The 144,179-nt window shown below is 43.9% G+C and overlaps 3 protein-coding genes across 3 annotated transcripts; 1 reads left to right on the top strand and 2 right to left on the bottom strand.

The window, feature by feature from the left end:
- Nucleotides 1–26,409: 26,409 nt before the first annotated feature.
- On the bottom strand, nt 26,410–89,694 carry bckdha (branched chain keto acid dehydrogenase E1 subunit alpha). Its single transcript, XM_073029301.1, is given in 10 exon segments — nt 26,410–30,649; nt 30,651–30,797; nt 32,554–32,725; nt 40,719–40,860; nt 43,456–43,662; nt 44,507–44,668; nt 51,173–51,281; nt 51,888–51,974; nt 60,511–60,687; nt 89,538–89,694. Coding segments are annotated over 10 exon segments (1,335 nt in total). The 5' UTR covers nt 89,646–89,694; the 3' UTR covers nt 26,410–30,625.
- A 620-nt stretch (nt 89,695–90,314) lies between these two features.
- exosc5 (exosome component 5) lies at nt 90,315–105,928 on the top strand. Its single transcript, XM_073029300.1, has 6 exons — nt 90,315–90,514; nt 92,541–92,654; nt 97,048–97,169; nt 99,494–99,634; nt 102,518–102,607; nt 105,562–105,928. The coding sequence occupies exons 1-6, from the start codon at nt 90,418–90,420 to the stop codon at nt 105,658–105,660; spliced, it is 663 nt and encodes a 220-aa protein (XP_072885401.1). The 5' UTR covers nt 90,315–90,417; the 3' UTR covers nt 105,661–105,928.
- Nucleotides 105,929–105,989: 61 nt separating this feature from the next.
- LOC140716505 (synapse differentiation-inducing gene protein 1-like) lies at nt 105,990–133,857 on the bottom strand. Its single transcript, XM_073029299.1, has 4 exons — nt 133,682–133,857; nt 126,506–126,956; nt 111,402–111,551; nt 105,990–109,201 (listed from the first exon to the last, which is right to left on the bottom strand). Exons 2-4 carry the CDS (start codon nt 126,932–126,934, stop codon nt 109,043–109,045), a joined length of 738 nt encoding a protein of 245 aa, XP_072885400.1. The 5' UTR covers nt 126,935–126,956; nt 133,682–133,857; the 3' UTR covers nt 105,990–109,042.
- Nucleotides 133,858–144,179: the final 10,322 nt, after the last annotated feature.

The following is a 144,179-nucleotide window of genomic DNA, read 5'->3' as shown; positions in this document are numbered from 1 at the left end:
TAAGGTAGACCACTGCACTTTCGAGTCACCATTCTCCCTATTTCCTGTCACCAAACCAACTTTGGATCCAATGTGCCAACTTGATCTCGTTTGTTCTAACCTTATGGATTGGTCTCCCAAGTGGGACTTTGTCAAATGACTTGATGAAGTCCACGTAAACTATGCTGCCCAAATCAATGCATTTTGTTATTTCTTTGAAATGAAAACCTAATTACAGCAACACAGTCATAGAAAAGTACAGCACAGAAACAGGCCTTTTGGTCTACTTAATACATGTTGAAACACTTCAACTGCCTACTGCCATTGACCTACCGGGACCATAGACCTCCATACCCCTACTCTCCATGCGCCTATCCAAACTTCTCTTAAGCCCTGAAATCGAGTTTGTATGCATTACTTGCGCCGGCAGTTTGTTCTACACTTTCTCGACCCGCTGAATGAAGAAGTTTCCCCTCGTGTTCCTCTTAAACTTTTCACCTTCAACCCTTAACCTGAAGACTCTGGTTGTAGTCTCACCCAGCCTCACGGTAAAAGCTATCTTGCAGTTGCTCCATCTATGCTCCTCATAATTTTGTACACCTCCATAAAATGTCCTCTCAATCTTCTATGCTCCGAGCAAGAAAATCCTAACCTATTCAATCTTTCCTTATAACTTTGGTCCTCCAGACCCGACAACATCCTTGTAAATTTTTTCTGTACTCTATATACCTTATATACATCTTTCCTGTAGGTAGGTAACTAAACTGCACACAATACTTGAAATTAGGCCTCACCAATGTCTTCTACAACTTCAACATTACAGCTCATCTCTTGTACTCAATGCATTGATTTATGAAGGCCAATCTGTCAAAAGTTTTCTTTATGACACTATTTATCCTGGGACAGCACTTTCAATTAATTATGGACTTATATTCCCAGGTCCCTTGTTCTCCCACAGTCTCAGTCCCCTACCGTTCACTATATAAGACCTACCCTAGTTGGTGCTACCGAAGTGCAAAACCTCACATTTGTCTGCATTATGTTTCATTGCCATTTTTCCAGCTGGTCCAGATCCCACTGCAAACCATGATAGTCTTCCCTGCTCTCCGTTACACTACAATCTTGGCGTCAACCACAAACTCGCTGATCCAGTTAATCACAAGCAGACTTCAATTATACCAGTGCCCAAAAAGAAAGTGGTGACCTTCCTCAATGCCTATCGTCCAGTAACACTTACTTCCACAGAAATGGAGTGCTTTGAGAGGCTTGTGGTGAAGCATTTCAACACCTGCCTAGGAAGCAATCCCCTCCAATCAGGAAGATAGTAAAGGACCCTCAGCACTCACACCACCAGGTTCAGAAGTAATTACTACCCTTCAACCATCAGCTTCTTGAACCAAAAGGGATAAGTGCACTCAACTTCACTTGCCCCATGATTGCATTGTTCCCATAACCAATAGACTCACTTTCAAGGACTCTTCATCTCATGTTCTCGGTATTTATTGCTTATGTGTTATTTATTTATTTTTGTATTTGCAAAGTTTGCTATCTTTTGCATATTTGTTAAAAGCCCAAGTTAATGTGGTCTTTCATTGATACTGTTATGGTTATTATTCTATGGATTTATTGAGTTGGCTCACAAGAAAATGAATCTTGGGTTGTATAGGGTGACATACAGTATATGTACTTTGATAATATATTTACCGGTATTTGAACTTTGAACTGTCCCCCCTGCTCGATGGGTGTTGCGAGAAGGGAGCATGGCCTGGATGATTGGGGGGCCCTTGATTATTGATGCTGACTTCCAGTGGCAGGATACTTTGTAAATGTGTTCAATGATGGAGATGGATTTACTTGTGATGCATTGTGGGGTGTCCACAACCTTCTGTAGACTTCTCCATTCCTGGGCATTGATATTTCCATACCAGGCCTTGATACAGCCACTGAGGATACTCTCCACTGTGCATCCATAGAAGTTTGTCAAAGTTGACTTGCCAAATCTACATAAACTTCCTATAATTACTTAGTTTATCCCGGCTGCTCTTCTTGAATAAAGTAAATATATTTGCTTCCCTCCAGTCATCTTGCACATTATCTGTGGCCAGTAAGGCAGTAAATATTTACAAATCTCTGATTGTTCCCCATCAATCTCTTCCCTTACTCCTCATAACAGCCAGGGATACGTTCACCTTGTAGATATCTATTATCTCCTTTTTAAATGTTAACAAGTCAGGAGCGAGTAGAGTGGAGATTTCCTGGACTAGATCCAAGGATGACCAGTTTTCAAAGTTAAAAGTAAATGTTATTATTAAAGTATTTATACAGTATAACACCATATACAACCCTGAGAGACATTTTCTTGTGGGCACACTCAACAAATCTATCGAACAGTAACTTTAACAGGATCAATGAACTACAGTGCTGAAGACAACTGTGCAAATGCAAATACAAGCAAACAGCAATAAATAACGAGAGCATGAGATGAAGAGTCCTTGCAAGTGAGCTCATTGGTTGTGGGGACATTTCAATGATAGGGTGAGCGAAGGTGAGTGTAGTTATCCCCTTTTGTTCAAGAGCCTGATGGTTGAGGGTAGTAACTGTTCTTGATGTGAGTCCTAAGGATTTTGTACCTTCTGCCTGGTGGCAGCAGTGAGAAGAGGGTATGTCGTGTGTGGTGGGTATCCCTGATGTTTGATGCTGCTTTTCTACAACAGGGTTTCGTGTAGATGTGCTCAATGGTTGGGAGGGCTTTACCCCTGATGGACTGGGCTAAATCCACTACTTTTTGTAGGATTTGCTGTTCAAAGGCATCTATGCCTCCATATCAGGCTGTGATGCAGCCAGTCAATATACTCATCAATAATAATCTATAGAAGTTTGTCGAAGTTTTAGATGTCATGCCAAATCTCCACAAATTCCTATGAAAGTAGGGGCGCAGATGTGATTTTTTTTTCACAACTAAACTTACATGCTGTGTCCAGAACAGGTCCTCTGAAATAGTAAGACCTAAAAATGTAAAGTTGCAAACCCTCTCTACCTTTGAGCCTCCAATGAGGACTGACTCATGGCCCTGTGGTGTGCTTGGTTTTGCTGACATTGAGTAGGAGATTGTTGTTACGGCAACTCTCATCCAGATTTTCAATTTACCTCCTCTATGTTGATTAATCACCACCTTTGATTCAGCCTACGACAGCAAACTCGATTAAGGCATTAGAGCTCTGCTTAGCTACACAGTCATAAGCGAAAAGCAAGTAGAGCAGGGGGTTAAGTACACAGACTTGTGGAGTGCCAGTGGTGTTGCCAATCCGAACTGGTTGAGGTCTACAAGTGAGGAAATCCAGGATCCGAGGAACTACTTTCCATGATGGGGGATTAAGTAATCTGCTGATTTCTTGTTGATTGATAGAAGAATAAAAGATATTGCCACACCTTACAGGCAAGATGATTTAAGTATCAAGACCAGGGTTGCAGTAAAAGAATAAACAGTATCAATTTGGGATCTGAAGAGAGGATAAATGTCTTCTCTTGCAGATGGTAAATCCTTGGAAATCTCTGCTGTGGATGATTACAGAGGTCACGTGAAGACCCAGGAGAGGGTGTTATCTAACCAGTTCCCAAATGAACACAAAAATATCCCTCTTCTAACCCTTAACGACTGAAATATTCAGCAACACATGAGGTTTAAAGACTTTTATACTCTCTCAACTTCATTATGTTTACTTTTTGTAAGTTATGTATACTTTACACAAAGTTAAGTTTATACTAATGTAAGTTTATCATATACATTGTTGTCACATAAAGAACTATTTTTCATGCCTTTTTTACCCTGTGTATATACTGTATGCCCATAGCAATAAATTTGAGCTTCAATCAAAGTTAAATTAAGTCATTGTCTTCAGATATCACAGAGACCCATCATCTTCTGTGCTTCGGTGATTCAAGTCGTTGACTCTGTCCTCAGTGGTCACTTTATTAGATTCTCCTGTACTCCTGCTCCTTAATGCAAATATCTGATCAGCCAATCATGTGGCAGCAACTCTAAGCTTAAAAGCATGCAGACATGGTCAAGAGTTCAGTTGTTGTTCACACGAAATATCAGGATGAGGGAGGAATGTGATCTAAGCGACATTGACTGTGGAATGATTGTTGGTGCCAGATGGTGTGGTTCGAGTTATCTCAGAATTTGCTGATCTCCTGAGATTTTCAAAAACAACAGTCTCCAGAGTTTAGAGAACTCTGTTGAGCAGTTCTATCGGCAAAAACACCTTGTTAATGAGAGGTCAAAGGAGAATAGGCAGACTGGTTCAAGATGACAGGTGGACAAAGTAACTCAAATAACCATGTGTTGTAATGGTGTACAGAAGAACATTTCTGAATGCACAATACATCGAGCATTGACGTTGACGGGCTACAGCAGCGAAGACAGATATAGAAGATACCTAAAAAAGTGGCCACTGAGTGTATATTCCTTAATGTTGTGAAAGAACCTATCTCCAGCATGCCATTGGGCAGTGTTTCAAATTTCAATACCCTTTGGATGAAAACAAATATTTCCATCCTCTAATCTTACACTTCACATATTAATTATATTCTCTTTAGTGTTAAGAGATCTCCTTTATGGATAAAAGCTCTCATCTTTAAAATTAATGCCCCTTTAACAGGTTCCAACTCAGTCCAAGGAAATCGAGCACAGCCTATTCAGAGTATACTCATGACAAAAACATTCCCTCCTAGGCAGCATTCCGGTGAATCCTATCTGCACTCTCTCCAGTGCCATCATGTTCTTCCTGGTAAGTGGTGACCAGAAATGCCCTGTGGTCCAACCAAAATGTTATAAAATATGACTTCAATGTCCTTTTGTTCTCTGCCCAGCTAATAAAAAGTAGCAAATTACTTCTTTACCACCTTTTCTACTTACCTCTTTCAGGAACAAATGTACATGCACCAATTGTGTTCCTCAATGTTCCCTGTGACCCTACCATTAAAGTTATATCGAACATCAGTCCTGACGGACTCGTCCCGAAACGTTGACTGCTCATTTCAACGGATGCTGCCCGACCTGCTGAGTTCATCCAGCTTTTGTACGTGTTGATTTGACCACAGCATCTGCAGTGTACTTTGTGTTTACATCCAACCTCTAGTAGACCTCTCAAAATGCATTGCCTTGTACTTATAAGAATTAAATTCCATCTGCAATTACCATACCTGATTTGGCAGCTGATCAATACCTTCAATAATCTAACACCATAATTATGAATTTGCCAGAAGTTTTCACTTGGCTGGATATCAAATACAACTTCAAAAAACACACACAAAATGCTGGTGCAACACAGCGGGCCAGGCAGCATCTATAAGGAGAAGCACTGTCGACGTCTCGGCCTGAAACGTCGACAGTTCCAGCAATGACTACCACTCTCTTCAAGTTTTCTCTGCAAACTTCATCTTTAGCTCCCACTTTCAAATTTACACAAGAGAGATTTGACTTGCATGTGGTAATCTGTCATAATTATTTTTAAACAAATATCTTGGATGGTGTTGGAACTTTGAAATCTCCCCAGAGATCGTTCAGCATATAAAAGAAATGTTCAGAGACTCTACCACTTCGGAGTTGATGCTGCACAAGGTCGCACGTCTCTTCAGGCCGAACATGCATCTACCGGTTCAAACCGCTGCCAAGATCTGGTACACGATCATTGCTTTTATGGGAGTTCCTGGTAGGTTCCTACTACCTTCACAGTTTAATCAGTCTCTGGTTGTGGGCGGATCTTTTCGTCTGATAAGACTATTTTGGTTAAAGTGAAGGCTTACTGTTGAGCACTGTATAGATCAGCAATTAGGAAATCGGATTGTTGCACTTGACGTCCTGAATTAGTGCGGTACTTAATCCCTCAGCTAAAATTAAACTTGTACTGGAAATGCGGTTAACTTTTGGATTTTAAATCAAGCTACTATCGAAACATATTTGGACAATGTATCATCTCCTGTCCATACGGTTTCACTTATTACATACCATCCTCTCTTGCTCCACACCTGGTTCCATTTGCCCATCATCTCCTCGTCTGCCCGTTGTCCTCTCCCCATCTTGTTCACATCCCCCACCAGCCTCCACCCTAATCCTATTTACTAGCAAAATTTCCGTCCGCGCACACCCCTGTTGTAACAGCTCAATCCGAAACATTAACTTATACCTTTTGCATTCACAGAAGCTGATCTGAGTTCATCCAGAGCTTTGTTTTTATTATAGGTTTCAGAATCTATTTTTTCTTGATCAACACAGCATTGACAGCACATGGCACTAACTATAGCAAGCTGATCCGGGTGTCATGGAGGGTGTAGGCCTCCGTCAATCTCGATAGACCATGGATTTGCACCTTGGAAAGTTTCCAGGGCACAAGCCTGGGCAAGGTTCTATTTTATGGAAGACCGGCAGTTGCCAAGCTGCAAGTCTCCCCTCTCCACGCCACCAATGTTGTCCAAGAGAAGGGTATTAGGATGTCAATTGAGTATTTGTAACTGAACTTTGTACTATTCCCGTGTCCTAACCAGAGGGGACCTTCCTAATGCGGCTGTATATTACTGACAGTATGTTGGATTAGAGAGCTTTCATTTCTGTGGGCTGCCAGCTGGAATGCAATGCTTAACACCATCGAGCATGTGACAATGTCAATTTCTGCTAGGTATGTGCCAAGATCTAGGTTTGAGATTCATGACCTCAGTGTGTTAACAGTAACATTTATCACTGATATTTACTGCCTGTTAAAAACACTGGGATTCCTGAACGTAGTCACTAAATGGAAGTTGATCCTATCACGTGAAAAGTGATGCAGTTTGGAAGGTTAGACAGGTGTTGGATGTACATGGTAAATGGTACTGCTCCAGGAAGTGTTCATGAACATTGGGACGTTGTAATACAAGTCCATCTCTCCCTTCAACTGCGAGCAATAGTAGCACGGCTGCGGAAGTGGTCATATGGTCTGTTATGCTTCGCCAATTTTCATGTAGAATGTAAGACAGGATATTCATTTTAATAACTATATCAAACACTGGTTAAACCACACCTGTAGAGTTCTGTACTGTTCCGGTCCCCACACTACGGAAACGTATGCGAATGCACTGAAGAGGATGCAAAGAATATTCACCAGCATGATGCTTGGATAGGACTAGTTCAGTAAAAAAAGAGAGATTGATAGACTGTACGAGTTCTCTTTGGAGCGGAAGAGGCTGCGGGGTGACCGGACAGAGTAATACAAAATTATGAAGGTTGTACATCTGGCAAATAAAGAGACTGTTTTCCTCGTGAAAAAAATGTCCAATATAACAGGTAAGAAGTTTCAGATGAGAATGAAGGGGTTTAGGTGATTTTTTCCACACTGAGCAGTTGGTAGGACAGACACTCTCAAAATATTTTAGAGGCGTTGTGTAAGCATAAGAGACTGGGCAACAAGAACAAGAATGCAGTATAATCTATTTAGTTGGTTACCTAGTTGGTCGATGTTTTTATGCATTTGCGCAATTGTCTTCTGTTGTGTATTTGCTGGCACTTTGTAGAGAGATTTTCATTCATTCTATTTTATTTGTTTGTTCTGTAGTGAATGCCTACAGGAAAATGAACCTCAGGGTAATGCATGCTGACAGATTTATAAGAATTTTAACAATAGAGTTACATAGGTTTAAACTTTAATAGAAGTTGACTAGAGGAATGGTATCCCCTATTACAACTGGTTACTCTACAGCACGGCGCCATAAACAGAGGAATTGTTTGACTTCCAGTAAAATGGTCCTCCTTACTCTTTCTCTTTGCTCTTTAGCTACTGAGTTCTTCCTACATTAACCTCGGCCACGTGTCTCTTTTTCTTTCCCATCCCAGACCCATTCTACTAGCCCGTCACCCACTCAGTCCTCCGACTGATTCACCTCCCCCTCTACTACTAGTTGTCCCCGTCTCCCTTCTCCCTTCACTCACTCGATTCCATTCTCCTTCTCCTGGATTGCTGGATGCTTTGCGTTTTTGTGAGTTTCTATTTTCTGATCAGATTGATGTTTCTGGTAGTAGAATATAAACTTTACTGAGCAAGGTGTATGATGAGTAAATTCTAATCTCTCTCTCTCTCTCTCTCTCTCTCTCTCTCTCTCACTCACACACACACACACACACACACACACACACACACACACACACACACACACACACACACACACACACACACACTTTCTAGTGAACTTCGTGGCGATCGTGATCCTATCCCGGGGCAAGTGCGGCCTCTCCAGATGCACCACTCTGTACTTGGTGGCCATGGCAGCGGCGGATCTATTGACCATTATCACTCAGGTCATACTACGACGAATCAATATTTACTATTTCCCCTGGAATGTCCTGCGCATGACTCCTGTCTGCAAAGTCCTCTACGTCCTCAGGCACGCAGCCAGGGGCTGCTCCGTCTGGTTCACCGTCACTTTCACCTTTGATCGATACGTGGCTATTTGTTGCCAGAGGCTAAAAGATAAATATTGCACCGGGAAAACTGCTACGGTGGTTCTGACAGTAACTGGCGCTCTGGTCTGTTTCAAAAACATTCCCAAATATTTTATTCTAGAACCCTGGGCAGTCATCGATGGCATTTCTTGGTTGTGTTTTGTCAAGTCAGTTTACTTCACTGAACCGGGGTGGGTGGGATTTGACTGGTTTGATGCAATTTCAACTCCGTTGCTTCCATTTGGTTTAATCTTGTTTTTTAATATTCTGACGGTCAATCATATATTGGTAGCCAGTCGCGTACGCAGATCACTAAGAGGTCAAAACAAAGGTAAGAAGACCAGTGACCCTGAGATGGAGAGCCGTAGGAAGTCCATAATTCTGCTCTTCACACTCTCCGCCAGCTTCATCTTCCTGTGGCTGTTCTACGTTATAGACTCCTTCTTCTATTCTATCGCTGGGATATCTACCAGCGATTACAACGATGCTCAGTACATCTTTCGTCACGTCGGTGAAATGTTTCTGCATTTAAATTGCTGCACAAACACGTTTATCTATGCCGTGACTCAGTCCAAGTTCAGAGAGCAGATTAAGGGCATGGTCAAATATCCTGTAACTTCAATTATTCAATTAATTAATAAATAAAAGAATTGAGTTCTCCCATTAGTGTGTACGAACAGCGGCACGGTAGCGTGGTTGTCAGCACAACGCTTTGCAGTACAGGCGACCCGCTGCCTGTAAGGAATTTGTCCATTCTCCCCGTGATCTCATGTTTAATCCGGGCGTTCTGGTTCTCTACCACAGTCCAAAGTCGTACAGGTTGGCAGGTTAATTGGTCAGTATAAATTGCCCCGTGATTAGGCTGGGATAAATTCGGGGGAATTGTTGGGTGGAGCGGCTCGACAGGCCGAAAGGACCTCATTGGCGCTGTATATTAATAACTAACTAACTAACTAACTGACTGAACAGATGTATTGGGTCGTAGAGACGTGTAAACGAAAAAGAAATCACACGGAATCCGATGTTCACCTTCAGAACAAACTTCCTCTTTATTGCAAGTGGACGTCAGCAGTGGAGTCACTCGTCCCGTGCGCACGCGGAGGTTTTCGCAAAAAAAATGACGTGAGTCCTTTTCCGTAAAAGAAAAGCCGTAACGTCACATTTATTGTTCTCCAAACACTAAACACAAAAATCACGGGAACAGAACTTCGCCTGATACGTCATCACGTCCGATCAACCTCTTATGAGGGCCCCCAACTAAATGTCGGTGGTTTGAGAATCATACGTGTTTCTACCAAACATATTACCCGGCACAGCCCCACCCCAACCCAGATTTCACTAAAACGTGTGTTGTGCGCCTGTCGGGAGCTCGGACGAGCCGAATTTCGGGTCCGATATTCCCTGCGTGGAGAAACAGCAGGTGCTTCTGACTCTTTCAGAGGTGTGGTAACCCGCTCACAGTCATGTCGTGTCGGCAGGGGAATGGTAGCGGAATCCTCCACAGTTCAGTGGATCGCTTTAAGGCGATCTACCGAAACACATGCAGATTTGCCCCTCTTATCTGGGATAAAATCTTTTCCCTCCGTTCCAAAACGCGGAACGGGCCATCATAAATAGGCCTTAAGGGATGTTAGTGTGCATCAAAGCCGACGAAAACAAACGAGCCGAAATGTAACTCAAGACTGTTGCACTCCATGACGGGAGGTAGGAATAGACGCAAAGGAATTGATTTTACTGAGGAGGGTGGAATACTATTGATGCACCATCAATAACTCTCGGAGACGGGAAGAAAACGATAGGCTTTTATTAGCTTCAAAAGTGACCACAACATCTTGGAGACTGAGGGAGGAGCAGTGCCTCCAATCGCCTTTATACAGGGGTCTGTGGGAGGAGCCACAGGAGCAGTCAGCAGAGGGGCGTGACCAGACAGGTATACACACAGTTTATCACAACTATTGAGAGGCCAACCAGGTGGTCATGATGGTGCCCGTATGCCAATTCTGCCGCAGACCACTTCAGATCCTCCTTTGGAGCTCCTCTGAGCCTCAGCAGATCTTACGGGAGATGAAAATGACAGAACTCATTGGTCAGGGAAGCACTGAACAGCCTTTAAGGAGCGCTGTGAAACTGCTCACATAGACCATTGGACTGTGGGTGATAGACCGTGGTGTGATGCCATCTAAGGCGGAGTTTCTGGGCCATCGCAAACCAAAGGTCTGATATGAACTGGTTACCGTGGTCAGACAGATGGGGTGCCAACCTCTGGTCAACTGGTGGTACAGTCCACTATGGGAAAGAGGAGCATGCAACCGTAGAGAGGAATGTGGGGCAATAAGGTCCGCATTGACATTGTCCAGCCATCCCCCAGGGACCTCAAAAAGTGCAATGGCGCCTGTACATGACGGTTAATTTTTGACCGCGGGCTCTCCACACGGGCTGTCCTGTACTCCCGCACGTCCTTTCGAAGGACTTGCCCCACATATTTTAGTGTACCCAGTTTCTCTGGGGCCTTCCCGATGCGAAAGGCCATGTTTGGAGCTAAAAAAGCAGTCCGCCTCCAGTCTGCGGGCGCGGGCGCGGGCGACCGGTTGAAACCGCAAAAGGGAGAAACCCCAGCCTCCCCGAGCTTAATGTCAACCAGAAAACTCAGTGAGCATGGAATCTGGGATGGCTGGCCGTGAGATGCAATCAGCCACAGCATCATTTTTCCCCTCGATACGTTGGATATCAGTTGTGAACTCTGATGTGCAGGCCGGGTGGTGTTGCTGTCGTGCAGGCCGAGGGTCTGATAATTCGGCCGTCTCATACAGGAGGGGTTTGTGGTCCACTAACGCTGTGAGATAGCGACCCTCTTCGAGAAGAAAGTGAAAATGGTGGACTGCCAGATAGAGACCGAGAAGCTGCAGTACTTTTCGGGGGGCTGAGCTGCCGGCTGAAGAGGGCAAGCGGTGGCCACACGCCCCCCACCAACTGATAGTGCACAGCACCCGCGGTGTAGTTTGAAGCGAGAGTATTAACGGTTATGAGTGCGTTGGGGTGCAGGTGCGCCAGTCGGGTCGCGTTGGAAAGAGCTCGTTTGATCTCCCAGACCAAATGTGCCGGTCAGGTCCGCTGAGCGGTCGAGCACTTGATAAAGGGTATTCTCTTCAAGTTAAGTTCAATTTATTATCATTTAAATTTATGCAAGTATCTAACGTATACAACCATATAACTTATACAAAAACGAGACAACGTTTCTGCAAACCAGGTTATAAAGAACAGTAGTGCACATAACACACAACACACACGATAACTTATGAAGGTAAGGATACCACCTACAGATGAATCGCACATAAATAACAAACTAAAGTGTTTTGATATTCACAGATTAACACTTCGAATACGTTGCGCCTTCCTGAAGTTCACAACTATTTCATTAATCTTCTCCACATTCAGGATTAGGTTCTTCTCCTCTCACCAATCCACCAGCCGCTCCACTTCCTCTCTACACTCCGTCTCGTCTTCGTTCTTGATAAGGCCAACCACCGTTGCGTCATCCGCAAACTTGATGACACGGCTGGAGCTGGATCCTGTGAGACTGTCATGCGTCAGCAGTGTGAACAGCAGCGGCCTGAGCACACAGACTTGGGGAGCGCCAGTTCTCACCGTAATGGGAGAGACGTTCTTGCCCACACTGACTGACTGACTTCACTGTTGTACCTTATCCAATTACAGGGAGAGATATTGAGACCCAGCGAGGACATTTTCCCCAACACTTTCTGGTGTATGATGGTGTTGAGTGTCACAAAGTTCCATAAACAGAATTCTAGCCTATGAGACCCCTTTTCCCAGGCGGGACTGGACAGAGTGGAGGGCAGAGGCTATTGCATCATCAGTGGAATGATTTGTCCGACAGGCGAACTGGAACGCTTCCAGGGTAGCTGGAAGAAAGACTTTAATCTGCTCCATGACCAGCCGCTAAATACTGTATTTATCGCGTTCAGGCGGGTGTTCTAGTAGACTCGCTTCTCTCGCAGGCGTGGAGTAGCTGAGCGTCGCTACCACCAGAAAGATTTGGTGTTGTCGGCGGAGATTCCTGGCAGCGCGAATTGGGCCTCAGCTTGTACAAACCAAGCAACGCCATTTTACTCCCAAAACTGCAGTTAACTGCAGTAAACTCAGGCCTGGTTAAAAGCTTTAAAATTCCATAACGTGCAGGACGGAAGCTTCCCGTTGTACACTTAATGTCAAAGTAACACGGGTTGTACCTCTGACCGATTTGAGCACGTTACAGACTTTCCCTGCCTGGTACCAACCCTGTAAACTCCCCAGTCATCCATCTGCAACATAAGTATCCTTCTTTCTCTCTGTACTACAGACCAATGTCCCCACTACAACAGGTCGGCCAGAAACCCTGTTACCGATGGTGCGAAGGGATGGGCCCATGGTTAGGCAGTCCTGCTGAAGGGTCTTGGCCCGATTATACTTTTTGCTCCCTGGCCTTCTGGGCTCCTCCAACATTTTATGCGCGCTGCTTAGATTTCCAGCATCTGCAGATTCAATACTTATTTAGGGATGTTTACATGACGGTTAGCATGGATCTGAAAGGGCGTGCTTTATGATTCCGGGACTCTAACACGGAATTTACAAGTTTCAGAAAATGACATTCGAACCTTTTTTCTAATGTTCCAGCAATGGCTGCCATTCTTTTCGAGTGCTCTCTGCAAACTTCATATTTAGCTTCCACTTTCTAATTTACACGAGAGAGATTTAACTTGCATGTTGTAATCTGTCATAATTATTTTTTAAACAAACATCTTGGAAAGTGTTGCAACCTTGAAATTTCCCCAGAGATCATGCAGCATACATAAGAAATGTTCAGAGGCTCTACCACTTCGAAGCTCCATCAAAGAGAGTTCCTACAACACAAAGTCACACGTCTCTTCAGGCCTAACATGCATCAACCGGTTCAAACCGCTGCCAAGATCTGGTACACGATCATTGCTTTTATGGGAGTTCCTGGTAGGTTCCTTCTACCTTCACAATTTAATCAGTCTCTGGTTGTGGGTGGATCTTTTGGGCTTGATAAGACTATTTTGGTTAAAGTGAAGATTTACTGTTGAGCGCTGTATAGATCAGCAATTAGGAAATCAGTTTGTTGCACTTGTTGTCCTGAATTAGTGTGGTACTTTATCCCTCAGCTAAAATTAAACTTGTACTCAAAATGCGGTTAACTTTTGGATTTTAAATCAGGGTAATATTGAAACATATTTGGACAATGTATCATCTCCTATCCATACGGTTCCAGCTATTATATACCATCCTGTCTTGCTCCCCACCTGGTTCCATCTGCCCCTCATCTTCACGTCTCTCCATTATCTTGTTCACATCCCCCACCAGCCTCCACCCTAATCCTAATTACTGCTAATCTTTCCATCCGCCTGCACTCCTGTTGCAATACGTCAATCCGAAATTTTAACTTATTCCTTTTGCATTTACAGATGCTGATCTGAGTTCATCCAGATCTTTGTTTTTATTGTAGGTTTCAGCGTCTATTGTCTCTTGGACAATACAGCATTGAGAACACATGGCACTAACTATAGCAAGCTGATTCGGGTGTCATGGAGTATTTGTAACTGAACTTTGTGCTATTCCCGTGTACTAAGCAGAGGGGACCTTCCTAATGCGGACCTTCCTATATTACTGACAGTATGTTGAACTAGAGAGCTTTGATTTATGTGCGCTGCCAGATGGAATGAAATGCTTAACTCCACTGAGCATGTAACGGTGTAAAATTGGGCTAGCTGTGTGCCAAGATCTAGGTTTGAGACTCATGACCTCAGTGTGTTAACAGGACCATCTATCACTGAAAAATATTTACTGCGTGTCAACAAAACTGGGATTCCTGATCGTAGTCACTAAATGGAAGTTGATCTTATCACGTGCAAAGTGATACAGTTTGGAAGGTTAGACAAGTGTTGGGTGTAACTGCCCCAGGAAGTGTTCATGAACAGTGAGACGTTGTGTTATAAACATACAAACATAGAAACATAGAAAACATACAGCACAGTACAGTACCTTCGGCTCACATAGATGTGCCGAACATGTCCCTACCTTAGAACTACCTAGGCTTTACCAATAACCGTCTATTTTTCTAAGCTCCGTGTAGCCATCCAGGAGTCTCTTAAAAGACTATCGTTTCCGCCTCCACCACCGCCGCCGGCAAACCATTCTATGCACTCACTGCTCTCTGTGTAAAAAACTTACCCCTGACATCTCCTCTGTACCTACTTCCAAGCACCTTAAAACTATGCCCTCTTGTGCTAGCCGTTTCAGCCCTCTGATTATCCACACGATCAATGCCTGTCATTATCTTGTACAATTCTATCGTCACCTCTCATCCTCCGTCGCTCCAAGGAGAAAAGGCCGAGCTCACTCAACCTAGTCTCATAAGGCATGCTCCCCAATACAGGCAACATCCTCGTAACTCTCCTCTGCATCCTTTCTATGGTTTCCAAGTCCATTGCTCCCTTCAACTGGGAGCAATAGAAGCATGGTTGCGGAAGAGGGCATATGGTCTGTTTAGCTTCGCCAATTTTCACATAGAATATAAGACAGAATTCTCATTGTAATAACTTTATATAAAACACTGGTCAAACCACACCTGTAGTATTCTATACTGTTCCGGTCACCGCGCTATAGAAACATATGTGAATGCACGGAAGAGGATGCAAAGGAGATTCGCCAGCATGGTGCTTGGATTGGACTAGTTCAGTAATAAGGAGAGGCTGATACACTCTACGAATTTTCCTGGGAGCGGGAGAGGCTGAGGGATGACCGGATAGAGTAGTAACAAATTGTGAAGGCTGTAGATGTGGCAAATAGAGAGACTGTTTTCCCCATGAAATTAATGTCTAATGAAGGGGAATGAAGGGGTTTAGGAGATTCTTTTTTCCACACTGAGGAGGTGGTAGGGCAGACCAAAATATTTTAGAAGTGTTATGCAAGCATGAGACTAGTCAACAAAAACAGGTATTCAGTACAACCTATTTATTTAGTTACTGAGTTGGTCGGTGTTTTTTGTATTTGGTTTAAACTTAGACTAGAGGAATGGTATCCCTTATTACAACTGGTTACTCTACAGCACGACGCCATGAACAGAGAATTGTTTGACTTCCAGTAAAATGGTCCCTCTTACTCTTTGCTCCTTAGGTACTAAGTTCTTCCTACATCAACCTCGGCCCGGTGACTCTTTTTCTTTCCCGTCCTAGACCCACACTATTAGCCCGTCACCCACACAGTCCTCCGACTGGTTCACCTCCCCCTAGTTGTCCCGTCTCCCTTCCCCCTTCACTCACTCGATTCCATTCTCCTTCTCCTGGATTGCTGGATGCTTTACGTTTTTGAGAGTTTCTATTTTCTGATCAGATTAATGTTTCTGGTAGTAGAATGTAAACTTTACTGAACAAGGTGTATGATCAGTAAATTCTAATCTCTCTCTCTCTCTCTCTCACACACACACACACACACACACACACACACACACACACACACACACACACACACACACACACACACACACACACACACACACACACACACACACACACACACACACACACACACACACACACACACACACACACACACACTTTCTAGTGAACTTCGTGGCGATCGTGATCCTATCCCGGGGCAAGTGCGGCCTCTCCAGATGCACCACTCTGTACTTGGTGGCCATGGCAGCGGCGGATCTATTGACCATTATCACTCAGGTCATACTACGACGGATCAATATTTACTATTTCCCCTGGAATTTCCTGCGCATGACTCCTGTCTGCAAAGTCCTCTACGTCCTCAGGCACGCAGCCAGGGGCTGCTCCGTCTGGTTCACCGTCACTTTCACCTTTGATCGATACGTGGCTATTTGTTGCCAGAAGCTAAAAGATAAATATTGCACCGGGAAAACTGCAACGGTGGTTCTGACAGTAACTGGCGCTCTGGTCTGTTTCAAAAACATTCCCAAGTACTTTATACTGAAACACTGGGTAATCATCGATGGCATTTCTTGGTTATGCATTTTTAAGTCAGGTTATTTCACTGAACCGGGGTGGGTGGGATTTGACTGGTTTGATGCAATTTCAACCCCGTTGCTTCCATTTGGTTTAATCTTGTTGTTTAATATTCTGACGGTCAAACATATATTGGTAGCCAGTCGCGTACGCAGATCACTAAGAGGTCAAAACAAAGGTGAGAAGACCAGTGACCCTGAGATGGAGAGCCGTAGGAAGTCCATAATTTTACTCTTCACACTCTCCGCCAGCTTCATCTTCCTGTGGCTGCTCTACGTTATAGACTCCTTCTTCTATTCTATCGCTGGGATATCTACCAGCGATTACAACGATGCTCAGTACATCTTTCGTCACGTCGGTGTTATGTTTCTGCATTTAAATTGCTGCACAAACACGTTTATCTATGCCGTGACTCAGTCCAAGTTCAGAGAGCAGATTAAGGACATGGTCAAATATCCTGTAACTTCAATTATTCGATTAATTAATAAATAAAGCGATTTGAGTTCTAGCATTATTTGAGTTCTACACATGTAGTGGGTCGGGACAGGGAGTGGACTCGGTGAGTGTTTGCAAAACTGAGCCGAGGTTTGCGCGTATAATCAGAAAAAAAAAATCACATGGACTCGGCTGTTAACTCCAGAAGCAAATTTCTCTTTTATTATCAGCGGATGACAGCGGGTAAGTCAGTCGTCCCGGGGCGAATGCCCCTTACCCAACGTGTTCACTGTTCTTACGCTATTTCGTATGTGGTTTATCTCCCACTAACTCTGCCCAACATGCACCGTATTTATGGAGAGTTTGATCGACCTTTTGCAGTGTGTCACAGTGCCTGCGCGTTGCGTCAACTGTGTGCAGTTTCGCTTTTACGTCATATGTACAAAGGGAAGCCTCCGTCCTGCAGGTAATGGAATTGTGAGGGGGATAACCAGGCCAGAGTGTACCACAGTTTGTAGCTCGGGCCGGTTTGAGCCTGTGAGAGACTTTCCCTAACTGGTACCAACCCTGTACAGTCCCCAATCCTCTGTGTGCAACATAACTATCCCCCTATCTCTCTGTGCCTCCAGGGCCACTTTCCCCACTACTGAAGGTCAGTTTGTATCTTGCTGATACCCCTGTTACCAACGGTGGGGCGGGATGTGCCCATGATGCAGAAGGCAGAAACCACGAATCTCCGCAGCATCGTACATTATTGCGCGTTCAATTTACCCCACAAAACCATAGAACCACAGAACATTACAGCACAGAAATAGGCCCTTCGTCCCTTCTTGGCTGTGTTGAACCATTTTTCTGCCTAGTCCCACTGACCTGCACCTGGCCCATATCCCTCCATACACCTCTCATCCATGTACCCGTCCAAGTTTTTCTTAAATGTTAAAAGTGAGCCCGCATTTACCACTTCATCAGGCAGCTCATTCCACACTCCCACCACTCTCTGTGTGAAGAAGCCCCCGAATGTTCCCTTTAAACTTTCCCCCTTCACCCTTAACCCATGACCTCTGTTTTTTTCTCCCCTAGCCTCAGTGAAAAAAGCCTGCTTGCATTCACTCTATCTATACCCATCATAATTTTATATACCTCTATCAAATCTCCCCTCATCCTTCTACGCTCCAGGGAATAAAGTCCTAACCTATTCAACCTTTTTCTGTAACTCAGTTCTCAAGTCCAGGCAACATCCTTGTAAACCTTCTCTGCACTCTTTCAACCTTATTAGTATCCTTCATGTAATCCTTCCTGTACCACCATGTAATCATTTAAATTCTATGCCTCTGACAATGAAGGCCTTCCTCACCAACTGATATATCTGCGCTGACACCTTTTTTAATTACTGGACTGAGATCCCAGGTACCAATGCTCTCTCTATTTTTAACAGCTGCACAAACCACCCCTTGCTCTGAGAGGGAATTGTTTTACACGGCCTGGACATTTATCAGCTCTTTAAATGTTATTTTATAATATAAATACTTAAAATAAAAATTTAAAATTCAATTCCTTTTTATTCTATTTATTAATTGAAGAGTTTAATAAAATACAGTACAACAAAGAAAAGCTTTTGAGATTCGTAAACTTCTTATTTCTGTCTTTATTATGAATCCATTGCCCATAAACACTGTCCAGACTAATTTCACATCCAGGTGAAAGATACCTCTTAATCCTCATTAGAGAGTTGACAGTTCTTTAAATTCTTCATTTCTTTTCAAATCTTTTTTTATTATTATTATTATCCAAAATAACAAGAGTACATCAAAGTAGGTAACACAATGTCTCAAAGGGAAAAATAAAACAATGTTTTAAAGATTGAAAAATATGGTGACACAAAGAAAACAAGAAAAAACCCTACTAAAGCAAAGAAAGGTGAGAAAAAAAAAGAAACCATTAGGTGTTCAACCCCGGAGCCATGCGTCGTACAAAAAGCTTCTAAAGATAAACATCAAACCGCTAGCAAAAATAAAATTATACCAAAATTTACAATTAGATCGTGGAGAAAATCTATCAATTAACTCAAATGGTAATAATGAGCAAATGAACCCCATCTTTTCACAAAATCAAACATAGGTTCGACTTCTAATTTTCTCCAAACTAAGACATAACATCACTTGAGAGAACCATTGTGATAGAGTGGGAGCCGACGTATCCTTCCACCTCAACAGAATGGCCCTCCTAGCTATCAATGTAACAAACGCAATAACATGTTGGTCAGACAAAGAACTACCGCGGGTATTTTGAGGAATTATTCCAAAGAGCACAGTTAACTTGTTAGGTTGTAAATTAATTTTAAGTGCTTTAGAAATTGTAGAAAAAAAACTGACTTCCAAAACTGTTCCAGTATAGAACAAGACCAAAACATCTGTGTCGGTGTAGCTGTCTCAGTTTTACATCTATCACAATAACTATCAACATTAGGAAAGATTTTAGACAATCTCTCCTTCGTCAAATAGTAACGATGTACAATTTTAAATTGAATCAGTGAATGACTAGCACAAATTGAAGAAGATTTAACCAACTTCAAGATCTGCATCCAGTCCTCTGTCGTAAAAGTCAAATTAAGTTCCTTTTCCCAATCTTGTTTAATCTTAAAGAAAGGGTGCTTATCCCATTGTAATAATAAATTATAAATTCTTCCAATGGAACCCTTCATCAAAGGGTTCATACTCATAATAGTATCCAACAGGTCGGCATCTAATATGTAAGGAAAATTACTTAAATTCTTCATTTCTAAGCACGTAGTACAAAATATCAGTGAACATCTTATTTGCACCAGTCTTAAATATCCCAGAACTTCCATTATGAGTTTCTTGTTACAATTTGTGTCAGTGTTGTGATGTGAGGAGCTGACAATGCAAATATGTTGAAGCTCTAACATGTTTCAAAATAAAGGTTGTAGTACATTTATTTAGAAAATGTATGGATTATATTCATTAACATTAATTACATGGTATTTCACAATTATCAACAATTTTCATGTTACTTGCAAGCTTATTAATCACAAACGTTAATGAAAATGACAGACAGTAAGGGTCCTAGCATCGATCACTATGCTGGGATATGACTTGATGCAGTCCGTGTAAACTGTGCAGTCCACATCAATGTATTTTGTTACTTCTTTGAAATGAAAACCTAATTAGAGCAACAGAGTCATAGAAAAGTACAGCACAGAAACAGGCCTTTTGTTCTACCTAGTACATGTCGAAACATTTCAAATGCCTACTCTCATCGACCTGCACTGGGACCAGTCCTCCATACCCCTACTCTCCATGCGCCTATCCAAACTTCTCTTAAGCCCTGAAATCGAGTTTGTATGCATCACTTGGACTGGCAGCTTGCTTCACACTCTCTCGACCCGCTGAATGAAGAAGTTTCCCCTTGTGTTCCCCTTAAACTTATCACCTTCAACCCTTAACCTGAAGCCTCTGGTTGTAGTCCCACCCAACCTCACTGTAAAAGCTATCTTGTAGTTGCCCCATCTATACTCCTCATAATTTTGTATACCTCCATAAAATCTCCTCTCAATCTTCTATGTTCCAAGCAAGAAAGTCCTTACCTATTCAATGTTTCTTTATAACTTTGGTCCTCCGGACCCAGCAACAGCCTTGTAAATTTTCTCTGTACTCTATCTACCTTATGCACATCTTTCCTGTAGGTAGGTAATCAAAACTGCATACAATACTCCACATTAGGCCTCAACAATGTCTTCTACAACTTCAACATAACAGCCCATACTGAATGCATTGATTTATGAAGGCCAATCTGTCAAAAGTTTTCTTTATGAGACTATTTATCCTGTGGCAGCACTTTCAATTAATTATGGACATATTCCCAGGTCCCTTGTTCTCCCACAGTCTCAGTCCCCTACCGTTCACTATATAAGACCTACCCTAGTTGGTGCTACCGAAGTGCAAAACCTCACATGTGTCTGCATTATGTTTCATCTCCCATTTTTTCCCGCTGGTCCAGATCCTGCTGCAAGCCATGATAGTGTTCCTTGCTCTCCATTACACTACAATCTTGGCATCAACCACAAACTCACTGATCCAGTTAATCACAAGCAGACTTCAATTATAACAGTGCCCAAGAAGACCTTCCTCAATGACTATCGCCCAATAACACTTACTTCCACAGAGATGGAGTGCTTTGAGAGGCTTGTGGTGAAGCATTTCAACTCCTGCCTACGAAGCAATCCCCTCCAATCAGGAAGATGGTTAAGGAACTCACACCAACAGGTTCAGAAGTAATTACTACCCTTCAACCATCAGCCTCTTGAACCACAAGGGATAACTGCACTCAACTTCACTTGCCCCATGATTGAATTATTCCCACAACCAATGGACTTACTTTTAAGGACTCTTCATCTCATGTTCTTGGTATTTATTGCTTTTTATTTATTTATTTATTTATTTATTTATTTATTTTTGTATTTGCAAAGTTTGTTATCTTTTGTACAATTGTTGAACGCCCAAGTTGCTGTGGTCTTTCATTGATACTGTTATGGTTATTATTCTATGGATTTATTGAGTAAGCTCACAAGAAAATTAATCTTGGGTTGTATATGGTGAAATACAGTATATGTACTTTGATAATATATTTATTTGAACTTTTAACTGCTCCCCCTGCTCGATGGGTGTTGTGAGAAGGGAGCATAGCCTGGATGATTTGGGGGGTGGGGGGGGGGGGTCATTGATTATTGATGCTGATTTCCAGTGACAGGATACCTTGTAAATGGGGAGGGATTTACTTGTGATGCATTGTGCTGAGTCCACAACCTTCTGCAGACTTCTCCATTCGCAGGCATTGATATTTCCATACCAGGGCTTGATACAGCCAGGTAGGATACTCTCCACTGTGAATCTATAGAAGTTTATCAAAAATGACATGCCAAATCTACACAAACTTCCTATAATTACTCCGTTTATCCCGGCTGCTCTTCTTCAATAAAGTAAATATATTTGCTTCCCTCCAGTCATCTTGCACATTATCTGTGGCTAGTAAGCCAGTAAATATTTACAAATCTCTGATTGTTTCCCATCAATCCCTTCCCTTACTCCTCATAGCAGTCAAGGATACATTCACCTCGTGGATATCTAATATCTCCTTTTTAAATGTTAACAAGTCAGGAGCGAATAGAGTGCAGATGCCCTAGACTAGATCCAAGGATGACCAGTTTTCAAAGTAAATGCTATTATTAAAGTATATATACAGTATAACACCATATACAACTCAGATTCATTTTCTTGTGGGCACACTCAACAAATCTATCGAATAGTAACTTTAACAGGATCAATGAACTAGAGTGCTGAAGACAGCAGTGCAAATGCAAATATAAACAAACAGGAAGAGTCCTTGCAACTCAGCTCATTGGTTGTGGGAGCATGTCAATGATAAGGTGTGCGAAGCTGAGTGTAGTTATCTCCTTTTGTTCAAGAGCCTGATGGTTGAGGGTAGTAACTGTTCTTGAACCAGGTGGTGCGAGTCCTAAGGATCTTGTACCTTCTGCCTGGTGGCAGCAGTGAGAAGACAGTATGTTGTGGGTGGTGGGGTATCCGTGATGTTCGATGCTGCTTTCCTACAACAGCGTTTCGTGTAGATGTGCTCAGTGGTTGGGAGGGCTTTACCCCTGGTGGACTGGGCTAAATCCACTACTCTTTGTAGGATTTTCTGTTCAAAGACTTTGATGCCTCCATACCAGGCTGTGATGCAGGCAGTCAATATACTCACCACTTATAACCTATAGAAGTTTGTCAAAGTTTTAGAGGTCATGCCGAATCTCTGCAAACTCCTATGGAAGTAGGAGCGCTGATGTGATTTTTTTTTTACAACGCGCAGGTCCTCTGAAATAGTAAGACCTAGAAATGTAAAGTTGCAAACCCTCTCTACCTTTGAGCCTCCATTAGGACAAACTCATGGACCTGTGGTGTCCCTCTCCTGAAATCCATACTCAGTTCCTTGGTTTTGCTGACATTGAGTAGGAGATTGTTGTTATGGCAACTCTCAGCCAGATTTTCAATTTACCTCCTCTATGCTGATTAATCACCACCTTTGATTCAGCCCACGACAGCAAATTTGATTAAGGCATTAGAGCTCTGCTTAGCTACACAGTCATAAGCATAAAGCAAGTAGAGCAGGGGGCTAGCGCACACCCTTGTGGAGTGCCAGTACTGATGGAGATGGTGGAGGAGATGTTGTTGCCAATCCAAACTGGTTGAGGTCTACAAGTGAGGAAATCCAGGATCCGAGAAACTACTTTCCATGATGGGGGATTAAGTAATCTGTTGATTTCTCTAGTTTAGCAGAATAAGAGATATGGCCAAACCTTACAGGCAAAATGATTGAAGTATCAAGACCAGGGTCGCAGTATATTAATAAACAGTATGAATTTGGGATCTGAAGAGAGGATAAATGTCTTCTCTTGCAGATGGTAAATCCTTGGAAATCTCTACTGTGGATGATTACAGAGGTCACGTGAAGACCCGGGAGAGAGTGTTATATAACCAGTTCCCAAGAGAACACAAAAATATCCCTCATCTAACCCTTAAAGGCTGAAATCTTCAGCAACAAATGAGGTTTTAAACACTTTTATACTCTCTCAACTTCATTATGTTTACTTTCTGTAAGTTATGTATACTTTACGCAGTTAAGTTTATACTAATGTAAATTTGTCATGTACTTTGTTGTCATATAAAGAACTATTTTTCATCCTTTTTTTTACCCTATGTATGTACTGTATGCCCATAGCAATAAATTTGAGCTTTAAAGTTAAATTAAGTCATTGTCCTTGTTCATCACAGACACCCATCACCTTCTGTGCTCTGGTGATTCAAGTAATTGACTCTGCCCTCAATGGTCACTTTATTAGTTTCTCCTGCTCATTAATACAAATATCTAATCAGCCAATCATGTGGCAGCAACTCTGTGCTTAAAAGCATGCAGACATGGTCAAGAGGTTCAGTTGTTGTTCACACGAAACATCAGAATGAGGGAGGAAAGTGATCTAAGCGACATTGACTGTGGAATGATTGTTGGTGCCAGATGGTGTGGTTTGAGTTACCTCAGAATTTTCTGATCTCCTGAGACTTTCAAGCACAACAGTCTCTAGAGTTCAGAGAACTCTGTTGAGCAGCTCTGTGGGCCAAAACACCTTGTTAATGAGAAGTCAAAGGAGAATAGCCAGACTGGTTCAAGATGACAGATGGACAAAGTAACTCAAATAACCATGTGTTGTAATGGTGTACAGAAGAACATCTCTGAATGCACAACACATCGAGCCTTGAAGTGGACGGGCTACAGCAGCGAAGACAGATATAGAAGATACCTAAAAAAAATGGCCACTGAGTGTACATTACTTAATATTGTGAAAGCACCTGTCTCAAGTATGCCATCGGGCAGTTTCAGATTTCAATACCCTTTGGATGAAAACAAATATTTCCATCCTCTAATCTTACTCTTCACACATTAATGTATTCCCTTTAGTGTTAAGAGATCTCTTTTATGGAGAAAAGCTCTCATCCTTAAAATTAATGCCCATTTAACAGGTTCCAACTCAGTCCAAGGAAATCGAGCACAGCCTATTCAGAGTATACTCATGACAATAACATTCCCTCCTAGGCAGCATTCCGGCGAATCCTATCTGCACTCTCTCCAGTGCCATCATGTTCTTCCTGTTAAGTGGTGACCGGAAATGCCCTGTAGTCCAACCAAAATGTTATAAAACATGACTTCAATGTCCTTTTGTTCTCTGCCCAGCTAATAAAAAGTAGCAAATTACTTCTTTACCACCTTTTCTACTTACCTCTTTCAGGAACAAATGTACATGCACCAATTGTGTTCCTCAATGTTCCCTGTGACCCTACCATTAAAGTTATATCGAACCTCAGTCCTGACGGACTCGTCCCGAAACGTTGACTACTCATTTCAACGGATGCTGCCCAACCTGCTGAGTTCATCCAGCTTTTGTACATGTTGATTTGACCACAGCATCTGCAGTGTACTTTGTGTTTACATCCAACCTCTAGTAGACCTCTCAAAATGTATTGCCTTGTACTTATAAGAATTAAATTCCATCTACAATTACTATGCCTGATTTGGCAGCTGATCAATATTTTCCACAATCTAAGACCGTAATTATGAATCTGCCTGAAGTTTTCCCTTGGCTGGATATCAAATACAACTTCAAACAACACACACAAAATGCTGGTGGAACACAGCAGGCCAGGCAGCATCTATAAGGAGAAGGACTGTCGCCGTCTCGGCCTGAAACGTTGACAGTGCTTCTCCTTATAGATGCTGCCTGGACTGCTGTGTTTCACCAGCATTTTGTGTGTGTTGTTTGTATTTCCAGCATCTGCAGATTTCCTCGTGTTTGCTCTTTAAATACAACTTCAAATGACTTGTTCTCTTTGTAAGATTCAGAACAGACTACTTCTGTGTGAGAAATCCATCTGTGATGTTGACTGATTTTTTCTCTCTCCATAAGTATATGCAAACCTGTTGGGCACATCCTAACTCACTGTGATTAGCAACTTTTTATGCTCCTTGACCAATCCCTATCTGTCCATTTGATTGGACAACTCACCTCCTTGGCAATACTGGCCTCACCTAATCACAGATATTCTACATCCTCATCACTCTTCCCACATAAAACTACCACATTATTATTTATTGATCACAGAACCCTTTGACCTGGAATGTTAACTGCTCCTCTCACCATCGATGCTGCCTTTCTTGCTGAATGTTTCCAGCATTGTGTGGGTTTTAACACAGATTTACAGCAATGGCAGTTTTCTGATTTTCAGTTTAAATTTCGTTCTTTCCACGTACAATTTGTCTATTCTTTCAGAGAATGGTTCCTAAGGCTGTTATAGCCGTGTGCTAATGGAGATAAGCTCCCACTACCTATTAAGTGCCCCTGATGGTTTGTGCCCCGAATAGCCTCTGACAACCCAGTCCAGCTCCTGGCTTTTAGCTACTAAGCCCAGCATAAACTGTTTCTATTGACAGGAGAAAGGGCAAAGGCATGTTACTGGAGCCTTAAAACCAGTTGTTTCAGGCAGATGGGGCTCATCATCTGTGGCTCACAGCTCCAGGAGAAGGAGAACCCTGATCTCAAACCGCTCCCATTTTGCTATAGCCATTCATGGAGAAGACCTCCGGAGTAAACCCCAAGGTAAAAATCCAGAGCTGAAATTCCCCAGGGCACTGCAATGTTGAGTTCAAAACTGACTGGGATCTCCTGTGATGCTGCTGGTGCCAAACTTTATCAGTCTCTGCCATTCCTTTATGTACGGAGGTGAGGAACTTGCTACATGCTCTCCATATCGTAGTGCTCAGGCTGGCATACCTAGAGAGCTAGAACGCAACATCTAAGGTCAACCCTGTTCAACAGAGGCCTCACAGAAAGAAAGACATGAAATGAACAAATTTGTTCTTAAATACAACTTTTATTGCTCATATCTTTACACATGCTACCAAGGCAGACTAAGGTAACATCCACCTGCACTTGTTAATGAGTCAGTTGTAACAGAGATCCATGAAAATATTGCCAATTCCATCACAGGAAGTTCTTAGAAACCCTACGGTGCTTCTTACATGCTCCCTGACAGTTAATGAGTAGGTTACATGAAGGGGGGGGGGGGGAGGGGGGGGTCTGGATACCACAGTTTAAGGAGCATCTCGACTCTTCCAACACACAGGAGGGAAGTTAGATGTCACATGTTCAAAATTCCAAGGGGGTTTCCCTAACAGGAAATTTTCTCCAGGAAGTTGACGTCCAAGGTCAAACACCTTTACCTACAGGCTCACTTAATGAGCTTTAATTGTACTTTATTCAGAACAACCGTTAGCATAGAGAGGTGATTACAGAGTACACTATATAGTAGCAATTCCAACCATATTGCAGACCCGTTTCTGCTCCATACAATAGAGAAAACATTAGTTGATTTTTTATGTCAAACATCTGACCCTTAATAGCAACTGCCAATTCTACAAAGCACAATTTCTCACCATTTTGATTATTTTTATTCCTATCCCTCAACTATCAATGATGATATACACAACTTTAATACATTTATATTTTGTAACAGACTTTAACTATGAAATTTGGATTTGCTGAGGCTACTCCCTAATGTACTTTAGACAATAATCAAACCCTCTTCCCCTGAGTTGCATTCTCCGGTATAGCTCTCCACTTCACGGCAACATATATTTAGTGTCTAAGTTACCTTTAAATTAGTACATTAACAGCAGCAAGTCGCACTGTATTGACCATGAAGTTGCCAGAGAGTTTACACAGCAACAGGAAGTTCTTGACAGAACACTTACAAAGCCAGTTTTCTGGATACACCAATACAAATTAAACCAATGCAAGAAATTAAAGATTCTGAAATCAAGTATGAACCATGAATAATTAAAGAGAATATTGAATACCACACACCACTCACACAGAAACGTACATGGATTAGATTTGGCTGAGGTGGCTTAGAGTAAACTGAGTAAGCTTCATCTCTTTGTTGGGAAGAATGCCCCATGTTCAGCAGCCAGAAGTGGCCACTGGAATGGTCTGCAACCCTTCAGGAGGATCCCAGAGTCTCAAATAAATTCCCTACACTACTGGGACCACCTCTGGACAAGAAAATGGTATAAGGAGCTTCAGCTGTACTCTACTAAACACAACTCTTTGATTAGAGAGGTCGTTGCTGAACAAACTGATTTGCAGTGACTCCATCCATAGCATTGATCCAAGTTTCATCTCCATTCAAAATGAAAATTAACACTAACTGATGCTTTAGAACCAACATGAAATATTTAATACTACCAAATGGGGGGGGGGGGGGGCATTAAAAGTAAAACATTATTTTATGTCACAGCCTTTGAGCAAGTCATTGCTGAAGGAGTGGAAGAGGTTTTGGGAACACTGTAGGAAGCAGAGTTAGCAACTATTTCAGCTATGAAGCAGAAGAGAGTAAATTGTGGGACAGCAACCAACATACGTCTCCTTGTGCAACAAGGGGAAGAAAAACTGGGTGGTGGTGGAAGATGTGCAGGGCTCATTACAGAGAAAGAACATCTACTGGACCTTCTTCACCTTTTGCATTGAAGACTTTAAAGCACTGGGGCACTTCAGTTTATTCAAATCACAATGTCCACTTGCAAATAAGCTTAAGGCACTGTGTCCCCTTTCCTTTCTCGTTACACACAAGCAAGAAGGTAGAAAGTGTCCAAAGAGACATCTTTGTGGATCACATTATATGTTTTGAATTCAAACGTGTGCTTTGAGGAGAAACCTGTAACCTAGAGTTGTAGTGGAAGGGGGAACCTGCTAACATCACATTGCCCTGCTGTGTTACTGCTGAATGACCTTGCGGTCTTGTTGACTGAGCTAGTTCCTGGCATAGTTCCTCCATTTGTTTTAATACTTGGTAATCTACTACCTGAAGTGCTGTGAAATACAAAGCCTTTAAATGACTTCACAATATGGACATTGCTACAGGGTGTTTATGCTCACAACCAGCTGACTACGAGCAGTGTCGCAGCCAATACCACTGGATTACACCGGAACTGCTGTTTATGCTGGAAAGGGGTGAGATACTGGAGAAGGAACATGACCTGCAAGCCAGTGGTTTTGGTGACTTCAGTTTGTCATCAGAGAGCTGTGTCGTTTCCTGAAGACCACATTGTCCCAGTCATGATTATGCGCCTGTGTCTTAAGTTAGGAAAGGCAGTCATTCCCACACAACAAGAGAACTTAGAAATTATCTTAACTGTCTGCTCTATAGCACGGCAGTATCTGTAAGCATTATGAATTATTGTGCAATATCAGGAAGGCAATGTCAGATCTGATTACATCCAGGGAAATAAATAATTGCAGTGCCACCCCATTGTGAAGAAAAAGCTGAGGGGAAACAGAATGCCCTGTAAACAGCTGAAGATGGATCCTCAGTTATCTCAGCAGGTTTCTCAGCTCTTCTCCACCACAGCCATAAACCTTTGTATTACTGACATCACTGTACCTGAAATCAGGTCCCCATCTGAGTCCTGGGTACACTGAGAGGAAAGTCTGGCTCTGAATTTCACCGTAAATATTCAGACTACAATGAAGTCCAAAGATGGCAGCTATACCATTTTGGCCAAGACCTTGATTGAGGTACATAAAATTCTGAGAGGTGTTGACAATGCAGACTGCAGGAAATCTTTCTCCATATCAGGCAGATGGAACTAGTGGAGATGGGTTTAGGGGAAGTGGGAGAGAGACTTAGAGTGGATCTGAGGGAGCAACAAACAATCAGCTGGAGGAACTCAGTGGGTTGAGCAGCAACTGTGGAAAGGAACCGTCGATATTTCAGATTGAAGCCCTGCATCAGGACAGAACGTGAGAGGGACCTTCAGCAGAAATTACATGAGAAGCACTACCTGGGAGAGTAGTAGAAGCTAGGTCACTGGGAGCATTTAAGCCAAATGCTGGGAGCTGGGGTTAACACAGAAGGGTAGCCACAGGGCCAGCAGTGAAAAGGGCTAAATGGCCTTTATGGTCATATAAGCAAAGATGCGCAGTAGCAGCTCTGGGATGTACAGATGTCAATATTAGTCTTAAACTGGGCAAACACCAGCATCAATGACCAGCACTTCCCATGGACTGAAACAGAGTGTGCTAATATTTTTCATGTCCACATTTTTTTCACTTTTCTCCCTTCTTTGTCCCAACATTGGACTCCACACACCCTCACCCTGCACTCGAAGCTTCGATTCCTATGGGCCATACTCTGCGGGAATTATCTGGCTCCCATTGATGTGAGACTGGATGTAACAGACCCTCGGGATCTGAGCCTATGTTGAAGGGTAGACAGCTGGGAATTCAGGTTCCTTTCCCCTTTCTGTAATTCACCACAGAACTTTCAAGGAGAATACAGCTCTATTTAACCAATTTCTAGAGTTCCTAACGGCCCTAGAGGACACCTAAACCCGCGAGACTACTGCAGAAGGCAAAGTGTCATTTCCGTTAATACAAAGGATGACAGGGCTGACAGAAGCAACTGAAACAAGGTCTGAATAGATTTGCTTCCTAATCTTGGTAATTATTCTCAACACAACAAGCTCTATTTTGTAGTCAGAACACATTAGAAAATATATGAGATCTACAGACCAAAATAGAGGCCAATAAAACACAAACCAAATATCAGAACATCATCTCTTCTCCTAAACCTGATGGAATACTTCAGTCAAGGAAGAAAAATTGGCCCTTTTAACTGATTTTTACTTTTTTTTAACCAAGCTTTCATCTGAATGCATGAAATAATGTTTTCTGTGTTACCGTGACATTTACCTTCAGCCAACTGGCTTACAGGTGTACGGAACACTTGACATCATTAATTTTGAGTTATTTGTGCTGCGAGGGGACAGGGAAGTCAAGAATTCACCATCTGCCAGGTTAACAGCCATCAGACGCCTCCAATACCCAACAACCAACACAACTCAGATGTACAGGATGAGAAACTGAAGGGACATCAAAGGTTCACCATAATCAGCCTAAGTTTTGGAAATCAGGGGGTTAACTGGAAGCCATCTTGTTGACTTGAGATGAAACTCACTGACATGCACATGGAGGTGTGCTGGGTAGGGCTGAGAATCAAGAGTGTGGTATTTACTTTTCAAAATGGTCTAGGGGGGTAGTGCTCTCCGTACATCTTCAGATGCCTCTGCAGGGCCTCCTGCTGTTTCTTCAGCATGACTGGTATTTCTTCGTACACGTCTGTGAACAAATAGTCCACCTTGGGCTTCAATGCACGTTCAGCCTCCTCGAAGGCTTCCATCACCTGGCAAGGGGATGACAGTCAGCTGGTTAAACTGCTGACAATCCAGCTGTTTTATTGCACTGGATGTTGTTGTTGTCTCCTAAACTGCAATGATGCAACAGCCCAACCAATGGTGTCTCTTCAATTCTTTGCTTTTCTACTGAAACGTCATGCCCATCTCCCTCAGCCTCAATAGCCACTGTCCCTCCCTCACCTACCCCTTTGATTCCCTCCACCTTTTTGAAATGCACCCTCATTCCCCAACAGCCTCTTATCCTTCAAAGCCAGTGCCTAATCTCAGTGCTGAGAGGGAGGAAGAGAGAATCGAGAAGATGTTTGGATGTTACATTGCAATTGTACAAGACACTGGTGAGGCCACATTTTTGGAATGTCATGTACAGTTCTAGTCATCCTGCTATAGGAAAGATGCCATTATGCTGGAAAAAGTGTGGAGGAGATTTTCAAGGATGACACCAGCACTTGAGGGACTTAGTTATGTAGAAAGCTTGGGACGTTTTTTAACTGAAGCATAGGAGAATGAGAGGTAACCTTATAGAGGTATACAAAACTATAAAGGGCTAAAATGGACCTTTTTCTCCTGGTTGGGGAATCAAGAACTCGAGGGCTCAGGTTTAGGATGAGAGGTGGAAGGTTTGTTAGAAACCTGAGGGGCAACTATTTGACCCAGAGAGTGGGCAGTATATGAAGTGAGCTGCCAGAGATAACGGTTGAGGCCGCTATATTAACATTAAAAGGTATTTGCCTTTACATAGATAGGAGAGGGATGTAGACCAAACATGGGAAAATGGGACTCCTGGTTGATATAAGACCAGACAGCTGAAGGACCTGTTTCGGGTCCTGTATAACTGTATTATAAAGACTCTGGGAGGAAGAACCCCAACTTCTCTAACCTTTCTAAACATACTCCCTATTCCCTGGAACCATTCTACTGTATCCTACCTAATACTCTCACTCCATTCTAACAGTCTGGTAGATAGAACTGCATAAGACATATGCACTTGGAAATCTGGCACGCCTTCCTGGCTTTAGTACTCTTTTGCCTTTACTTAGAAAGTTCAGAATTCTGTATGTTAAGAGTTCCTTTAAGTCTCTTACTATTTGATATTGTCTTGGAACCCTTGGCAATCACTGTTCATGATTCATCCAACATATTTGGTATTATTCGTGGGAATGGGACGCATAAGGTATCACTATATGCAGATGACCTGTTACTATATATCTCTAACCCAGAGAAATCCATCCCTGCAGTAATACCATGACTTGCTCAGTTAAGTAGTTTTTCTGGTTATAAATTGAATCTTAATAAGAATGAGCCTTTCCCATTAAATATGCAAGTTCCTATCTATAGACAATCACCATTCAGACTGGTTACTGATTACTTATTTGGGTGTTAAAATTACTAAGAAGCACAAGGATTTATTTAAAGTTAACTTTTTACCCTTAATTGATCATGTTAAACAACTGCTTACTAAATGGTCCCCATTGTCCTTATCTTTGATTGGTACAATTAATACCATTAAGATGATTATTTTACCTAAATTTCCGTATCTATTTCAGGCGGTACCAATTTTCATTTCTAAATCCTTTTTTGATATTATTGATTCTAAAATTTTTTCATATATATGGCAGAATAAAAATCCTAGGTTAAGTAAGAGTTCCATGTGGGATATCAGGCAAGCATGAATTTAAAGGAATGCTAAATAAGTACTTGAAGGAGAAGGTGCAGCAATTTCTGTGTACCTGGCAGAATACCTACCCGTTTCCTAGACTGCTTTCTCCATGTTTTTTCCTGCTCCTCATCCCACCATCCCTTGTTCTCCATGTAGTGCCGGAGCCTGGAGATGGGATGATCCTGCTTGTCCCAGTAGTTCACTTCATCCACAGATCGATAGGCTGAGCTGTCATCGCTGGTGCTGTGATGGCCAATCCTGGGGAGATTCACAACACAGATCTGTAATCTGTTTCAGCACCGAGAAACAAGGTCACATTCCAAATTAACACTCCCCGCCCCTCTCCAGAAGGCACAGATTCCTTACCTAAATGTGATAACATAGCTGAAGTCAACATATACTATTAACCCAGTAACTGTTACACGCATTAGCAGGTTAGTTAACCACAGAGCATAGCAGGGCATGTGTCACAATCATGGGCTTTGCTGCAGGGTCTAGATGCTCCCGTAAGCGAACTGTGCAACAGGTTCAGCAATTGTACACCCAAGTATGCAAGTTCCAGCTAATTATTGTTTTATTATGGCAGCATTTAATTCCCTTCGTTTCGTTGCAGTCTTGTCGAGACTTGAGCAACAGCAACATTATGCTCCCTGCTTACCTTCATCCTTGTCTGAGAAAATCATTTCAACTGACGCTGGAAACCAACAGTATTGCTTAGTATTACATATTACATTCAGCCACAGTGTTGGCATTTTGCTTTCAGTTTGAGAGTTTTAGTTAACAGTCCAGTTGGCCAATCGCTCCTTGTTTTCCTTTCCTTAAAAATTCTGCAAAGTTCACATTGAAGTCTGTGAACTGTCAACCTGCTTCATTGTCTCTCACTCTCTGAACTTGGGCCACATCCAAACTTCGACAACCTGATTCTCCCTGTTCCAGTTCAAACTAGCGTAACTAGAACTGGCGTCACTCTTTTACCTTGTTATTTCATGCTCATCATTTATATCCGTATTTGCACAGTTTGTTGTTCATTGATCCTGTTTACATTTACTGTTCCATAGAAGTATGCCCACAGAGAAAAAGAATCTCAGGGTTGTACGTGGTGATGTGTATATACTCTGATCATTTATTTTACTTCGACTTTCACTTTGAACAGCAACAGGAGTGCTCAGTTGTACTCTTAAAACTCATGTTTGTGGAGTTTGCAGTCTTACAAAGCACCATGGCCCAAGAGTCTGAGGTTATAAGTTCAAAACCTTGAGAATATAACCAGAACAGTGCAATGGTATGTTGCACTACCACTGGTGTTGTCCTTCCATGATTTGTGTAATGAGATTCGATCTCCACTGAATTGGTATTAACTTTTAACAGGCTTCCATGGAAATTTAAAGAGCAACGCCAGGGACAATATTTAATTGCACCAATGGATCTACTGCAAGGAGCAGAGGTGGAGAGGGTTAGCAAATTTAAATTCCTGGGTGTCACTATCTCAGAGGACCCATCATATAAATATTATTGTGAAGAAAGCTTGCCAGCGCCTCTACTTCCTCAGGAGTCTGCAGAGGTTTGCCACGTCATCAAAAACCTTGGCAAACTTCTATAGCTGTGTGACGGAAGGTGTGCTGCATTATGACCAAGTATGGAATCACCAATGCCTTTGAGTGGAAAATCCTACAAAAGGTGGTGGATTCAGCCTAGTAGATGAGTACATCTACATGAAACGTCACCGTAGAAAAGATCCTCACCACTAGGCCATGCTTTCTTCTCACTGCTGCCGTCAGTAGAAGAGGAGAGGAACCTCAGGACACACACCACCAGGTTCAATAACAGTTACTACCCCTTGACTATCAGGATCTTGGACACAAGGGGATAGCTACACCACTTTAAGGACTCATTTAAGGGCTCTGTTATATTGTTATTTCATGCTCGTTATTTTTTGCTATTTATTTATATTTATATTTGCAGTGTCTATACAGTTAACAGTTCCTGATGTTTACAGTTACTGTTCTATAGATTTGCTAAGTTTGCCCACAGAAACAAAATCTCAGGGTTGTATGTACAGGCATGTACGTACTCTGATAATAAATTTTACTTTGAACTTTGAGAGTGGTTTTTCCTGTTTATTACAGTGGCTACTGTTAACTCATTAAAAAGCCCTCACTGCACTTCATTGGACCTGGAGGCATAATTGCCATTTACAAGTGAGCACAGTGAAAGCTACGTAGTCAGAACAGAGAAAAGTTTATCCAGGATTTCATCAGTCTTGAAGAAGGGTCTAGGTCCAAAACATCAACTGTTTATTCATTTCCATTGATGTTGCATGACCTGCTGAGTTCCTCCAGCATTTTGTAGTTTTGCTTTGGATTTCCAGCATCTCCAGACTTTCTCACGTTTCTGTTTTATTACTTACTGAAAGCTGTTAAGTCTTGCATTTGCACAACACCTTGCACGTCACCGAAATGTCCAAAGGTCCTCACAACCAACGGGAGTAGGAGGATTACTGGCCAGGAAATTCCCTGCATCTCTACCGAACATCACACTGACTACGGCAGTGTGACTTTTCAAAGCAACCAGATTAGCAGTATTCCTTTAGTGAATGTGTGTGATGCAGGTTACTTTCTATGTGGCAGTAACCTGCATCCCTGTCAGTTATATACTGGGTGTGGCGTCTGTATTGGCTCAGTTTCCAGGATGTCAGCAGGTGATGTCAGGCAGAGCCCTGAGAAACCAGCATTAAGATTTCTTAATTCTTTGACATTCCTAAAAGGGGGACTCAATTGAGAGACCTCAATGAATGACCAAATGATGAGAATATCAAATGACTCATTAACTAATAGTACAATGAGGCCTCAATTATTAAAGAAGCATTGTAATTCAGTACTGGTCTTACTGGACTTCAGTAAGGCCTTTGACAAGGTCCCGCATGGGAGGTTAGTTAGGAAGATTCATTCGCTAGGTATACATGGTGAGGTAGTAAATTGGATTAGACTTTGGCTCAGTGGGAGAAGTCAGAGAGTGGTAGTGGAGGATTGCTACTCTGAGTGGAGGCCTGTGACTAGTGGTGTACCACAGGGATCAGTGCTGGCTCCATTGTTATTTGTCATCTATATCAATGATCTGGATGATAATGTGGTAAATTGGATCAGCAAATTTGCTGATAATACAAAGATTGGAGGTGTAGTGGACAGTGAGGAAAGTTTTCATAGGTTGCAGAGGGATCTGGACCAGCTGAAGAAATGGGCTGAAAGATGGCAGATGGAGTTTAATACAGACAAGTGTAAGGTATTGCACTTGGAAGGAAAGAATTATAAGGTAAATGGTAGGGCACTGCAGAGAGCAGTAGAACAGAGGGATCTAGGAATACAGATACAGAATTCCCTAAAAGTGGCGTCACAGGTAGATAGGGCAGTAAAGAGAGCTTTTGGTACATTGGCCTTTAGAAATCAAAGTATTGAGTATAAGAGTTGGAATGTTATGGTGAGGTTGTATAAGGCATTGGTAAGGCCGAATTTAGAGTATTGTGCGCAGTTTTGGTCACCAAATTACAGGAAGGATATTAATAAGGTTGAAAGAGTGCAGAGAAGGTTTACAAGGATGTTGCTGGGACTTGAGAAACTGAGTTACAGAGAAAAGTTGAATAGGTTAGGACTTTATTCCCTGGAGCGTAGAAGAATGAGGGGAGACTTGGTAGAGGTATATAAAATTATGATGGGTATAGACAGAGTGAACACAAGCAGGCTTTTTCCACTGAGGCTAGGGGAGAAAAAAAACCAGAGGACATGGGTTAAGGGTGAAGGGGAAAAAGTTTAAAGGGAACATTGGGGGGGGGGGGTTCTTCACACAGAGAGTGGTGGGAGTGTGGAATGAGCTGCCAGATCAAGTGGTTAATGCGGGCTCACTTTTAACATTTGAGAAAATCTTCGACAGGTACATGGATGAGAGGTGTATGGAGGGATATGGGCCAGGTGCAGGTCAGTGGGACTAGGCAGAAAAATGGTTCAGCACAGCCAAAAAGGGCCAAAAGGCCTGTTTCTGTGCTGTAATGTTCTATGGTTCTAATCAGATCTCAGTTCAGCTTTACAGACCAGAGGAGAGCAAACAGATTAACTGCCCAGGTGAGAGCAACATGCCAACCTGATGCTTGCTCTAGAGTCACAACCAGCCCAAACCATGAGTTAAAGTCTTTCCTTTCTGTGTATTTAACGCAAGTAATGAGTTATCCGGGAACTTCAGAGGAACGTTATCAGACAACAAAATGGCAATAAGCCAACAAGGCTGATAAAATACCATGTTAAAGAAAGGTGTTTCTTAAAGATAGGTATGTTTAGGAGAGCAGAAACATAGAAACATAGAAAATAGGTGCAGGAGTAGGCCATTCAGCCCATCGAGTCTGCACCGCCATTCAGTATGATCATGGTTGATCGTCCAACTCAGAACCCTGTACCTGCTTTCTCTCCATACCCCCTGATCCATTTAGCCACAAGGGCCATATCTAACTTCCTCTTAAATATAGCCAATGAACCTGCCTCAACTGTTTCCTGTGGCACAGAATTCCACAGATTCACCACTCCCTGTGTGAAGAAGTTTCTCCTCATCTCGGTCCTAAAAGGCTTGCTCTTTATCCTTAAACTGTGACCCCTCGTTCTGGACTTCCCCAACATCGGAAACAATCTTCCTGCATCTAGCCTGTCCAATCCCTTTAGAATTTTATACTTTTCAATAAGATCCCCCCTCAATCTTCTAAATTCCAGTGAGTATAAGCCTAGTCGTTCCAGTCTTTCTTCATATGAAAGTCCTGCCATCCCAGGAATCAATCTGGTGAACCTTCTCTGTACTCCCTCTATGGCAAGAATGTCTTTCCTCAGATTAGGGGACCAAAACTGCACACAATATTCTAGGTGCGGTCTCACCAAGGCCTTGTACAAACAACTGCAGTAGAACCTCCCTGCTCCTGTACTCAAATCCTTTTGCTATGAATGCCAACATACCATTTGCCTTTTTCACCGCCTGCTGTACCTGCATGCCCACCTTCAATGACTGGTGTACAATGACACCCAGGTCTCGCTGCATCTCCCCTTTTCCTAATCGGCCACCGTTCAGATCATAATCTGTTTTCCTGTTCTTGCAACCAAAGTGGATAACCTCACATTTATCCAGATTAAATTGCATCTGCCATGAATTTGCCCACTCACCTAACCTATCCAAGTCACCCTGCATCCTCTTAGCATTCTCCTCACAGCTAACACCGCCGCCCAGCTTCGTGTCATCCGCAAACTTGGAGATGCTGCATTTAATTCCCTCATCTAAATCATTAATATATATTGTAAACAACTGGGGTCCCAGCACTGAGCCTTGCGGTACCCCACTAGTCACTGCCTGCCATTCTGAAAAGATCCCGTTTACTCCCACTCTTTGCTTCCTGTCTGCCAACCAATTCTCTATCCACCTCAATACCATACCCCCAATACCGTGTGCTTTCAGTTTGCACACTAATCTCCTGTGTGGGACCTTGTCAAAAGCCTTTTGAAAATCTAAATATACCACATCCACTGGCTCTTCCCCCAACCACTCTACTAGTTACATCTTCAAAAAATTCTATAAGATTCGTTAGACATGATTTTCCTTTCACAAATCCATGCTGACTTTGTCCGATGATTTCACCTCTTTCCAAATGTGCTGTTATCACATCTTTGATAACCGACTCTAGCATTTTCCCCACCACCGATGTCAGACTAACCGGTCTATAATTCCCCGGTTTCTCTCTCCCTCCTTTTTTAAAAAGTGGGGTTACATTAGCCACCCTCCAATCCTCAGGAACTAATCCAGAATCTAAGGAGTTTTGAAAAATTATCACTAATGCATCCACTATTTCTTGGGCTACTTCCCCATAATTGGGCAATTACTCTGATGTGTATTTAACTATTGGTGGACCAACATTGACCAGAATTTTATTGAATATACTCTTCATTTCTGAAAAAGTATATACATTCACAAATATACATCTAAGGTGCCTAAGACCTTTGCAAAGTACTGTATATGTGGAATGGAGAGCAAGTTTGTAAATACGGGAGGAGCAAATGATGTTGGGAATGGTGAGGGTGGGGTGCCACAGGAGGGTTGCAGGAAAGGTGACAGAGGAGGAGTGCTGGGGCTTTGGGTGCAGACACACCGAGCCCTGTGACACTAAGCAAGATCATTTGATTCCAAACAACTGATGTACTGATCATTACAAAATGTCTCTCTGCTGCTTCCTGCTCCCACCCCTCCCCCTTCTCCTTTACCCAAACATTATTCCCTTCTCCCTGCTGAGACGTTAAAGGGTTAAAGGGTTGAGAAATGGTTTTCGAAGTCTTGGAAATAACTGCAACTTCTGATTGTTCTGTTCTAAGTAATCTGCTTATGCTACTTTTAGACTAACAACTTTGCTGTTTTGTGGATTGAGTTCTGCTTATTTGTCACATACTTCCTACTATATGGTTTCGTAAGAATTAAAATAGCGCCCTTTGTCTCGTAAGATCGTTCCATAAATTGTTAGGCAAAGGTTCGATATATTTTATTTCCAAATATGCGGAACTATAGCTGGAAAAATGAGGAATTATCTCATTGCGCACATTGTCCAGGTTGTCTGAATTTGACTGCCCTTTAAGGTGATCAAGTGGGCTTTGCCTTGAAATACCGCTGTTGCTAGACATGTGATTATGGGGGTAGCTAAAAAATTGTTTCCTACGTAAGTGACAAAAAATAGTCTAAAAACTCTGTATCTCTGTGCTTTGAGGAGAGAGACCTCCCATATGGACCCCCTGTGTGTGCCTAAGGAGGGCTCTCTCTAGTAGCAAGCTACTAAATAAAAAGCTGTTGCTTTATCCTCCATAGTACTGTGTGTTCTTGCACCTGGTAACGGGTAATAATTAGAAGTAAGGTGTAACACTGCCCCCTTCCCATACTCAGTCCACAATAGAGACCCATATCATACAGTACAGAACATTGAACAGTGCAGCACAGGAACAGGCCATTCAGCCCACAACATTGTGCCGAACCAGCAAAAAGCAAATCAAAAACACCCAACCAGGACTTAAGAACTTTTTAAAAGCTATTATTAATGCTTTTTGAGATAGTGATTTAGATGCATATCATATTCTTTACTGAGTTAAGTATTGTATGTAATTAGTTTTGCTACAACAAGTGTATGGGACATTGGAAAAAAGTTGAATTTCCCCATGGGGATGAATAAAGTATCTATCTATCTATCTATCTAATCCGACCTACCTACACCATGACAATATCCCTCCTCCTTTCTTACATCCATGTGCCTATTCAAACATCTCTTAAAAGCCACCAAGTATTTGTCGCTACCACCATACCAGTCAGTGCACTCCAGGCATCCACACTTCTCTGAGTAAAAAACTTACCCCTCACAGCCCCTTTGAACCTACCTCCTCTCATCTTCAATGCATGACCCCTGGTATTAGACATTTCAACCCTGGGAAACAAATACTCTCCGTCCACTTTATCTATGACTCTCATAATCTTGTAAACCTTTATCAGATCTCCCCTCAGCCTCCAGCACTCGAGCGAAAACAACCCACCCTCTTGTGATAGCACAGGCCCTCTAAACCAAGCAGCATCCTGGTAAACCTCTTCTGCACCCTCTCCAAAGCCTCCACATCCTTCCTATAGTGGAGTGAGAACTGTATGCAATACTCCAGATGTGGCCTAACCAGAGCTTTATAAAGTTGTAACATTACTTCAGGATCAGGTTTATCATCACTTAAATATGACATGGATTTTTTTTAATTGCAACTGCAGTATAGTGCAATACATAAAATTACTAGTACTGTACAAAAGTCTTTGGCACCCTAACTATATATATGTACCCAAGACCATGTGCACAGAACTATATATGTGATATTATGAATCAAATTTACTTTTGAAATATAAACAACAGTAGAAACAAATTCTGCAAGTGTCAATAAACTCCCAAGTTCTTCACCACCACAAACTGGCTAAAAAAAAAACTTGCTTATTTAAAATAAATGTGAAATAAGTTATTCAAGGTCACGTCACATTTTCTTCCTGTATATGAAGCAACAAGGTAGCAGTTTACTGTGAGCCTGTCTTAGACTCTGGACTGTAATCACCCAGGAGTGTAGGGAAACTCTGTCTGTCAAAATGAACCACAGGAACTATTAATTAGGAATGGTGCAAACCGATAATCGGAGTCACTGAAAGGCCTTGTGCATGCACCTGCACTTACCTGTAAGTCATTGCTTCAATGAGGAAGGGCTGGTTTTCGGCCACTGCTCTACGCCGAGCTTCCTTAGTGGCATTATAGACGGCAAAGACATCGTTCCCATCCACTCTGATCGATATTATACCATAACCAGGACCTCTGGCAGCTATTGGAACAGATAAAGTGTCAAAGGAGGACAAATGGTCCAAAAATTACCATTTCTGTACATCATGTCCAAGAATACCAGGGCCGTTCTAGGTCACTCCAGGCCCCAAAGCTTTACTATGTCAAGTTCAGCCAAACAGCACTTCTACATCACCGCCAACCTGATAACACTGTCCGTGTCCCCCTCAGTCCCAATAGTCCCTAAGTCACTCCCAATATTGTTACTCTGTACATCACTCCAAACCCCATAGCCTTGAAAGTCACTCTCAATGTTACCTCTGTAACAGCCCTCAACTCACCAGAATTTTTGGACATCAAAACTTAAGAACGTCAGATGACAGAAAGGGAATTCACTTGGATGACTGAAAGACGGATAATTCAAGTAAAGTGAGACTAGGATTATTCATAAAAGGATAGATACATTTGTTCGAAATGCTTGATATCTTGAAGGGTTTTGATAGATTAAATAATAAATGATTTCCAGTGACGATTAGTAGCTGGAAGGGACAGATGGTAGTTCATAATCAAATTATTTGAGGAAATATTTTCCACTAAATTAAGGCCATAAAAATAGGAGCAGAATTAGGTTGTTCAGCCGATCAAGCCTGCTCTACACTCCATCATAGCTGATTTATTATCCCTCTCAACCCATTCACCTTGACAAATCAAGAATCTTTCACCCTCTGTTTTAAATATACTCAATGACGTGGCCTCCACAGCCATCCATAGCAATGAAATCCACAGATTCACCACCCTCTAGTTATTTAAAGAAATTCTTCCTCACATCTGTTCTAAATTAAGGTCCTTCTATTCTGAAGCTGTGCCTTCTGGTCACAGACTCACACACTATGGAAACATCCTCTCCACATCCACTCTATCTATATTTCAATATTCAATAGGTTTCAATGAGATCCCTCCTCATTCTTCTAAATACAGGCCCAGAGCCACCAACTCTCGTTAACCTTTTCATTCCTGGAATCATTCTCGTGAACCTGCTCTAGACCCTCTCCAATGCCAGCAGATCTTTTCTAAGGGGCACAATACTGTTCACAGTATTCCAAGTGTGATCTGACCAATGCCTTATAAAGCCTGAGCATTACATCTTTGTTCTTATATTCTAATCCTCTAAAAATGAATGCTAACATTGCATTATTCTTTCTTACCACCGACTCAACCTGCAAGTTAATCTTGAGGGAGTCCTACACAAGGACCCCCAAATCCCTTTGCACCTCTGATTGCTGTATTTTCTGCTTATTTAGAAAAGCTTTCACCTTTATTCCATCTATCAAAGTGCATGACCATACACTTCTCTACACTATATTCCATACCCACTTCTTTGCCCATTCTCCCCAATCCTTCTGCAGACTCTCTGCTTCCTCAACACTACCTGCCCCTTCAGCTAACGTCATATCGTCTGCAAACTTGGCTACAAAGCCATCAATTCCATCATCTAAATCGTTGAAATATAATGTCAAAAGAAGCAATCCCAATACTAACCCCTGCAGAACACCAGTCACCAACAGCCAACCAAACAGGCCTCCTTTATTCCCACTCTTTGTCTTCTGCCAGTCAGAGAACCTTCCGTTTAGCTGACAGTTTCCGCCAGGAGTTGGGTACAGATTCAATAATAACTTTCAAATCAGAAATGATTATGAGGAAGTGGCATGTTTTTTCTGTGACCAACTGGGCTTCCTGTGGATGCTCCCACCTCCTCTCACATCACATATGTGTCGGTTGAGGCTGCTGTAAATTACTCATAGTGCAGGTGGGTAGCAGGAGAATCGGGGGCAGCTGAAGGGCATATGTGGGGAATGGAGCATATGCAAATACTCTGAGGGCAGAACAGACTTGATGGACATAATGGCCTGCTTCTCTGGTATAAGGAAATAAGAGAAAGGAGTATTATATTTACGTTGAGATGCAGCCCTTCAAGTCAAGCTGCCCAGCAATCCCCCAATTTAAATCTAGCCTAATCATGGGGCAATTTAGATTTGCCGATTAACCAGTTGACCGGTACATCTTTGGACTGTGGGAGGAAACCGGAGCACCCAGAGGAAACCCACGCGGTCACGATGGGGATAACGTACAAACTCCTTATAAGCAGTGGCAAGAAGTGACCCCATGTTGCCTGTGCTGTAAAGCGTCGTGCTAACCACTACGCTACATCTCAGTACTGGCATGCAGAGATGCAGAGACCCTTTCTGTGCTTTCTACCGTCAGACTGGAGGTACAGATGCCTCAAGCCGCTACATTCAAGAACAGCTACCCGTCCAGTTCCTGAACCACTTCACATAACCCTGATCACTGCAGCATTACGACCATTCTGTTCACCTTGCACTAAAATGAACATGCTGTTCCTTCTTGCAGAAATTCTGCATAATGTATTATTAGTTTAGGTTTTTCGTGTGAATGCTACTTATATACGTGCCTGTGATGTTACTGCAAGCACGTTTTTAATTGCACCAGTGCAAATATATCTCTGTGCATATGAAAGTAAACTCGACTGTTTCAACGCTTTTGGTTCTATGAATTCTTCCTCACGTCGTATGATCTGACACCAACACCATCTCCCCTGTACGGTTCTCCCGGTACCTACCAATGCCATCGCCTCGGTACTGTTCGTGAGTTGGTGTCGATATGGCATAGCCGTTGTTTCTGCAGAAGAATATGATGGGACACTCCAAAGTGGCCGAGAAATTGAAGCCTGCGTGAGCGTCCCCTTCACTTGCAGCCCCTTCTCCAAAGTAGCAGACGACTGCGCGGTCTGCCTGGCTGATTTTGTAGGCGTACGCAGCCCCTACGGCTGGGAACAAAGGAGCAGAGAGAGTGTCATAAATATCGCTGCAATCTGCACCACCAGAAATACAACCAGTACAGACCGAGTATCCCACCAGTGAGGGAGAACAAAACCATGCCCACATGTGAGAGAAACTCAGTTAGGCAAGTAACGGTGAAGAGGGTTGGTATTACAGGAAGGATGTGGAAGCTTTAGAGTGGGTGCACAAGAGATTTATAAGCAAGCTACCTGGAATAGAGAGAAAGTCTTATAGGGCTTTCCTCTTTGGAGCAAAGGAAAACAAAAGGTTACTTCATAGAGATGTATGTAGTTGAAATGAGGCATAGACAGAGTGGACAGCCAGTGTCTTTACTCCAGGTGGAAATGGCTAAGATGAAAGGGCATGATTTAAAAGGGAAATACGGCGAGGATGTCAAGAGAGAGGATTATTTTTATACTAAGTAGTGGGTACATGGAACACATTGTTGGGGGCAGTGGTAAAGGTATATACATTGGGAACATTTAAGAGACTTGGATAAGCACCTGAATGAAAGAGAAATGGAGGGCTATGTAGGAGGAAGCATTAGATTGATCTTGGAGTCACTTAAAAGGCACAACATTGTGGGCCGAAGGACCTGGACTACGGTGTACTGTTCTACGTTCTGGTCGCTCCAGCACACCTCGGGCTGCCCCTTTCTAGCACCCTATAACCCTCCCTCCATGCATTTGTGGTGGTTTTGCAACTTCCATTTTGAGAGTTGGACTGGAAAATTCTGCAGCACCTGGCGTGCTTTGAGGAAGTAGCGAGAAGCAGCAGAGGAAAGGTGGTGGCAGGGAGAGAGGGCAAAGCATTTAGATTGGAAATCTTTACCCTGGGGTATTTGTGTTGCTAGGGGAGACGAAATGGTAACAAAATGCAGATCTTTACTGCTGTAATGAACAGGCATTTGACGGCCCTTGCCCACATCATTGGCACTGGCGTAACACTGCGCCATGAAGAGCTCCAGAGGGAAGCCGCGGTACATTAGAACACCTGTAAGAGACACAACATACAAAGAGAGTAATGGTAATGAATTGGCAGTGTAAATAATCAATCCCAATCCACATTTTTCTTAACTTTACATTGGAGCCCAGATACACACAGCAAGATTTCATTAATGGCAAACAAGGGATTAAACTACTGTCTTGGGTATTGTGCTCAGAGGGAGAATTATTGGCCAAGGTGCTGGAAGAACTCTCTAATCTTCCTCTGCTGATGATTATTGTGCTCCAATGAGTTAATGACAATTGTGGAGACACAAGAGACTGTAATATGGAGCAAAATAAAACCGCTGAAGGACCTCAGTGGGTCAGGCTGCACCTCCGGAGGCAGAGGGAGGGTTGAAAGCTTGCACCAGGTCTGAGAGTGCAAAGGTGAGACTGTTTCCTTATACAGAGATACAAAGGAAGCCACTTGGCTCTCTTTAAAGGCAAACCACAGTCAGACACTCCCAGGAGCATGAAAAACAAAGACAGCAGCAAGCCCTTATGGCCTGCACCCTCCCCATCTCACACACAAAGCCAGTAGTGTGTACTAGTTCCTTTCATATACTATATTTGCAGAAGAATAGAGAGTGCATGTTGGGACAGCCCCCTCCGCCAGAGGACGGTGAATCTCAGCAATTTGTTGCCACAGATGGCTGTAGAGGCCCAAGTAGTTAGGTATGATTTAAAGCAGAGGTTGGTAGAAAACAAAGCTTATGGGGAGAAAGCAGGAGCATGTTTGAGGAGGATAATAAATAGGCCAAATGACCTAATTCAGCTGATAAGTCTTGTAATGCTTCACCCCTACTTCCACCAGCCCCCATCCCCAACACCCACCTTCACATCATAACTTAGGCACAGGAGAAAGCTTTTATATCTCTGCTATCTACACAGGAGAGCAAACTAGCCAGCCCCCATGGTCTTTTGTGTTAGTTATTTAGCTCCACTGCCCTGTTCTTTCACTACAGGTCAACAATTTTCTCCTCATGACACGATGCCTGTCTCTGAATGAAAAACCATACGGAGAGAGCAAAATTAGGCCATTCCACCCGTCCCTGTCAAATCAATTTCCACTTTTCAAGCAGTACATTCCAGATCACACCACTTGCTTTGCACATCTCTTCATCGCTCTCTAATTCTTCTGGCAATTTTGTAAATCTTTCTCCAATGAATACTGTCCCTCGTGCTTGTGGAGACAGTTTTTATACACACACACACACACACATTAAATAGTTAAATTTTTAAAAAATAAATAATGTGAAGTAATGAAGTAATGTTCATGGATTCAATATCCATTCAAAATCTGACGGCAGAGGGGAAAAAGCTGTTTCTGAATCGCTTTGTGTGTGCCTTTGGGCTCCTGTACTTTCTTCCTGATGGTAGCAAATGAGAACAAGACATGTCCTGAGTGACTCTTCCGTGGAATGTGCCTTTATCTTTCTATGCTGGTGAACAATCCCAGCTTCCCTAGTTTATTTAATTCCTTTTGTCTCCAGGAAACCTAGTGTCAGCCCTACACAAGGTCTTAATTTTCTTCACAGTGGAGTCCGGACCTGGAGACGCATGAGATTGCAGATGCCAGGATCTCGAGCAGCAAACAATTTACTGGAGGAACTCAGTGTGTCGAACAATATCTATTGAAGGAAAGAATTTGTCAACGTTTTCAGCCACAGGACTAAGGCGAGATGGCCAGTTAAAGAGGAGAATGGGAGTGATGAGACAGATAATTGGAGGACTAAGGAGGGAATGACAAGGAAGTGGTACCAGATAGAGGAGGGGAGCAAGTTTGAACAGGTGAATTATAGATGGAGGCAACGAGAGAAAAAAGATTACATTGACTGGTAGATAGGGCATGGTATAGGTTGGACAGTGATGAATGGAGACAGCTGCTGGAGAGAAAAAAAGTTGGAAAACAGAGGGCTATGAGTGCTGGACTGATAAGTTAAGGAGGTGAGAATGGAAACCTTTAGGGAAGAGAGGAATGGCAGCTAGGACGAGAACCAGATGGAGTGCAAGTTTTAACCAAGAGGTGGAGCAGATAGATGGAACCAAGCTGGGGAGAGCAGGAAGGCAAGTGAGGGGGAGTTGGGTGGGGTTTGAGGGAAAGCAGAGTAAAAAGGGAGTGTCAGAAGGAGCAAGGAAGAAAAGGAGGGAAAGCAACCCGTCCGAGGGGATGGAAAATGGAAAACTCTACGTTCATGCCACAAGGCTCTAGATCACTGAGGCAGAATATCGGATGCCGTCCACTAGCATGGATCCCATTCTGGCAGAGAAAGGACAGGTCAATGTGGGAATGGGAAGAGAAACTGAAATGGCATGCAATTGGACTCAGCACTCCAGATGAAGTCTAAACGGTGCTTTATGGCGAGGTTCATCTGCTCCCTAAACATATACCTCTCAGAGGACTAAATGGGAAGCAGGGACTTGCTGGGAGAAGAAAGACATTGCAGCTTAATCTTTGGAAGATCTACTTATTTGGTAACTCAGTCCCAAATACTCTGCAACTGAGGCACTTCAAATGCTGCAATAACCCTCCATAAAGTTGTTTGTCATCATCGGTATTTGGGCAAAGTGAACAACATCTCACTCTCCGCACAAGGATGACCACTGAAACGCAGAGAACTCATCGGCTTTGTAGGGTAGTACTCAGATGTCTTCCCTACCAGGCCAACCCAGAATGTAGTTGTACAGGCATGATCACACCCACAACTCTGGGGTGGTGAAGACTGAGGGGAGACATGATAAAAATGTAGAAAAATTATGAGAGTCGTAGATAGAGTAGATAGCCATTATATTTTTCCTAGGAGGGAAACAGTGAGAAAGGGAAAGTGGTGGGTGCATGGAATACACAGCCAGCAACAGCAGTGGAGGCGGATATAATAGGGTCTTTTAAGAGAATCTTGGATCGATAAATGGAGCTGAAAAAAATAGAGAGCTATGCAGTAGGGAAATTCTCAGCAGTTTCTAGAGTAGATTACATGGTCAGCACAACATTGTGGGATGAAGGGCCTGTAACATGCTGTAGATTTCTATGTTCTATGAAAGTGAGTCATAGAGTCACAGAACACTGCAGAACAGAAACAGGCCTTTCAGTCCATCTAGTCCATGCTGAACCATTAATCTACCTAGTCCCATCATCCTGCACCTGGACCATAACCCTCCATGCCCCTCCCTTCCATGCACCCATCTAAATTTCTATTAAATATTAAAATCTTACTCGCATCCACCACTTACACTGACAGCTCGTTCCACACTCTCATCACCCTGTGAGGAAAGAAGGTCCCCCTCATGTTCTCCCTTAGACATTTCACCTTTCACCCTTACCTCATGATTTCAAGTTATACTGTCGTCCAACCTCAGTGGAAAAAGCCTGCATTTACCCTATCTATACCCCTCATAATTTGGTATACCTCCTACAAATCTCCTCTCAATCTTCTGTTCCAGTGAAAACAGTCCTAACCTGTTCAAAACATCCCAATAACTCCAGTCCGCAAGTCCCAAAAACATGCTTGTAAATTTTCTCTGTGCTCTTTAAATCCTATTTACATCTTTCCTGTAGGTAGTTGAACAAAACTGCAAACAATACTCCAAATTAGACCCCCTCAATATCTTCTCCAATTTTAACATAACACTCCCTCTCCTGTACTCAATACATTGAGTTATGAAGGCCAATCTGCCAAAAGCTTTCTTTACGACCCTATCCACCTGTGATACAACTTTGAAGGAATTACGGATGTGTATTCCCAGATCTCTCTGTTCTACTGCACTCCACAATGCCCTACTGCACATCGTGTAAGACCTTCCCTGGTTAGCTCTCCCAAAGTGTAACACCTCACACTTGTCTGCATTAAATTCCGTCTTCCATTTTTCAACCCATTTTTCCAGCTGGTCCAAATCCTGCTGCAAGCTTTGATAGTCTTCCTCGCTGTTCACTACGTCCCCAATCCACTAATCTGCTATCCTTCAATCCTCCAGCATCTCGCCCGTGGTTAAGGATGCTTTAAATATCTCTTGGTAGGGCCCCTGCAATTTCTTTACTAGCTTTCCATAAGGTCTGAGGAAACACCTTGTCAGGCCCTGGGGATTTATCCACCCTGATTTGCCTCACGACAGCAAACATCTGCTCCTCTGTAATCTGTATAGGGTCCATGACCTCACCGCTGCTTTGCCTCTCTCCTGTGTCCGTCTTCCAAGTAAATACAGGTGCAAAAAATCCACTTCAGATCTTCCCACCTCTTTCAGCTCCACACATAATTACCACTCTGATCTTCCAGAGGACCAATTTTGTCCCTTGTTACTTTTTTGCTCCTAATATATCTGTAGAAGCCCTTATGGTTCTCCTTCAACTTGTCTGCTAGAGCAACCTCATGCCTTCTTTTAGACTTCCTGACTTCCATCTTAAGTGTTCTCTTGCATTTCTTATACTCAAGTACCTCATTTGCTCTTGCCTGCCGATATCCACTAATGTACATCTTTCTGTTTGTTAACCAGGGCCTCATTATGTCTCAAAAACCAAGGTTGCCTAAACCTGTTATGCTTGCCTTTTATTCTGAGAGGGAGAAACAAACTCTGTGCTCTCAACATTTCACTTTTGAAGGCCTTCCACCAAGTGTGCCTTTGCCAGAAAACAACATATCCCAATCCACACTTGCCAGATCCTTTCTGATAACATCAAAATTAGACTTTCTTCAACTTGAATCTCAACCCAGGGAACAGACCTATTCTTTTCCATATTTACTTCGAAACTAATGGCATTATGATCACTAGATGCAAATGTTCCTCAACACCAACTTCTATCATCTGCCCTGTCTCATTCCCTAATAGGAGATGTAGTATTGCTCTCTCTCTAGCTGTGACTTCTATGTACTGATTAAGGAAACTTTCCTGAACACATTTGACAAACCGTTTCCCATCCAGCCCTTTTACAGTATGGGATTTGCAGTCAATATGAGGAAAGTTAAAATTACCTACCATCACACCCTTATGTTCCTTGCAACAGTCTGTGATCTCTCTACAACTTGGTCCTCTAAACCCTGTGTACTTTTGGGTAGTCTATAATATAATCCCATTAATGTGATCCTCAATCCTACCCAAAAAGCATCATTAGATGAGCTCTCCTGTCTAGAGTACTGCTGTGACATAAACACCTCTTCCGCTGTAAAAGAACAGACCCCCGCAACATTGGGCTGCCAGTCCCTCCTGCAACCAAGTCTCACTAATGGCTACAATGTCGTAATTCTACGCGCTGATCCATGCCCTAAGCGTTCCTACCTTTCCTGCAATACTCCATGCGTTGAAATATACATAGCTCTGCACATTAGTCCTTCCCACCATGCTCAGCCTTTCGATTCCTGACTTTGCACATAGGCTTAACAACACCGTCCTCCACAACCACTCCACTATCTGTACCCATCCCTCTGCAACTCTATTTTAACCTTCCCCCCCCCCCCCCCCCCCCACTACCCATGCAGCACTAGCAAAGCTTCTTGCCAGGAAATTAGTTCCCCTTCTAGTTCAGGAGCAACCTTCCCTTCTTTCCAGGTCCTGCCTTCTACGGAAAAGAGCCCAAAAATCCAAAAATCTGAAGCCCGACCCTTCTGCACCGACTCCCTGGTCTAGAGTGCACTACTATAGTAGTAGTGGAAGGAAATACAAGAGAGTTTTCAAGCTGGGCATATGAAAATGCTGAGAATGAATATCTGTCATCTGTCAAGTAGGATGCCGTGTACAATCCTGATTTGATGGGGATGGACGTGAGAAGCACGGAGGAACATCTGGTGAAACTTCTGACATGCCTGTTTCGCTGCCGCTGCTACTGTGCGATCGAGAAATCTCCAGAGAAGAAGGCCCCGAATCCTCGGCTTTGCCTGGTGCTTGGCAGCCGGGGCCGGGGTCGAAGCGCTCGGCAGAGATGGTGCTCGGTGTCGGAGGGCTAGTCGGAGGCTCGAAGTTTTTCGGACGGACTCAGAGTTGGCTGTGGTCGGGTGCTTCCAGGGTGCTGCATCGGGAAGCTTTGCGGCGCTGGAGGTTCATGGCAGGAAGAGTTTTTCTTCCTTCTACCGTCTGCGTAAGATGATGGGCTATCGGGGACTTTGAGACTTCTGTTTTTTACCATGCCCATGGTCTGCTGTCTATCAAATTATGGTATTGCTTTGCACTGTTGTAACTATATGTTACAATTATGTGGTTTTTGTCAGTTAGTCTTGGTCTGTCTTGTGTTTCTGTGATATCATACTGGAGGAACATCGTATAATTTCTTAATGCATGCATTACTAAATGACAATAAACAAGGACTGAGTGTCCTCATAATCTAATCTAATGTGGATCGTGCAGACAGAAGGGATTAAGTGTCATTAGCTTAATTTGTTAGGCACAACATCGTGGACCATAGGGCCCGATCCTGTTCTGTTCCATACTATGTTCTGACCCAATAAGCAGGATGCACTTGTTTACATGGTAGAGCAAATAAGACCTCGTCCGACAGCCCCGGATGCAATCCACACATTCAGCTCACCTGCTTCCCTGTACTGTCCAAACACCAAGTCATCTGGTTCCAGCGCAGCTGCACTGCCTATGTGTGTGCCCTCTTCACCGTAGTTTGTCATATAAAAGGATATACGACCCTGTAAGATAGGACAGGTCTATAAATGCTGGTCCAGGAACAACTCAACAACATAAACTACAGGCCATCCCAAAGCAGCTCAATCAAGGAAGCATTCGCTGACGTGTAATCTCTGTAGGCCAACTCAAAAGCTAGCTGACATACAGCAACGTATTTACAACCAGGTAAAAATCTGCTGTTCGGAGATGCTGGTTAAAACAAGAAATTGTGTTTATTTTGGGCATACGTAAGATATATAAATCCGAGGTTCCTGGGCAGCACACCCTGGATGGACCGGAAGGGCCAACTCTACACCTTATCTTAAAAAATAAACAAACAATAAATAATAAAATCAATATAAAACTATATTAATTTAAGTTTATTAACGTCAATCCTCAGTCTGTAATATACTGCGCTGTGAAAACATATGAAAACAATAAACATGAACTTGGAAACCGCACAGATCTCCCCTTGCTCTCCTAAAAGAGCTGTGGGATCTCACTGAATAACACTGTCATTCAGTTCAGCACCAGGAGCATTAACGTAAAACCCAGGTAAAAATTATTAGCACGCTCAAGGGACAGAAGCAGCAGAGTAAAATCTGAGCCTCTCGCTGTCTTGTGCTCACTTGTCGCTGAGATTCATACAAAATGCGATCCATAGTGTTCAGCAGTGTCATCTTCTGATAGAACTTGAGTACCATCTCCTTCGGCAACTGCGGAAAGGACAGAAAGAGCAGAGTAGATCTGTAAACAGAGGAAATGCACCACAGCCCAGCCTAGTGAAAAGACGACATAACCACCTCAGGCAGTGCAGAAATATAAACACTGCTGCTGCTCCACAAAGCCTTTGAGAAGGGGTTCAGACGCTGTCATTTAACACAACCCAGTTCTTGGTAAAAAGAACACTTTCAAGCCTTTCTGAATTCAGCATACAATAAAATCCATTTTTATCAGGGATAAAGGGAAGTGTCAGTGGTGTGGAAATGCCACACAAACAATGGCTTCCTTTCAAGCGTACAATTCCCATAATCTTCTACTTCCCCTAGATGTTATTAATGCTGTAATATGTAATTCTGAAACAGTCGCCTCTTCAGGATATCCTAAATACTTTACAGATACTGAATAACCTTCACTATTGCAATGTATGAAATCTAGCAACTACGCTGTGATCAGAATCAGGATTAATATCACCGGCATAAGTTGAGAAATGTATTAACTTTGCTGAAGCAGTACAATGCAATATGTAATATAAAAAAATGAATTGCAGTAATTATATGTATATTAAATATTTAAGTTAAAATTTGTAGTGCAAAAGGCAGAAACTAATTAAAATACAAAAATACAACTGCAGATGCTGTGGATCAAAGAATACGTACACGACACTGGAAGAACTCAGCAGGTCAGGCAGCATCTCGGCCCTAAACGTTGGCTACTCTTTTCTCACCGATGCTGCCTGACCTGCTGAGTTCTTCCAGCGTTGTGTACATAACTAATTAAAATAGTAGTGAGGTAGTGTTCATGGGTTCAATGAACATTCAGAAATCTGATGGCAGAGGGGAAGAAGCTGTTCCTGAATCACTGTGTATGTGCCTTCAGGCTCCTGTTCCTCACCCCTGATGGTAGCAATGAGAAGATAGCATGTCCTGGGTGGCAGGAGTCCCTAATGATGGACGCCACCCTTTTAAGGCACCGCTCCTTGAAGATGTCCTGGACGCTATGGAGGAAATTCAGCAATTACTCTGTGATCAGTAATGTAATATTACATCACTGTAGTGCACTAATGCCCGGACAATTAGCTTTGCTGGTCTTGTTAACCTCACACAACTACTGATGAAACAGTGGAGGGTCAGTGATATTCCTTCCCATGGGATCCGCTCCACTAGGCAACTGTCTCAATATGTCCACCTTGAATTTGGACAGTCACTTCAGGGCAGAAGTCACTTAAACTGGCTTACATTACTGCAATTCCTAATCTGTAACAAGGTGTCCCACTCCATAAGTTCTGCTTTTTAATAAGATGGGTATCACTGACAGGACACAATTTATTGTCAATCTATAGACAGTTTGTGTGGGTGGATTTGAAAACTGAGTTCTTGTTTGGCACAAGGAATTGACTTGCAGGCAGTCAATAGTTTACTCATTGGTACAGAGTCTTGTGGGAGTAGCAGTGACTTGGACAGGCTAGGTGAGTGGGCAAATGTATGGCAGATGCAGTTTAATGTGGTTAAGTGTGAGGTTATCCACTTTGGTGGAAAGATCAGGAAGGCAGATTACTATCTAAATGGAGTCAAGTTAGGAAAAGGGGAAGTACAACGAGATCTAGGTGTTCTTATAATGAAAGCAAGCATGCAGGTACAGCAGGCAGTGAAGAAAGCTAATGGCATGCTGGCCTTTATAACAAGAGGAATTGAGTATAGGAGTAAAGAGGTCCTTCTGCAGCTGTACAGGGCCCTGGTGAGACCCCACCTAGAGTATTGTGTGCAGTTCTGGTCTCCAAATTTGAGGAAGGACATTCTTGCTATTGAGGGAGTGCAGCGTAGGTTCACAAGGTTAATTCCCGGAATGGCGGGAATGTCATATGTTGAAAGATTGGAGCGACTGGGCTTGTATACACTGGAATTTAGAAGGATGAGAGGGGATCTGATTGAAACATATAAGATTATTAAGGGATTGGACATGCTGGAGGCAGGAAGCATGTTCCCGCTGATGGGCGAGTCCAGAACTAGAGGCCACAGTTTAAGAATAAGGAGTAGGCCATTTAGAACAGAGATGCGGAAAAACTTTTTCACCCAGAGAGTGGTGGATATGTGGAATGCTCTGCCCCAGAAGGCAGCGGAGGCCAAGTCTCTGGATGCTTTCAAGAGGGAGTTAGATAGAGCTCTTATAGATAGCGGGATCAAGGGATATGGGGAGAGGGCAGGAACGGGGGTACTGATTGTGTATGATCAGCCATGATCATAATGAATGGCGGTGCTGGCTAGAAGGGCCGAATGGCCTACTCCTGCACCTACTGTCTATTGTCTATTATCTACTTCCTTGAAGAGCATCAGAGAACCAGCTTGGTTCCATACCAACAGCTTCATTACATCTATATTGAACCCAGATTTCCCATACCAGCTGCCAAAGCATCCCACGTCCTCCTCCAAATAATTAATACGAACGCGCCAATTAGGAGTTAGCATTAGGCCATTTGGCTTCTTTGAGGTGGCACAGTAGAGTAGTGGTTAGCACGACGCTTTAAAGTAGCAGCAACCTGGGTTCCATTCCCGCAATGCCTGTAAGGAGTTTGTACTTGTGATCATATGGAATTCCTCCGGGCGCTCTGGTTTCCTCCCGCAGTTCAAAGACATATTGGTTGGAAGGTTAATCGGTTTATGTGAACTGTCAGGTGGCTAGTCTAGGATTAAATAGGTATTACTGGGCAGGGCAGCTCGAAGAGCTGGAAGAGGCTGTTCCACGCTATAGCATAAATAAATAATAATTAGGCATGCCACACCCTGTTAATTGAATTGTAACTTCAAATCCACATTCCTGTCTACCATGGCAACCTTTCATCTCTCTGCTTCTCAAGAATCTATCTACCCCACCGCCTTAAAAATATATAAAGACTCTGCTTCCATTGCCCTTTGAGGAAGCAAGTTCCAAATATACGAACACAACGCTGGAAGAACTCAGCAGGTCAGGCAGCATCCAGGAAAAAAGAGCAGCCAACGTTTCGGGTCTTTGCCTCACCTCCATCAGTAACCTCTGATCTCGATTTCCTTGAATATATATGCACATCTCTATGAAGATCCCTGAAAATTTTACATTTCAGTCAAGTTCCATCTCACTCTTCTAAACTACACAAGAACCTGGCCCATACAAACTTGCTCCTCTTGAGCAATGCATCCTTTCCAAGTATTAAAGTAAAGTTACCTCGCATTCTTCTAAACACCAGCATAGTCTGGCCTGTTCTACTTTTCCCATAAGACAGAGAAGAATCAGACCATTCAGCCCATCAAGTCTGTTCTGCCATTCCATCATGGCTGATCTATTATCCCTCTCTCCTTCCTTCTCCCTATAATTTTTGACCCCCTTACTAACTAATCAAGTACATATCAGCCTCCACTTTGCCTCCGCAGCCATCCGAGGCAATGAATTTTGCAGATTCACCACCCTCTGGCTAAAGAAGACAACCACTCATAAGGCAACTCATCCATTCCGGTCGTTAGCCTACTGTTAAACAACTGTGGTCTCCCAACTGTTGCTAAGCTATAACCTGACATCACTCCTATGAAACTGAAAGTGTGTGAAATTGAAGAACTGGCATAATATTTACACAATCTACCTTAATCATTACATATTGACTGATAATCCAAGCTTGATTTATGGAGAAAACAAAATGCAATTTATTAATTTTAATCAATGTTTTCAAATCCACCTGATAGGGAAATATTTTTTAATCTCACTGATGAACTTGCAGTCTGCAATACGAGTTACTGTAGCACTTGCACCACCTAGTGGCTGAATGATGCCATTGCTCTTTAATTGCAGGACAACTAATTACAATTAAACGCAAATAACCAGAAATCCTTTGGGACTGACAGCACTTACGAAACGTCTAGACTCTAGATAAACACTTAAATGGTCTACGTATAGAAGGCTGTGGGCCAAGTGTTGGAAGGTGAGATTAATCTGGATGGGTGCCCACTGGTGAACATGATTTACGAAATGGCCTGATTCCCTGGTATATGACTATGACTTCGGAAGTACCAGACTGACAGCTTTTCTGGACTACATTTGATATTGCTCTTATTAAAACACAAAACATTGTTCTTTTTAAGAAAGAAATACAATAAATTTTCCAGTAGCTGAAAGGGAGCATGGGAAACAAAGCCCTGGAGAGCTTAAAGCAACAATGGGCTGTTGAGTTAAAAAGGCATACAGTCGTAGGGTCCCAGTGTGCTTACAATAGCATTGGAATCAGAGCTGGGCTGAGTTTTAAAGGGAAAAGAGAGTGGGGTTCCAGTGAGTTTAAAGGGAAAGCAGAAACATGTCCCTGATGAGTTTAAAGGGAGTGCAGGATATCAAATCAGATGCAGAACTATTGAGATTATGGGAGTTTTGTGTAAAATTGATTATTTACACTGTGAAAATCCAGAGCCTTCACTCAAAAATCTGTTTTTTTGTGAAAATATACAAGCAGTGGCATTTAAGTCCATTCAGATTCCTTGGATTTTAGAAAAATGAGGTAGGGCCACATTGAAACATAAGATGTTAAGGCAGCAAAGCATATACACACCGTGGCCACTTTATTAGGTACATCCTGTACCTAATGAAGTGGCCACTCTGTGTATGTTCCTGGTCTTCTGCTGCTGTAGCCCATCCACTTCAAGGTTTGGTGTGTTGTGCATCTAAAGATGCTCTTCTGCACAACACTGTGGTTTTGTGTGGTTATTTGAGTTACCGTCAGCTTGAACCATTCTGGACATTTTCCTCTGACCTCTCTTATTAAGAAGCTGTTTTCACTCACAGAACTACAGTTCACTGGGTTGTGCTTTTTTTTTGTTTTTGCACCATTCTCTGTAAACTCTAGAGCAGGGTTTCCAACCTGGGGTCTATGGACCCCTTGCTTAATGGTATTGCTCCATGGCATAAAAAAAATGTTGGGAACCCCTGTGTGTGTTGACTGTTGTGCATGAAAATCCCAGGAGATCAGCAGTTTCTGAGATACTCAAACAACCATCTGGCACCAACAATCAGTCCGTGGGTCAATCACGTAAATTATATTTCTTCCCCATTCTGATGTTTGGTCTGAATCTCCTGACCACATCAGCATGCTTTTATGCATTGAGTTGCTACCACATGATTGGCCAATTTGTAATTTTCATTAACGAGCAAGTGTACAGTTATACCTAACAAATTGTACGTTGAGATGTTACCAGAAATGGGAATGTTTTATACTGGAAACAGAGTTACAAGATGCAACTGACAGGAATCAGAGGTTTCAAGGGTCGAGTTTCTGCCACAGAGCCCCAGCAGTGCAAGTTCAATACTGGTAACTGGTGGTTGGAGCTCAGTTTATTTTCTGAGCTTTAGAGTTCTTCCGGGCATCAGCAGTGACAAGTAGTCTTAATTCTAAGATTTTAGTTTATCTTAGAATACTGTCACGTACCCCATGACCGGGTTAAACTGGAGTCTGGTTTTGCTATAAGCTAATAGTGTTTATTAGTAACTAAGCAATACAGTAATATAAATGCAAATATATTGAACAGGTTGGCAATGGTGTGTGTGTGTGTGTGTGTGTGTGTGTGTGTGTGTGTGTGTGTGTGTGTGTGTGTGTGTGTGTGTGTGTGTGTGTGTGTGTGTGTGTGTGTGTGTGTGTGTGTGTGTGTGTGTGTGTGTGTGTGTGTGTGTGTGTGTGTGTGTGTGTGTGTAAGTAGGAATGACGATGAAGAGAGTTCAGTTCAGTTCAAGATGGTTAGTTGAGTAACGCTGGGGGGAGGAGAGAGGGGGAGAGGAGGGGGAGAGAGGGGGAGAGAGGGGGAGAGAGGGGGAGAGAGAGGGGGAGAGAGGGGGAGAGAGGGGGAGAGAGGGGGAGAGAGGGGGAGAGAGGGGGAGAGGAGAGGGGAGAGAGGGGGAGAGAGGGGGAGAGAGGGGGAGAGAGAGATATCGCACTGTTTCACACTGTGAGCCACGGATCAATTCCCCGAATCAATCCTCCAAAACCCCACCTTCTTGAGGGTGCAACAAAGCTCCTTCAGTGTCCCAACTGTGTGTCTCGTGGTGCGTCTGTCTGTCTAACAGCGGACCTGGTTTTTAACTCCACATGTTGAACACCAGCTGTCCATCAACCTGCTCCGCCCTCCTCTCTTTGCAGGAACTTTTACAAGCAGGCAAGTGTCCTTGTGGAAAGGTAAATATCTTGCAGAGAAACCATAACATCAATCTTTCGAGCAGTTTCTGTCTCTCTCTCTCTCATTGCGTTGGACGCCTCCCTCTCTCTCTTAATAGCAGTTCAGTTCATAGGGTCAATTCTGGACCCCAACACAAACTAGGGTTACCCATGACAAGCAATCTTAATTCTAAGATTTTAGTTTATCTTAGAATACAAATAAACATTCAAATCCTAAGCAAACTGAATAAAGAGCAGAGAGAGGATGCTGAGGTACATGATGTGAAGACAAAGGAATAAAGAAGCCAAGACTGCATCTCTGAAAAATCTATCACTTTTATAAGATAATGAAAATTCCTTAGATTGGAATGAATTAGTTAATCGGATACATAATTAAAACAATTACATCACATGGGCAATGTGCTAATACTTAGCCAATGAAAACTGAGAAACGGATGAACTGTTTGTTTAGCTGCTATACCGCTTTCTGCCAGTGAGCTGGGATGAACCACCAGATACTGTGTGAAAAATACATGTTTGTCAAAAAGTACAAATCTTATTCAAAGAAGTATTTAAAAAAGCAGTGGTTTCCAACAATGGATCTTATATATTCTGCCTGTGGCTGCGTGGGTCTCCTCTGGGTGTTACGGATTCTTCTTACGTCCCAAAGATGATTATCTTAAATGGGTGCCACAGTAGCACAGTGCTTTACACAACGCTATACAGTACCAGTGACCTGGTTCAATTCCCACCGCTGCCTGTAAGGAGATTGTACAGTTTCACCATGACCGCATGGGCTTCCTCTGGCTGCTCCAGTTTCCTCCCACCATCCAAAAACATACTGGCTTGCTAGGCTATTTGGTTATTGTAAATAGTTCCGTGAATTAATTGGGAGACTGTTGGGCAGCATGGCTCAAAGGGCCTCAATGGCCTACTCCATTCTGTATGTCAATAAAAATGAAAATGACAAAGATAAATGGCTTCCAGTGGGCAATGAATGGTAGAGTAAGGGTGGAGTTGATTTTAATGTGAAGAGAATAACATAGGCTTAGTGTAATTGGGTGCACGATGGTTAGTGCGTATTTGTTTTACTAAAGAATCTGTTTCCTTGCTGAATGACTTTATGGTTATATAAAAGGGCATCATTTAAAACTGCAGTGCATACGAAGTTCTTCTCAGGGGTTGGCGAATCAGTGGAATTTTCCATCCCAGAGGATGGCAGACACTAGATCACCAGAGGTGTTTAGAGAAGTAGATCATTTTTTCTGTCCGCCAGAGAAAGCAGGATCTCCCAGTGGCCACACGTTTTAATTCCATGTCCCATTCCCATTCTGATATGTCTATCCATGGCCTCCTCTACTGTCAAGATGAAGCCACTCAGGTTGGAGGAACAATACCTTATATACCGGCTGGGTAGCCTCCAACCTGATGGCATGAACATTGACTTCTCTAACTTTGGTTAATGCCCCTCCTCCCCTTCTTACCCCATCCCTGACATATTTAGTTGTTTGTTTTTTTTCTCTCTCTCTCTCTGCCCATCACTCTGCCTGTTCTCCATCTCCCTCTGGTGCTCCCCTCCCCCTTTCTTTCTCCCTGGGCCTCCCGTCCCATGATCCTTTCCCTTCTCCAGCTCTGTATCCCTTTTGCCAATCACCTTTCCAGCTCTTAGCTTCAACCACCCCCTCTGGTCTTCTCCTATCATTTCGCATTTCCCCCTCCCCCGCCTACTTTCAAATCTCTTAGTATCTTTCCTTTCAGTTAGTCCTGACGAAGGGTCTCGGCCCGAAACGTCAACAGTGCTTCTCCTATAGATGCTGCCTGGCCTGCTGTGTTCTACCAGCATTTTGTGTGTGTTGCTTGAATTTCCAGCATCTGCAGATTTCCTCATGTTTGCACTTTGTGTGTGTTGCTCATTTTTTAAAAGATTGGGTGCAGAAGAGAAGCTGAGACCTGGAACAGATTCAATATGATAACACCAAATGGTGGGACAGGCTTAAAGGACCAGGTGCCGTATTCCTGTTCCTACAGTCTTGATTTCCTGCATATGGAATGGAGAAATAAAATAATCTCTCCATATCAACAGTCCTCTCATTCTCCTCCCCCATCCAAGTTCCCATTTGGATTCTCTTCCCAATCATTTCCTACGTCAATTCAATCCCCACCCTAGTTTTGTGCAAACCACCCATCACCAAGTGTGGTCAATGGAACAGTCATATCCTGCACTGGAAGAGTACGAGAGACGACGTACATGTGCACGTGTATAACATGCTGCCATTGCTTTCACTCGTCTCAGATTACTCTTTCCACAGTCACAGTGAGGATCCAGTCACTGGGTCAGGTTACAATCCTGTTTGTGGAGACAGCGCACAACTAACCTTGGGGTCTTCGTCTGGGTTCACGATCTGTCCCTGCCGGTCCATGACCCGATAGATGGGAATGCCGGATATCACGTTGGGCTGAATAAACTCCAGCCTGTCCACAAAATCTGCAGAGGCTCCTGGGAACTGGGGCTTCTCATCCAGGGATGTGAACTGCTGCTGGCAAAGCGCATGCTAGAGAGAAAACAGGAAACTGTCAGGTGCTGTAATAAAGAAAATATATGCAACATACCAACTAATGAGCAGGACTTCAATCCAACAAACCTATTCCACCACTCAATAAGATCATCATACATCAATTCTGAATGTCTACCCCAAAATCCTTTCACCTCCTTGCTTGACAAGAATCCATCTATCTCCGTCTTAAAATAAACTCAGATTCTTCTTTCGTGGCTCTTTGAGAAAGAATTCCAAAGACTCACACCCTCAAAGGAATAATTTCACCTCTTCGCAGTCTTAAATATATTACCTTTATTTTTAAATAGTGACTCCTGGTTCCAGATTCCCCTACAAAAGGAAACATTCTCCTATATCCAGCTTGTCAAGACCACTCAAGATCTCGTATGTTTCAGTCAAGTCCCCTATCACTCTTCTAAACGTCAGTAGGTACAAGCCTATCCTTATAAGAAAATCCCAAACATAAAACTAGTAAGCCTTCTCTGAACTGCTTCTAGGAGTCTGCGGAGTTTCAGCACAACAACTAAAACTTGGACAACATTCTACAGGTGTGTAGTGGAGAGTATATTGATTGAGTGGCTGCATCACAGCCTGCTGTGGAAACACCAATGCTCTTGAACAGTATATTCTGCAAAAAGTAGTGGATACGGTCAAGTCTATCACGGGTAAAGCCTTCCCGACCACTGAGCACATCTAGATGAAATGCTGTCGCAGGAAAACAGCATCCATCATCGGGGACTCCGACAACACAGGACATGCTCTCTTCTCGTTGCTGCCATCAGGAAGAAGGTAAAGGAGCCGCAGGACTCACACCACTAGGGGTTCAGGAACAGTTATTACCCCTCAAGCATCAGGCCTTTGAACCAAAGGGGGTAACAACTCAACTTCATTTGCCCCATCATTAAAATGTTCCCACAACCAATAAACTCACTTTCAAGGACTCTTCATCTCATGTTCTGGACAGTTACTGCTTATTTATTATTACAGTGGCATGCAAATGTTTGGGCACCCCACGTCAAAATTTCTTTTTTTTTGTCATTTATTTTTTTTATAGAAGTTCATCATCAAACATTTCCATAAGATGTATTTCAGACATTGTACATATACATCATATATATCACAAATCTCCACAAAGTGTTTATCTGAAGTATACACTTATAGAAAAGAGTGGAAAGAAAAAAACAAGCAAAAGGAATAAACTATGTACAAGCAGGGAGTGATTTTTTTTTTACAACATATTCATTGATTTGTGAGAATAAAATCAGGCCTATGAGGCATTATGTAGTTAAACCATTTTTCCCAGTATGAATCAAATTGTTCCAGCTTATGATTAACAGATGCTGTTATCCTCTCTATTTTGTAAATGTCCATTGGAATTTCCATCCATGCATTTAAAGTTGGGCTCTCCTGTGATAACCATTTCCTAGTAAGAGTCTTTTTACCAGCCACCAACAATATATTCATTAAATATTTATCTCTTTTCAACCATTCTTGAGGTATATATCCAAAATATATGGTCTTACTCTCCAAGGGTATTTCACATTTAAAGATGTCTTGTAGGGCATTGTGTATCCCCCTCCAATAGTTTTTGATAACAAGGCAGTCCCAAAAAATATGATAATGATTTGCATTTTGATTTCCACAATTTCTCCAGAAACAGGGAGGTTACTATCATAGTGGAATTTCTGAGAGGGTGTAATAAATTATCTTATCAAGTTCTTCCATCCAAACTCCCTCCATTTCTGTGAACTGGTACACTTCCATTGATACCTCCATATTATCCTCCATTCTTCCGCAGATATAATTATCCCTCCTTCCTTCTCCCATTTTGTTTTAACGTATGAAGTTGAATGTGTTTTAAGATTTGACAACCCCTTATACATGCTTGAAATGATTCTACTACTGTTATCTGAATTATATGCTTTTCTAAATAGCCCTATCAAGCACGTACTTGCCTTGGTTATATTTTTAAGCGTCTTATTAACATATTGTCGCATCTGTAAATACCGATAAAAATCTTTTCTTTCTAATAAGTGTTACTCTTTCAGCATTTCAAAACTGAACAGTGGTCCTTCTTTCACTATGTTGCAAAGAACTGTTATTCCTTTAGCTGTCCAGTCCTTAAATCTAGTAATTTATTTGGTGTAAAATCCAAGTCATATGCACACCATTTAAAAATTGCAATATCTCCTTCTAGATTATATTCTTTTATAGTAGTTTTCCATATTTTAAGAGTCAATTTCACCCCTGGGTTATCAATAGTACTTATGTACTTTTGCAGGTTGTCATCAGCCAAAATTGCTTGTATGGGGATGGGAAATACCCGTTCCTCAATGTTTTTCCATTGAGTGTCATATGATGGGTTGCACCAACATATCACAGCTCTCAACTGTGCTGCAAAATAATCATCTCTAAGAGAGGGTAGGCCCCATACCCCCTTTTCCTTTGCAAATTGCAAAGTTTTGAGACAAACTCTAGGCCTTTTACCCTGCCAAATATACCTTGATAACATCTTGTTCCATTCATTGAATTGATTTTGATTAATCTCTATTGGTAGGGTTTGAAAGAGATATAACAGTCTGGGCAGTATATTCATTTTAATAGACTCAAGCCTTGAAATGAAACTGAAAAAAGGAATCAGGTTCCATCTTGCCATATCTTCCTTAATTTTTTTTTATATAAAGGCTTATAATTACATTCTGATAATTTTGCCAAATCTTTTGGCATAAGGATGCCCAAATATTTGAAAGACACTGTGTGCCATGCCCAGGGGTATCTACTTTCAATTTCTCTTGGTGGGCTATAGTAATATGAAAGTAATTGGGTTTTATCTACATTGATCTTGTATCCTGATAATTGACCATATTGTTCAAAGGATTGCATCAATTTAGGTAAAGAGTATGTTGGTTGCCCTAGATAGACCAAAATGTCATCCGCGTAACAAGCCAATTTATGCTCTGTCCCTTTAATAGTAATTCCCCTGATATCTTCATTTTGTCTGATGTATTGAGCTAATGGTTCCAGATATAACGCAAAGAGAAGTGGTGACCATGCACAACCCTGTATCGTGCCCCTTTCTAGAGTAAGACTATTTGATAAATATCCATTGATTTTAATCCTAGCCGTAGGATTGTCATATAGTGTCTGTATAGTTTTAATAATTGTCTTGGAAACCAAATCTATGTAAAACTCTGTAAAGAAAATTCCAATTAACCAAATCAAATGCCTTTTCAGCGTCCACGCTTATCACTATTGTTTTGATTTTATTTTTTTGTACATGATCCAAAATGTGAAGTGTCCTTCGTATATTGTCTTGTGTCTGGCGTTGTCGTATAAAACCTGTCTGATCGTTATGTATCAGAATGGGAAGAAACTCTTCTAATCGTTTGGCCATGATGGAGGTAAATAATCTATAATCTACATTAAGAACGGATAATGGTCTAAATGACCCGCATTCCATTTTATCCTCGCCTTCTTTCGGTATAGCTGAAATTATCACTTCCTTCCAACTGGGTGGCATGTGATTTTTTTAGAGCCCAGTTCAATGTGGGGAGTAAAACAGTAATTAACTCATTTTTAAATTTTTTGTACCACTCTGCCGTATACCCATCTGATCCTGGTGACTTGCTTAATTTAAGCCCACTAATTGCAGCTTTTAATTCAACTTCAGTTATGTCAGCAGTCATCATTCTATTTTGTTCTTCACTTAAAGTGGGTAACTCTAGAGAATTCAAGAAGGTGTCAATTTGGGTTATGCTTCCCCCTGGAACTTTGGAATATAGAGCTTTGTAAAACCTTCAAAAGCTTCTTGAATTTCACTCAGCTTTTTTTTTTATCATTTTTGTTCTTGGGTCCCTAATTCTATGAATTGTATTTTCTGCTATTCTTTTTTGTTTCCATGCCAGTATTTTCATTGATTTTGATCCACTTTCATAATGTCTGTTTCAGAAACATTAAATTTTTCCTGATTTCTTGTGTAGCCAAACAATTAATTTCATTCCTAATTCTTTTAATTTCCCCTAATGTATCCTGTGTCAAATTCAATTTGTGTTTTTTCTCTAGTTCCTTCAGCATATTTTGTAATTCCTCTAATGTTTTATTCCTTGTATGAAGATATCACTATAATTTTCCCTCTAAGACAGCCTTCAGAGTATCCCATAAAATGGGATGTGAAACCTCTCCATTATCATTAAATTCTAAGTAGAGACCAATTTCTTTTTTAATTTGTTCCTTAAAGTATGGATCATTGAGTAGACTTGAATTTAGTTTCCAAATAGTATTCTTTGGTTGTAGGTCAAAATCAACAGATAAATATATAGGCGTGTGGTCACTTACAATTATTGTCCCAATTCCACAGGTGTTTATTTTGTCTTTGTCTTTTCCAGATGTTATGAAATAGTCTATTCTTGTATATACAGAATGGGGAGCAGAATAATGAGTGCAATCCATTCTGTTGGGGAAAAGGTCCCTCCATATATCAATTAAACCAACATCCTCAAAAAGTGTATTAACTTTCTTATGTAAGGATTTTGTTTCATAGGTTTTTCTATTGGAAGAGTCTGTTTGGTTGTATTTGTAAATTTAAGTCTCCCCCATATATCAGAAGACCTTCTGTTTCCGCTACCATAATATCAGTAATTTTCTGAAAGAAACCAATATCACTTCCCGGGGGTGCGTATATATTCAATAGAGTAACTAAATTTCCATCTATATTCCCCCTTACCAGAATATATCTGCCCTCTTTATCTCCCATTTTGAATACTTTTTCAAAATTTAGCTTACTTGAGATAAGAATAGCAACTTCTCTCCTATGTCCTGATTTATATGAGGAGAAAAACAAATTAGTGAAGCCCATTCTCTTTAGTTTTCTATGCTCATTATCACTTAAATGAGTTTCCTGTAAATATACTACATGAGCTTGTTCTTTTTTTCATTTTGGATAAAATTCTATTACGTTTGATTGGATTTAATAGCCCATTGACATTAAAAGAAATGAATTTTACCTTGTCCTTAGCCACCTGTATTTATCTGTCAATGTATCATTGAAATTAGCAGAATAAAACCTAACCGATCTACTCCCTGAATAAATAAGAACCAAGAAACGCAAATAATAACAAAAATGGCAACGAACGTGTGATTCCAAGGCTAAGATCTCTAGTAGATGACCCTGCGCTGAGCTAGAGGAAATGTCTAGCTGTGGGGGGTATCCCCTCCTACTTGTGAGTTGAGTGCCCCCATTGCAGTATTCATAAAAGTCAGCGAACAAATCCATTACACAGAAAATATTTCCATGTACTCCTCCTATATCTATATATATATATATATATATATATACACACACACACACACACATATGTATTACATACATACACATATATATATTCTCATTTTGGTGGGGAAAAAGGAGTAAGTGAGCAAATAAAGAATAACAACTAAGTAATATAAAATCCACATTATAACAAGTATTTCTCGAGATAGGTATATCGTCGTCTACTTTTGCTTCTGTTTAGCTTCTCAACATCTTTAAAGTAAGCCAAACCTTATGGCTCTTCTGAAGGGGGTGAGGATTGTCTTTGGGAAACTCCTGGTCTCTTCCTGGTATACTTCTCTCGGCCTCCTCCCGTCTCCTGCCTTCTTGATTCTCGTACTATTTCCCAAGCGGAGCGGGATAATTCCTCTGCCAGGCTTTCCCTCGGTTTGATCACGCTGACGGGCAACCCTCTGGCCTTCATGTATGTAGTCGCCTCTTCCACTGTCTGGTACAACCGCGTCCTGTCGTCATAAAACACTTGAAGTTTAGCAGGGTACGGAGTTTGAAATCTAATCCTTTTTTGCTTTAGTACTCGCTTTACTTCAGAGTATTTTTTACGTTTCTGCAGGACCACCGGGGGAGGGGGTAATCTTGGTCGAAATATATTAATCTATCACCTAAAAACACCCTCTTCCTACCCCAGGCCCTTCGTAGAATCTCTGCCTTGGTACTGTACCAAAGGAATTTAATTATTATTGAGCATGGCTTACCTTGGGTAGACTTTGGGACTAACGCGCGATGCGTTCTCTGGATTTCCAGCTCCATAGTCGAGGGAAGCTCCAGCATGTCCCACAGCAACTTTCCGACAAACTCCATCATAGTCGGACCCTCCGCTCCTTCGGGAACGTTGTAGATTCTGATATTATTCCACCGTGCTCTTCCCTTCAGGTCAAGCAGTTTACCTTCTTGGTGATTTACTATTTTTATTGTCTTACTCAGTATCCGTTCCACGTTTTGAACGCGATCTTCCACCTTCTCAATTCGGGTCTCTGCCACCGTTATTTTTTGATTGACGTTGGCAAGCTCTGACTTAATATCATGTAGCTGCTGCTTTATATCTTTCTGAAACTCCCTTATCTCTTTCAGAATTTCGATCATATTCGCCGCTTCGCCTGAACGAGGCCCAGCGTCCGCCTCGCTAGCACGCGGTCGTGTAGGAGAGCTGCTCGCTGCACTCCTCTCGGCCGCAGGCTCTGCAGTGTCGCTTTTTTTATTTCCATTCCTTTTCCCCATTCTTGCCCCTCTTTTCAGTTCAAATATTTTTCGAAAAATACTATATCTGATGGGTTAACAGGGCTTAATACTCGTTTTTCCGGAGGAGCTAGTGACTTAAGCTGCCATTCTCGACGATGTCATCACCGGAACCCCCCACGTCAAAATTTCTGTTACTGTGAATAGTTAAGTGAGTGATCTCCAAAAGTTATAAAGATGAAACATTCTTTTCAACATTTTAAGCAAGATTAGTGTATTATTTTTGTTTTGTATAATTTTAGAGTGAAAAAAGGGAAAAGAGCACCTTACAAAAGTTTGGGCACCCCAAAGAGATTTGAGCTCTCAGATAACTTTTACCAAGGTCTCAGACCTTAATTAGCTTGTTAGGGCTATGATTTGTTCACAGACATCATTAGGAAAGGCCAGGTGATGAAAATTTCAAAGCTTTATAAATACCCTGACTCCTCAAACCTTGTCCTAACAATCAGCAGCAATGGGCTCCTCTAAGCAGCTGCCTAGCACTCTGAAAATTAAAATAAATGATGCCCACAAAGCAGGAGAAGGACATAAGAAGATAGCAAAGCATTTTCAGGTAGCCGTTTCCTCAGTTCACAATGTAATTAAGAAATGGGGGGAATTCCGGTAAGATGGTGATTGTATAGTCACTTCAAACTTTTGCTCCGTTACATTTCTGACCTTCGCACTATGTACCTCTTTTCTTATTCCAGTTTGTTAATTTATTTGTCTTTCTTATCTGCCTGCGAATACGTCTATTTCACAATGACTACAAAGGTTCCTAGATCTGGGAAAAAAGAAGCTTCCACATCTTTGTCTGCCGAGATTCTCTCTATTCTGGAACAAAATCGACAGGACATTATAATTGATATCAAGACTGAATTTAGGGCTTCTATCAGTCAGCTGGAGTCAAAACTGGATCAGATTAACGCCAGGGTGGATGACCAAGCCGAACAATTATCTCGCATCGACCTAACTTCCGAAGATTTAAAGTGCCACGTTCAGCAGCTGGAAACACTGTGCTCCAACTTAAGAGCAAAACAGCAAACTTAATTCCAAAATGGCGGATCTCAAAAATCGGAGCAGCTGTAATAATTTACGAATTCTAGGTTTGCCAGAGGCCACTGAAACGGGCTCTCCCATTGAATTTTTCTCTTCTTTCCTATGTGAGATCTTCGGGAAAGAAATTCTTCCAACTCCACCCGAGTTAGAAAGAGCCCATAGAATATTTATTCCTCGAGCTGTTTTGGGTTCTAAAGCACGCCCAATTATCCTGCATTTTCATCGCTATCAGGTGAAAAATCTTCTGATCATGGAGGCACACCAGAGACGTACCTTGACTTACCAAGGCAATACCATTCATATCGTTGAAGACTTTGCCCCCCAGGTTTAGAAGATGCATGCCGAGTCAAACCTTCCCTCCATAATCCTGCCAATCTTCGAATTACTCTTACTACGGTGGACTATAAATGGTTTAAGTCAGTCAAGGAGGCTGAGAAGTTTATTGACGGTCCCCCAGCCATTTTGACTTCTTCGGACTGGTTTGACTTTCTAAAATGACCGATAAGTACTTTCTAAAATGACCGATAAGTACTTTCTAAAATAAAAGCCTTTTTGCGGACTCAGAACTTATTTGAGTATCTTTAAATATCTTTAACTACTGTTACGTACCCCGTAACTGGGTCACTTACCAGCAAAGATAGAGAGGTCCGTTGAAGTCTGATGGTACTATTTTTAACAGTATTTATTGATAAAAATACACAAAATATTATCAAGGCAAACTTACAGATAATATACGTCGTCAATACTAAATCTAAAAGCGCGGGTCGAATAGTAATCAACAAGAAATAGCTCTATCGTTGTCTAGGGGATAATGTATTGTCCGATGGAAATATAAAAGTCACTCAGTTCATTCAAGCTGCAGCTTTTGGGTTGGAGAGAAAGACGGGTTAAAACTTGCCCATTCCTTTTATGATGTCAATCCTTCGAGTCGTTGGGAGTTGATTTCCCCGTTGTTAGCTAAAAACCGTTCTGCCGTGGTACAGGGCCCACCGATTCCGGGGCAAACGGAAAAGGACGCAAGTGGCCTTCCACTGGTTTTTGCTATTACGGGATCGTTAGCGTTTCTTCTGGTGCGTCTGAGGGGCTGTTCCCACAGACCCTCTTTTTATCCTGACTCACAGGGTCTCAGGTGTCAATCAGGTTGGGATGATGCAATCCCTCCACCAACCTCCCCCTCGGTTCATTGCCTGGGGCTTTGATGCATAGTACAGGATGCAATATACAAGTCCGTCTCAAAGAGACAATAGCCGGTATCAATGGGTCCGCCTTTCGGAGGCCAGGACACATTCCAACTCTTTGTGGATTCTGCATGTCTTTCTCTCATTTCCTGGGTCTCCTGAACTGACTTAATAGTGATCTTGCGATTCTCACAAAGGAGGGGGACTACCCCGCACCCTTCGGCCCCTCAGAGCTGTGGCACATTCGTAACACTACTGAGAACCATAAATGGTTTCAGTCGGTTTCTTTTTGAACTTGGTGTGATTTTCTTAATTGGTCAATTAAAAAGCTTTCCTGTGTACTAAGATTTAATTTGTGTAACTTTGTTTACTTTTGAATAACGTTGAGAACCATAATTGGTCTCAGTTTATTCAAGAGGCTTAAAGTTTTTACTGAAGGTCACCCTGCCAATTTATTGTATCTGACTTGTTTTATTCAAACGGCTGCTATATACCTTCTTTATATATAAAATTTCCCTTCTCTTTTTTCCCCTTTGTTCTTTTTTTTCTGTTAAATTTACCCCTTTTTTCCCACTTTTTCATAGTTTCTCGCGGGTAGATTATTTTTCCATTATTATTTTGTATTTAGTCGTATATTTTCTCCGATGATATTGTTTCTGTTTGCAATTCTGATTTGTAGTGCATAAGTTAGCTAGTTTTTGCTATATTATTTAAACGGAGCTTATGTCAATGCACGGAACTGGAAGTTGGTTTTTGGGGTGTCTTTTTTTTCTTGCAGAGCTAGGTGCTTTTTTGGGTAGCCGTCTAGTTTTGGGTTGCAAGGGTGGGGTGGGTTCTCCAGTACCAACACTATCTAATGTTTTTATTGTTTTTCCTTGTTATTCAGGACTTGTCTGCGTCCTAATCTTACTGATTTATGTTTATATTCTTGCTCCCAAACTGTTATTTCAATGTCTGACCTTATATATGCCTATTACCTTTTATGTTTTAACAATTGATAATGGTTAGTCCATTGAAATTTGTGAGCTGGAATGTAAAGGGATTGAATCATCCTGTTAAAAGAAGGAAGGTCTTCTCCCATATTAAACAACTTAAAGCTGACATTGCCTTCCTCCAAGAAACTCATATTCGTAGTTTCGACAATTCCCATCTTATGTCAAGGTGGGTGGGTCAGCATTTTCATTCATCCTTCCCGGCCAAAGCTGGGGGGGGGGGGGGGTTCTATTCTTATTAATTCAAATGTTCCTTTTGAACTCTATAGTAAGATATCTGATACAAATGGCCATTTTTTTAATAGTTCCTGGCAAATTATATAACACTAAAGTGGTACTAGCTAACTTGTATGCTCCTAATTCCGATGATGTTAACTTTTTTGAACGCTTTTTTTCTTCATTACCAGACCTGAATTTATACTCTCTTATACTGAGTGGGACTTTAATTGCTGGTTAGATCCAGCTTTGGATCGATCGTCCTCTGTTCCTAGATTACCTACTAAATCTGCTTTAGCTATTTATTCTTTTCTTTCCAACTACGGTATCTCCGATATATGGCGTTTTCTTCATCCTACTGAGAGAGACTATTCTTTTTTTTTCCCACATGTTCACCATACTTTTACTAGAATTGATTATTTTTTAATTGATAATCAACTTATTTCATTTGTTCACTCTTGTGATTATCAGAGTATATTGATTTCCGATCATGCTCGTCACCTTGTCTCTAAATCTTCCCGGTCTCCCTCAGAGGAATAAACATTGGCGTTTTAACTCGACTTTGTTATTGGCTGATGATTTTGTAAAATTTATTAAGGATCAGATAACTTTTTTCCTAAACACAAATACATCTGAAATTTCATCCCAGATTGTCTGGGATGCTATGAAAGCATATTTGAGGGGTCAAGTAATTTCATATACAACAAATCTTAATAGAAAGTCCTGTTTAGAGCGATTAGATTTGATTAATCAGATTAAAGTATTAGATCAACTATACGCCCAGACTAAAAACCCCGAATTATACAAGAAGCGTGTAGAACTCCAAATTAAATTTGACCTTCTCTCTACTCAACCAGTCGAATGTCAACTTCTTGAAAGTAAGAGTCACTTTTATATTCATGGTGACAAATCTGTCAAGATTCTAATCAATCAGTTGAGACGTTCTAAAGTTAAGCAACATATTACAAAGATTCGGAAGGAGAATGGGGATATTACATTGAATTATTCTGAAATTAATGACCTATTTAAGAATTTTTATTCTCAGCTAAATGATAATATTTCTGTTGACTTTTTAAAAATATTTTGAATATCCCTTCGCTTTCATCTGATTTTAAAGCAAAACTTAACGAGCCTATATCACTAGAAGAAGTATCTTTTGCTATTTCTACACTGTCGTCGGGTAAATCTCCCAGACCTGATGGGTTTCCTGTAGAATTTTATAAATCATTCTCCTCACTACTTTCTTCTCAGTATTATCTGATTTGTTTAATCATGGCAAATTGCCACCTTCATTTAATGAGGCATGTATTATTCTTCTACCCAAAAAAGGCAAAGACCCAACAGAGTGCTCCTCTTACAGGCCGATTTCTTTGCTAAATGTTGATGTCAAGATTTTGGCCAAAGTCCTGGCCCATAGATTGGAAAATGTTATACCCTCTATTTCTGATGATCAAACTGGTTTTATTAAAAATAGTCTTCCCTTTTTTTAATATACAGCGTTTATTCAATATCTTATACTCACCTTCAATTGGGACTCCTGAATGCGTTATTTCTCTCGATGCAGAGAAAGCGTTCAACTATGTAGAGTGGAATTACCTTTTTGCAGTTTTAGAAAAATTTAACCACGGTCAAAATTTTATCTCTTGGATTAAATTGTTATATTTTTGTCCTACCGCCTCTGTTCTGACTAACTCCCAGCAATCCCAGTTGTTTAGCCTTAAACGTGGCACCCATCAAGGATGCCCCTTAAGCCCCTTCCTTTTTGATTTGGCTGTAGAGGGTTGCATTCCAAAGCTGTCCTGAACTGAATCTGGGGGGGGGGGGTTGTAAAGCATAAAGTTTCTCTTTACGCTGACAATTTATTACTTTTTCTTTCAAATCCATCCACATCCTTACCCCCAATGTTTTCACTTCTTGATCAATTTAGACAGGTTTCTGGCTATAAACTTAACCTACATAAGAGTCAACTTTTTCCAATTAATAAAGAAGCAAAAGCATGAGCATTTCACGACCTCCCCTTTTAAAGTGGTCGATAAGCAATTGATTTATCTTGGTATTACAGTTACAAGAAATTTTAAGGATCTTTTTCGTGAAAATTTTGCCAATCTTTTGAACTCTACAAAACAGAGTTTGTCACAATGGTCACCTGTTCTATGCCTTTGGTAGGTCGTGTTAATGTTATTAAAATGTATATCCTCCCTAAATTTTTATATTTATTTCAATCTATTCCAATTTTTATTCCTAAAACCTTCTTTGATTCCTTAGACTCTTATTTTATCCTATCTATGGAAGGGTAAGCGTTCTACTTAATAAAGCTTAGCTTCAAAAATCTAAAAAAGGTGGCACGGCTTTACCTAATTTTCATCTATACTATTGGGCAGCTAATATTCGATGTCTTATCTTCTGGTCCTTTTTTCATAGCCAGTCTGACTGCCCTAAATGGGTGGCAATGGAGCTGAACTCTTCTAAAGATTTCTCTAATTCTGCACTTCCTTGTAGTTTGCCTAGACTAATTGTTAACCCTCGTGTCAGACATACTCTGCGAATATGGGTTCAGTTTAGGAAATTCAATGGTTTCCATGGTTTTACCCTTTCTAGTCCTATTTTACATAATCATCTTTTTTTTTACCTTCTATGCACAATTCAACATTTTATGATTGGTACAGAAAGGGCATTAGGCATTTTGAAGATCTTTTCATTGATAATCGTTTCGCATCTTTTCAACAACTCTCTGCTAAGTTTAATTTACCTAATGCCCATTTCTTTAGGTATCTCCAAATCAGACACTTCATGAATCCTTTATTACCCAACTCTCCTGAGATGCCCCAGAAAAACGCTGTGGACTGGTTTCTTTCTATTAATCCACTGGGTAAGGGCTTAATATCTTTTATTCATGTTAAATTAGTGCCTTTACGGCGCGCCCCCTTTGATTAAAATTAAAATGGCCTGGGAGCACGACTTAAATATTTCCTTATCTGATGTGGTCTGGGACTCAATTCTCAAGTCAGTTAACTCAACTTCTCTTTGTGCTCGCCACTGTCTTTTACAGTTTAAGATTGTACATAGGGCTCACATGTCCAAATCTAAATTGTCCCGATTTTACTCTAACATAAGTCCTGTTTGTGACAAGTGCAAAAGTGGCGAGGCTTCTCTTATTCATATGTACTGGACCTGCCCTAATCTAGAGAAATTCTGGAAAGATGTTTTCCTAACCTTATCCCATATTCTGAATTGCCACCTAGAACCTAACCCTCTGATTGCTCTTTCTGGTTCCTCGGCTGAAACAGATAAACATTTGAGTCCGACTAAACGTCCAACATTATCCTTTGCTTCTCCTGGCTAGACGGTTAATTCTTCTTAGGTGGAGAGATGTTGCCCCACCCACTCATGCTCAATAATATTATGTCCTGTTTAGACCACCTTGAAAAAATTCACTACTCGCTTCTTAATTCGGACATAAAGTTTCATAAGGTGTGGGGACCTTTTCTTGAATATTTTCATAACTTTTCCTTAGACTAAGTTTTTTCCAGTCCCTTACTTTCAGCTTTTTTTTGGTAGTAGGCATTATTATCATTATTATCTTTTGTTCTTATTTTCATGTACAGTTTTGGGGGTTTGAATGTTCTGATTTACATTTCCTACATTTTGCTGTGGTTGGTCTGGAGTTTTTTTTTCTTGCAGGGGGGAGTGGGTACTAACTTTACACGACTTTAGTTTGGGTGCTTTTTTATCACTATTTTGAATCATATTATTTTGTGGTTATCTTGCACTGTATTAATCTCTTATTTTGGTCTTGGGGTTTTTTTTTGTTGTAGTGTTGTAGAAATGCATTAAAAAATCAATAAAAAAATAAATTAAAAAAAGAATGAAATGACAGTTAACAGGAACGGTGGAGGTCAAGTTGAGGTCTGGAAGATCAAGAAAACTTTCCGAGAGAACTGCTCGTAGGATTGCTAGAAAGGTAAATCAAAACCCCCGTTTGACTGCAAACGACCTTCAGGAAGATTTAGCAGACTCTGAAGTGGTGGTGCAGTTCTTCTGTGCAGCGACACCTGCACAAATATGACCTTCATGGAAAAGTCATCAGAAGAAAATCTTTCCAGTGTCCTCACCACAAAATTCAGCGTCAGAAGTTTGCAAAGGAACATCTAAACAAGCCTGATGCATTCTGGAAACAAGTCCTGTGGACTGATGAAGTTAAAATAGAACTTTTTAGCCACAATAAGCAAAGATATGCTTGAAGAAAAAAGGGTGCAGAATTCATGAAAAGAACACCTCTCCAACTGTTAAGCATGGGTGGGGGGGGGGGGGTGGATCGATCATGCTTTGGGCTTGTGTTGCAGCCAGTGGCATGGGGAACATTTCACTGGTAGTGGGAAGAATGAATTCAATTAAATACCAGCAAATTCTGGAAGCAAGCATCACACCGTCTGTTTAAAAAAAAGCTGAAGAAAAGAGGATGACTTCTACAACCAGATAATGATCCTAAACACACCTCAAAATCCACAATGGACTACCTCGAACAGGCGCAAGCTGAAGGTTTTGCCATGGCCCTCACAGTTCCCGACCTAAACATCATCGAAAATCTGTGGATAGACCTCCATGTGCATGTGATAAAGTTTAAGGGAATTGGGGGGATTCTCAGATTCCTGTAAATAATGGGTTAAGTACCGACTATGTGTATTTTGTGGGTGACTACAGTGTGTTTGAATAATGTCTCACAGCTGCTTCTTTGGAGCAAGGTAAGGGTTAAAGTCCACACAGATCCACGTCTCCTGACTTTTCACACCTTTTGGTTTCGACAAAAGGCGGTACCTGATGGAAATTAGACAGGACATTCTTTTCTTAATTAAAGCACAAATTGGTGGATGTTCTTATCTTTGTAATTAAGTTTTGGTTCCAATAAACCAGGTAGGACATTCCTTTCTGTAATTGAAGTGGCTGGAGTGTCTATCAAACTGATTGTACCAACAGTCCATTGACTTGGCTGGAATGTTTATAAAACTTATTGTTCTTTTGTATCAGTGACCTTATAAATTGTAACAATTCTGATGTCAGACAGCAAACTTGCTGAACCACCAAAGGGATGAGATGCTTCTCCCCTGATGTCGGGACCAAGCTCCCTTGCTGGCTGAGCTCGAAGAAATAAACCAATGAAAAATAACGATCTTTTTGTGCTGTCATTATTTGATCCGGCAAATTTACATTTACACAAGCAAGACGGCCCAAGCGTCTCGCAGAACTAGAAGCCTTTTGCAAGGAAGAATGGGCGAAAATCCCACAAACAAAAATTGAAAGACTCTTAGCTGGCTGCAGAAAGCGTTTACAAGCCAAGGGGGGGGGTTACTAAGTACTAAGACCATGCAGGGTGCCCAAACTTTTGCTTCGGGCCCTTTCCCTTTTTTGTTATTTTGAAACTGTAAAAGACAGAAATAAAAAAGTAATCTTGCTTAAAATATTAAAGAGTGTGTCATCTTTAACTTCATGCCTTTTGGAAATCAGGTCATCTTTTACTCGCTTAGCTATTCACAGTAACAGAAATTTTGATCGGGGTGCCCAAACTTTTGCATGGCACTGTACTTCTTTTCGTATTTGTACAGTTTACTCTCTTCTACAATCTTGTTGAACACCCGAGTTGGGCAGTTTTTCACTGGCTGTTATTCTACAGATTTATAGAGTATGCCCACAAGAAAATGAATCTCATGGTTGTAAATGATGATGTATAATATACTTCAATAATAAAATTTACTTTGAACTCTCTAATGCACCTTATTAAAGAGATAAATTGAATGTACACAACTCCAAATGTTTGTTTTTAGAATAAAGAGATGTCTCCAGATAAAACATAACAAATTTGCAAACTGGAGAAAGGAGAGAGATGGCATGTCTTCAGAAACACAGTAATCTAACAGTATTAGGAATAATTAAGTTTTCCAGAGAGACAGTTCTCCATCAAACTGAGAATGGGAGAGTTTTCACTGAGATATATTAAGTTCCATAAGCCACTTTCTGAAAGGGAAATTAGGGCAAACTCAATAACTTTGTAAAGGAAAAATGAATATATACTTGAAATGGAAAAAAAAGCAGCAGATTTGTATCTTTGCAAACATGAAACACAGTCCAACTGACTTCCCAGCTCTTGACTTTACCCCCCCTCCCAGTTTCACCTATCACCTACTACCTTGCAATTCTTCTTCCCCTTCCCCACTCTCTTACTCTGACTTCTAATCTCTTTTTTCCCAGTTCTGGTTAAGGGTCTCGGCCTGCTCCCTGCTGAACATCGACGGCTCCTCAGTAGAGATCATTAAGAGCACCACATTTCTTGGTGTTCACCTGGCAGAGAATCTCACCTGGTCCCTCAACACCAGCTCCATAGCAAAGAAAGCCCAGCAGCATCTCTACTTTCTGTGAAGGCTGAGGAAAGTCCATCTCACACCCCCCATCCTCATCACATTCTACAGGTGTTGTATTGAGATAACTGCCTGGTTCAGAAATTGCACCATCTTGGATCACAAGACCCTGCAGTGGATAGTGAGGTCAGCTGAGAAGATCGGGGTCTCTCTTCCCGCCATTACAGACATTTACACTACACACTGCATCCACAAAGCAAACAGCATTATGAAGGACCCCATGCACCCCTCATACAAACCCTTCCTGCCATCTGGGAAAAGGCAATCTCTCACGACTAGATTATGTAACAGTTTCTTTCCCCAAGCTATCAGACTCTTCAATACCCAGAGCCTGGACTGACACCTTACTGCCCTATTGTCCTGTTTATTATTTATCGTAATGCCTGCACTGTTTTGTGCACTTTATGCAGTCCTGTGTAGATCTGTAGTCTACTGTAGTTTTTCTCTGTTTTTTTTTACATAGTTCGGTCTAGTTTTTGTATTGTGTCATGTAACACCACGGTCCTGAAAAACGTCTCATTTTTACTATGTACTGTACCAGCAGTTATGGTCGAAATGACAATAAAAGTGACTTGACTTGAAACGTCGACTGTTTACTCTTTTCCATAGATGCTGTCTGGCCTGCTGAGCTCCTCCAGCATTTTGTGTGTATTACTTTGATTTCCAGCATCTGCAGATTTACTCTTGTTTGTGATTAAGCTGTAACTGGGAAATATGTCCTTACTCACATCGCAAATCATCAGGAGAGTCAAAGAGAGTCCAAGAGAATTTCACATTCCTGACATGATTTATCTTTTAAACACAACAATAACAATAAACAAGGAACTCGTTTCAAAGGCAATAATTATCTACTAACTTTAACTGGTTGAATATTCAGGTACCTTTGCAGAATTATATATTTAAAATGGCTGCACATACCAAATAGTAGAAGCCATTGAATATGCAATACTGATGTTTGTTCTGAAAACTGAGCACAAACACCTGCCACCAAAAATTACACTGTTGAGGGATAGTTTCCTGAATATACAATAAGGTGACTGTGATATGCCTTAAGCGATGTGGTAAAAATGCAGGAGATGGCCGTTTAATGCCTTCCCAGATCTCAATTTGAAGTTTTCAATAATGAACAATTAACATGAACATTCAGCCACCATTTTCAATGGAACAGAAATAGAATGTCCCACACCCAATGACTGGTTTCATTAGCCTAAAGGTATCAATTGAAGTTAAATTGTGAGCAGATTTCCTGAAGACTGGTTCTCATTTTAATTAATGCATTATTTCATAACTGCAGAATAATCCCTAACAATCAGCAATGAGAGAGTGAAGTAAATAATGTTGTTTAAATAATTAGTGGATTCTGGACCAATACATTTTGGCCCAATTAAATGGCTGCCCCAATCAGTTAAAAAGGTATAAAAAGGCAAACTACCATTTAATTGAGTAACAAATTATCTACTGAAATTAAATACAGAACAAATTAGAACACTATCAATACTACTACAGTACTCTAAAACTGTGTATTAGCCTAATAGTTATTGACAGAGTTCTTTTCTTGACTGTAAATGAACAAAATCAGCTCAAATTATCTTCACCCAGTGAAGATAATGGACTGCCTTCACACAACACCTTCGACGACTCCATCCTCCAAACCTTCACTTCCATCGCAACATTCAAGATGATTGTCTATACCTTGTAATTCTTCATAGTTCCCAAATTGCTGAAATAGTGAAATCATTTCATATTCACTTTCGGCCGTTTCTGGCACCTGCAAGCCTCAAAGTTTGAAACTGCAGTGAGCAGACCAGTTCTGAATTGCCTTATTGCTTATTTCTCACCGACTATCAGCAACAAAACTCACTGTTTTCTGAACGCAAGCACACCTAACTGACACAATTTAAAAATTGCTCACTCTAAGAGGGTATAGTCCTAACAGCCACACAAATGCACGCAACTGATACGAGTTCGAAACTGTTCAGCAAGTCTCCTGTTCCAACTGAGCGGCCTAGTGTCCCAAATAAATGAAGGGAACCACAGCTGTTTCCTTGTTTAGTTTTTGTTCTTTAGGATTGTCCAAATAAGACACTGCCCTGATTAACTAATGGCCCAATTAACCAGAATCCACTGTACTTTAAGTGACAAATATTATTTAGGATTTTGACCCATCAGAGAAGGTTCAGATTCAAGTGTGTTGTGGTCCTGCAAAAATTGACTTTGCAGATTCAGATTTATTTGTCAATATACCTGAAACACAAAGTAAAGTAAGTCATTTGAGTTAAAAAACCAATAAGGATGTGCTGGAGGGAGCCTGCAAGTGTGGCCACACATTCCGCTATGCACAGCATTACAAGAAAACAGCAAGGAAAACAACAGCAACAGTAAAAGCACGCCACTTTCCTACTCCCACCCCGACCCACCCACAGACAATTCTCCAACCCCAGGGTAGGCCTTCAGTCTCCAGGCTTTAGCCATCGACTTCCAGACTTCAGATCAACCTTCAGCATCAACCGCAACCCCCCCCCCCCCCCACCCAGCCCCAGGCTCACTTGCTACCTTGCTCACATGGACATCCGATCCTGGGCACGAGCCTGACATCCACAGATAACCCCCGTCCACACGTCTGTGTCATTAGCCTTCAAGCACGCAGCCCAGACTCCAAATGTCCTTCATCATATCGCTGGCCTTCAAGCACAGAGCAAAGGTCTAGACGTCAGATGGTCTTCAACACCCAATCACCTAGCTGGCCTTCAAACGTGGCACAAAGGCTTAGACTCCAGCCTGACTTTTAACTCCGCCACATCCTTGTTCCTAACATGACCCTTAACTCCCATCTATGACCATAACACCACCCATAGGAGCTTAAAAAACTGTTGTCTATGTCACAGCGTTGACAAAGACACAGTTCAGCATCATCTTAACTGGAATTCCACTTATATATCAAGAACAAGTATACCTTAGTTGCAGGGACAAGTTGTCAGCTACAGAAGTGTATTTGGCTTTCAGAGGACAAGGAAATGAATGCAGGAAATAACTTCTGCATATCACAAATATGAGAAAGCCTGCAGATGCTGGAAATACAACACACACAAAATACTGGAGGATCTCAGCAGGCCAGGCAGCATCTATGGAAAAGAGTAAGCAGTTGACGTTTCAGGCCAAGACCCTTCATCGGGACTGGAAAGAAAAAGATGTTGGGGGAGGGGAGAAGTACAAGGTGGCAGGTGATAGGTGGAACCAGGAGAGGGGGAAGGAGCTGGAAACTTGATTGGTGGAAGAGATAAATGGCTGGAGGAAAGGAATCTGATAGGAGTGGACAGAAGACCATTGAAGAAAGGAAGTGGGAGGAGTACCAGGGGAAGGTGATAGGCAGGGAAGGAGATAAGGTGAGAGAGGGAAACAGGAATGGGGAATGGTGAAGGAGAGAAGGGGGGTACAATTACTGGAAATTCAAGAAATCGTTGTTCATGCCATCAGGTTGGAGGCTACACAGACAGAACATAAGGTGTTCCTCCTCCAACCTGGGTGTGCCTTCATTGTGGCAGTTGAGGTGACCATGGACTGACAAGTTGGAAAGAGGAATTGGGAAATGGGAAGTACAATTGAGATTCAGTGTACTCAATTATAACCCACAGTAGATAACAGGCTCAAAATGAAAACAGAATATGCTAGAAATACTCAGCAAGTGTGTCTGTACCTGCAGGAAGAAAAGCAGATTCAACATTTCGTGGCAAGGATCTTTCGCAGCTAAGTCACAGCTGCCTCTGCTGTTTCACTAATCAACCCTGCTGGCATCCTTCGATATATAAATTCATCAGCGTCAACTTGCTACTCTCTCCCCCTCTGTACCCTGCCTAGCCTTTTCTTCAAAGCATCTATAGTTATTTCAATCGCACCCTAAGGTTCATGCCATCAGGTTGCAGGCTACCCAGATGGAATACAAGGTGGTGCTCCTCCAGCCTGTGTGTGGCCTCATCGCGGCAGCAGAGGCGGCCGTGACTGACCTATTTAGAATGAGAATCAGCACTCTCTGCATATCAGTTTTCTTTCTGATTGCCTTTTGAATATCAGCTTCTAGATTTTTTTGCTTTGTTCTTGCCCAGCAAATGAAAACTGTGCCTATTCTTACATTTTAAAGGCCTCTGCAGGGTCACCACTTAACATTTATTTTCCTACCTCAAGAGAAAAGGACCCAGCCTTGTGAGATTAACATAGCCAGTTAACAAGAATTTAATGTTTATAGAAAATTATCAGAAGTGATTTTGTACCTGGCTACAAGTGCTCCCATTAACCTCTTTGCCGTTGCAGAAGGGTTTCTGATTTCTGGATGCGAGCAGTGCATATTTAAAAATCTACTCATCAAGAGAGAAACTCACATCTCAAAGTACAGTATTGTAGCGGTGTGCCACACGCAGCGCTGAAATTACGACACGGAGTCGATGAATGAAATTACGACACGGAGTCGATGAACTGCAGTTACAAGAAGATTTTATTCGAACTTCGCGGCCTCGCTTTAAAGCTTTTCTGATCCTGCCCTCCCCGGGCGCGGATGCTGTAGGGGGCACGTATTCACAGTCCCGCGCGGGCTTTTCCCCTTGCTGGTGAAGCAGACTTGGCGCCCTTTTGGGACTGGCCGGCACGCTGGCTATTTGTGAGCCGGTTCGAGTGCGCTAGGAAATGGGTTGCCTCATAACCCGCCCCCCCCCCCCCCAGAACCGGCGATACACCCCCCAATGTCCACAGTCTGGGCCAGACCCTGTTTGGGAGGTCGGCCTCTGCGCCACGGTGCCGGAAATTTGACCGGTTGCGCCAAGTCCACATGGGCCGGTTTGAGTCGGTCCACCGTGAAAACCTCCTCTCTCCCCCCAACGTCCAGCACGAACGTGGACCCGTTGTTTCTGATCGCTGTAAACGGCCCCTCGTAGGGCCGCTGTAGCAGTGTCCGATGCCCACCCCTTCGTACAAACACAAACTTACAGTTCTGCAGGTCTTTGGGTACGCAGGTCGGGTTCTGCCCATGCTGCGAAGTGGGTATGGGGGCCAGGTTGTCGAGCCTCTCGCGTAGTCTGCCCAGGACTGCTGCGGGTTCTTCCTCGTGCCCCCTTGGGGCTGGTATGAACTCCCCGGAGATGACCAGGGGTGCACCGTACACCAACTCGGCCGACGAGGTGTGCAGATAGTCTTTGGGCGCCGTGCAGATGCCGAGCAGGACCCAGGGAAGCTCGTCCACCCAGTTAGCTCCTCTCAGGCAGGCCATGAGAGCCGACTTTAGGTGACGGTGGAAATGCTCCACCAGGCCATTCGACTGAGGGTGGTAGGCAGTTGTGTGGTGCAGCTGTGTCCCCAAAAGGCTGGCCATAGCTGACCACAGGCTGGAGGTGAACTGGGCGCTTCTGTCGGAGGTCATGTGGGCCAGTACACCAAAGCGGGATACCCAGGTGGCAATCAGTGCCCGGGCGCAAGATTCGGAGGTGGAGTCGGTGAGCGGGATCGCCTCTGGCCATCTTGTGAACCGGTCCACGATAGTGAGGAGGTGCCGCGCTCCGCGCGACACTGGCAGGGGGCCCACAAGATCCACATGAATGTGGTCGAAACGCCGGTGGGTGGGGTGGAACTGTTGCGGCAGAGCTTTGGTATGCCACTGCACCTTGGCCGTCTGTCAGTGCACGCACGTTTTGGCCCATTCACTGACTTGCTTGCGGAGTCCGTGCCAAACGAACCTGTTGGGAGACCATCCAGACGGTTGTCCTGATGGAGGGGTGCGCTAAGTTATGAATGGAGTTGAAAATGCGCCGCCGCCAGGCTGCCAGGATGACGGGACGGAGTAGGCCGGTGGTGACGTCACAGAGAAGGGTCCTCTCACCTGGGCCTACGGGGAGGTCCTGGAGCTGCAAACCGGAGACTGCAGTTCTGTAACTAGGGATCTCCTTGTCTGCCTGTTGCGCCTCCGCCAGCACCTCAAAGTCTACCCTTTGGGAAAGGACATGAATGTTAGGGCGGGAGAGTGCGTCCGCCACGACATTGTCCTTACCCGAGACGTGCCGGACATCCGTCATGTATGCAGAGATGTAGGACAGATGGCGCTGCTGGCGGGACGACCAGGGATCGGACACCTTCATGAACGCAAAAGTAAGCGGCTTCTGGTCCGTGAACGCGGTGAAGGGCCTACCTTCTAAGAAGTACCTGAAATGCCGGATTGCCAGGTATAGCACCAACAGTTCCCGGTCGAAAGCACTGTATTTGAGCTCGGGTGGTCACAGGTGTTTGCTGAAAAATGCCAGGGGTTGCCAGCGACCCTCGATGAGTTGCTCCAGTACCCCACCGACCACAGCGTTAGATGCGTCCACTGTGAGGGCTGTAGGGACGTCCATTCTGGGGTGCACTAGCATCGCAGCGTTTGCCAAGGCTTCTTTCGTTTTAATGAAAGTGGCGGCAGATTCCTCATCCCAGGTAATGTCCTTGCCCGGACCCGACATCAGGGCAAACAGGGGGCGCATGATTCAGGCAGCTGAAGGGAGGAAGCGGTGGTAGAAATTTACCATACCCACGAATTCCTGAAGGCCTTTGATTGTGGTGGGTCGGGGGAAATGGCGGATTGCGTCTACCTTAGCGGGCAGAGGGGTTGCCCCATCTGTAGTGATCCTGTGGCCCAGGAAGTTGATGGTGGCCGAACTGGCATTTGGCCGGGTTGATTGTCAGGCCGTATTCACTCAGTCGGGCATAGAGTTGACGGAGGTGGGACAGATGCTCCTGACAACTGCTGCTGGCTATGAGGATGTCGTCCAAATAGATGAAAGCGAAGTCCAGGTCGCGTCCCACCGCGTCCATTAACCGCTGAAACGTCTGTGCGGCATTCTTCAGGCCAAACAGCATGCGGAGGAACTCGAAAAGGCCGAAAGGGGTGATAAGTGCCGTTTTGGGGATGTCGTCAGGATGCATCGGGATTTGATGGTATCCCCGGACGAGGTCTACTTTGGAGAAGATCCGTGCGCCATGCAGGTTTGCTGCAAAGTCCTGAATGTGCGGCACAGGGTAGCAGTCCGGTGTTGTAGCCTCGTTCAGCCTGCGGTAGTCGCCGCATGGTCTCCAGCCCCCTGTCGCTTTGGGCACCATGTGCAGGGGGGAGGCCCATCGGCTGTCGGACCGCCGTATGATCCCCAATTCCTCCATCCTCTTGGACTCCTCCTTCGCCAGTCAGAGCTTGTCTGGGGGAAGCCTTCGAGCACGGGCGTGGAAGGGTGGTCCCTGTGTCGGGGTGTGCTGCTGTACGCCGTGTCTGGGTATGGCTGCCATGAACTGCGGTGCCAGAACCGATGGGAAATCCGCCAGGACTCTGGTGAAGTCGTTGTCGGACAGCATGATGGAGTCGAGGTGTGGGGCTGGCAACTGGGCTTCACCCAGGGAGAACGTCTAAAAGGTCTCGGCATGGACCAGTCTCTGCCTCGGCAGGTCGACCAGTAGGCTGTGAGACCGCAAAAAATCCACACCCAGGAGCGGTTGGGCTACGGCAGCCAGTGTGAAGTTCCACGTGAACCGGCTGGAGCCGAACTGTAGCTGCACCATACGGGTGCCGTAGGTCCTTATTGTGCTGCCGTTCGCGGCCCTCAGGGTGGGACCCGGTGCCCTGTTGCAGGTGTCGTAACTCGTCGGAGGTAAGACGCTGATCTCAGCACCGGTGTTGACCAAAAAGCGGCGTCCCAACTGCTTGTCCCAGACATACAGGAGGCTATCCCGATGGCCAGCCGCCGTAGCCATCAGCGGCAGCTGGCCCTGGCGTTTCCCGGGAACTTGCAGGGCGGGCGACAGCGGCGGGTTTCTGCGCCCCGCCACTGGTGGTAGAAACACCATTGTTCGTTGGTCTCCTCACCCCTCCCTCTGGGGCTAGTGGGCTCTGCTGCCGGGCCTGGTTTAGTCTGCTGCTGGGAGCGTGGCCTGGTGATCTGTGCGACGGACGCCCCACTCTCCTTCTTGGCATTCCACAGCAAGTCCGCCCGGGCTGCCACCTTCCGGGGGTCGCTGAAATCCGCGTCAGACAGTAGCAGGCGTATGTCCTCGGGCAGCTGCTCTAGGAAAGCCTGCTCAAACATGAGGCAGAGCTTGTGTCCTCTGGCCAGAGACAACATCTCATTCATCAAAGCCGATGGCGGTCTGTCCCCCAAACCATCCAGGTGCAGTAAGCGGGCAGCCTGCTCGCGCCGTGAGAGTCCGAAAGTCCTTATGAGCAGTGCTTTGAATTCCATGTATTTGCCGTCCGCTGGGGGAGACTGTATGAACTCCTCAACCTGGGCCGCTGTGTCCTGGTCGAGGGAGCTCACCACGTAGTAGTAACGTGTGTCCTCCGAGGTTATCTGCCGAACGTGGAATTGGGCCTCTGCTTGCTGGAACCATAGGTGAGGTCGCAGCATTCAGAAGCTTGGCAGTTTCAACGAAACTGCATGAACAGATGCGGCGTCGGTCATCTTCGGCCCAAATATCGTTTGGGCCGTCGGGGTCACCAAATGTAGCGGTGTGCTACACGCAGCACTGAAATTACGACACGGAGTCGATGAACTGCAGTTACAAGAAGATTTTATTCGAACTTCGCGGCCTCGCTTTAAAGCCTTCCTGATCCTGCCCTCCCCGGGCGCGGATGTTGTAGGGGGCACGTATTCACAGTCCCGCGCGGGCTTTTCCCTTTGTTGGTGAAGCAGACTTGGCGCCCTTTTAGGACTGGCCTTTATGCCGGCGCGCTGGCTATTTGTGAGCCAGTTCGAGTGCGCTAGGAAATAGGTTGCCACAGTATCTCCATTGGTATTTCAACTCTCATCCAAAGATTTGAATACATAATTCAGGTCAAGGTTCAAGATTATTCATCATGCGAACATCAAAACATACAGTGAAATGTGTCACCACTATGTTGAAGTACAGATGCTTCTTCTTGAGAGAATTACACATACCTCCAGCTTAAAACTCAACTATTCTAATACAGGGGAAGCTGCAGATGTTGGATCAACAACATCAAGTGCTGTGTCGTACGACATGGGTGATCGTGGTCTTCCACCTTTCTTTAATCTGAGAAGTTCTAATAAGCTCTTCAAAACTTGAGCCCATCTCTTGACGAGACTCACGAAAGCCATTCGCTGTCGACCGTGACTTTTCTTCAACCAGTTTACCCCATCACTGCTCAAGCTCCTCCTTCCTCAGTAAATATCCTACAGGAATTCCAGCTGCCGTTTCCTGATTGATGATATCAGCTTTCCTCTTATTCCACCTTCACACAACACTTCCTCAACTGTTACTCTGTCCTTCCACGATATTTTCATCATTCATCTCAGCAACATTTCTGCAGCTTCGAGCCTTCCTCATTTTGCTTTGATACTGTCCAACATTCGCTTCCATACGTTAGAGTGCAATGAATGGAGCACTGCAACACTCTGAGTCTCATACACTTAGAAATCATGTTATTTTTTAAGTATCTTGCTCAATAGATGTAGGAATCTAGAGCAAAATCTAGGGTCAAGTAGTATTGACATGGAGTGGGGGGGGGGGGAGGGCTGTGGAATTATATGCAGAATTAAAAGGGCTAAAACCTAACTGACTTATTGGCAGCTTGACAAGTCGTGCTGTGAAAATCATGTATGAACAAAGAAGACAACACACACAAAATGCTGGTGGAACACAGCAAGCCAGGCAGCATCTACAAGGAGAAGCACTGTCGACGTTTCGGGCCGAGACCCTTCGTCCTGACCACCAGCACTTTGTGTGTGTTGTTTGAATTTCCAGCATCTGCAGATTTCCTCGTGTTTGCTCTTCAAATGAACAAAGAAGTGTTTGTTGCACGAGAAAGCTTCTCTGTCTGCACTTATCAAAGTATGTATGTGATAACAAATGTTATCAGCAGCAGCCCAGACTGTACTTGAGGGCTCACTTGATTTGCAGATTTTCCTAGGCTCTGGAAGTGGGGACTCTGTTTTGCCAACTGAGCAACACAAGCTTGCTAATAAATAATATGTACTTTTAAGTAAACTGTTTTTGACAATTCCTGCAGAGGGAAGATAATGCAAAGAGAAGAGGGGAAAAGGTGTGATAGTTGTCAGGAGCACGAAGCAAATATGAAAGACAACAGCACTAGTTGTGGTCCTGACTAATCTTCATCATTCTATTCCATAGAAACTGGATGACATCCAATATCTATCTGGAAGTCATCCCAAGTTCTGATCCCCATCACAGAATATTGCTCCAATTTCCCCAATTCTCAAATTTCTTTCTCTTTGGCATCGAGAAAGCTGTTAACCTTGTGCAAGGACAACGCAATTCGTGAGAACCTGAACGCTAGAATTCAACAAAAAAGTTCTGTCAATTATTCCTCCTTAAGAAAGCACCTTAAAATCTCTCACTTGAACTGTGTTTCTCATCTACCCTCATAAGTTCTAGTGTCAGAAGTTTGTCGGGTACGTTTTGAAATATCTTTGGAACTGTTATGCTTGCCATGCTGAAGACGCTCTATAAACAAGTTGTTATTAAACAAAGAAAAATTGATATTAATGCAGACAAGTGGGTAGTTGATAAAGTTTCAGATAGCTAGGGGCGAGCTGTCAGCAAAATTAACATATATACAAATTGTAAGAGGGAGAGATGCGAGAGCAAGACATATCAAAATATTAACATTTTATAGAACATACATAGAACAGAGAAGTGTACAGCAGAGGCACAGGCCATTTCGCCCATAGTGTTATGCCAAAGCAACTAAAACATGAATCAACGAGCAAACACAAGGAAATCTGCAGATGCTGGAAATTCAAACAACACACACAAAATGCTGGTAGAACACAGCAGGCTAGGCATCAACCCCCTCCCCCAACACTAATCCCTCCTTCCTACACAATGCCCTGTTCCCTCCATCTTCCTCATCCAGACGTCTCTTAAGAGCCTTGAATGTATTTGCCTCTACCACCATATCAGGCAGTGCATTCCAGGCATCCACCACTCTGAGTAAGAAAAAACATCCCACTCACATCTCTTTTGAACCTAACCCCTTTCAACTTTCAATGCATGCCCCCTGGTATAAGACATTTCTACCCTGAGAAGCAGATACTCCCTGTCCACTCTACCTATGCCCCGCATAATCTTATAAACCTCCATCAGATCTCACCTCAGCCTTCACCACTCCAAAGAAAAGGTAGTTTGCCCAGCCTCTCGTGTAGAGACGCACGCATTATGTTAAAACTAAAACACAAAGCTGTGAAGTGATCAGTGATTTACAGTAATGTATTGGAGTGACTGAGCTGCTAACAGGGTGCTTACTTTGGGAGTAATTCCAGTAACCCGCTCATGGAAATGGCTCAGTATGATTACTACATTCACTCTGTCTGCCACAAATGGTGGTAATTCCAGCATATGCCGAATCTCTTGCGTATACAATTACAATATTGGTATTGGTAACATTGCTCTGGCTTCAAACTGGTGCCAATAATTTGGAGGATTTAGCAGAAAATACTTCTAGTAGCTCTCCGCTGCTGAAATACTTTGGGCAAACTTGTACTCCTTCCCCTAACCCCTCCTTCTTATTCTGGATTCTTACTCCTTAGTCCTGGAGGGTCTTGGACTGAAACATCAACTGTTTATTCCTCTCCATCAATGTTGCCTGACCTGCTGAGTTCTCCAGATTTTGTATGTTTATTTAATGTTTTTTTTTTCTTTTGAATGCGGCTTATAGAAAAGTACAACACAGAAACACCCAACAGGCTATCTAGTCCGGGCTGAACCATTTAAACTGCCTAGTACCATCGACCTGCACTCGGACCATAGCTCTCCCTAACTCTCCCATCCACGTAACTATCCAAACTCCTCTAAAACATTGAAATCGAGCTCGCATGCACCACTGTACTGACAGTAAACACAAAGTACAATGCAGACGCTGTGGTCAAATCAACACGTACAAAAGCTAGATGAACTCAGCAGGTCGGGCAGCATCCGTTGAAATGAGCAGTCAACATTTCGGGCTGAGACCCTTCGAAGGGTCCAGCTTTTGTACGTGTTGGCTGTACTGACAGCTCGTTTCCCGCTCTCACCACCACCTGAATGAAGTTTCCTCTCATGTTCCTTTTATACATTTCGTTTTTACCCTTAACCCATGACCTCTCGATGTAGCCTCACCCAACCTGTGTAGAAAAAGCCTGCTTGCATTTACCTCATCTATACCGCACATAATTTCGTACACCTCTATCAAAACTCCTCTCGCTCCTCTACGTTCTAGGGAACAAAGTTCTAACCTGTACAATCTTATGTGATGCTACTGCAAGTAAGTTTGTTACCACTCTTGCGAATACCGATATAACAATACACCTGACTTTGCTTCTACAGGTTGGCTGCCCCGGGGCAACAGAGATGCCGGCCGGCCGTCCTTCAACCTTGTCGGCGCTTCCTCCCCCCCTAGTGTCACCCCGGAACTCCGCTGACGCCACCACTGACTTACACTGGCCGAGAGAGCCCGCCGAAAGGTGGCCGTGAGGAACCGACGGCTGTAAAAACTCCTGCCGAGGCTGCTCCACACTCGACCTAGGTGCCTGACCACCGCCGCCATCTTGACTGTCCGCCCAGGTTGCTGCTGTAGTGTATTATGAGAGTGTTCGTAGGGTGGAGTGCGTATGACGTCAGAACGCGGGGTTTTCGTAGATTGGGAGTCTGGTGAATAAACGTGTGTGTTTAATACTGCGGTGTCCAAGTCACATTAAGCTGACTGCCCCGATCTGTCACTGCCCTCGGAAAACGCTCCCACTACCACACAGAACTGAACAAAAAAAATCAAATAATTATGCCATTAGATGATAAGTAACCGCGGGGTAACCAACTCTAATTAAATCAAGGCATGAGTTGGTCACCTTTGCTTGAAGGGACCTGACTTGAGCGAAGCGGCAGCAGTGGGCGGGGAAGGGGCCGCGTCCCAGACTCGCGGGTTTTGATTGGCTAGAGCTTTCGCGAGAGGGCTGTGGGGTTGGAACTAATCGACTGCAGGCAGAAACAGAAAATGCCGCGGATGATTGGCTAGTGACAAAGAGTACGGCTTAGAAGTAGAAGGTGCTGTTGATAATTGGCTAGAGGTGGAGGGCGCTGTGGCTGATTGGCTAGTGCAGTGCTGCAGATGATTGGCTAGAGGCGGAAGCTGCTGTGGATGATTGGCTAGAGGCGAAAGCTGCTGTGGATGATTGGCTAGAGGCGGAAGCTGCTGTGGATGATTGGCTAGAGGTGGAGGGTGCTGCGGATGATTGGCTAAAAGGAGACGGTGCTGAAACTGATGGTGGTGCTGGCTGTCGGTCAGCGGTGCGGCTAGGCCTTGGCGTGGACCGTAGCTGACGATGGAAACGGCCAGCGCTGAGGCGCGGATGCTGCGGCCGTTCACCTGCGAACACGGCCTCCTGTCCCGGCCCGACGGCTCGGCCTGCTTTACGCAAGGTGGGTGCTAAGGCGCCGTTTGCCCACATGGGGAACTTGGGAGCGAGCCGAGGCCTCGGGACCAGAGCGTTGATAGGGTGAAGATGCAGCCCGCGCTCATTTTAAACCGATCGCCTGGTTTTATTCTCACCCTGTGGCCTGGCATCAATCTCTGTCCTGGCAATCCCTCAGGATGGAGGTGGCCTTGCTCACACTCCTGTTCACCTTGATGGGGAGCAGATCTATCTGTCTCTAGGTGGACAACGTCGAAAGTGGAGAGCTTGTAGCCAGGAGCTGCCTGATGGGGTGGGGTAAAAATGCTGTTCACTGATGTTCCCCATTCGTGGGTTGGAGGCTTTCTACACCATCCTGAATGCTTCTCCACTTCAACCTGTAAAGGGCGATTGGCTAATTCTATTAGGTCTTCAATGTATATGATGTGGCATAACCTGCCACGGGAGTCTGGTGTTATTTGTACAGTCGGTGGATTTAATGCAGGCTGAGTTGGTGGCATCTTTTTAAATGTTCTAAGATGCCTACTGTAAGTAGTCTGGTTCTCAAAATCATTCATCAAGGGTAGGATCGCTGCTGCCAGCAGACCGAGTATTATACCTGGTCTTAGCTCTTCATCTTCAAACACCCTTTTACCTCATTCAACCAAAGGGTGTGCTTTGGCATTGAAGGTGATAGTAAATTTGGTGATTGGTGTCTACCACCACAGTGATTAACTCAAGACAGATGTGATTCTAGATTACTGAATTCTGGTCACCGAATTACAGGAAAGATGTCAACAAAATCGAGAGAGTACAGAGAAGATTTACTAGAATGTTACCTGGGTTTCAGCACCTAAGTTACAGAGAAAGGTTGAACAAGTTAGGTCTTTATTCTTTGGAGCATAGAAGGTTGAGGGGGGGGGACTTGATAGAGGTATTTAAAATTATGAGGGGGAGAGATAGCGTTGATGTGGATAGGCTTTTTCCATTGAGAGTAGGGGAGATTCAAACAAGAGGACATGAGTTGAGAGTTAGGGGGTAACACGAGGGGGAATTTCTTTACTCAGAGAGTGGTAGCTGTGTGGAACGAGCTTCCAGTAGAAGTGGTAGAGGCAGGTTCGATATTGTCATTTAAAGTAAAATTGGATAGGTACATGGACAGGAAAGGAGTGGAGGGTTATGGGCTGAGTGCAGGTCAATGGGACTAGGTGAGAGTAAGCGTTGGGCATGGACTAGGAGGGCCAAGATGGCCTGTTTCCGTGATGTAACTGGTATATGTGTAACCCCCTGGGTCGCCTCGGGCTCGCTCAGCTTGTTCTCTTCTAGGGGGAGCAGCCTTCGGCCCCGCCAAACTGGGTAATCAGCTTGTGTGGATGCTGTGTGATGTCCCCGCCTCGCCAAAGAACAGACAGGACACCATATGCGATTAAATGATTACAGTTTATAAAGATTACTGTAACTAAGTAATTAATAACTATACAGTATACATGAAGGAAAAGAAAATAAAGAAAAGGTGCCAAACTTATCAAAGTCCAAACCACTTTGTGCACAACTGTTGGAGCTCAATTACCGAAGTCTTCTGGCCACCATTCGATCCCCTCCGAACTCCTCGACTCGCAGCTCAGGACCACCCGAAGTGGTCAACCAAGCACATCTATCTTTGTCTCCTCTCCTCGGGGTACCTCCTGGTCTCGGACCCCCGCTTGGGGTCCGTTCCTCGCCCAGTTTACAGCATCGCGTCCTCTCTTTCTCTCCCCCTCGCGCCGATCTCCCCAAAAGCCCGCCAACAATAGCTTACAGACTCAGAAGAAAGAACAACATTAATCCCAATTGGTTAACAAAGGAATACAATTCTCGTTATCAGTAAATTTTAACCCAAACAAGCTTCCAGCACTCTCTCGCAACAAAGAAGCATTCCTACTTTTAACAAAACAAAGAAGCCATTTTGATTAACATACGCAGTAACAAAGAAAAAGAAGAAACCCCCTTTACATGTGGATTTTTTTTTTGTACTGTTGCTATTTGCCTGCCCTAATATACGTTTTTAATCGTAGGAGACACGACAGTTCTGGCTGCTGTGTATGGACCAGCAGAGGTAAAAGTGAGCAAGGAGATCTTTGACAAAGCCACAATGGATGTCCTACTCAAGCCAAAAGTTGGGTTACCAGGTGAGTGTTGACTTCCCACGAGGCCAACTTGTGGAAAACATCTGACTGATATCCGAGAGAGGGGTAAAAAGGATTGATTAAGTACAGCAGTATTGCAGATGTCATGGAGTACTGGGTGAATTGCAGTCAAGTAGGAAATAAATTTTTAAATATGTGGGTTATGACAAAAGAACAAAATGACCGGAGTCACTTCACACTTTATTGCAAGGGTGTTAATTACAGATAACCAAAATACAAAACTTGAAAAATATAACAAAAAGAAAACTGCCAATATTTACAAAAACATATCTACCAAAAAACACAATAAGTTCCAAACTGTGCAACACACACAAAATGCTGGTGGAACACAGCAGGCCAGGCAGCATCTATAAGGAGAAGCACTGTCGACATTTCAGGCTGAGACCCTTCTGTTCCACCAGCATTTTGTGTGTTGCTTGAATTTCCAGCATCTGCAGACTTCCTGGTGTTTGCTTTTGAAGTTCCAAACTGTTTTTGTCCAGTCTGAACTCCAGGCAGGCAGCCTCTCTCTTCACATAATTCACAAACAGACACAAAATCTACTTTGCGAAGTCGAAAGAGAAATAAAATGTTAATAGAGCTCCCTAATCGATTAGAAAGGTCAGGGCGTCAGAGCCGGGCAGCTCAGTTCGCTGCTCTGCGATATTTACTTGGCTCTGTGCTGAACAAAGGTTGTGGCTTCATGTCTGGACGGACTCTCTTTCACGGACCTCAGTTTTGAATGCTTTTATTGTTCACATGATGTGGGGTTTTTCCCCCTGCACACTGTGATGTTTTATGGGCCTTTTCTTTGGGTTCTCTTGGATACCTTTCCTTTGTGGCTGCCTGCAAGTTGACAAATACATATGCATCCTTTGATAATGTGCCTTGAACTTTGGACAAATGCGGGAAGGGAGAAATGTAGGTGAGATTTGGAGCCCGTTGTGATAGAGCAGGGAGCAGAGGTGGGGAGAGATCAGGCGACAAAGGTCTTGTTGTGAATTAGAGAGCCAGTAGTGCTTCAGTTACTACAGTGACTGTGGTGCTAGGTCAAGTACTAATGGAGTCTGGGTGGAACTGCTTGGTGAGGTTGTGTGAACGCGTCTAGCATTTATTTTTATTTATTGAGATACTGTGCGGAATAGGCCCTTCGAGCCTGTAGAGCCGCACAACCCCCCGATTTAACCCTAGTTTAGTCGCAAGACAATTTACAATAACCAATTAACCTACCACCCAGTACGCCTTTTGGACTGTAGGAGGAAACCAGAGCACCCAGTGGAAATTCACGGAGAGAATGTACACAGTCCTTACAGGCAGTGGCAGAAAATGAACCCAGGTCACTGGTACTGTAAAGTGTTTTGCTAACCACTACACTGCCATGCCACAAATGGGGCTGCCGGAGGAGGTAATACAGATAGCAGTGATGTGAAACGGATAGCGATGGTAAGATATTCAGGAATGAAACTTGGCCCAGAAATCAAAGGTAGCACACTGATTGAATCATCCTGAATGAGCTTTCAGGGAATGGAGTGACACTTGTAGAAATTCAGACCAAGGAAGGTTTGGCCAATTAAAGTGCCAAGCCAAATTGGAAAGGTTGCAGACAGGCTAAATCAGGTCAGCAGGTCTCGCAAAAAGTGGCAGATGGAATACCGTGTTGGGAAATATGATGCATTTTGGTATAAGGAACAACAGTCTGGACAATTATCTAAATTGGGAGGATGTTCAAACATCAGAGGTGCAGAGGGACTTAGGAGTCCTCATGCAGCACACCCAAAAGGTTAATTTATAGGTTGATCTCTGGTAAAAAAGACAAATGTTGGCATTTATTTCAAGGGGAATAGAATGTTGAAAGCAAGGAGATAATGCTGGGCCTTTATAAGACAATAATCAGGCCGCACATGACCATATAACAATTACAGCACGGAAACAGGCCATCTTGGCCCTTCTAGTCCATGCCGAACACTAACTCTCACCTAGTCCCACCAACCTGCACTCAGCCCATAACCCTCCATTCCTTTCCATATACCTATCCAATTTTTTTTTAATGAAATTATCAAACCTGCCTCTACCACTTCTGCTGGAAGCTCGTTCCACACAGCTACTACTCTCTGAGTAAAGAAGTTCCCCCTCGTGTTACCCCTAAACTTTTGCCCCTTAACTTTCAACTCATGTCCTCTTGTTTGAATCTCCCCTACTCTCAATGGAAAAAGCCTATCCACCTCAACTCTCTCTATCCCCCTCATAATTTTAAATACCTCTATCAAGTCCCCCTCAACTTTCTACGCTCCAAAGAATAAAGACCTAACTTGTTCAACCTTCTTCTGTAACTTAGGTGCTGAAACCCAGGTAACATTCTAGTAAATCTCCTCTGTACTCTCTCTAATTTGTAGACATCTTTCCTATAATTCAGTGACTTAAGAGTATTGTCAACAGTTTATAACTGTATATCAGAAATAATGTGTTGTCATTGGAGAGTCCAAAGGAGGTGGACGAGGATGATTCCGGGGATGAAGGAGTTAACATGAGGAGAATTTGGAAGCTTTGGGCCTGTACTCACTGGAAATTAGAAGAATGCGGGTTGATCTCATTGAAAGGACTAGATAGGGTGGATGTGGAGAGGATGTTTCCTATGGTGGGAGTATACAGAACTAGAGGGCATAGCCTCAAAATTGAGGGTCAACCCTTTAGAACAGAGGTAAGGAGGAATTTTTTTAGCCAGAGAATTGTAAATCTATGGAATGCTCTGCCACAGGCTGCAGTGGAGGCCAAGTCTGTGTGTATATTTAAGGCAGAAGTTGATTGTTTCTTGATCGGCCAGGGCATCGAAGGATATGATGAGTTGGCAGGTGTATGTGGTTGAGTGAGATCCTGGATCAGCCATGATGGAATGACAGTAGACTCGATGGGCTGAATGGCCTAATTCTGCTCTTAATGTCTTATGGATCCAAGAACATCTTGAAGCAACAGGGCCTGCGTTGAGAGCACATCAAAGCAACGGGGCCAGGGTCCAAAATCAAGGTACGACCAGAGATTTAGGCTGATTTAAGCGCTAGGTTGCTGTGGCCTGCAACTAACAGGCTCCTAGTGGGGCTGCGGTGATGACTGGCTTCGTGGCTGTGGATTCATTTCTGTGAACGTCAGTTCTGAATGTTAATTTGCTTACTTTCATTGTTTGCAAGATTTAATTTTTTTTTTCTCCGCACAATAGCTGTTTGGCAATCTTCTTAATGGGTTCTATTGGGTTTCTTTGGTTAATGGCTGCCTATAAGGAGACAAATCTCAAGGTTGTATGTGGTACACATACTTTAAAAAATGAGACCATTCAGTTGATTGTGACCGTTCCATTTGGAAAATCGGCACAGAGCTTTTTACATATATGTCACCATTTACAGCCCTGAGATTAATCTTCTTGTGAGCATAGTCAATAAATCCGTAATTGAATAATAACCATAATAGGATCAATGGACAACCACAGCTTCTTGGGTGTTCAATCCATGTGTAAGGAAAGAAACTATGAAAATATAAAAAGAAGAAAATATAATAATAAGTAAATGAGCAATAAATATCGAGAACATGAGACAAAGAGTCTTTGAAAGTGAGGTCATAGGTTTGGTAACACTTCGATAATGGAGCGATGGGTAGAGAGAGTTTTAAAAGTAAATCGAGGCAGGTGAGGAGCAATGAGAGTGAAGGAAGAGACAAGAAGCTAGAAGTTGAAAAATGATGCGGCAAAAGTGAATTTGAGTTGTGAGGTTATTCCCTTTGGTTCAAGAGGGGTAAAAACTGTTCCTGAAACTGGTGTGTGAGTTCTAAGTCTCCTGTACCTTCTTCCTGATGACAGCAGCAGGAAGAGAGCATGACCTGGGTGGTGGGGGGGGGGGGGTAGTTCCCTGATGATGGATGCTGCAACAGCGTATCATGTCGATGTGCGCAATAGCTGGGAGGGCCTTACCTGTGATACACTGGGCAGTACCCACTACTCTTTGTAAGATTTTTCATTCAAGGACACTGGTGTTTCCATCCCAAATATATCTTTGGATTTGCAAACATCTGTGAAACTTCTAATTTGTTGGGTTTTTTTGCAAAGGATCCCGGTGTGCTCATCAGTATTTTGGGCATTCTCCATACAGAAATGTTAAAACAAAAATACAAAATAATGGAAACGGGTAATATCTGTGGAAACATAAAGTTAATGTTTAAGGTCCGAGATCTTTCGCCAGAGCATCTATTGAGTAGTCTTGTCTTTTATAATAACAAGTATCTTCCACTGAGTTCCAGGATGTGTCAAGTTCCCTGTAATGCTTTCTGAGATCTGCTGCTGGCCTTTGTTGTTGTGAGAATGTTGTTGCTTTGTTTCACCTCACTTAATGTCATGTTCTTTTTCTTGTCAAAGGTGTGGCAGAGAAGAGCAAGGAGCAGATGATTCGAAACACTTGCGAAGCCACCATCCTGACTGCCCTGCACCCACGGTCCTCCATCACAGTCGTACTGCAGGTCATCCATGATTCTGGATCTGTATCCTGACCGTAGTGATAGGTCGGTCACCCTGGCAACTTCTCACCAAAATGCCCTCTGTTATTAGAAGGACTCTTTTTTTAAACCGAAGCATTCCTTTACTCAGGTAAATTGATCAGTAACCACTGAGGGGCTCGCTGGTCTGATCCTGTACAGTATGACTAGGTTGAAAATTTATGCACTGAGGTACCACCAAAATAACTTTTAATTAACATACTGGTGGAGAAACTCAGCAGATCAAGCAGCTTATGAGTGGGATGGGGGTATGTGGGTGGAGTTGTCCTCATTTTGAGTCGTGACTCCATAATGATTGGGGATCTGACCTGAAATGTCAACAGCTCCTTCCGTTTCCCCCATAGATACTGCTTGACCTGATGAAGGGTCTCGGCCCAAAACAATGACTGTTTATTCATTTGAATAGATTCTGCCTGACCTGCTGAGTTCATCTAGCACGTTGCGTGTGTTGCTGTGGATTTCCACCATCTGCAGAATCACTTGTGTTTATGATTTGCTACTTGACCCACTGAGTTGCTCCAGCAGATTGAATGAATGATCTTTATTATCATTTAACATAGATACAATGAAACCTTGTTTGGCTTCCTCTCAGGCAATTAAATAGAGCGGTAGATAAAAACAAGACAGTAATAGAAAAACAGTATTAAATAGATAAATAGCAGAAAATAAGTTGCAGCAGCACCAGAATATCACAGTAATGCACAAAGTGCCATTAGTGCAAGTATTTGAGTCCTTGTGTGTGCTCACAGTTTCAGTCATTGTTCTGTGGGAGTGGTGTGATGGAGGCCACAGCTCTGGGGTAGAAGCTGTTCCTCAGTCTATTTGTTCTGGCTTTTAGTGTCCTGAACCTTTTGCTGGATGGCAGCGGGTCAAACAGGGAGACCCTGTTTGTTGCTCCAGATTCCAGTATCTGCAAATTCTTGAGTCTCCTGTTTTCATGACACTGGTTATGGACTAAATATTGGCCAGCGCTCTGGCATTAACCTAATTGTGCCTGAGTGCACGTTGGGATAGGCTGCCTTCTCTGAATTAGAATGAAATAGTTTCAAGTCGCAACTCCAGAGACCTGAATACGTATCCTGAACAAAGCTAATTATATGCCAGTTAGTCTAACCTCAGTAGCTGAGAAGATGTTAGAATCGATTGTTAAGGATGTGGTTTTCGGGAACTTGGAGGCACATGATAAAATAGATCATAGTTGGCATGGTTTCCTCAAGGGAAAATCTTGCCTGACAGCTCTTTTGGAATTATTTGAAGAAGTAACAAGCAAGATAGACAAAGGAGGATTGGTGGGTGGTGTTCTCGGAGTTTCAGAAGGCCTTTGACAAGGTGCCACGCATGAGGCTGCTAACAAGTTAAGAGCCCACGGTATTACAGGAAAGGTACGAGCATAGATAGAGCATTGCTTGATTGGCAGGAAGCAAAGAGTGGCAGTAAAGGGAGCCTTTTCTGGTTGGCAGCCAGTGACTAACAGTGTTCCGCAGGGGTCTCTGTTGGGATCGCTTCATTTTACATCATACGTCAATGAATCGGATGTTGGAGATGATTGCTTTGTGGCCAGATTTGCAGACAGTACAAAGATAGGTGGAGGAGCAGGTAGTTTTGAGGAACTAGAGAGGCTACAGAAGGACTTGGTCAGATTCGGATAATGGGCAAAGAAGCACCAGATGTAGGAAAGTGTATGGTCGTGCACTTTGGTAGAAAAAATAAAAGCATAGACTATTTTCTAGATGGAGAGAAAATTCAGAAATCTGAGGTTCAAAGGGACTTGGGAGTCCTTGTGCAGGATTCCCTAAAGGTTAATTTGCAGGTTGAGTCGATGGTGAGGAAGGTAATGTGATATTAACATTCATTTCTAAAGAACTAGAATATAAAAGCAAGGATGTAATGCTGAGGCTTTATAAAGCACTGGTGAAGACTCACTTGGAGTATTGTGAGCAGTTTTTGGCCGCTTATGTAAGAAAGGATGTGCGGACATTAGGATTCAGAGGGGTTCACGAAAGCAATTCTGGGATTGCAAGACTTGTCATACAAGAAGCGTTTGGTGGCTCTGTGCCTTGACTCACTGGAATTCAGAAGGACAGTGGTAACCTCATTGAAACCCATTGAATGTTGAATGGCCTGGTTAGAGTGTATTTGGAGAGGGTGTTTCCTATGGTGGGCGAGTCTAAGTCCAGAGGACACAGCCTCAGAGTAAAGGGACGTCCATTTAGAATGGAGATGAGGAAGAATTTAGCCAGAGGGTGGTGAATTTGCAAATTTCTGTTGAAGCTTTCGTTGCCGGTGAAATCCTTAACTGACAGGAGTAGTTGCTGTCATGTTGCCTGAACGCTACCTGCATGGCACTGATGGATGCTGGACTCCCGATGAAATGTGTCTTCTGCGGGATTACGTGTATGATCGACTCAGACAGAAACATCATTCTGGACCCAACGACTGCGATGGAGAAGGTCGGTAATATGAAATCCCTGGACATTATCAGATCCAGAGTTAATATCACCGGCATATGTTGTGAAATTTGTTAACTTTGTGGTACCAGTACAATGGCAATACATAATTATAGGGGGGGAAGCTGTAAATTACTGTTAAATTAAATAAGTATTGATAGATAGATAGATAGATACTTTATTCATCCCCATGGGGGAATTCAACTTTTTTTCCAATGTCCCATACACTTGTTGTAGCAGAACTAATTACATACAATACTTAACTCAGTAAAAAAAAATATGATATGCATCTAAATCACTATCTCAAAAAGCATTAATAATAGCTTTTAAAAAGTTCTTAAGTCCTGGCGGTAGAATTGTAAAGCCTAATGGCATTGGGGAGTATTGACCTCTTCATCCTGTCTGAGGAGCATTGTATCGATAGTAACCTGTCGCTGAAACTGCTTCTCTGTCTCTGGATGGTGCTATGTAGAGGATGTTCAGAGTTATCCATAATTGACCGTAGCCTACTCAGCGCCCTTCGCTCAGCTACCAATGTTAAACTCTCCAGTACTTTGCCCACGACAGAGCCCGCCTTCCTTACCAGCTTATTAAGACGTGAGGCGTCCCTCTTCTTAATGCTTCCTCCCCAACACGCCACCACAAAGAAGAGGGCGCTCTCCACAACTGACCTATAGAACATCTTCAGCATCTCACTACAGACATTGAATGACGCCAACCTTCTTAGGAAGTACAGTGGATTCTGTGCCTTCCTGCACAAGGCATCAATAATTTTAAAAAAAAAGTGAGGTAGTGTTCATGGGTTCAATGTCCATTCAGAAATCTGATGGCAGAGGGAAGAGGCTGTTCCTGAATTGTTGAGTGTGTGTCTTCAGGCTCCTGTGCTTCCTTCCTGATGGTAGTAATGATAACAAGGCATGTCCTGGGTGATGGGTGTACTTAATGATGAATGCTGTCTTTTTGAGGCACCACTCCTTGAAGATGTCCTGGATACTACAAGACTGGTACCCATGATTGAGCTGACGGTGTTTACAACTCCGTACAGCTCATTTCGATCCTTTAAGTAGCTTTCCCATTACAGACGGTGATGCAGCCAGTTAGAATGCTCTGCATGGTACATCTATAGAAATTTGCAAGTCTGGTGACATGCCAAATCTCCTCATACTCCTAATGTAATATAGCCACTGTGTGGCCTTCTTTATAGCTGCATCGACATGTTGGGTCCAGGTTTGGTCCTCGGAAATATTGACACCCAGGAACGTGAAAGTGCTCACTCTCTCCACTTCTGATCCCTCGTTGAGAAAGAGTATTTCTGGACTGGGAATAAAGTGTGCCATTGCAGTTAGGAATTTCTATTCGTATTACATCCACTGCACACCTCAAAGTGTTTTAGAACCATAAGACCATTAGATATAGGAGCAGAATTAGGCCATTTGGTCATCAAGTCTGCTCCACACTTTCATCATGGCTGATCCATTTCCCTCTCAGCCCCAATCTCCCCCTAAGACTTGGCCTCCACAGACGCCTGTGGCAACAAATTCCACAGATCCACCACTCTGGCTAAAGTAGATCCCCCTCATCTCTGTTCTAAATGGACGCCCCTCTGTTCTGAGGCTGTCCCCTCTGGTCTTTGATTTCCCCCTCCATACACATCCACTCCTTTCAACATTCAATAGGATTCAATGGGATCCCCAATTCTTCTGAATTCCAGCAAGTACAGGCCCAGAGCCTTCAAATGGACCTTTTTTTTTGCTGTCAGTTTAAGGATCTTTAACAGAGCCTGGGTTTTAACAACTGTACCTCCGGACACTAACATTTTTAAGTCATGACTTAATGTATTAGCTTACAAATCAAACCAAAACCTATTCTCTCTTTGTATTCAGATTCAGTTTATTGTCATTTAGAAACCACAAATGCAATGCAGTTAAAAAATGAGACAACGTTCCCCCAGAATGATATCACAAAAGCATATGACAAAACAGACTACACCAGAAAATCCACGTAATGTTTGGCAATCCCCAATCCAGAGTCTGGAGAGGCTGCTGCGTATTAATATCGCGCTACCGTCCAGCGCATTCCTCGGAAAGGAGCTCCAAATCCACCAGACAAAAACAAGACCAAAAACTAAAGCTACTAGACCTGCACAAAACCACATAATTACAACATATAGTTACAACAGTGCAAACAGTAGCATAATTGATTAAAAAAAAGACTATGGGCACAGTAAAAATAGTCCAAGATGTTAAAGGACTTTTAAGTTCAAAAGAAATCACCACAGTTTCCACGAGTCCCCAGGGTCCCGACAGACTCGCCATCCCACGCCGACAGCAGAAGGGAGTACCCCTGCTATGGACTTCCAAGGCGCCGCCCGACTCAGCCTCGCAGACGCAGCACACACCAAGAGCGACCTGAGTCCGTCGAACCTCCGAGCCAACGACCATCCCCTCTGGCACAGCTTCTCTGAGCACCATCCTCTGTCAAGCGTATTAAGACGGCCCCGCCAATGGCCATCGGCAACGCAACCCCGAGGACTGGGGGCCTGTTCTTCCCAGCAGAGTCCCGGACCTCACAGCAGCAGCAGCAACGAAGAAGGTCTTCCTGGAATTTCCCGATGTTTCTCCGTGCTTCCACATCTGTTTTCAATCGATTATGATTGCGCACAGCAGCCCCACTTCACAAATAACAGATTATCAGTTCCGGAGTGGCCGCTGCAAGCTGCGTCGCGCCGCCATCTTGGATCTTTCAATAAGGTTTACTTATAAACCTGTCAAACACCTGAGGATGGATTTAACTAATGCTGGTGAAAGTTGCAAATCATCTTTGTTAATTTCAGGGCAGTAAGACAACCCCGTCCTCCTTTCTAATTCTTGGCCTTGTTTGTTCCAGGGTGCAGCAGCCATTCTCACCTTCTCCATCGACAGTGTTGAGAACCAAATGCTCACGTTGTCTACAAAAGGATCATATTCTGTTGAGGAGGTTGGTCTATAAAGCTCGTGCCTTTTTAATCTTTTTTCACCATCCCCCTCTTTACTGTGAAAGAAAGGGTGCAGGCTTGTGAAGGATGGGGTCCGCCTTACAGGAAAATCCGCAGGGGCGAAAGTTGCGTGGAGAGCAGGAGATGACTATCCGTCAGTGCTGATCATTGCATTGTTCCAGTTGAAGGTCAAGCAAGATTTGAGAAGCTTAATGGAGAACCTGCACTGAATACTAAAATCAATTATTGACATATTCTCCACTCACTAATGGTTCTTAATTTTTAAAATTAGATTGTGCTTTATGTGTCTGGCAATAATTGGCACTTGTGCAAATTATTTGTTTGGGGAAGGCTTTAATTTCTGGTCTGCAGTTTTCTCCCTAACCTCCTGCTGAATTTAAATTAGCTACTTAATTAAATCTGAAAAGGGCAGCAAACTGAAAGTCTTAGAGTCTTAAAGCACAGAACTCCTCAGTGCATTGTATCTATGCTGATCAAGTAGCCCTCTGCCCTAATAGTTGTGGGTCAGTGTCAGATCTGGTCTGATATCACAGCAAGGGTTTGAAAATGTAATGGTGCTATATTGATGCACATTCGTAGAGTCATGGTGTTGTACAGCACAGAAATAAGCCGCTTTGGCCCTTTCTTTCTGTCACTCACCCGGCTAGATAAATTCTCTTTACCAGCACTTGGTCTGTGGTCTTCTGTGCTCTTGGTAATTCAAGAGCTTGTCCAAGTGCTGCTTAATGTTGGCAGAGTATCTGCTTCCATCACCTTCTTAGGTGCTATGTTCAGATTCCAACCACCCAGTGGACAGAAAAATAACCCTTTAGATCCAGTTTGCCGGCTTCCCACGGGCTGTCACCTCTGGACCAGCCTTCCTCCATGTGAGAACCTGCTTTTTTTTTTAAACCTATCACCTTTACTGTGCTATAGGCTGCCAACAACAGCTCGCCAAAGTCCTCTGTCTTGGGCCAGTCTTCCACATTGTCCTCAAGTGTAGCCCAGCTTCGTGGTGTATCCTTCCCCTCTCAGGCATGAGATCTTTGGAACTCCTGTTGGCATTTCTGTAGCACTGGGATTTTACGGGGTGGGGTGGGGTGGGGTTGCTAGTTCCATGTCCAACCCTCGCCCTCTTGCAGCCAAGCTTGGGACAATCCATGGCAGTGTTCAATATCTATATGCTATCCCAGTTTTTACTGACTAATGATGAAAAGTTTAAGAGGGTTGGAAGAGTTTATTTTGAACAGCAGGCTGAATGATTTCCCTGTTGTGCGTCAAGTTCAGTCTCTGGATTTGGGTTCATCAGTTACCCAAGTAATATCACTCCACCCTACGGCCATCTCCAGTAACTCCTCTAATGTACAGTTATCTGATAATCATCTAAGTTGCAAAATTTTGATAGCATATATCAAAACATACAGTGGGGAAATAGGTCCTTCAGCCCAACTTGTTCATGCTTACCAAGATGTCCACCTAAAATAGTCCCATTAATCTGTGTTTTGCCTATATCCCTTGAAACCTTTCCTATCCAAGTCCCTGTCCGAATATATTGTTAATAGCCCTGCCTCAGTCAATAACTGCCTTTGGCAGCTCATTCCATATGCAAAGATTTATCCCTTAGATCAATTTTAAATAGTTCCTCTCAGCTTAAACCTGTGCCCTCTAGGTTTTGATTCCCTAAGAAGGCTGTGTACATTCAACCTATTTATTTCCCCCCCATTGGCGCGTGGCCTGGTGCATAAGACTAGTAACTTGAAGGTCGCTGGTTCAAGCCTCAGCTGAGGCAGCATGTTTGTGTCCTTGAGCAAGGCACTTAACCACACATTGCTCTGCGACGACACCAGTGCCAAGCTACTTGGGTCCTAATGCCCTTCCCTTGGACAACATCGGTGGCATGGAGAGGGGAAGGCTTGCAGCTTGGGCAACTGCCGGTCTCCCATACAACCCTGCCCAGGCCTGCGCCCTGGAAAAACCTTCCAAGGCACAAATCCATGGTCTCACGAGACTAACGGATGCCTATATAATTTCCCCACCCCCTGATAAATAAGCTCTTTAAGGTCATCCCAAGCCAGCTATACTCCAATAAATAAAGTTCTAGCCTGCCCAACCTCTTCCTTGGAGTCCTAGTAACATTCTCTTACATCTTTGCAGGCTTACCATGTTCAGAATCAGGTTTAATTATTACCGGCATATGTCGTGAAATGTGTTGTCTTTGTGGCAGCAGCACACAGCAATACATAATAATAGAGAAGTTACTGTGAATTAAACTGTGTGTGTGTGTGTGTGTGTGTGTGTGCGAAAATTGGTGATGTGATTAAGTAATACAAAAGTAGAAATTTTTAAAAAAAGTAGAGGGAGTGTTCATGGGTTCAATGTCCATTCAGAAATCAGATGACATAGGGGAAGAAGTTGTTCCTGAACCATTGTGCATCTTCAGGCTTCTGCGCTCCCTTTCTGATTGGTAGCAATGAGAACAGGACATGATCAGGATGATGGGAGTCCTTAACGATGGACGATGGAGTCCTTTCGAGGCATCGCTCCTTGAAGATGTCCTGGATACTATTGGGGCTAGTGCTAAGTTTAAAACCCTGCAGCTTGCTTTGATCCTATGCAGATGCCCCCTGCCCATACCAGGTGGTGATGCAGCCAGTTAGAGTGCTCTCCACAGTACATCTTTAAAAATTTGTGAGTGTTTTTAGTGACCTACCAAATCTCCTCAAACTCCTAATGAAATATGGCTGCAGCTGTATCGATATGTTGGGCTTATTACATATTACAGGAAAGGCCATCTTAATGACATCTTTCCTGCAATGGTTACCAAAACTAACCAAAGAGGTAATTCTCCCTTTTAGCAAATATTAGTGTTTATGCATATTGACCCATTCTGTGGTAATAAATCTGGGATTTGAAGCTTTCTCCATGGTGTAGCTCACGCACTTGTCTTCTGTTTCAGCTTCAGCAGTGTGTTGCAATATGCCAGAAGGCTTCAGAGAAGATCTTTCAGTTCTATAGGGACTTGGTAAGCAGAAGGTATTCAAAGCTAAATGAATAAAGATGAGTGTGGAATGGACCTTCCGGGCAGAGCCCTGCTGCATCAGAGATGAGGACAACAGAGGTGTGCTTCTGGTTTGAAAACATGGTGCTTGCTTGGGCTGTGTTCTTGAACCCCTGCAGTTGGCTGAACTTGCTGGACAGCGCCTCAGAGACTGCATCACAACTTTTGGCTTTCTACGTGAACTATTGTCAAACACTGGCTGAATATGTCTGAGAGTCAGGAAGAAGGAACACTTTTTAAAAATAAAATTCTGCTGATTTTTTTATTATTGGTTTCATGCTGATTAAACGTTTATCCAGTAATACCATTTCAGATTCTACAATTTAACTACAGCCACATAAGGTATGTTAACATGTTTAAAGAAACCCTCATTTCCTTTTCCTGCTGCTGAGGTCCCGAGTGCCAGAGCTATCTCTAGCTTCTTTAGTACCTCAGTCATTCCTGCCACCAGTGTGTCATTGACAAAATTCAAGCCATGGTAAAAAAAAGATCTTTTCCATTAACAATAACACCAATTTTTCCATAGCTGTTTGCTGCTAGTGGGATACAGTTTCTCCAGAGGAGAAGGATTAGACATGCCCTTCTGTTGTGGCTGGCTCCCAATGAGCTCCACGGATGGATGACTCCCATCGGGATACACACGCAGTGGCTACTTTATTAGATACACCTGTTTGTTAATGCAAATGTCTATTCAGCCCATCGTTGCACCACTTCAATGCAAAAAAAAAAGCATGCAGCTGTGGTCAAGAGGTTCAAACCAATCATCAGAATAGGAAAGAAAAGTGATTTTGATCGTAAAATGATTGTTGGTGCCAGATGGGGTGGTTTGAGTATCTCAGAAGCTACTGATCTCCTGGGATTTTCTTGTAGAACAGTCTCTAGACCTGGGGTCCATGGACTCCTCAGTTAATGGTATTAGTCCATGGCGCAAAAAGGGTTGAGAACCCCTGCTTTAGTGTTTACAGAGAATAGTCAGAAAACAACAAGAAAAAGCTGTGGTTCTGTGAGTGAATTTGCCTTGTTAATGAGAAAGGATAGAGGGGAATGGGCAGACTGGTTCATGCTGAAAGGGAGGTGACAGTAATTCAAATAACCAGGTATTACAACAGTGATACACGGAAGAGCAACTCTGAACACACAACACGTCAAACCTTGAAGTTGCAGCAGAAGACTGTGAACATACACTCTTATCTGTGAACATACTTATTTATTAAGTACAGGAAGCGTTCAAAGTACATTTATTATCAAAGTATGTATACATTGAGTTTCCTCTCTTTCCAGGCAGCCACGAAACAAGAACCCCTAAAAAGAATGAACACCCAATGTGCGGGGGGGGGTGACGAATCGTGCAAACAATAAAAGTTAGCAAATAGCATTTTAGTATAAAAGTTAGTTAGTTCTCAGACACGGAACCGGCCCCCAGCCACAGCCTCAGTTCATCACAGAGCGGAGTAAAACATCGGAGCAGTGAGCAGAACCGTTTTGTTCCTGTTCAGTCCATCGGGCCTGGCGTTTAAATCGTCCAAACATTAGGTTGTACGCTGAGCCCCACCGCATCAATAAAATCTGGGCCTGGACCCCACGTGTGGCCTTTCCAAATCGGCCCAGTGCTTAGATCGATCAAGTCTCGCTCTCAGTTTAGGTGGACAGTCTCCGAATCTACCTCTCCTCCTACCTAATAAAGTGGCCACTGAGAGTAGATGCTCTTCCATTAAGAGCTTAAATAATTTTGCTTTGACATTATAACTGCAATCACACTAGAGCAGTGATGTCAAACTCAAGGCCCGCGGGTCATATCCGGCCCGGCGTACAATTATATCTGGCCCGCGAGATCATTTTAGATAGATCTATTATTTTAATTATTAATGGCCCGGCGATGTGAAGCCTATGATTGTAAGTTAATACCAATCATAAAAATAATGCTTGCTCAGCAGTCTTCTTCATAAGAAACGGAATTTGTGAAGTGAAACATTTTGTAGTTATAGCAGAGACTGAGACACATGAGAACAGGCTGAAAAAACGGAGGCAATGAAAGCTGCGATCGCATGCGCCCGACTGATCCGGCCCGCATGAAGCTGCATTTTGCCCAATCCGGCCCGTGACCTAAAATGAGTTTGACACCCCTGCACTAGAGTGTTTTCTGAAACCAATTGACCTCGTTGCCCTGTGTTGCTTTCATACGCTACATGACTGTACCGGTGAAGATGGTATTTACTTCCGTTATCAGTGTTAAGTTGTTTAAAACATAGAGCATGAGGTGCGTTACAAACGATCTCAAGCAAAATGCTTCAGTTGTACCTTCAGGGCTGCAGCAGTTCTGGAAGATGACCTTGATGTGGCTGTTGAGATGGGCAATGCGTGTTGCCCTTGTTAGCTATTGAGAGTGTATAGAGAATGAATGCATAGGTAAAAGTTTCTCAGTCATTATGTAATTATTCTTTAAAAACGCCGTTTTTGGGAGACTGCAGCTAATCAAACACCAGAGATCTTGCAGGTGCTGGAAATCCACAGCAACACTTGCGACATGCTGTAGGAACGCAGCAAGTCAGGCATCATCCGTGGAAAGGAACCAAAGTCGATGTTTCGGGCCACGACCCTTCATCAGGATGCTGAAGTCCTAGTGAAGGGCCTCAGCCCGAAACTTCCACTGTTTGTTCCTTTCCGTGCATGCTGCCTTTTTGTATGTGTTGCTTAAGAGACTGTAGCTGTTAGAATATTGAACTAAAAAAGAAATACTGCTGGGAGGTACTCAACGAGTCAAGCAACGTTAGTGGAGCCAAAGGAACAGTAATATTTCTGGTCAAGACCCTTCATTAGGGCCAAGAGTGTAGAGCATGGACCTCTCGCTTAGTGGCATAAAAAAAGGATGGGAACCCCTGGTGTAGAGTGAAGATGGCCATCATACAGAGGATGTTGGAACCAGATTAGGAGGATGGGTAGATGGACCCAAGTCGGGGAGGGAGGAGAGGGAAACGCAGAGGCAGAAGGCTTGTAGGTGATGGGTAGATAAAGCCAGGTGGGGGAGGCATGGGAAAGCTGAAACAAGGAAGAAAAAAGACAGGTGGATGGATGCTGGGGGAGGTTAATCCAATCCCCATGTTCCTTCCCCATTTCCAGACCCTTTACACTGCTCCACATGGGGCCTCTATTTTATGCCAGATGAACCAGTTGTATGTAAAGTGATATGATTGTGATACAGAGCACATCTACACATTCCACAAGTGTAACTTATACCCAGACTTCTCCTCAGATCAGACATCCTTGAGCGGGAATACCAGTCGGCCTCAGTCAGGATGGCCGGCAGTCTCTACGCTGGGATGCCCCCTTCAATGTACACTGATGAAAGATGCGGATCTCCCTTCAATGACGGTGATTATCACTATGCATGGGCATTCCTTGACATGTAGAGGGCAAGAACCACCACACCTGCAACATATGTACACACACCAAGGACAATGGAACAGACGGCCATACAAAAAGCTTGCTTGGAGGCAGATCTGGCTTCGTGATAATCCCCTCTGTCCATGATTTTGCTGGTCTGGAAGGGCACCAGATGAGGAGTTATATTTTCACATGAAAGCATTAAATAGAGAAGCAAGCAAAGCTTTTTGCCCTAACTATGCATTTCAAATTGATAATTCAATTTTTTTTTTTTTTTTACTGAGTTAAGTATTGTATGTAATTAGTTTTGCTACAACAAGTGTATGGGACATTGGGGGAAAAAAAAGTTGAATTTCCCCATGGGGATGAATAAAGTATCTATCTATCTATCTATCCAACAGTGTGCCACTTACTTTTCTATAGGAAGCATGGGGCTGCACTGGTGAGGTGCAGATTCACCAAGATGCTTCCTGGGGTGGAGTGTTTCAATTAGGAGGAAAGACAGGGTCTATTTTCCTTGGGGTGGGGAGGGTACAGTATATTGAAGGGTATAGATGAGTGTCATCTTCTTCCCATAAATCTAGAGGGCATTAGTTTAGAGGGGATCTGTGGGTTTTACTTTTCACCAAAACAGGTGGTTGATATCTGGAATTCATGGCCTGAGAGGTTGGTGGAGAACGGATTTCTTTATTTTCCCTCTCCACCCCATTCTCCTGACTTCTCTCCGCCCTTAATAATCAAGAATCTATCAACCTCCGCTTCAAGTATACCCAATAACTTGGCCTCGTCAGCCATCTGTGACAATGAATTCCACAGATTCGCCACCCTTTGGCTAAAGAAATTCTTCCTCATCTCCGCTGTACAGAGACATCTTTCTTTTCTGAGGCTGTGACTTCTGGTCCTAGACCTTCCTTCCATTGGAAACATCCACACCACGTCCACTATATCCAAGCCTTTCAATATTTAGTACGTTTCATTGAGATCCCACCCCTCCCCCTATTTGTCTGGACTCCAGTGACTACAGGCCCAGATCCTTCAAACATTCCTCACATGTTAATCCTTTCAATCCTGCGATCAATCTCATAATCCTCCTCTGGAGCCTCTCCAGTGCCAGCTCATCCTTCCTTAGATAATGGGGCCCAAAACTGTTCGCCACATTCCAAATGTGGTCTGAACAATGCCTTATAAAGCCTCAGCATTACATCCTTATTTCTATATTACAGTCCTCTTGAACTGAATGCTGATGTTGCATTTGCTTTCCTTTATGCTGACTTGAACTGCGCCAACTGTGAGGGAACCCTGCACATGGATTCTCAAGTCACTTTATACCTCAAATCTCTGAATTCACTGCATGTTGAGAAAATAGTTTATGCCTTTATCCTTTCTAGCAAAGTGCATGATCATACACTTCCCTACACATATTTCATCTGCCATTTCCCTAATCTGTCCAAGTCCTTCTGAAGATTTCCTGCTTCCTCCACACTACCTGGCTCATCCTCAAACATGGCCACAATGCCATCAATTCCAGGTGGATTAGTTTAGGAATAGCTCAGAATCAAGAAGGCAATTCACCAGCTTCTCAAAGGGGGTGATCTGCCATGCAGAAAGGGAATTTCAAAAGACTCGAAGCCAGGCCCGCACAGATTCTACCAGTGATATTCCCAGATATCCCCTGCATTTTAATCAAATCAGAGGGAATGGTTTTCTCAAATGACGTTAAGCACCTTGGTCAGTTTGCTCCTCAACATTCAAAACTGGAGACAAGGCCAAAGATTCTGTAGCTCGTCCTTGTGGCTAGACTAATATACCTTTGAAGACTCCCCCACAAGAACATTAAACACAAGGTACACTGCAGATGCTGGGGTCAAAGCAACATGTACGACACGCTGGAGGAACTCAGCAGGTCGGACAGCATCCGTGGAAACGAGCAGTCAATGTTTCGGGCCGAGATCCTTCGTCAGGACTGAAGAGGGAGGGGGGCAGGGGCCCTATAAGGAAGGAGGGGGGGAGGGTGGGAAGGAGAAGGCTGGTAGGTGCCAGGTGAAAAACCAGTAAGAGGAAAGATCAAGGGGTGGGGGAGGGGATAGGCAGGAAAGGTGAAGAAGGAATGTAAGGGGAAAGCACTGTGTAGTAGAAGGCAGAATCATAAGAGAGGTGATAGGCAGCTGGAAGAGGAGGCAAACTGAAACTGGGATGGGGGAAGAGAGAGAAGGGAAGGGAGGCCCCCCTCCCTCTTCAGTCCTGGCGAAGGGTCTTGGCTGAAAACATTGATCGCTCGTTTCCACAGATGCTGTCCGACCTGCTGAGTTCCTCCAGCGTGTTGTACGTGTTGCTTCCACAAGAACATGTTGCCTCACCTTCTGCGACAGGCAAAATGCTGCAATTCCCACTGGCCAGAAGCAACAGAGCATGGAGAAGAGGGCGAGACCCAAATGATCCTGAGGAATACTGAGGGAGAAAGTTCTTTCACTATCGGTATCGCTGTCGTCATCGCTGTAATGGTCGGCCTGTGAAAGAGGACAACATCAAACAGTCCGTTATTCAAACACCCTCCATGCTGTCAAAGGACAGTGCTGGAGCCCTGGGTCTTGGGCAAGGTTTAATTGACGCGGTTTGTGGATTCAACTCTGTAGTTCACATCATGATATGTTTCTGGTCACTCCTTATTTTGTGCAATTTTGATCAGGGCAACCTGCAAATAACAAATGGCACAGCACTGGATTGGGCTGAACAGAATGTGCTCAGACTCTTTCAATGACTCAGTGGGTTGGTGTTTAATATTCTGTGTTTCTCACTCTATTTTTGTCATTTGCGCAATTTTTTTTTGCACATTGGGGAGGGTTTGGTGTTTTTCTTTGAACTGATTCCACGGTTTCTTCTTTGTTTCATGGCTGCGTACTGCATACATACTTTGATCATGAATGTAGTTTGAACCTTTTCTTTGAGCTTGTTATACCCAATGGCGTCCCACTTCGTGGCGCAATAATATCAGCACCGGACTCCAGAGCGAAGGTTTTCAAGTTCGAATCCAGGGTTGAGTGTCGAGCTAGCAACTGGGCCTCGTAAAAACAAGGGTAGCTTGCTACGGAAACACCGTCAAAAGATGGTGCCCCAATAATGCCACTGCTGAGTTAAGGGCTATTCTTCTTCTCTTCTTCATACCCAATGGGGCAGTGCGTCAATTTGTGATGAGTATACAGTGTATGTATACTAATGCGGCAGCATGGTAACGTAGCGGATAGCACAATGCTTTGCAGTACGAGCGACCCAGGTTCAATTCCCGCCGCTGCCTGTAAGGAGTCAGTACACTCTCCCCGTGACTGTGTAGGTTTCCTACCACAGTCCAAAGACGTACCAGTTAGTAGGTCAATTAGTCATTGCAAACTGTCCCGTGATCAGGCTAGGGTTAAATCGGGGTGGGGGGGGGGGGGGTTGCTGGGCAGCACGGCTCGAAGGGCCCACTCCACACTGTATCCCTGAAAAAAAATCAATAAATAAAATGCCTTCTTCCAGGTTCTGTTTTATTGAGTGCTTATGGTAATTGGTCACATGTACCAGGATAAACGGAACCGCTTTGTTTTGAAAGCCATCCAGATCAATCATTCTAAGCTTAAAGCACATTGAAGTAATACTAAAAGGAAAACCAGTAACTGAATGCAGAGGAAGTGTAGTGCAGATAGTAAGGTTCATGGGCCACGATGAGGGTGTTAGTTTGATGCATGAGCATTACAGGAAGCCTTGCTTTTAAATAAGAATCACCCAGCCCAGGCAAAGTCAAGTAATGCATTTTCAAATGATTATTTGTAAAAAGTTACCCCTACCCCCCCCCCCCCCAACCTTGTCCTTAGAACATCCCACAGCTCTCACAACAAATAAATAACCATTGAAGTGCAATCACTTGACTCACTGGAGGCTAACACAGCAACCTAGGATTTTACCTTCCAGTAAAAATTCCCTCTGCCCTCCCCTTTTCTTCTATTCTCTACTTTGGCCTCTTAACTCTTCTCACCTGTCCCCAGTCCCCTCCTCCTTTCCACTTCCCATGGTCCTCTCCTCTCCTATCATACAACATAGAACAATATGGCCCTTCGACCCACAATTGTTGTGCCGACCCTTAGACCCTGCCTCCCATATAACCCTCCATATTAAATTCCTCCATATACCTGTCTAGTAGTCTCTTAAGTTTCACTAGTGTATCTGCCTCCACCACTGACTCAGGCAGTGCATTCCACACACCAACCACTCTCTGAGTAAAAAAACCTTCCTCTAATATCTCCCTTGAACTTTCCTCCCCTTACTTTGAAGGCATGTCCTCTTGTACTGAGCAGTGGTGCCCTGGGGAAGAGGCACTGGCTGTCCACTCTGTCTATTCCTCTTAATATCTTGTATACCTCTATCATGTCTCCTCTTATCCTCCTTCTCTCCAGAGAGTAAAGCCCTAGCTCCCTTAAACTCTGATCATAATGCATACTTTCTAAACCAGGCAGCATCCTGGTAAATCTCCTCTGTACCTCAGATCTCCTTCCCCTCCTTATATATTCTGGCATCTTCCCCTTTCCTTTCCAGTCCTGAAGAAGGCTCTCAGCCCATCAACTGTTTATTCATTTCCATAGATGCTGCTGAGCTGCTCCAGTGTTTTGTGTGCGTGTAACCACAGATTTGTCTTGAGGCAGAAGAGGCTGCAGATGCTGGGATCCGGAACAAGAAACAAGGTGCTGTAAGATCTCGGTGAGTCAGGCAGCATCTGTGGAGGCAAATGGGCAGTAAGATGTGGGTGGGGTATTGGTTAGCACAATGCCATTACAGCTCGGGGCTTTGGATTTTCAGAGTTCAATTCCAGCGTCTTCTGTAAGCAAGTTTGTATGTTCCTGTGTGCATGTTTTTTTTTAAATTTATTGAACTACAACATGAAACAGGTCTTTCTGGCCCTCCGCCGCCCAGCAATCCCCCAGGTTAATCTTGGCCTAATCACAGGACAATTTACAATCACCAATGAACCTACCAACCAGTCGGGTTGAGGGAAATGGGAACAACCGGAGGAGAATGTACAAACTCCTTACAGGCAATAGCAGGAATTGAACCCGAATCACGTGTACTGTAAAGCGTTGTGCTAACCTCTAAGCTACCATACCACCCCATTTTCTCCAGGTGCTCCAGTTTCCTCCCACAGTCCAAAGGTGTACCAGTAGGTTAACTGGTCATTGTAAATAGTCCCGTGGTTAGGCTAGGGTTAAATCACAAACACAACGAAATCTGCAGATGCTGGAAATTCAAGCAACTAGGAAGAAGTACAGTCGACGTTTCAGGCCAAGACCCGTCCTGACGAAGGGGCTCAGCCCGAAACGTCGACTGTACTTCTTCCTATAGTTGCTGCCTGGCCTGCTACGTTCCACCAGCATTGTGTGTGTGTTACTAGGGTTAAATCAGTTGGTTGCTGAGTGGCAGGGCTGGAAGAAGGGCCTGTTCAATACTGTATCTCTAAATAAAGATCAAAGAGAAAATACTGGAGATAATTAGGAGGTCGGGCACAACTGCAGTTAAGACAGAATGAGGGAGAGTTAATATTTGGGGCCGATGATCTGTAGTCGAATTTGGGACAGTTTAAGGGGTAGGCCATTTAGAACGGAGTTGAATGGAATGGATCTGTGTAATGCTCTGCCTCAGAAGGCAGTGGAGGCTAATTCTCTGGATGCTTTGAAGGAAGAGTTAGATAGAGCTCTTAAAGATAGTGGAGTCAAGGGATATGGGGAGAAGGCAGGAACGGGGTACTGATTGTGGATGATCAGCCATGATCACAGTGATTAGTGGAGCTGGCTCAAAGGGCCGAATGGCCTACTCCTGCACCTGTTGTCTATTGAGAAGTCCAAATTGGCTTTAAATTTCAAAGTGAGAGCCTGGCGGTCAGCTCAAAGAGGACATCTGTAATAGCTTGGCAACCAAGGTCGTAGAGATGACAGAAATGTTGTTAGTTTTGTCTAAAAGAGGCAAGTAATTCCAGTTGGAGAAGGTGTAAACAGGGGAAGGTGTTGAGGGCAGGAGAGCAGAAAAGATGACGCTGGAACACCGAGATGCACGACACACCTGCTGGACATCTGATGCTGAAATATCCAGCGGGTCAGGTAGCATCTCTGATGAGGGATGTGTTATTGAAGTGCTTTGGTCCCATGACAGGACAGAGAGCCACTGCTCACCATCTGTTAAATTAACCCCAATGGGCTCTGAATTTTAGGAGTTCCAGTACAGACCATCCCTGGTTAATGAACAGGTTCCATTTTTACAGATGTTCAGTCAATTTTGTCCAAAAAACACACAAAAATCCCTCAATACGTTAACCATCCCTCTATAATATTATAATAAATGGTATCAAAAGCACGTAAGACTGACTAAAAGGCATTGGTCAGACCGCACTTGGAGTATTGTGAGCAATTATAGACCCCTTATCTAAGAAAGGATGTGCTGGCATTGGAGAGGGTCAAGAGATTCACGAGAATGACTCTAGCAATGAAAAGGTTAATGTGTGAGAAACATTTGAAGGCTCCTAGCCTGTACTCACCGGACTTTAGAAGAACGAGAGTGAATCTCATTGAAACCTAATATTATTGAAAGTCCTAGATAGAGCAGACGTGGAGAGCAAGTTTCCACTCGCGGGGGAGTCTGGGACCAGAGGGCACAGCTTCAGAAAAGAGGGACAACCTTTGAGAACAGAGATGAGAAATTTCATTAGCCAGAGGGTGGCTAATCTGTAGAATTCATTTACACAGATGACTGTGGAGGTCAAGTCACTGAATATATTTAAAGTGGAGGCTGATAGGTTCTTGATTAGTAAGGTTGTCAAAGGTTATGGCAGGAGCAGGCAGGAAAATGGGGTTGAGAGGGATAATAAATCAGCCATGACTGAATGGCAGAGCGGATTCGATGGGTCGAAGGGACTAATTCCTATGCTCTTAATGGAGAGAGGGGAAACTACTTCTGACATTCATGGAAGTGAATATGACACACTTTCGATTTTAATAAAATTATGAAAGCTTGCTCATTCATAGAGGTGTTTGTAAGCCACGTGTTTGTAACCCGGAGACAGCCTGTACTGAATCAGGCAGATGAAGGAACAGTGATAAATTTCCTCGTCAGGATGTAGAGGAACATTGGGAATCATCAAATTCCCAGACACTTCTTACCTGTAAGATGCACATTTGTTTGAAGAAGAGTATATTGGGCATGAGCTGTTGATTAGGACTCTGGGAGAAATCTCTTTAGGGGGATTGGAACAATCTCTAAGTTAAATCAAAAAAATTACAATGTATGTAGCTTAATTACAACTCCTCTTCCTTTGCTCACTTCCCAGGCTCCCTGTCTCTCTCCCTTTCTATTCTGCCCTCTCTGCATTGCTTTTTCTTTCACTCCCATCTCCCTGTTTCGCAATCCCCCTTTCCTCTGTCTGTCTGTTCGTCACTCTCTTAGTGTTGCACTAATAAAAGGGATTTAGGGTGGCTCAAGTTGTAAACAGGTATATTACTCTAATCCCAATGAATCACAGAGTCACAGAGTCATACAAAAGAACAGCACAGAAACAGGCCCTTTGGCCCATCTAGTCCATGCCAAAATCATTTAAACTGCCTACTCCCAACATTCTGCATCAGGACCCTAACCCTCCATACCCCTGTCATCCATGTACTGGCACCTATCCAAACTTCTCTTAAATGTTGAACTCAAGCTCACGTGCATCACTTGTGCTGGCAGTTTGTTCTACACTCTCACCACCCTCTGAGTAAAGAGGTTTTCCCTCAAGTTCCCCTTATAAGCTTTTCACCTTTTAGCCTTAACTCATGACCTATGGTTGTAGTCCTACCCAATCGCAGTGGAAGAATCGTCTGGACTATTACTTATTTCTCACAAGTGAATGATTAGAAAACTGGGCAAAGAATAATAAACCATTAGGCATTTTTCTCCAAGCAAGCTTCGGGTGCCAACAGTACTTTGAAATGTATACAAATTCACAATGTGTATTCCACTCACAAACAAGGACTTAAGTGACAAGCAGTTATATTTTAAACGTTTGGCTCTGCATCAGAAAGATTGTGAATTTATAAATCTGAGCACATAATCTAGTCATTATCTCAGCTGAACCAGTCTAACCTCTGTCAGAAACCAATTATGGATGGAGGTCTTAAAGTGGACTACATTTTTGCTGTTATGGATTTTGACCATGTCTTCTTTTAAATTCTGAATTGTTGTCATCAGTCACAAGGTGGTTGCAGGCTCCCACCACTAGATGCAGGTGTGGAGGGGGTTTCTGATATCTCCCGCCCATATCTGTCGTCCAGTCCAGGGGTTTCTCAACATTCCTTTCTGGGAACTGACTTTAAAGAAATGCTTCGCCCACATGACCCAATATTACTAATAATAATTGGCTGACTATAAATCAAAGGTTCATTTATTATCAAAGTATACAACTCTGAAATAATTCTTCTCCAGCTAGCCACAAAACCAAGAAGGAAAGAACAGCAGCACAATCACCAAACCCCCAATTCCTTCCTCCCCACGCAAAACACAAAACAGGCACATGGATCCCAAATCCCCCTCCTCCAAAAAAAAAAACAAGAAAGGTCGGGCAAAAAACACAATACAATATAACCATAAGGTTGGAAAAAAAAGTCCATCGTCCAAATCCACATCCAAAATGGAGAAAACCTGGGCAACATTCTCCCTCTCCGTAGCAGAGCGATCTTGCCAGCAATTAAAAAGACGGATAAATAAAACGAAGTCCATCACAGGTAAAACCCTCACCACCACTGAGCACGACTACACAAAGTGTTGTCACGGGAAAGCAGCACCCCTTAGCTTGCACTGTGTTGTATCTATTTATTATGCCATGCAAGTTCTGTATAATTTATATTCATATGTAACTTATGTTTGTCACGTATGTTAATGTTAATGCTAATGTTCATGCATTTCTACCCTGGGTACGTTTGCCCACGGCAACAAACTTGAACTTGAATAACTTAGGTAAATTTATCACTTTCACAATAATGAAAAATAAATGAGCTAGGCATAAGCCTGTAGAGCCGGTAACTCACAGCTGCTGCCTCAGCATCATCCCCCAACAAAGGAGTCATCCATTCTATAAAAGCAGCCCTTCTGGCTCCTTGGAAACTCCGTCGAGGCTTCCTGATGCATGAAAATCCTCTGAGCAGCTGAAGTTCCAGACAAGCAACAGAAGAATGGTTTTAGGAAGCCAATGTATGTGGAAAATAGTTTGCCCAAATCTCCAGGATCTCCAAATCAATGCATACAGTATAACGACACAGATAAAGTTAATAAAGCCCATTTTGTCCATGCAAGCTGCCAGAGGCCAGTTCAGCCATCCTAACATTACCTCCTTGTACCATACATATTATTTATCCATTCTCTCTCTCCCTTCAGTTCTTCCTCCCTCCTCCTCCCTCCCCCCAGTCTACATCAACATTGTTCAGGTTGGAAGGGTTCAGAGCTTCAAGTTCCTAGATGAAAACATCACCCGTAGCCTATCCTGATCCAACCACATTGATGCCACAGCCAAGAAAGCTCAGCCAGAACTCTTAATTCCTCAGGAGGCTGAAAAAATAAAATTCAAAATATCAACTCTTACCAATCGTTATCACGGCACCATGGAAAACATTCTGTCTGGGCGCAAAACGACTTGGTATTGCAACCACTCTGCACACGGCTGCAAGAAACTGAAGAGAGTTGTGGGCACAGTTCAGCACATCACAGGAACACAGTCCATCTTCCTGCCTCAGTAAAGAAGCCGGAATAATCAAAGAACCCACCCATCCCAGGCATTCTCTCGTCTGCCCTCTTCCACTGGGCTGAAAGTGCGTACCACCAGGCTCAAGAACAGTTTCTAAACCACAGTTAGCAGGCTTTTATACAGAATTCTTGTACATTAAGATGGACCCTTGGCCTTACCATCAACCTCATGATAAAGTTGCACTTTATCAATTATCTGCACTGCACTCTTTCGATAGCTTCTAAACTTTACTCTGCATTGTTACTGTTTATCCGATTATAACTGAATGCTCTGTGAAATGAGTTGATCTATATAAACGGTATAACCACATAACAATTACAGCACGGAAACAGGCCATCTCGGCCCTTCTAGTCCGTGCCGAACAAGACAAGTTGTTTTTTTAACTCTATCTAGGTGCATGTGACAATAATAACGTGGTGGGTGTCTATCATGTCTAACAATGACAGGAAACCTGTGCAGGAGAGTTTTTAAAGTGGAAAATCCATTGTAGTGGGGCACTATGTTGACCTCAGAAGTCCAGGACCAGCGGTACTAACAAGCATCACAAACTGGGGTCTTCCTTGGTTGCAGTGGATGCCCATGTGCTCTTCTGTGCCTTGTCATGCCCATCACTCTCCATGGCGCATTGCAGTACCGCTTTCCTGGCTGTTAGATCTCATCTGGCCAATCCGCCGGAGATAACTTCGCATACTAGGACAGGCATACCCGTAACTCACCAAGATACGAGACCCACCGGACACCTTCACCTGGCTTAGCCTGCCTGTTGTAGCGCTGTACCAGGGTGTGACTGCTGTCGCATGCAAACAGCTAGTTGGAGCCGCAGGTGAGAGCTGAGTGTCCGCTGGGGACCAAAGGCGAGTGAGCTGCCCCGGAATGGACATGACGAGCCCCCTCACCAGAGGGGCCTGGGCACCCCATACACCCAATAATGTGACAATAATAAACAAAACTAATAATTACTTACATCAAAGAATAATCTGCAGTTGCCAATTAATCTACTAACCCGCACATTTTGCGATATGATACTACATTGATTGGCCTTATCTCAAATAATAACGAGGCAGCCTACAGAGAAGAGGACTTCACCCTGACATGGTAGTGTCAAGAAAACAACATCTCCCTCAATGTCACAAAAATAAAGGAGCTGGTTGTGGACTACAGGAGGAACAGAGACGGGCTCGCCCCTGCAGAGAGTGATGCGGACAGCGCAGCGCATCTGTGGATGTGAGCTTCCCACTATTCAGAATATTTACTACGACAGGTGTGTAAAAAAGGCCCAAAGGATCACTGGGGACCCGAGTCACCCCAACTACAAACTGTTCCAGCTGCTACCATCTGGGAAACGATACAGCTGCATTAAAGCCAGGAGCACCAGGCTCCAGGACAGCTTCTTCCACCAGGCCATCAGACTAATTAATTCACACCGACACAATTGTATTTCTACACTATATTTACTGTTCTGTTGTATATCTTGCTGTACACACTATTTATTACAAGTTACTATAATTTGCACAATCAGACTGAGACATAACGTAGATTTTTACTCCTCATGTATGTGCAGGATGTAAGAAATAAAGTCAATTTAATTCAATTCAATATGGGAAGAAACTTGAGAGCCAGGAGGAAGCCCAGTGCTTATAACTTTAGAAAATATTGGTTAGACCACATCTGGAGCATTGCACACAGTTCTGTTCACCCCACTATAGGAAAGATGTTGAGGCCTTGGAGAGGGTGCAGAAGAGGTTTACCAGGATGTTCCCTGGTTTAGAGGGCATGTGTTATCATGAGAAACTGGATAAACTTGGGCTGTTTTCCCTGGAGCGTGAAAGGCAGAGGGGAGATCTGATAAAGGCTAATAAGATTATAAGAGGCATAGATAGAGTGGGCAGGGTGTATCTACTTGGCTCATCTCACTCTTTAAATACAAACTCATTTTTTAAAAATTCCACTGCAAATCTGTTCCAGATCCCAATTACTTATATCTCCCTCTGCTCCCATGTCTTCTCATCTATATTGTCTCTCAACACAATGGTCATTAGATTACGCATTCAAACCATCAAATGTTTCAACCCTCCTTAACTCTGGCATCTAATGCTTTACAACCACTTGACATCCCTTTCCAAGACTGATCATCACAGATTTTAGATCATCCAAGGACATCTTCAAAACCCAACATCTCAAATAGACAGTATCCACCTTTAAGGACCCCCCACCCCACCCAGGACATACCCTCTTCTCATTACCCCCATCAGAGAGGTACTACAACAGCCTGAAGGCACACACTTAGCATTTCAGCACCATTGTTTTGACTGCCACAAAAAGTAGAATTTCCTGATGGTCACCCATTTTAATTCCACTTCCCATTTCCATTCCAATATCTCAGTCATTTACTGCCCTGATGAGTCCACAGTCAGGTTAGAGGAACAACACCTAAAATTCTGTCTGGGTAGCCTCCAACCTGATGGCTTGAACAGTTATTTCTCGAACTTCCGGCAACTGCCATCACCCCCTTTTTGTTTCCCTCTCTCACCTTATCTCCTTACCTGCTCATCACCTCCCTCTGGTGCTCCTCCCCCTTCCCTTTCTCCCCTGGTCTCCTGTCCTCTGCTCTCTGCCTCCCCCTTCTCTAGCCCTTTATCTCTTTCACCAATCAACTTCCCAGCTCTTTACTTCACCCCATCCCCGTCTCCCGGTTTTACCTATCACCTCTTACCTTGCACTTCTTCCTGCCCTCTCCCCCACCTTCTTGCCCTGACTTTTCTCCTTCCTCTCCAATCCTGAAGAAGGGTCTCCAACCAAAACGTCAATGTTCACTCTTTTCCATTAGATGCTACCTAGCCTGCTGAGTTCCTCCAGCGTTTTGTGTATGTTGCAACAATTTAGTAACGGCTTCTTTCGCTCTATCAAGAAATTTCTCCATGGGCAATGAAGCCATGATGCCACCTTATTATTTTTCTCATTTTGCACTATTTACTTAATTTGTGTTGGCGCGTGGCCTGGTGGGTAAGGCATCGTTCTAGTGATCTGAAGATCATTGGTCGCACCTCAGATAAGGCAGCGTGCTGTGTCCTTGAGAAAGGCACTTAACCACACGTTGCTCTGCGACGACACCAGTGCCAAGCTGCTTGGGTCCTAGTGCCCTTCCCTTGGACAACATCGGTGGCGTGGAGAGGGGAAGGCTTGCAGCTTGGGAAACTGCCGGTCTCCCATACAACCCTGCCCAGGCCTGCGCTCTGGAAACCTTCCAAGGCACAAATCCATGGTCTCATGAGACTAACGGATGCCTATTATTATTATTATTATTATTATTACTTAATTTATATATATTGTTATACTACATTGACTGGCATGATCTCAAATAATAACAGGACAGCCAACAGAGAAGAAGTCATCACCCTGACACAGTGGTATCAAGAGAACAACTTCTCCCTCAATGTTGCAAAAACAAAGAAACTGGTCGTGGACTACAGGAGTAACAGAGACAGGATCACCCCTATTGACATCAATGGATCTGGGGTTGAGAGGGTGAACAGCTTTAAGTTCCTCAGCATACACATCACCGAGGATGTCGTGGTCTGTACATACTGACTGTGTGGTAAAAAAAAGCACAACAGTTCCTCTTTCACCTCAGAAGAAGTTTAGCATGAGACCCCAAATCCTAAAGACTTTCTACAAAGGCACAATTGAGAGCATTCTGACTGTCTGCAGCACTGCCTGGAATGGGAACTGTATCTCCCTCAATCGCAGGGCTCTGCAGAGAGTGCAGCAGACAGCCAAGCGCATCTGTAGATGTGAACTTCCCACTATTCAGGGCATTTATAGAGACAGGTGCGTAAAGAGGGCCTGAAGGATCATTGGGGACCCAAGTCACCCCAACCACAAACTGTTCCAACTGCTACCATCTGGGAAACTTTACCACAGCATTAAAGCCAGGACCAACAGGCTCCAGGACAGCTTCTAACACCAGGCCATCAGACTGATTAATTCATGCTGATACAAGGACACAATACACTGGGCATCTGACTTGATTTTCATCATTACTATTTTAACTACAACACCAGAAATGGAATGTCCTCCACATCGATCGAGATGGTTGGAACCTTGTCCAACTTCGATGCTACCTAGCCTGCTGAGTTCCTCCAGCGTTTTGTGTGTGTTGCAACAATTTAGGAACGACTTCTTTCGCTCTATCAAGAAATTTCTCCATGGGCAATGAAGCCATGACGCTACCTTATTATTTTTCTCGTTTTGCACTATTTACTTAATTTGTGTTGGCGCGTGGCCTGGTGGGTAAGGCATCGTTCTAGTGATCTGAAGGTCATTGGTTGCACCACAGGTAAGGCAGCGTGCTGTGTCCTTGAGAAAGGCACTTAACCACAGGTTGCTCTGCGATGACACCAGTGCCAAGCTGCTTGGGTCCTAGTGCCCTTCTCTTGGACAACATCGGTGGTGTGGAGAGGGGAGATTTGCAGCTTGGGGAACTGCCGGTCTTCCATACAAACCTGCCCAGGCCTGCGCCCTGGAAACCTTCCAAGGCACAAACCCATGGTCTCACAAGACTAACGGATGCCTATTATTATTATTATGATTATTGTTATTACTTAATTTATATATATTGTTCCTTTTTGCACCTTATGGCGCATTGGGTGCCATTTTTGCCACCTCTATAGCATTTAACTGTTTCTCACGAGGCTGAGTTGCTAACCCAGCACACATGGAAAGCCTGTAAGGAGCCAGCCAGATTTGAAGCTGTGCCATTGGCCTCAAAGGTATATATCTTATTACATTTATAGTATATTTTATGCATTACCCTGTACTGCTGCTACATAACAAAACAAATCACAACATATATCAGTGGTAATAGTCTGATACTATCATCACTCCATTACTGACGTAAATTATTCACTCCCCAAGGAGCTACCTCCTTAAATCTTTACATCTTTTATTTTCCTTTTTTAATACACACCTGAAAGCTTCTGTCTTTGGTTACCACCTGAATACAAGTTGAAACTTGTTTAATAACACACCTTTTTAGTGTTTCCATACGCCTTGCTGTGTTAGTTGCTTCATGCATTGAAAATACAGATGTGGAATGGGATTGGGATCTGTCAGGAAAGGGAGATGCACATTGGATCCAACTCAGATTCTCCAGATTCCTTAGCAGGAATATATCAACAAATGTCGGAAATGTAAGTGGCAACCTCGACCATCAAGTAGTGCAAGGGGAGCAAGTGAGTGGGAACACCACCTTTTCAAGTTGTACAGCATCCTGGCTTGGAAATATACTCGTATGCCTTCTTCGTCTAAGTCCTTGAATCGTCCGCTGTGTACACAGGGCCCTTAGGATCCCACCCATCCATCCAGCCTCCTGCTTCTAAACATCCACCATTGTCCCTGTACCTAAAAAGACCAAGGTAACATGTCTGAATGATGATACCCCATCCCTGACATATTTAGCTTTTTTTCCCCCTCTTCTTTTTCTTCTCTCGCTCCCCATCACTCTGCCTGTTCTCCACCTCCCTCTGGTGCTACCCTCCCCCTTTCTTTCTCCCTAGGCCTCCCGTCCCATGATCCTTTCCCTTCTCCAGCTCTGTATCCCTTTTGCCAATCACCTTTCCGGCTCTCAGCTTCACTCCACCCCCTCTGGTCTTCTCCTATCATTTCGCATTTCCCCCTCCCCCTCCTACTTTCAAATCTCTTATTATCTTTCCTTTCAGTTAGTCCTGACGAAGGGTCTTGACCCGAAACGTCGACAGTGCTTCTCCCTAGAGATGCTGCCTGGCCTGCTGTGTTCCACCAGCATTTTCTGTGTGTTGCCTCAATAATAAGCAAATGCTTTGAGAGGCTGGTCAAGGACTACAGCTACAGCATGCTACCACCCACACTGGACTTCCTTCAATGTGCCTACCGACACAACCCATCGACAGATGACGCAATAGCCACGGCTCTTCACACTGTCCTTACACATCTGGAGACGAGGGATGCTGAGGTCAGAATTCTATTCTTGGACTACAGTTCAGCATTCAACACCATAATTCCCTGCAGACTCGACCAGAAGCTCAGAGACCTCGGCCTTCACCCTGCCTTGTGCAGCTGGATCCTGGACTTCCTGTCAGATCGTCAGCAGGTGTGAAGAGTGGGCTCCCTCACCACTGACCCTCAACACAGGTGCCCCTCAGGCCAGTGTTCTAAGCCCCCTCCTTTATTCTCTGTATACACAGGACCGTGCTGCCACCCACAGCTCCACTCTGCAAAATAAACTTGTTGACAATACTACATTGATTGGCATGATCTCAAATAATAACGAGACAGCCAACAGAGAAGAAGTCATCACTCTGACACAGTGGTGTTAAGAGAACAACTTCTCCCTCAATGTTGCAAAAACAAAGAAACTGGTTGTGGACTACAGGAGTAACAGGGACGGGCTCACCCCTATTGACATCAATGGATCTGGGGTTGAGAGGGTGAACAGCTTTAAGTTCCTCAGCATACACATCACCGAGGATGTCGTGGTCTGTACATACCGGCTGTCCGGTGTAAAAAGCACAACAGCACCTCTTTCACCTCAGACAGCTGAAGAAGTTTAGCATGAGTCCCCAAATCCTAAAGACTTTCTACGAAGGAACAATTGAGAGCATTCTGACTGGCTGCATCACTGCCTGGTATGGTAACTGTATCTCCCTCAATCGCAGGGCTCTGCAGAGAGTGGTGCGGACAGCCCAGTGCATCTGTAGATGTGAACTTCCCACGATTTAGGACATTTACAGAGACAGGTGCGTAAAAAGGGCCTGAAGGATCATTGGGGACCCAAGTCACCCCAACCACGAACTGTTCCAGCTGCTACCATCTGGGAAACTGTACTACAGCATTAAAGCCAGGACCAACAGGCTCCAGGACAGCTTCTAACACCAGGCCATCAGACTGATTAATTCATGCTGATACAATTGTATTTCTGTTGTATTGACTGTCCTGTTGTACATACTATTTATTGCAAATCAATATAAATTGCACGCTTAGTTGGAGACATAACATAAAGATTTTTACTCCTCGTGTATGTGAAGGATGTAAGAAATAAAGTTGATTCAATTCTATTCCTCTTTAACTTTCTACCATCAAGCAGGCGATCCAATGCAGAAAGTCTAGAACGGTCAGGATGGGAAACAGCTTTCTCCCCTCAGGCCATTAGGCTTCTAAACTCCCTGCCGCATCATGTTCAAAGTATCACTGGTTGATTTGTCCTGTACCCTACAATATTTACTTTATGCACTTTGTTTTGTTTGTCTATGTAATTCATATGTAGATTTTATTCTTACTTTCCTAAGTTATTTTGTGTTATACGTGTTACGAGTACCACTGTGCTTTGCACCCTGGTCCAGAGAAACATCACGTCTGAGGGTATATAGTGCAGTATTCAGTTAAATAGCTAAACTTGACTTGACATGAATGACACCACTGGGACAAAGTCCTGAAATCTTCCCTAATAGCACCATGGGCCCACCTTCACCCTACATTGGATCAATAAATCAATGATGGGATGCTATCACCTTCACAAGAGCAGTTCGGGGTAATCAGTGATCTCCAGATCCCAGAATAAAAACAACCGAATTAAAATGAATCGGGAAGAGGACGCAATACACTGGGCATCTGACTTGATTTACATTGTTACTACTTTACCTGCAACTCCAGAAATGGAACGTCCTCCACATCGATCGAGATGGTTGGAACCTTGTCCAGCCTTGACTCAAGCTCCAGGTCCAGGGGCCAGGCAAGGTTTCCAGTCTGAGCTTCCTCATTCCTGCACTCAGTGAAGGTAGTCTCACTGTAGCCTTTAAGACTCAGGAGGACCGTGGGCTCCACTTGGAGTGCAAGGCTTGGCCTGCGGAGAGCGTCCACGGTATCCTTACGTGAGCAGGCGTCCATTCTGGATGGGGACTTGCTCGGAGTCAGGTGGTTCCGGGCTCTCTCTGAGGGAGGTGTGGGTTTCTCCTGGGATCGGCAGAGCAGGACATGACTGAAGGGTTTGCCTTTACCCTGCTCACCCAACAAAGGTCTCTGGAGCTCCTGCAAGTCTTCCATTGCTTTGTATCTCTCTGCTGCCAACATCAATAGCTTCAGGGCGTCATGTCTGCCAAAAAAATAATGTATTTCTGTCCACTGACATTACAATCTTAATGTTTACAAGCTGATAATAGAAACTCAGACTTCGAAACCCAATGCACATTCGAGCCAAAGAATCTTCACCACATTGTACATGTGTGTTCGCTATTGTATGCTGTACGGGTGTGTATATATGCTGAACGTGTGTTGTATTCAGTGCATCCAGTACTGTGTGTGTCTCTCTCTCTCTGTTTTGTGTGCCCACTATTTAGTTTGTGTGTTTGAAGGACACCTCTACAGCATTCTGAGGACCCACCAATGGACAACCCCTTAGGAGAACATAGTATTTGTCTCAAGTGGCCACACTGCTACCTTGCTGTCTGTGTGTGTCTTCTGTACATTTCCACTCCGGTGTGTGTATGCCTCTTGTGTTATAATGGTTTAAACTTTACTTTTACTGTGGTCAACTGACTCCAGTGAACTATGGTGGGATCTCAAGAGGGCCTTTTGGCACCCGCCTCTTTAAAGGGAAAAGATTCCAGCAGGCACCACATTCTGGCCTTTGCCAATGACCCCCACATCCCAGGCATGAATGTGTTTAAAACACATTGGAAGCATGGCTTCCTCTTGTACTTGTGAACAGTCACAGATCTTTTGACGTACGACTGCAAGCACTTTTTTTTTTATCAAATAGACATACTTGTACCACATTAGGTTGCAAGGACTATTGGCGTTCAAATATCTGGAATGTGTCGCGGACCCACAACCTTCCATTCAGCGTGAAAATGCTGCCCCACACGGCATAGCTCCTCCCAGTTTACGGTGCCTTGAAAAAGTTTTCAGCCCCTACCCATAAACGAGTATTACAGCAAGGGATCTTGATCAAATTAACTGAGAATTTTTATTTGTGAATCACATGGTCATTATTTTTACAGGGTAGAAAAAATTATTTTTTACAATAAAACAGAAAATTGTAAAGCATGAAAAATTAAAAATTAAAAAACTGAGCAGTCAGCAGTTCAGAAGTATTCATCCCCCTTTACTCAGTACTTAGTTCAGATTCAGATTCAGTTTATTGTCATTTAGAAACCACAAATGCAATGCAGTTAAAAAATGAGACAATGTTCCTCCAGAATGATATCACAAAAGCATATGACAAAACAGACTACACCAGAAAATCCACGTAATGTTTGGCAATCCCCAATCCAGAGTCCGGAGAGGCTGCTGCGTATTAATATCGCGCTACTGTCTTAGCACGTTCCCCAGAAAGGAGCTCCAAATCCACCAGACAAAAACAAGACCAAAAACTAAAGCTACAAGACCTGCACAAAACCACATAGTTACAACATATAGTTACAACAATGCAAACAATAGCATAATTGATTAAAAAAAACAGACCATGGGCACAGTAAAAATAGTCCAAAGATGTTAAAGGACTATAAGTTCAAAAGAAATCACCACACAGTTTCCACAAGTCCCCAGGGTCCCGACAGACTCGCCATCCCACATCAGTGGCAGAAGGGAATACCCCCGCTATGGACTTCCACGGCGCCGCCCGACTCAGCCTCGCAGACGCAGCACACACCGAAAGCAACCCGACCATAGTGGACGCCAAGTCCATCGAACCTCCGAGCTGACGACCATCCCCTCCGGCACAGCTTCTCAGAGCACCATCCTCTGCCGAGCGTATTAAGACCATTAAGGCCAAAGGCCATCGGCAACGCGACCCCGAGGACTGGGGGCCTGTTCTTCCCAGCAGAATCCCGGACCTCACAGCAGCAGCAGCAACGAAGAAGATCTTCCTGGAGATTTCCCGATGTTCCTCCATGCTCCCAGCTCTACTCGTGGCTGTTACAGCCAGTAGTCTTTTTGGATAAGTTTCTTATTAGCTTTGCACAACGTGATGGAGCAAGATTGCCCATTCCTCCTTGCAAAGTTACTCAAGTTAGTTGGAGAGCGGAGGTGGTCAGCAATCTCGAGGTCTTGTCATGGATGTTTCACCAGGATAGGGTCGGGACTGACTGAGCCAGTCAAGGACATGAATTACATTCATTTGAAGCCACTCCGTGGCTGCTCTGGCAGTGCGCTTCAGGTCATTGTCCTACGAAAAGATAAACTTCCTCTCCAGTTTAAGCCTTCTGGCAGAAGCCAACAGGTTTTTATCCAGGATCTCTCAGTAGTTAGCAACATTCAACTACCTATCAACCCTGACCAGATTGCCAGTCCCTGCTCCTGAAAAGCATCCCCACAGCATGATGCTACCACAGTAGGGATGGTGTTAACTGGATCGATGTACCACTTAATGTTGAAGCCGAAAAGTTCCACTTTAGTCACATCTGACCACAAGATCTTCTTCCATATCTTTACAGTATCTTCTAAGTGACACTTTGCAAAGTATTTATGGGCAAGGATATGCCTTTTTTTTAAATTAAATAGCAGTATGCGTGGTGTAAATCACCGGCCAGGTAACACCATCCCAACTGTAACGTATGTGGGAGGTAGCATCGTGCTATGAGGATGCTTTTCAGCAGCAGGGACTGGAACTCTGGTCAGGGTTGATGGGAAGATGAATGCTGCTAACTACCGAGAGATCGTGGACAAAACCCGGCCAGCCTCCGTCAAAAAGCTTAAACTGGGGAGGAAGTTCATCCCTCAGCAGGGAAACAACCCGAAGCAGGATAGACAAAGGAGAATTGGTCGATGTTGTGCACTTGGGTTTTCAGAAGGCCTTTGACAAGGTGCCACACGAGGCTGCTTAACAAGCTACAAGCCCATGGTATTACAGGAAAGATTCTAGCATGGATAAAGCAGTGGCTGATAGGCCGGAGGCAAAGAGTGGGAAGAAAGGGAGCCTTTTCTGGCCGGCTGCCAGTGACTAGTGGTGTTCCGCAGGGGTCCGTGTTGAGACCGATTTTTTTTTTACATTATATGTCAATGATTTGGCTGATGGCTTTGTTGCAAAGTTTGCAGATGATAGGAAGACAGGTGGAGTGGTAGGTGGCTTTGAGGAAGTAGAGAGGCTACAGAAGGACGAAGACAGATTAGGAAAATCGGCAAAGAAATGGCAGATGGAACACAGTGTCAGGAAGCGTATGGTCATGCACTCCGGTAGGAGATTTGAAAGAGTTGACTATTTTCTAAATGGAGAGAAAATACAAAAAAAAACTGAGTTAAAAAGGTACCTGGGAGTCCTTGTACAGGATTCCCTAAAGGTTAACTTAACGAGTTGAGTCTGTGGTAAGAAAGGCAAATGCAACGTTAGCATTCATTTCAAGAGGAGTAGAATATAAAAGCAAGGATGGAATGTTGAGACTTTATAAAGCACTGGTGAGGCCTCATGGAGTATTGTTAGTAGCCCCTTATCTTAGAAAGGATGTGCTGAAACTGGAGAGGGTTCAAAGGAGGTTCACAAAAATAATTCCAGAATTGAATGGCTTGTCATGTGAAGAGCATTTGATGACTGGGCCGGTGGTTGCAGAATTGGATTATGGTTTGAGAATAAGGGGTAGGTCATTTAGGACAGAGTTAAGGAAAAACTTCTTCTCCCAGAGAGTTGTGGGTGTCTGGAATGCACTGCCTCAGAAGGCAATGGAGGCCAATTCTCTGGATGCTTTCAAGAAGGAGCTAGATAGGTATCTTATGGATAGGGGAATCAAGGGGAATGGGGACAAGGCAGGAACAGGGTATTGATAGTAGATGATCAGCCATGATCTCAGAATGGCGGTGCAGGCTCGAGGGGCCAAATGGTCTACTTCTGCACCTATTGTCTATTGAATGGCTTGTCACATGAAGAGCATTTGATGACTCTGGGCCTATATTTGCTAGAATTCAGAAGAATGAGGGCTGACCTCATTGTAACCTATCAAATGGTGAAAGGCCTCGATAGAGTGGATGTGGAGAGGATGTTTCCTATGGTGGGAGAGTCTAAAACCAGAGGGGACAGCCTCAGAATAGAGGGGCGTCCTTTTAGAATAGAGATGAGGAGGAATTTCTTTAGCCAGAGGGTGGTGAATCTGTCGAATTCTTTGTCACAGGCAGCTGTGGAGGCCAAGTCTTTATGTATAATTAGAGGTAGAGGCTGATAGATTCTTAATTGGTCAGGGCATGAAGGGATACAAGGAGAAGGCAGGAGATTGGGGCTGAGAGGATGAAATGTCAGAGCAGACTCGGTGGGCCAAATGGCCTAATTCTGCTTCTATATCTTGTGGTCAAAGCACACTATCAGGGCAACCACAGAGTGGCTTGAAATGATGAAAATGGATGTCCATAAGTGGCTCACTTTGACCCGACTGAACACCTCTGAAAAGATCTCAAGATTGCTGACTACTACCGCTCTCCGACTAACCTGGCACAGCTTGAGCAACTTCGTAAGGAGGAATGGGCAAACCTTGCTCCGTCACGTTGTGCGAAGCTAATAGAGACTTAGCCAAAAAGACTACTGGCTGGAACAGCCGCGAGTGGTAGGTCAACTAAGTACTGAGCAAAGGCTGGATGAATACTTTTGAACTACTGAGATTTCACTTTTTGATTTTTTTTTGTTTTTTTTATGCTTCACAACTTTCCCTGTTTTTGGTCTGTACCGTGGAAAAATGGAGCATGTGATTCGCACATAAAAGTTCTCAGTTAAATTGATCAAAATCACTGGTTGTAACACTGACTTATGTGACCAAAGGTTATTTGTCAAGACTCTGTACATCTTCACATACCTTCGTGGCATATTTCTGTATAATCGAGAACGCTTTGACAAAGCTGGGGTCACTTCATGCTCCCTAGTTTGACTCACGCAGTGTTCATCTTTGTTCCCTAGCTCCACACTGGCTTCCTGCTTGACTTTCACACTGATGCATTAAACCCACTCCTAATGGTACCGTCGCTGTGTGACATTTCTGTACAACATCTATCTCAGTCCAAATCACCAGTGACTCATTCAGTCAGAAATGCAACAGAGGAGAGAGAATGGATATCGAAGTCACGCGGAGCTGTGGTAAATAATGAGATCTCTCCATGGGCCACATTAATGAGGTTTCTATAGGTATGGATGGTGAAGTCACAACTTGGTAAAGAAACTGCAGCTCAGCATACAGAAAATGACAGGGAGACAGAAATAAACATGCCCACAACCTCATGCACACACACACACACACACACACACACACACACACACACACACACACACACACACACACACACACACACACACACACACACACACACACACACACACGCCCACAGCCTCATATACACACACACACCTCATGCGCACAACCACATGCAAACAGATACAATCACTTGCACCCACAACCTCATGCACACGCACGCACACACACACACGCCCACAGCCTCATATACACACACACACCTCATGCACACAACCACATGCAAACAGATACAATCACTTGCACCCACAACCTCATGCACACACACACACACACACACGCCCACAGCCTCATATACACACACACCTCATGCACACAACCACATGCAAACAGATACAATCACTTGCACCCACAACCTCATGCACACGCACGCACACACACACACGCCCACAGCCTCATATACACACACACACCTCATGCGCACAACCACATGCAAACAGATACAATCACTTGCACCCACAACCTCATGCACACACACACACACTCACTCACACAGAAATAGACACACAAAACACGGGCACGACACAAATGTGCATGATCCACCCCCCACCTCTCTCTCACAAACACATACACAAATAAAATTCAGGGCTGGAGGGGGTTGGGTACTGAGTGTCAGAGGGAGTCAGGGGATTGAAGAGAGGGGATGATTAGAGAGGCTTTTGGGGAGAGAAGGTATTGAGGAGAGAGGGAAAGGGGAGGGGAAGAGGGGAGGGGAAAGGGGTGGGGGAGGGGAAGGGGGTGGGGAGGGGAAGGGGGAGGGGATATTGGAGAGGGTGCAGAAAATAGAGGGATAATGGGGTAGTGATGGGTCAAGGAGAGAGTGAGTGAGGGGTGGAGTGGAAGCAGTGATAAGAAGACGGGATGAAGAAAACCAGAAGAATGAACAAAAAGCAATAGATGGATTTAAGGAATGAATTAAAAGCAAAGAGGAGGAATAAAGAACGAAAGATCAATTGTTGAATCCGAGCTGAACAGACACGGAGAGTGAGTGACTAATGACGAAGGTATATTGTGCAGCGTGAAAAATAGACTGATTGGTGTGACGTTAATGTGAGAAATGGTTCACTGACAGACGAGCCCACACTCGCAGCAATTCCATGTCCCCGTGATGTGTTAATATTTTTGCACATCGGCATCCAATGCTTTAGGAGACTTGATCAAAGTTCCCGCTGCTGTGCAACGCGTGCGGGGGCGATGTTTGGTTGGCGGGCGGGGTATGGGGAACAATTGGGAAATGGGTCACATTGGGATGGGGGCTGGATGCAAAAAAGGTAGCTGGGGGTAAAGGGAGATCACATTGGGGGAAGGAAGGTGAGGTGGGGGTCCAGGTTGGGGGGCATCAGGTGACGGAGGGTGAAAGCTTGGCGTGCGGGAGAAAAAAATGGAGGGGGAGGGCTGTGAGAAAGGCGGTGGGGGTAAAGGGTCGGCGGTGGGGGTAAGGGTGGCGGTAGGGATGAGTACGGGAGAGTGAAGGAGGGTGAAGGGAACTGAGGGAGGGAATCGAGGATGCGAGTGCGTGAAGGGATTGCGGAGGGAGTGACGTGAGGGAAGGGGTGAGGGTGGACGGATGTACTGGGGGAGGGTCCCGCTCACTTACCCCCCGGCCGTGTCGTTGCTGCGTCTCCGCCGACAAACTTTCCGCTCCGTGTGCCGCTTCTCACTGAACGAATCGCAGTACCAGCGCTCCCGCAGGATGCACCCTCGGTCCTATTGCCCGCCGGTTCCTACAGCTGCTGCTTGGACTGACTGAGCGCCTGAATTCAGACCCTTCCTTACCACGGGCTGCCTCAGACTCCAAATTCTCCCCACTCTCGTTGAAAGTGGCGTCACGGGCAGATAGGGTCGTAAAGAGAGTGTTCGGTACATTGGTCTTCATAAATCAAACTACGGAGTACAGGAGATGGGATGTTATGTTGAAATTGTATAACACATTGGTGAGGCCTAATTTTGAGTACTGTGTGCAGTTCTGGTCACCTGCCTACAGGAAAGATATAGATAGGGTTAAAAGAGTACAGGGAAAATTTACAAGGATGTTCCTGGCTCTGGTAAACCCGAGTTATAAGGAAAGATTGATTAGGTTAGGACTTTATTCCTTGGAACATAGAAGATTGAGGGGAGATTTGATAGAGGTATACAAAATTATGAGGGGTATAGATAGGGTAAATGAAAGCAGGCTTTTTTTTCCCACTGAGGTTGGGTGGAACTACAACTAGAGCTAGGGTTAAGGTTGAAAAGTGAAAAGTTTAAGGGGAACATGAGGGGAAACTTCTTCACACAGAGGGTCGTGAGAGTGTGGAAGGAGCTGCCAGCACAAGTGGTGCATGCCAGCTCGATTTCAACACTTAAGAGAAGTTTGGATAAGTACATGGATGGTGGGGCATGGGGGGCTGTGGTTCTGGTGCAGGTCGATGGGAGTCAGCAGTTTAAAAAGTTGAAGCATGGACTAGATGGGCCAAAGGGCCTGTTTCTGTGCACTGCTTTTCTATGTCTCTATGATTACCACTTATCCTCTTTTCCTCCCCTCATCCTCTTCACTTTCTTTCTCACTAATGCCTCCATAATCACCTTCCCAACCTTCCCTCCTTACTCTTCCTTCCAGTTCTCACATTCCACTCAATACCCTCCCTCCTCTTATTAGCTTCACTCCTGACCCTCCTTCCCTCTCCTTTCATATCCTCTCTCCTCTTCCCTATTCAACTCCCTCACCTTCCCCCCCACCCGCTCACTTTCTTCCAGCTCCTCAACCTCCCCTGTCCCTTCACCACCTCCCTCATCAGCCTGGTGTCGTGGAGTGAGTTTGGTGGCTGTTGATAACCCTCTGACCTGCTGCTGTCTGTGGTTTGGTGTGCAGCAATGAGCTGGAAGCTTGTGGCTTCTCTTCCTCCAGTGGCTTGGCTCGGAAAGTGCAGTGCAGAGTGAATGCAGTTCTGTTGGAGGTTCTAACCTTCAGGTGAGAGGTGAGACCAAGTCTACATCTGTCCAAAGGTATCATTTTGAACAAGAGTAACAGATATCTCCCTGGCATCCTGGCCAATATTAATCTCTTGATCAGCATCCCATTGCAGTCTGTGGGAGCTTGCTGGGCACAATTTAGCTACCACCTGCTCTCCTGTACCTAATAAAGTGGCCACTGAGTGTATGTTCATGGTCTTCTGCTGGTCATCCACCTCAAGGTTCAGCATGTTGTGTGTTCAGAGACGCACCTCTGCACACTACTGTTGTAACGTGTGGTTATCTGAGTTACTGTCATCTTCCTGTCAGGTTTAATCAGTCTGGACGGTCTCCTCTACCCTCCCTCCTTAACAAGACACTTTCACCCAGTTAACTGCTACTCACTCAACATAAGAAACCCGCGGATGCTGGACATCCAAAGAACAAGCACACAAAATGCCCGAGGATCTCAGCAGGCCAGGCAGCATCTATGGGAAAGGGTAAACAGTTAATGTTTTGGACAGAGACCATTTCATCAGGACTCTTCCCATAGATACTGGCTGGCCTGCTGAGTCTCTCCAGTATGTGTTGCCTCTCACTGGATTCACTTTGATTCATTCTCTGTAAGCTCTAGAGGCGATTCTGCTTGAAAATCGCAGGAGGCCAGCAGTTTCTGAGATACTCAAACCTCCCCATCTGACACCAACAACCATTCTATGGCCAGAATCACTTTGATCACATTTCTTCCCCATTCTGATATTTAGGCTGAACAACAACTGAACCTCTTGACCATGTCTGCGTGCTTTTACTGCGTGCATTGAGTATCTGCCATATGATTGGCTGGCAGATGCTTCCATTAACGAGATGTACAGGTATACCCAAAAAAAGTGGCTACTGAGTACATATCGAAGCAGTGGCTACTTACTGGCTCTCTGCTTTTCAGACAGCTGGGTCTGAGTGTGAGGAGTCAACCAGGCACATCAAACATCGGTGAAGGGTCTTTGCTTCAAACTGGGGGAAAGAAGGGGAGAGAAAAGAGAAGACTTGCATTTCTATAGCAACCTTCACATCCTCTGGAAATCCAACTGTCATTAATTTCAGAGGCGGAACGGCTACAGCAATGCAGGAAAATGTACCTCAACTGTACTTTTTTCCATAGGTGCTGCCTGGCCTGCTGAGTTCCTCCAGAATTTTGTATGTGTTGCTTGGATTTCCAGCATCTGCAGACTCATTCTTGTTTGTGCAAAGTAGGAAATGCTACACAAAAACCCTCAAATAGCAACACATGGGCAACAAAGTTTGGGGGATGAATATTAGCCAGGAATCTGGGAGGGCCTGTGTCCTGTGCCCTTCTTAGAAGGAGCACCTTGAGATACCTAAGGTCCACCAGCCCTTATCTCTGACCAGCACACAGGACCATAAACTTGTTAGTGTTGAAGCCACCAAACAAGAAAGTCTTCTCCTGGATGTGCACTAGGCACTCATTTCTGTGTGCTGTGTCCCCATTATGGGAGATATAGCATGCTGTAAACTCCTGCAACACCGGTTCAGTTCTCATCCTAAAACCGTGTGTGAGACCCTGACCAGAACGTTGAACCGTAACTGCGTTAAAGTTGCAGCCACTTCACAGATTTTTGTTTTATTTTATTGAGACACACCACCCAACAAACCCCTGTTTAATCTGAACCCAATCCTGGGACAATTTATAATTAACCTAACTGGTATGCCATAGGACCGTGGGAGGAAACCAGAGCACCCGGAGGAAACCCCCCCCCCCCCCAGTCACAGGGAGAACGTACAAACTCCTTACAGGCAGCGGCGAGAATTGAACCCTGTACTGTAAAGCGTTGTGTCGACCACTATGCTACCGTGCCACACACAGCTCTGTACACCTTGTCCCGCTGCGATACTGGTTCAGTTTTTGCCCGCAACACTCTCCGTGTGGAGTATGCATGCTCTCTCCTGTGGTACTTCATGGACTGGGTCAGCCGTAAACAGCCAAATTACCTCCTCCAAACCAAAAGCAAGAATTTGACAGGAAAAAAAAGGTGCTGTGGTGTCCTGCGCAAGGTGATGACCTAAATTTGAAGATTGCAAGTATATCAGAACTAACAGATCTCGGTGTGCGAGATATCATTGACACTGTGAGGGATCGTTCCATGTGAAGAGCCATGATTGCCCAAGCATGTAACATGCAAGGCACATGGAGAGAGAGAGAGAGACAAGAATATCACAATCATTGTTATTCAAGATTCCTTAAGGTTGTTATAGGGGGTGGTAATGGGGGCAAGCTCCCACTGCCTATTGAATGCCCACAATGACATGCCCCTCAAGTAGCCTCTGGCAACCAAGTTCAGCTCCTGTCCTTCACATGTGGCTTAGCTACTAAGCCCAGTGGAAGCATTTCTGCTAGTAGAAGGAGAAAAGGCGGGTTATTGGTGCCCTAAAACCTGTCACCGGGTAGATGGGGCTCGTCAGCCGTGGTTGGCAGCTCATCTAGGAGAAGGAAAACTCTGATCTCAAACCTCTGCTGCCTTGCAGCTATACCCACGCATGGGGAAGGCATCGGGAGGAAACTCCGAGGGAAAATTCCAGAGCTGGAGTCCCTGAGGGAGTCCTATGTTGAGTTAAATGCTGACTGGCAACTCCTGCGACGCTGCTGGTGCCAAACTGTATCGGTCCCCGCTGTCCCTTTGGGCTCATCACCTGCCTGGAGAGGGGGAGCTTGCTACGTGGGCAACAGCTTGCTCTCCGTATCGTACTGAACTGATCTGCGTATCTAGATAGCTAGGATGTGTCCTGATGAAGGGTCTCAGCCCATAATACCAGCTGTACTCGTTTCCATCGATGCCGCCTGGCCTCCTGAGTCCCTGCAGCATTTTGTGTGTGTTAATGCTGGAACTCAGGAGGGCAGGTAGCATCTGTGGAAAAGGGTACAATCGACATTTTGGGCCGAAACCCTTCGGCAGGTGTGCATCTTGATAGGATGCAACAAGCAGGGACGACTCTAAATGACAGAGTTGAATGACAACTCTGAATGACAAATGACGAAGTTGCCCATAGTAGAAAGGAGGGCTCTCAGAGGCAGGTGTGATTCCCCAATTAAACAGAGTTCTGCTGCTCTCTCCCTCTCTTTCCTGTATTTTTTTCCCGAGAAAATCCAGAGCCAAATCTGCAAAAGGGGAATAACTACGGTATATAAAGCCTATGTAGGGCATTTTCTGTGTGTCTCATCAGTTCATGATTCGCAGGCGCAGCAGAGATTACCAGCTTTCCAAAAATAACTCAAACAGACCAGCCTCCTCTTCATTTATAGTCTCACATTCCCACTTGGGCTGGTTCAGCCCACGCAGAGTCAAAGGCAACAGATCCATTCGGATTCATCCTGTTAATTGATTTCATGCTTCTCAGCTTCATGTAAATCCCTGACGGCGGGCTGGTTATACACACCATCCCTCTGCGTTGTCATGACGCACTCTCCTAGAACGACAGTCCCAGGGACCTGACTCTGGCTCCAAGACCAGGTCCCTGGCATTGTGAGGTGAGGTCCAAGCCTCATCTCACCTCACTCAGAGAACAGAGTACAGTACAGCATAGCAACAGGCATTTCGGCCCACTATATTGTGCGAGATTAATTAAATGCCTGACTAAACTAATCTTCTCTGCCAACTCTCCATTCACACGCCTGTCCAACAGCCTTTTAACTGCCTCTGTTGTAGTTCCCTCTACAGCCTCCACCCTTGGCAGCGCTTTCCGGGTAACCGCCCCTCTCTGTGTACAAAGACTGTCTGCTTGGAACTTACCCCATTTCACCTTGAATGCATTCCCTCCTATATTAGATTTTGACCCAGGGGGAAAGACATCAGCTGAGTAGCACATCAATGCATCCCATGTTCCAATAAACTTCTGTCGAGGCTCCCCTGCTCCAGGGAATGCAGCCAGTTTAACCATCCTCTTCTCACAGTAAATGCCCTCTAGTCCAGGCAGCATCCTTCTGCACCCTCTCCAAAGCTCCCACATTCTACTCGCGACAGGGCGGCCGGAATTGAATGCGACCTTGAAGGTTAGCTGTACTTGTTACATGTACATCGAAATGCGCTGCTTTGGGTCAACAACCAACACAGCCTGAGGATTGGGATGGGGGGATGCCAGCCGCAAGGGTCGCCACCATTCAAGCGGCAGGATAGCGTGCCCACAACTCATTAACCCTAACTGTTCGTCTTTGAATGTGGGAGAAAACCAGAGCACCCAGAGGAAACCCACATGGTCACGGGGTGAACATGCAAACTCCCTACAGACAGCAGCAGGAACCCATAAGACATAGGAGCAGAATTAGGCCATTCAGCCCATCGAGTCTGCTCCGCCATTCCCTCATGGCTAATCCCGGATCCCACTCAACCCCATACACCTGCCTCCTCTCCATAACCTTCGATGCCCTGACCAATCAGGAGATATCAAGTTTTGCTTTAAATATACCCATGGTCTTGGCCCCCATGGCTATCTGCGTCAGAAAATTCCATAGGTTTACTACTCTCTGGCTAAAAAAATTCCTCCCCGTTTCTGTTCTAAAGGGTCACCCCTTAATTTTCAGGGTTGCTCTCTCGTTCTGGAGGCCTCCACCATAGGAAACATCTCCACGTCCCCCTTATCTAGTCCTTTCAACATTCGGTAGGTTTCAGTGAGAACCCCCTCCCCCCCCCACCCCACATTCTTCTAAATTCCAGTGAGTACAGGCCCAAATCTGCCAAACATTCCTCATATATTAACCCCTTAATTCCCAGAATCATCCTCATGAACCTCCCCTGGACTCTGTCCAATGCCAATGCATCCTTTCTGTGATAAGGGGCCATGGATCGAATTTAATTGAATTGAATTTTTTACTTACATCCTTCATATACAGGAGAAGTAAAAATCTTTATGTTACGTCTCCGTTCAAATGCGCAACGTGCAATTTATAGTAATTTAATAAGAATTGAAAATACACGTGGACTAAGATGTTAACTGTCCTGTACTATCTTCAGTGGGATCATCAGTTGATCTGCCACCTGCCCTCAGGAGTTTCGGCCCGCTTATAATCAAGACTCCCTCGAGGTGGTGGGCCAGCAGTGCTAAAGCACCACCTCCCACTGATGAGCTTAACAACTTGGCATCGGCCTCTATCAGACTCTATCAGAGTCGCTTCCATCCAACAGATAGTCTACTCTTCAGGTATCTACGCAGCTACTGAAGAGTTTACAAAAGATGGATACACTGTCCGACTATCTGCCCCTCTGGACGTACTTGGTCCACACCCATGATGATCCTGCCTCTGCTGCCTCAGCTACAGCCCTGCTGGTCGACTTGATCTCTCTTCTAGTAAAGCCATAATAAATATTATGTACAACAGGATAGTCAAGATAACATAGAAATACAATTGCGTCAGCATGAATTAAGCAGTCTGATGGCCTGGTGGAAGAAGCTGTCCCGGAGCCTGTTGGTCCTGGCTTTTATGCTGCGGTACTATTTCCTGGATAGTAGCAGTTGGAACAGTTTGTGGTCAGGGTGACTCTGGTCCCCAATGATTCTTCAGGCCCTTTTCACACACCTGGCTTTGTAAATGTCCTGAATAGTGGGAAGTTCACATCTACAGATGCGCTGGGCTGTCCGCACGACTTTCTGCAGAGTCCTGCGATTAAGGTAGGTACAGTTCCCATACCAGGCAGTCAGTCAGGATGCTCTCAGTTGTTCCCCTGTGGAAAGTTCTTAGGATTTGGGAGTTCAAACCAAACTTTTTCAACCATCTGAGGTGAAAGAGGTGCTGTTGTGCTTTTCTCACCACACAGCCGATATGTGATGTTTATGCCGAGAAACTTAAAAGCTGTTCACCCTCTCAACCCCAATACATTGATGTCAATAGTGGCTAGCCTGCCTCCATTCCTCCTGTAATCCACAACCATCTCCTTTGTTTTTGCGACCATGATCAAAGCATGATCGACAATCACTGGCACTGTAAAGCGATTGCAGTAACCGCTACCTACCGCACGGTTACATAACGCTGCAACATAACTTCCTGACTCTTGAGCTGAATGCCTTGACTAATAAAGCACACCATACACCTTTTTTATCGTCCTATCAAACTCTGCAGCCGTGGAGCTAGGTCCTGCTGTTAATCACATTACTAACGGTCCTGCCACGGTCACTGGAGTGCTGGAGCGGCTTAGCACTGATGTCAGGACCTAGGACATTCTGGAGAAAGCCCAGCCTTAACCTTACCGAAAAGGCTGAGTACTCACCTTGAGACCTTGGACTACACTCGGAAAAGCTCAGCTCTTGTTTTGCAATCCCAGCCTTCACTAGAGAGGGATCTGTCTTTGTCCTGGGGCCTTGGCCATCGCGAAGGAGTCTAACACACACCTTGGGCCTCACTGGAGAAGGCCTTTCCTTTACTTAAGTCTGCACTGGGAAGAGTACCTTCTGACTTTGGACTGCCGACAGTTCCGCAGTGCTCAATCCTGCGATCCTGGAGCTTGCTCGGGTATAAGAGCCAGCACTCACCCCTGGACCTCGCTCAACCTTCATCTCAGCAACCCATCGTGCCGGCTGCCCCAGGGGAGGAGGAGCTTTTGCCGCTCTGGAGGAGGGGGAGGGGGGCGTGTCCGTCTCTGGATCCCCGGAGGGTGGGTGGCTGGCTGCGGGGTCTCTTAACAGAGTACAGGTGATCGACACCAGCCCGGAGCTGTGGCAGGTGGGAAGTGCCATATCTATCCCCGCGTCTGGTGAGTTCACTCCCGCCTTCACTGGGTGTGAAAGGTTTGAGGTTTTCTTTAGTGCCTCGGACGTTATTGGGGCTCGGACAGCTGGATTGGGCGTGGCTCAGACCGCCATGAAAACTCCATTGTCGCAGAGGGTGGGGTCTTCCTGCAGTTATGAATCACCTGCGGTTCTGCCCTTGCTGTGGCACCCCACTCTTTCGACAGCTGACGCAAAACATGGGATTTAGATTTCTTTCATCAGTTCTGGGCAAATCAAAGTACAAATCAGGGGGGTGGAGGGGGGCCCTTTCCCTCCTTGAGGTTAGAAAGGAAGTCTTGTATCCATATACAGTACTGTGCAAAGGTCTTAGGCATCGTAGATTTTTATCTGGTTTCAGTTAGTATGACCTCCACAGAGCCCTGATCTCAACATTATCAAGGCTCTCTGGGAATACCTGGAGAGAAAGAAGCAAGCAAGACATCCAAAGTCTGCAGAAGAACTGTGCCAAGTTCTCCAAGATGCTTGGAACAACCTACCAGCTGATTTTCTAATAAAACTGCAGGACAGTGTACCTAAGAGAATTGATGTAGTTTTAAAGACAAAGGGAGGTCAGCCAATTATTGATTTGATGTATTTGTTCTTACTGTTTAATGCTCTTCATGGTACTTTTTTTTCAATCTAGAAACTTTTCAAATCAGCGCTTTGAAAGCATCTTGGGCTTACAGAATTTTTGTTTACGTGTGCCTGAGACTTTTGCGCAGTACTGTACCTTTTGTCAAGAGTAGGAAAAAATCATCAAATATTGACCACCTTGTGAGAGAGGCTATTCCTGACTAAATCGGGACATCAAGGTTTGCGCACTCTGGTGCCTGGACGAAGAGGAGGAGGGTGGATTTGAGGGGTCCGAGGAAAGCATGTGATGTGGCAGGTCCAGATTCTGCACCATTCGGGCTTTGCTTCCTCCCTTTCCTACTCGATGGAAAAAAAGGTGGTGATGTGGCGACCCACTTTCTACGCAGGCGAACCGGCTCACAAAATGGCGCACGCGTCGGCAGAGAGGCCAGCCCCAAAATGGCGCTGGGCCTTCTTCTTCACCAGCGAGGGGAGAAAGCCCGCACGCGGGAAGAGACTTTTGTAATGCACCTCTGACGTAATTTCCTCCCGGAGAGGGCGGGAACAGAACTGCGTAAAAGTCAGTGCCGCGAAGTTTGAAAAAACTAGTCTAGAGTGCAACATGCAGACTGCGTGTCGTTATTTCTAGCTCTGTGTGTAGCACGTCGCTACAGTGAATTGATATAAACAGCTTGTGATGTGAATGTTCAAACAAACTTCTACAGACATACTGCCAAAAGTATCCCGACAGGTTGCATCATGCTACGAATCAACAATTCAAATGCACACGAAATTAAGAGGCTGCAAAGAGTCATCGCCTCTGTCCAATACACACGGGCACTTCCCTCCCTACCAATGGTAGTATCTGCAGGAGGCACTGTCTCAAGAAAGCTACATCTATTCTCAAAGATACGCAGCATAAGGGCCATGCCATCTTTTCTCAGCTACCATCAGGCAGGAAGAGGAGAAGTCTGGGGAACCATAGCACCAAGTTCAAGGACAGCAACTTCCCTTCAACCATTTGGTTCTTGAACCAACCTACACAATCCTGATCACTGCACCTGAGTAACACAAAGGCTACTTTACACTGAAATGGACTGTGATTTATTTTTTGTTTTAATTGCGTTCCTTCTTGTAAACCTTGTGTATAATTTCTGTTTATGTTTTTCATGTAAACGCTGCTCGTATGATGGTAAGTGCCTGTGATGCTGTAGCAGCTGAAGTTTTCATTGCACCTGTGTGTAACCCTCTCATATACAAACTTGGATTGTCAGCTAACTCTATTAACAGCCTCTTGACTCAGCGGCGAGAAGGCCACCCTTCATAAATAGCACACGTCTATGGTTGGTATGATTTGGAGTTCAATCAAACAGGAAAGTTAGGACATCCCAATTAAGGAACATCGATTGCAGCAAATGCTGTCTAAATACTGTTCCATACACAATTAACAGTCTCCAAGAAATGACAGATTGTACATCAGCATAAAATTATAAAGAAAATACTCTTTTACAAATTTTGCCAATTTTTCAACTTTATCAACAGAAAAAGAAAAGTAAACTAAAAGGGCCTATTACATATGTGCACATAAACATTGGAGCTTCTTTCTCAAGTAGTCAGGATACTTCACTTTGATTGCTGACGTGCCGAACCCCTTTCCAGTGCGGACACCAGCAACAATTCCAACTTCCCTTTGATCCTCCGAGCATCCTCTCCACACCTCCTCACAAAAGACCCCAAACCAGACTACTGTCCTTCTGAAATCTGATCCCACCCAGCTCTCTCAAATGTTCCACCGCAAATACTCCAGACCTTTCGCCAAA

The sequence above is a fragment of the Hemitrygon akajei genome, chromosome 25 (genome assembly GCF_048418815.1).
Source record: "Hemitrygon akajei chromosome 25, sHemAka1.3, whole genome shotgun sequence".
Taxonomy (NCBI): domain Eukaryota; kingdom Metazoa; phylum Chordata; class Chondrichthyes; order Myliobatiformes; family Dasyatidae; genus Hemitrygon; species Hemitrygon akajei.
The sequence above is the reverse complement of the archived record's forward strand: the minus strand, read 5'-3'. Positions and strand labels throughout refer to the sequence as shown.

Coding starts and splice junctions, on each gene's coding strand:
- exosc5 (XM_073029300.1), top strand. CDS start 90,418: ATGGAAACGGCCAGCGCTGAGGCGCGGATGCTGCGGCCGTTCACCTGC. Junction 99,635..102,517: donor CAACGACTGCGATGGAGAAG/GTCGGTAATATG, acceptor TGTTTGTTCCAG/GGTGCAGCAGCCATTCTCAC. Junction 102,608..105,561: donor GATCATATTCTGTTGAGGAG/GTTGGTCTATAA, acceptor CTTCTGTTTCAG/CTTCAGCAGTGTGTTGCAAT.
- LOC140716505 (XM_073029299.1), bottom strand. CDS start 126,934: ATGTTGGCAGCAGAGAGATACAAAGCAATGGAAGACTTGCAGGAGCTC. Junction 111,552..126,505: donor TTCCATTTCTGGAGTTGCAG/GTAAAGTAGTAA, acceptor CCTCTTTCACAG/GCCGACCATTACAGCGATGA. Junction 109,202..111,401: donor CATTTTGCCTGTCGCAGAAG/GTGAGGCAACAT, acceptor GTGCCCTTCCAG/ACCAGCAAAATCATGGACAG.